The sequence below is a fragment of the Trachypithecus francoisi genome, unplaced genomic scaffold, assembly GCF_009764315.1.
Source record: "Trachypithecus francoisi isolate TF-2019V2 unplaced genomic scaffold, Tfra_2.0 Lachesis_group0, whole genome shotgun sequence".
In the NCBI taxonomy this organism is placed as follows: domain Eukaryota; kingdom Metazoa; phylum Chordata; class Mammalia; order Primates; family Cercopithecidae; genus Trachypithecus; species Trachypithecus francoisi.
In genome coordinates this window covers 124,742,207-124,886,385 of record NW_022681453.1, presented here as the reverse complement: position 1 = coordinate 124,886,385, position 144,179 = coordinate 124,742,207, and the positions used below count along the sequence as shown (strand labels likewise).

Below are 144,179 nucleotides of genomic sequence, written 5' to 3'. Positions count from 1 at the left end.
AGTGTATCCTCTAGAATAAGAGTGTATTTTTATCCATTTCTGCATAACAAATTATCTCAACATTTAGAGGCTGAAAATAGCAAACAATCATTTTTCAAAAGTTTCTGTAGATCACGAATCAGGAGCAGTTTAGCTGTGTCGTTTTGGCGCAGGTTCTCTCGTGGGCTACAATCAAGGTTTTGGATGAGGCTACAGTTATCTCAAGGATATCTGCTTCCAAGCCCATTCACATAGCTATGGGCAGGTCTCAGAAAGTCTATTTTCAAGTCCACTCCCATGGGACTTGCCACAGGGCTGCCTTATGCTTTATGGCATGGCAGCTTGCTTCCCCAGGGGTAAGTCATTCAAAAGAGAGTGAGAGAGCGCTTCCAAGAGGAAAAGTGCAGCCTTTTATAACCTAATCCCTCAATTACTGTCCTCTCACTTCTGAGGCATTCTATTTGTTATATGTGAGTCAATAAGCCCAGCCCACACTCAGCAAGAAAGTATTACAAAAGGACGTGAATACCAGAAGGCAAGGATCACTGGGAGCCACCTTAGCGGCTGCCCACCACAGTGTATCCTCTGGTGCCCAATGATTTGTTTATTTCTCAAATGCAAAATGTGCTCACTGCCCTCAAAGACTTCAAAATTCTCATTCCATTGCAATATGAGCTTCAAGTCCATAATCTCGTCATCTAAATCAGGTCCAAGTATGAACGTGGTTTCTCAAGTGTAGTTCCTTAAGCACAGCTCTTCAAGTGCAATTCCTTGTTATTTTTAAACCTGTAAAACAAGAGCAAATTATATCTCCCTCTGCCATCATGCAACAGTGGGACAGATACAAGATAAGCACTTCTATGACCCTGTTCAAAGAAAGGGTGAGGGATGGAAGACATAGGGGTTACGGGTCCATGGCAGTTCTAAAATTCAGCCAGGCAAATGTTGGAAGATCCTTGATTAGGTCTCATGTCTGAAATAATTCTTCATGTTTCTCCACTCTGCCCTCTGAGCTCTTGGTTTCACCTCTTAGTCTTCTTTCTAGTTTTGCAAAACATAGCAAGTGTTAAAATTGTGCACCTTCAAAGCCCTGTCTTCATTCTATACTGTTCTGTACTGTCTCATTCCATCCAAGTAGCAATGTTTCTGTATGTATCACTTTCGAGAATTTTATGGGTTTCCTGTGAAACTTCTCCAGGTTAAATCCATCAGGCAAAAGCCCCACCCACACATCTCTTACAGATAAACTCCCTTCCACTTTGGGCTTCTACTGAGATGACTGGGGACAATGCCCTTTGGCTTCTTAGAAGCTCTACTCTTTGACTCAGGGAATCTGTGTGGCACACTCTTAATCTCCTTGACGGGTCCTTTAGTCTGACTGAAGGTTCTCTGAGGTACCAGAGTATAGCGAAGATCTTAATAAAAAGATTTATGGCCACACCATAGACATTATCTCCCTTTTAGCATCTCTGACTTTTTGAATAGTGTGAGAGCTTTCAGAACCATCAAGATCTAGCTTCTTTTTGTTTAACAGTCCTTCCCTTAGTTTAGCTCTCTCTCATCTCCCATTTTACTATAAGTAGGAAGAAAAAAGAAATGGGTGCTAACTAACTGTTCTGCTTGGAAATCTCAGCTAGATCCCCTAGTTTATCAGGCACATTTTCTACTTTCCACGTTCCTGCAGACAAGCATAGTGTTAAGTTTCTGCACTTTCCTCCAGTTTCCAATAAGATTTTTCTCCCATTCCTTTAAGGCCTCACTGCCAGCCTCCTCATAATTCAAAATTGTATGTACAATGGGTTCAAGGTACTTGATCTTCCACCAGCACTCTCCTTAAAATTCTCACACAGTTTCCACCTTCTACATACCGCCTATTTCCAAAACTACTGTCTCATTTTAGATTCTGCTATGAGAGCACTCTACTTCCAGGTTCCAAAATCTGTCAGTCAGGAGTTAGAGTTCATTCAGCATTCAGACAAGTAGAACCACTAGCAAAGTGAGTCAGTGACCATGTTCCATTCTTACTCACATTCAATACTCACATTCATAGGAATACATCTCACTGTCCAAGCCTGGTTCACATGGCCATCCACTCACTGGCCAGAAGGAAGGCAGGTCAGTTGGACTGACAGTGCCACCAAAATGACATGTAATAAGAATGGTTAGTGTTTCAAAAGAAAGGGATATGTTACTACCAAATGAAGCAGAAAGGGATACTGGTTGGGTGAAAGTAATAGATGCCCACCACCTCTGTCAAAAGTCTTTGTAACTGGCTGATGGTCTGTTATTTGCAAATAATGAATAAAAAGATTCCCTAGAGTGTATGGTTCCCAAAGGTGTCAGGGCGATTTACAAAAATAAATAAATAAATAAAGATACGATTTTGACTTCTGTCTACAGCTCTAGGGCCATCTCCTATATCCAGGTCAGTTCATGCTTTGCTTCATTTGTAATGTTGCATAAGAACAGGTAGTAAAAGGTAGGGAAGGAAAAAAAATGTCTTGACCCAAACAGAATAATTAGGAATACCTATCTCCTATAGACACAGTCTGGGAGAGAAATTATGACTCTGAGATCACACAAAAGTCTGAGTACATTGTAAACAGGGTAAACATTCAGACTTTGAAATGATCATCAATTTCTGTCTTTTCTATTATTAACATTTCTCTGCCTGTATATTTAAAAAATATTAATTCAGAATATGAATCTTTGCTTTCTCCCAAAAATGTCTTGGGCTATGTGATATTTTCACACAAAGGAGCTATTTTTGGCATTCAAAAATTGCTTTTCTTCCTGCTGGCAAAAAGAATTCACTCACTACCTACTAGTGCATAACACTTAGTTTGCTTAAAAAAGAGAAAAAGGAAAAAGGCGCTTCCTCCAGATGATATAGGAGAAAAGAGAAGATATTAAATTTGTAAAAGACAAAATTATTCCTCCTCTTTGAACATTTTCTAGAACAACACCCTGCTGCCTGTCTATTGTTTCAGAGGCTAATAGTTATATAAAGCCTCTTTAACAGCTTCTATTCCACAACATCACTGTCTCTGCCATGAAAGGAGTAGGCAATGGAATAATGACTCACTTCAAAACCACACCCTTATTTATATTCAGAGCTTGTCATGGGAGAGATTACCCCATTCTTTTTTATTTCTTATTTTTTCCTTGTTTGGTTCTTACTTCCTTTTTCATCCTTCTAAAGTTTTGTCTCAATGTGTACCTGGGACCCATGTTCATACTGAAAGTGGAAGGAGAAAATTAGGCTGAGAATCAAAAGATTAGAATTCTCTTTGGTCTATTAATTTACTGAGTGCTCTGAAGTCAATATTTTATTTAAAGAGAGAAACAAAAGTAAGAACTTTGTAAATAAGTTTTGCCCAATTTGATGCTTAAAGGGATATTATAGGTCATTATTAAGTAATGAACATTTTAAAATATTAAACATTAAATACATGGTTATTTTAATAATCAAAAATGTCATCTTATTTAATCTCTCCCTTTAAGTTAAAGGTTGCTTGGTAATTTAGGGCATACACTTATATTAGCCCAGTCTCACACTGCTATAAAGAAATACCTGAGACTGGTAACTTATTAAGAAAAGAGGTTTAATTGGTTCATGGTTCCATAGGCTGTACAAGAAGCATGGCTGGGGAGACCTTAGGAAACTTACAATCATGGCAGAAGGCGAAGGGGAAGCAGGCACAACTTCACATGGCCAGAGCAGAAGGAAGAGAGAGAGGGGAGAGGTGCTACACACTTTTAAACCACCAAATCTTGTGAGCATTCACTCACTATCACTGAGCAACACTGAGGGCAAACTGACCCCATGATCCAATCCCCTCCCACCAGGCCCTATCTCCAACACTGGGGAATACAATTTGACATGAGATTTGGGCCGAGATGCAGACCCAAACTATATCACCACTGTTTGTTAAGAAACTCTGTAAACTTAACTATTTGGGCAAAATAAATGTTATTCAATTTCTTTCACTGAACATAAGCATAGAATGACATATCATTTTTATCAGCATTTCTGTTACATTTTCTTGGGACTTAAATTTAAAACTTCTCCAAGCCATCTTAGTTTTAAAATTAAAAGAGTATCTAATCATTTATAGCACTCACAATCCTGGGATACTAATTAGTGAACAATTCATCTGGAAAATTAAAGATGTCTTCCATAAAGTGTTATTAAAATAGGTGCTTTTATTTTAAAAAAAAGTCTTTATATTAGGAGAACTAGACTCAACTAATGAGCGGCTCAAAGAATGCATTCTTGTTCTATGAGATTATATATTTATAACAGAAAATAAAAAGTCTGCTACTATGGATGGCATTGCAATACAGTAATACAATAGAACAAAATCCTACAGGAAGTAGGTAGTTCCCAGTTGCATGACGCCTTCCAATAGCAGGATGAGTTGATCTGGCGCTACATCAAACCACTGGCAAGGATTGAGAAGACCTAGCCCTGAGGAAATCATACATTGCCCTATATCCCCCAGAATCTCTGTTTTCTCTTATGGTAGATAAATAATTTAGAGCAATATGATTCTTCCAATGCTACAGGTTTATAGCTCTGGCAGGTCCTACCTCCATATGGACATTCCATATTGCCCTGCTATTCCCACTACAAATCCTCCCTTTTCTTCTTTCAGTTACTTACTACTTGCTGCAAACTCTTTTTCTTTTTTATTTTTATTTATTTTTTTTTTTGAGACAGAGTTTCACTCTTGTTGCCCAGGCTGGAGTGCAGTGGCACGATCTCGACTCACTGCAGCCTCCACCTTCCCAGTTCAAGTGATTCTCCTGCCTCTCAGCCTCCCAAGTAGCTAGGATTACAGGCGTGCACCACCATGCCTGACTAATTTTGTATTTTTAGTAGAGACGGGTTTCACCATGTTGGTCAGGCTGGTCTCGAACTCCTGACCTCAAGTGATCTGCCCACCTGGGCCTCTCAAAGTGCTGGGATTACAGCTGTGAGCCATTGCATCCAGCCTGCAAACTCTTTTTCTTATCCTCATTCCTAACACCTCATCTTGGCCTCTTACTTCAGACACTTGATGACCAGACCCTTTTAGACCAAAAGTCATGCCTTATAAATTAGTATCGCTAGCACTAGCACTTAGCCAAATGCCTAGTATATAATAGAAATTAGATAAGTGTTTGGTGAATGAATGATGTATAAATAAAGAAGTGGATGAATATCAAAGGGCTGAATGATAAATGTCTGTGATAAACAATTATTCATATCACTGAAAAAGTAGAAGACAGGTTTTGGATGAAAATTCCATTTTTCAACGATAACATAGTACTATATAGAAAGCTACTATTTTTAAAAAATTAATTTATTACTCCACAAACAACATGGATAAAGTAAGCTTTTGTGGGTTTGTTTGTTCCTGTAGTGATACTTTGACATTTTGAAAATTCTGAGTTGTGCTCTCATCTCGAAAACCCTGACTAGTACGTGGCTTGTATATCTGCTTTTTGTGTTTGTGAATTGGAGAATATCCGAAAGATAATGTAGAAATTAACTTTCAATACTATAAATCTAACATGACTTGGAATACTTTATGGAGGTTTTAAATGCTGGCAATCGTGAGCTAACAAACAGAAGGCAGATCTCCACCCTATCTAGGTATAGAACATGCTGTTTAGAGAAGTGTTGCTGTATGTCAAAAGGAAGAAAAGTGTTCTGTGACTCCAAAGACAAAATCAGGACCCAAGGTAGCAGTCACCAGGGTCAAGATTTCAATTCAATTTAAAGAAAATCAAGCCTTCCAACAATGGAATGAGCCTCCTCCTAAAGTATCCAGCTCAGCCACCATTGCCCATATTCAAGAAACAGAGATACTTGGTATTTGTTCAAAAATTTAAAATAAAACTGACCAAAAAACTTAAATGTTAAACCTGAAGAATTCTGGGCCACCATGAAACCTTCTCTGCCCATTGAACAGTCACCCTAAAGGAGATTTTGACTGATGGTTTTCTTTATAGGGTGGTTCAGGGGCTTACCTAGTCCATTCATCCATCTCACCATTGAACCGTCCATCCATTTGTCCATGCAACATCTATCTATTCATTCATTCATTATCCTTATTAAAAAATTCCCTCTGAACCCCTCTTTCCCAGAAGCACCATCCTCATGGTTCCCATGACATTCTCTTTTCCTGTGTCTTCCCTTCCTTGCTGCTGCTCAGACATTATTGTCCTCATTTAGCACCCTCCCCCGCACACACTGTAGGATTTGCATATTCTAAAAAGTCTAACCACTCATTCTGACTTCTTTCCTCTCTATGAGACAAACTCCTCAGAAATGCCAGGAATATGTTTCTTCTGTTGTCACTCACATTTATTATTTTATTTTTATAACACCCTGAGAAGAAGGCAGCATTAATATTAGTATTCCCATTTAGCAGATGTGGAAACTGAGACCCAGAGAAGTTCTCTTACCTGCCCATGTTCACACAATGAAAATGACCTGAACCTGGACCCTCTGGTTCCAAGTTTGGTTTTCTTTGCACCACCACAGGTGAGACAACTAGGTCCTGAGGGTTTAAATGGGGAATTTCTTTTTGAGCGAGAAGTCGCCTTCTACTTTATATATGATTCGAATTTTTAAATGTTATTTATCTATCAATAAAACTAATATGGGGCTCTGTAAATGTTCCTAACACCAATTTCATTTTATGGAGTACACTGCAGCAGTCATAAACTCAGGATACTATTATTTAAGTTAGTTAAGTTACTTTAAGATTGTACAAAGAGGCCAATTTTATCACATCGTTACTGCTATTTTGTCATTTTAACATAGACAGGTTAATTTAAGAAAAGAAAGTAATTTCAAAGGCAGTAAGCCACAATGGTATAGAAAAGGCTTTGCCAGCTGGCTGTAATGCTCTTAAAATTAATGAAATCATCATCCCTTAAAATTTTCTCTAGAGTTGCACTGTCAGGAACATATTCTTTCTAAATTTAACTATTGGCAGTCACTCTTAAAAACTAATAAAATTTAGTAATACTTTCCATACATACCAGGGTGTGTCTTTTTACCCAGTAAAATTATAATTTGAATGTCTATTACTTTATGACATAAATGAATCAAGAGGATTTGTACTAAGAAACTAGAGAAGAAACTACAAAAAAATGATCTCCAGGTGCTTGTGGTAGGTAGTTCAGGCTTGGTTGAAGGAAAATCAGGGTCTTATTTCAGTTCTATATTGACATATTGCAAGTCTTTTGAGCATCCAAGTAGGATGATGATAAATGTCACAAAAATCCAGGCAGAAGGAGACTGTATAGATCATCAGTCATCAGTAGAATCTTACTGAAGGCCAACTTTTGGTGAATAAAATAGTTATGATTGCCAAAAGTTTGGGGGCATAAAATGTGTTGCATTTGCATAAAATTTACATAAAACTACCTAAATGATTTCAGCTACCAGGGGAAAAATATATGGGTATCTTCTTCCATTATTTAAATCTCATATACCTTTGAAAGAAGTGCTTAGGAGAAGTTACTTGCAAGGTTCTCTGAATGCTTGATTAAATAGACTAACTGTGGAAAGAGATTCTGATTAAATTTAATTCAAGTGAATATATTTTTAAAAATCTTTATTGTTAAAAATGTGTCTAAAATATGTCCTTTTTTTCTCCTCCTTTAATTAGTTCAGTATATGGTGTTGAACATTATTAGTGGATACAGGGTCATTTCAGAAACATTATTAAGAGAGAAAGCTTAGGTGGGCTCTGATTCTAGGCCTGATATTTACTGGTTTTGGAATATGAGACAAATAGTTTAAATTATTTCATCTTCTATTTTTTCAGATATGGAACAAAAGACAGGGGCGTTCTTTCACCTGACTATAGAAAAATAATATGAGGGCTTTGATAAAAATTAAAATATTGAGAACTACCTTGAAAGATCTTGATTTGAGAGTGAGGAAAGAAACCAGAAATCCATATTTATGGTCAGCACTGTAGGTGATTTCAATACAGTTGGTCAGAGCACTGAGTTAGAAATTGTCAAAAGAATCTTGAGCAAAAATAGCAGAGCTAGAAGCATCACACGCCTTGATTTCAAAACATATTATAAAGTGATTGTAATCAAAACTGCATGGTACTTGCACAAAAACAGATACATTGATCAATGGAGCAAGATAGAAAACCCAGAAATAAACCTATGCCTTTTATGGTTAACTGATTTTTGATAAAGTTGCCAAGAATACACAATAGGTAAAGGACAATCTCTTCAATAAATGTTGTTGCGAAAATTGGATATCCCCATGCAGAAGAATAAAATTAGACCCCTATCTTATACCATATACAAAATCAACCATATACAAAAATCAACTCAAAATGAATTGAAGACTTACATATAAGACACCTGAACCTGTAAAATTACTAAAAGAAAATGAAGTAAATCTTCATGATATTGGTCTAGACAATCATTTTTCAGATAACATCCCTGAAGCATAGTCAATGAAATAAAAATAGACAAATGGGATGGCATCAAACCAAAATGTTCTGCACAAAAAAAGAAATATTAACAACGTGAAAAAACAACCCACAGAATAGGAGAAAATGCTTGCAAATTATACATCTGATAAGGGGTTAATATCCAAAATATATAAGAAACTCAAACAACTTAATAGCAAGAAAACAAACAACTTATAAATGAGAAAAGACCCAGATATTTCTCAAAAGAAGACATACAAATGACTAACAGGTACATGGAAAAATGCCTACCATCACTAATTAGAAAAATGTAAATTAAAACCACAATGAAATATTACCACATGCTTGATAGAGTGGCTTTTATCAAAAAGATGACAGATAACAAGCATTAACAGGATGCAGAAAAATTGAACTTTTATATATTGTTGGTGGGAATAAAAATTTATACAGCTTTTATGAAAAAAGGGTATGGAGCTTCCCAGAAAAACCAAAAATAGAATTACCATTCAACCCAGTAATCTCACTTCTGGGTATATATCCAAAGAAACTGAAATCAGTATGTCAAAGGGATATCTGCACTGCCATGCTCATTGCAGCATTGTTCACAATAGCCAAGATATGGAAACAACCTAAATGTCCATCAGCAGATGAATGGATCAAGAAAATGTGGGTACACATACATGATGGAATACTATTCAGTCTTACAAAGGAGGGAAATCTTGCCATTTGTGACAACACGGATGAATTTGGAGGACATGGAGCTAAGTGAAATAAGTCAAGCACAGAAAGACAAATACTGCATGGTCTCACCCATATGTGAAATCTAATAAAGTTGAACTCTACCAGAATTAAAATTTAATTTAATTTAATTAAAAAAATAAAGTTGAACTTATAGAGGCAGAGTAGGGCAATGGTTAGCAGAGGCTAGGGTAGCAGGTAGGGAGGGTTAGGAAGAAAGGGAATGATGACTGGTAATCAAAGGGTACAAAGTTTTGGATAAACAAGAGTAATACGTTTTGAGAGTTGTTTCTCAGCAGGGTGACTATAGTCAATAATAATGTGTATTTTAAAATAAGAGAGAAAATTTTAAATGTCTTATAAAGATTATAGGTAAGCAAGGTGATAAGGATGTTAACTAGCTTGATTTAATTATGCCACATTGTATATATACATATATCAAAACATGCTGTACCCCGTAAATAGAGACAATTATAGTTTATCAATGAAAAATAATATTAATAATAAGTTTTAATAAATAAATAAATATGGAGCCAAAACAAAAGCACAGAAAGTTTGTTTAAATGTTTTAGTTCAAAGAGCTAATTTACTATGCGACACCACTATTCAAATACATAGTCCAATGTTGTGCAAAACGTTTGCAACAAAGATCAAATTTGGACTAATTTTCTCTGCTTTGGGGCTTTGAAAGAACTGTCCGCAGTATATATGAAGCCCTCAAAAATCTGTTTGCAGCGGTCAGTATTCTAGAAGCAGTAGAAAAATAGGTTTCCTGATAAGACATCAGTTTTGCAATGAACACAATGAAATATGTCACTTTCAAGTTGAGTCCATTTTTGAAATTCCAGGCAAAGCCATCACAGCCCCTGTCATGGATGCTGGATAATTGGGATTCGTTGTACAACCTACATTCTCTGAAAGATGATTGACATCCCTGCAGTTTGTATTGTGTGAAAGTGGCCACGTTGTCAAAACCTGGGCAAACACAATCTTCTCAAAAGGTTAATTGGAATTCAGTTGAGTACAAAGAATGAAGAGTTTTTCTCACATATTTTTAATACACAGTTTTAAAGTTATGATTGGAATAAAGTATTTTATCTAGATTAGCACTGACCACTATAGTGGCCACCAGTTATGTGTAGCTATAGAGTACTTGGAGTGTGGTTAATCCAAAATGAGGTGTGCTGTAAGTATCAAATACACACCAGACCTCTTTAAATTGTTTTATTAAGAAAATGAATGAAAAATAACTCATTAATTTTTAACTGATTACCTATTGAAGCAATAATATTTTGGACATATTGGATTAACTAAAATATAATAGTAAAATTAATTTTACTTTTTTTACTTTTTAATGTGATTACTAGAAAATATAAGTTACATGTATGGCTCACATATTTCTACTGAGCAGCTTTATTTACAAAAAAGATTAGAGGGTGTGTCTTCTCAAACAGTTTAATTAAGTTATTTGAAGTTCGTTACAGTATGTATTTATATCTACAGTATGTGAAATAAAGATAATAATGTCATTTCATACCAGTTTATTTTATAATAAGCCCTACTGATGCCTCTAAAATATGAAATAATAATTTCAGAATAATTTTGATTTATGTCTAAAAGGACCTTGTCATAACACTGTGCCTTCCAGAGTCTTAGAATTTCTAGAGATCCTAAAAAATCATCTAATTTAATCCCATCTTTTTAGAGAAAGAAACTAAGAATTTACCTGATCACCTTACTATTACTTACAAGCAAAGCAAACACTGGAACTCAGATCTCTGAATCCCAAGCCCCAAGATTTCTATTGTACCAGTACTATTTAAATCTGACAGTGTTTCAAAAGCAGAATAAAACTATTCCTTGTTTTTCTACCCCTAATAAGTAGTCTTATTTTTTCAAAAGAACTTCAACTCAAAAGCTAAGTTTCTAAAAATTGCCATAATTGAGGCCACACTCATCAACCCAAAGAGATTTGATTAAAGTAATTGAATAAAATATTTTTGTTGGTCTCCTTCCCCAACACATATAGTTTTATCTACAAAGGTTTTATGACACAAAGCAAAGCACAAAACTGACAAAAGCACCAACAAGGAATAAGGTTTCTGAATAGAAGAAGGGATGCAAGGAAGAAACCAGCTTGATTCAACAAGGAGTCTTAAAGCCTTGGAGCAAAGTTGGATTACCTGGAAAAATAGCCCAGCAGGCAGGTTTCCTGCATAACAAAAGGGAACAATACTCATGAAGGGATAAAATCAGAAAAACAAAAAATAAAAGGACACTGACCAGCTTGCAGAAGATATTTTAAAAACCGCACTAATTTCCTGTATTTGCCACAAAAGAAGGTTAACAGAGAACTGTTACTCCTTTTCAGATAGGAAGAGAAAACTGCCCCATAGCTGAGTTTTCCTTGGACCCCTTCAGTTTTGCATCCAGATGCTTCACCAGTTACTCTGTCACTTCCCCTGGAGAATGAGAAATCCAATCAAGCTTTTTACTGGTTTCGCATTGCTAATAAAATAATAATAATTGAGTTTCCATTTTGTGGAGGTTGGGAGGGAAGGGGACCTAAATTAGTCTTTTTGAGGTCATTTAAAAGCAGTCTCAAGGCAAAAGGAAAATAGTCATTCTAAATACTTATTGCTCAATTGATCAATTATTGTTGGCAAAATAATTCCATGATATATAGTGTATAAAATGACTACCACATTACCTGCAAACACTAGATGCTCAGTTAATTATATCTGAATCACTCAGAGATACCAGTGTAAATATAAGGTTAGAGATAATTAAGGACTCGGGAGAAAAAAAGCATCTGTATTCTATTTCTTCTTAACATACACTATTTTATTTTAACATTCCAATTGCAATGAATTTTCATTGTATATTACCTGAAAAATATAAATACGTAATATTAAAATATAAGAAATACAGCTGGGTGCAGTAACTCATGGCTGTAATCCCAACACTTTGAAAGGCCGAGGCAGGTGGATCATCTGAGGTCAGGAATTCGAGACTAGCCTGGCCAACATGGTGAAACCTGTCTCTACCAAAAATACAAAAATTAGCTGGGTGTGGTGGTGCATGCCTGTAATGCCAGCTACTCAGGAGGCTGAAGCAGGAGAATCACTTGAACCTGGGAGGTGGAGGCTGCAGTGAGCCGAGATGGTGCCACTGCACTCCAGCCTGGGCAACAGAGCAAGACTCCATCTCAAATAAATAAATAAAGACAAAAATAAAATAAAATAAAGTATGAAGTATAATAAAATCCTTTTTTTCTTTCATTTCACCCAATATTTTTTATCCCAGTTTCTATTCCCTTAGCAGCTAATTTTATTAAACACTATTTTTCACCACCCTAGTCTTTCTCAAGCTCCATTCTCTTCACTTAGAAACAACTTTACTGAATTTGAGAATACTTGATGCTCAGTTAGGACAAAATGAAATAGCATTAACATCAGTCTCCTTGGCTACTAAGGGAAGGCCAATGAGTGTCACCATGGGGTCACCAGCACCTTAACTTTAGAACTCAGTGTGTCATTGCATCTAGAAGGGATCAGGCTCTGGGGATCTGGCTCCTATTAATCAAATCATTAAGAACCTGATATAGAAACCAACAAGGCAATTATCAACATACTAAGATGAAAAGATCTATTAATGTTATGGGATCTTTGGGGTGTTGCTTTCCTGGCCAGAAACATGTGTGGCCAGTGGCACCTTGCCCGAGTTATTGTTCTGTGTCCAGGAAGAATGAGGCAGACAAGTGGAGGGTGAGCAAGATGAAGAGGAGACTTTATTGAGTGTTAGAACAGCTCAGAGGAGATCCATAGTGGGTAGCTCCTCTCTACAGGCGGGTCATCCTGTCAGTGTTCAGCTCTCAGCAGAGAGGAGGCCTGGAGTGAGTAGTCCCTCTCCACAGCTGGTCATCCTGTTGAGTGTTCAGCTCTCAGCAAAGAGAAGGCCTGAAGTGGGGGCTCTTCTCTGCAGATAGCTTGTCCTGACAAGTGCTCAGCTCTCAGTAGAGAAGGTAGCTCTTTTGTACTGCTGGTTGTCAAATCATTCACATCTGTCAGTAGAGAGGGGACCCTAGAGCAGGTTGCTCTTCTCTGTTGCTGGTGGTCCAGGTATCTGCTCTGCTCTGGCTGAGTCTGGGGTTTTTAGAGTCTTGGGGGGAAGCAGGAAAGTGTGTGCTGACTGGTCCATTAGCAGCCATGGGTGGGCCCAGGAAAAAGCACCACCAGTTCCCCCTTCAGTCCACAGGACTGGCTGCCAGGCCCCCAGGGTTCAACTTTCCCCAGCTTGAGGGTGGGGCTTCACTGGGGACCCACCCCCTTCAGTCCAGGAGCCTGTCTGCCTTTCCCGCTGTTCATGGCCCCCCAGGCTATTCATACTGAGGGGCACCTGCAGGCCAGCACTGAGCTGCCTTCAGCCCTCCTTTGACTCCCTGCCATGCTCATCAGCACCCAATGTCTGGAGGGGACCAAGGTGGCAGGGGAGCTGATATGTCAGTGCTGCCCCAAGCATGCCCCCACTCAGCAGCGCTCCAACCTTGCTCCATGATCTGAGTGGGCGTCAGGAGTGGGGAGAAGCCAGACAGTGGGAGCAGGCAATTCAGTGTCTGTGGGGGTGGGGAGTAGGGGGGCCTTCCCAGCCCTGCAAGAGCACAGAGATGCCCAGGTCCCAAGCCGGGCTTGGGTGGCTGCAGCTGCCCATGAGGAGCTCCTGCCCTGCCAATTCAGAAGGGGCAGGGCTCGCACTTATCCCCTGGAGCAGGAGGCCTGGGCCCCAGGGGTGGAACTCCTGCCTGCTCTGTGGAGTGGGAGGCCTGGCTGTGCCTCCCCACCTCAGCCGACATGTTGGCAGTAGCCAATCTAGATGGGCCACTGCTGCCATCACTCAGAAGATAAGAAAGTTCACATCAGTTGGTCAGACATTACTTTCCTTAAGATAATATGCATGGGAAACTAAATTATAATCAGTAACTTTCTTGAGGTAGGCCACCTTAATGATGTGTGTCTTGGAGCTATAAAGGCCAAATGCATTTATCCACTTTATAGAATTTGCCTGCCATAAGGTCTAGGGAATTTGCAGAACTAACAAGAACCCTAGGGAGTGCTGAAGATATTCTGACAAATATTAGTTCTTGACCCTTCTTTTTAATTATTCCAGTCTAGCCAGTCTCTTCTTTTAACATGGCCTTTCTACAAAAGTGTATCATAAGATTGATCAAATTTAGCTTACTACACCACAAGCATCTTCCCATTCTACTTTTCTAAGACATTCCCTTGTTAGAATTTTAGGTGTTATTAAGATGTTCCAGTCTTACATTTACAAATATCTCCTGGTTTACCCATAGTGAATGGTAATCAAATATGTCATATGTAGATTTTATTAGATGAACTCCCTAAGGGTGATGCCATTTCCAAGTTGTTGGTGAATACCTCACTTTTGCACCATATATTGGCTGTATAAGGCCCCTTAGATACTTTCCTTAGTAATGGAAGTATTGAGCCTCATTCTAAATAATTTAGGACATGTCTAAATACATTTTTCATGAGTAATTTTGACCCACATGATTCAGTCACTTCAAAGAACGCAATATCGTCATCTAAAATTTCCAGATCTAGACAACTGGATATGTTCCTTTGAAGGGCAAATGATTTTCTATTTCAATTCCTTCCCAGCCTTCTGAGGAAAATGGGTTTCTTATATTATTTTCCAAAGCCAAGTAAAAATCAAATGACCCTTTGGCAAAGCTTGGGTTTATTAAGTAATGTTTCCATTTGAACTTTAAATATAAAAACCTTCTTTATGTTACATTTGCCTCTACCCTAAGGATGGATCTAGACATTCACTTCAAATTTTAGTGTAGATTTAGGATTCGGTGTACTGCTTTACGCTGCAGGAACATCCTGAGTTAGACACCTATATAATTTCTATGAAGAACTCACAATAAATTTTTTCAAAACTGAATTCACTATACAATATTTACAAATGTTTAATTCTTGCATTAACTACAACTTCTAGGAAAAGCACAGATTATAATTTTAATAAGCATACCATTGGTTAGAGTCCCTGAAATTTACAGTACATCAAAGCAGATGCTGTCTTTTTCCCCTCTGCAGTCCCTACATTCCAATCACCCTTAATGCAGTTGTATTACAATTTTAATTTTAAGAAATGTACAAAATATATAAGGAAAGGCAAATGAAGATGAAACAACCCATTCCTGACTACTAAACCCCTAATTTTTGGAATATATGTTCATTTTTCTCATTAAGGCTACATTTTTAAGGAATCTCCCAGAACTGGACCCACCACCTACCATCTTACATCAAGCTTTAAACCAAAAACATAGTGATGTGCCAGAGGCAGATGTGGTGGTAGAGGTGAGGCTGTGGAAATCAGGAACAAGTCAGTACATGGACTGTTCATCTCTTTGAGCTTTCTAGAAGTCCAAAGTAGTTGCAGTTGTTGAAAATATGAGAGAAATTTTTAAAGTACATGAAGTCAGCTCAATACATTGTTAAATGTGTTATTACTATTAATCTTGAGAAATTATTTAAAACCTCACAATTTTTTGTTGACATAGAAAAAGAAACAAGAAAAACTATTGGCTCAAAGCATATGGAGATGACATAGTGATTGCGTTCCCTTGCCAGCATCACATATATGAGTATAGCCATACATCACAATGGTGATACAATCTGAGAAACACATTATTAGGTGATTTTGTGGTTGTGCAAACATCATAGAGTGATTGTAATTACACACACCGAGATGGTATAGTCTACTACACACTAGGCTACAAATTGGTACAACATGTTACTGTGCTGAATACTGTAGGCAGCTGCAACAGTGGCAACTATTTGTGTATACAAATATATCTAACCATAGAAGTGTCACAGTAAAAATATTTTCTTACGTTCGTGCAAATGTAATTCTGGTTTTTGCTATTAAAAGTAATTGCAAAAAGTACAATTATGTTTGCACCAACCTAATATTATAATCTTATGGGACCACCACTGTATATGTGCTCCATTGTTGAATGAAGCCTCATCATGCAGAGCATGACTGTATTTGTCTTCTTATTTTCTCATCTTTACCCCTCATGGATTAAAAAATCTCAGAATTTTTATTTATTTATGTATTTTATTATAATTTAAGTTCTGGGATACATGTGCAGAATGTGCAGGTTTGTCACATAGGTATACATATGTCATCTTGGCTTGCTGCACCCATCAACCCATCATCTACATTAGGTATTTCTCCTAATGCTATCCCTTCCCTCCCCCCCGACTCTTTGACAGGCCCCAGTGTGCGATGTTCCCCTCCCTGTATCCACGTGTTCTCATTGTTCAGCTCTCACTTATGACTGAGAACATGTGGTATTTGGTTTTCTGTTCCTGTGTTACTTTGCCGAGAATGATGGTTTCCAGCTTCATCCATATCCCCACAAAGGACAGGAAGTCATGCTTTTTTGTGACTGCTTTTTTATGGCTGCATGGTATTCCATGGTGTATATGTGCCACTTTTCCTTTATCCAGTCTATCATTGATGGGCATTTGGGTTGGCTCCAAGTCTTTGCTATTGTGAACAGTGCTGCAATAAAAATATGTGTGCATCCTCTGCCTGGCTGCTGCCCTGTCTGGGAAGTGAGGTGCCCCTCTGCCCAGCTGCCCACAGTCTGGGAAGTGAGAAGTGCCTCAGTCCGGCCCTGCATGGTCTAGGATGTGAGGAGCACCTCTGCCGGGGCGCTGTGCAATCATCCAAATGTGAAGTGACAGCCTTGTGTGTGATACTTCTGCACTCCCCAAGTTTGCATTTTCAACATTAAAGTTTACTTTTTATTAGATAGATAGATAGACAGATAGATAGATAGATAGATAGATAGATAGATAATGCATGTGTCTTTATAGTAGAATGCTTATAATTCTTTAGGTATATACCCAGTAATGAAATTGCTGTGCCAAATGGTATTTCTGTTTCTAGATCCTTGAGGAATTGCCACACTGTCTGCTACAATGGTTGAACTAATTTATACTCCCACCAACAGTGTAAAAGTGTTTCTATTTCTCCACATCCTCTGCAGCATCTGTTGTTTCCTGACTTTTTAATGATCACCATTCTAACTGGCATGAGGTGGTATCTCATTGTGGTTTTGATTTGCATTTCTCTAATGACCAGTGATGATAAGCTTTTTTTCATGTTTATTGGCCACATAAATGTATTCTTTTGAGAAGTGTCTGTTATTATCCTTTGCCTACTTTTTGATGGAGTTGTTTCTGTCTTGTAAATTTGTTTAAGTTTTTTGTAGATTCTGGATGTTAGCCCTTTGTCAGATGAATAGGTTGCAAAATTTTTCTTCCAATCTGATGGTTGCCTGTTCACTCCGATGATAGTTTCTTTTGCTGTGCAGGAGCTCTTTAGTTTAATTAGACCCCATTTGTCAATTTTGGCTTTTGTTGCCCTTGATTTTGGTGTTTTAGTCATGAAGTCTTTGCCCAGGCCTATGTCCTGAATGACATTACGTAGGTTTTCTTCTAGGGTTTTTATGGTTTTAGGTCTTACATTTAAGTCTTTAATCCATCTTGAGTTGATTTTTGTATAAAGTGTAAGGAAGGGGTCTACTTTCAGTTTTCTGCATATGGCTAGCCAGTTTTGCAAACACCAATTATTAAATAGGAAATCCTTTCCCCATAGTTTGTTTTTGTCAGGTTTGTCAAAGATCAGATGGTTGTAGATGTGTGGTGTTATTTCTGAGACCTCTGTTCTGCTCCATTGGTCCATATATCTTTTTTGGTACCAGTACCATGCTGTTTTGGTTACTGTAGCCTTGTAGTATAGTTTGAGGTCAGGTAGCATGAAGCCCCCAGCTTTGTTCTTTTTGCTTAGGATTGTCTTGGCTATGCAGGCTCGTTTGTGGATCCATATGAAATTTAAAGTAGTTTTTTCAATTTGTGTGAAGAAAGTCAATGATAGCTTGATGGGGATAACATTGAATCTATAAATTACTTTGGGCAATATGGCCATTTTCATGATACTGATTCTTCCTATCCATAAGCATGGAATGTTTTTCCATTTGTTTGTGTCCTCTCTTATTTCCTTGAGCAACGGTTTGTAGTTCTCCTTGAAGAGGTCCTTTACATCCCTTGTAACTTGTATTCCTAGATATTTTATTCTCTTTGTAGCAATTGTGAAATGGGAGTTCACTCATGATTTGGCTCTGTGTTTGTCTATTATTTATATATAGGAATGCTTGCAATTTTTGCACATTGATTTTGTATCCTGAGACTTTGCCAAAGTTGTTTATCGGCTTAAGGAGTTTTGGAGCTGAGACTATGGGGTTTTCTAAATATACATCACGTCCTCTGCAAACAGGAACAATGTGACTTCTCCCTTTCTATTTGAACACCCTTTATTTCTTTCTCTTGTCTGATTGCTCTGGCCAGAACTTCCAACAACATGTTTAGTAGGAGCAGTGAGAGAGGGCATCCTTGTCATGTGCTAGTTTTCAAAGGGAATGCTTCCAGCTTTTGCCCATTCAGTATGATATTGGCTGTGGGCTTGTCATAAGAGACTCATTATTTTGAGATAGGTTCCATCAATACCTAGTTTATTGAGAGTTTTTAGCATGAAGAGGTGTTGAATTTTATCAGAAGGGCCTTCTTCATCTATTGAGATAATCATGTGGTTTTTGTCATTGGTTCTGTTTATGTGATGGATTACATTCATTAATTTGTGTGTGTTGAAACAGTCTTACATCCCAGGGATGAAACTGACTTAATCATGGTGGATAAGCTTTTTGATGTGCTGCTGGATTCAGTTTGCCAGTATTTTACTGAGGATTTTCTCATTGATGTTCATCAGGTATATTGGCTTGAAATTTTCTTGTTTTGTTGTGTCTCTGCCAGGTTTTGGTATCAGGATGATGCCAGCCTCATAAAATGAGTTAGGGAGCAGTCGTCTTTTTCTATTGTTGCGATAGTTTCAGAAGGAATGGTACCCGCTCCTCTTTGTACCTCTGGTAGAATTCAGCTGTGAATCCTTCTGGTCCTGGGATTTTTTTGGTTGGAAGACTATTAATTACTGCCTCTATTTCAGAACTTGTTATTTGTCTATTCAGGGATTTGACTTCTTCCTGGTTTAGTCTTGGGAGGGTGTATGTGTCCAGGAATTTATACATTTCTTCTAGATTTTCTAGTTTATTTTTGTAGAGGGGTTTATAGTATTCTCTGGTGGTAGTTTATATTTCTGTGGGATCAGTGGTGATATCCCCTTTGTCATTTTGTATTGCATCTACTTGATTCTTCTCTCTTCTTTATTAGTCTGGCTAGTGGTCTATTTTGTTAATCTCTTGGATTCATTGATTTTTGAAGAGTTTTTCATCTCCTTCAGGAGTCTCTATCTCCTTCAGTTCTGCTCTGATCTTAGTTATTTCTTGTCTTCTGCTAGCTTTTGAATTTGTTTGCTCTTGCTTCTTTAGTTCTTGTAATTGTGATGTTAGGGTGTCAATTTTAGATCTTTCCCTTTTAGTGCTATACATTTCTCTCTAAACACTGCTTTAGCAGTGTCCCAAAGATTCTGGTACATTGTGTCTTTTTTCTTATCGGTTTCAAAGAACTTTTATTTATTTCTTCCTTAATTTCGTTATTTACCCAGTAGTCAGTCAGGAGCAGATTGTTCAGTTTCCATGTAGTTGTGTGGTTTTGAGTGAGTTTCTTAGTCCTGAGTTCTAATTAGATTGAACTATGGTCTGAAATATTGTGTTATGATTTAGTTCTTTTGCATTTGCTGAGGAATATTTTACTTCCAAATATGTGGTCAATTTTAGAGTAAGTGCTATGTGGTGCTGAGAAAAAATGTGTATTCTGTTGATTTGGGGTGGAGAGTTCTGTACTGTAGATATCTATTAGGTCTGCTTGATCTAGAGCTGAGTTCAAGTCCTGACTATCCTTATTAATTTTCTGTCTTATTGATCTGTCTAACATTGACAGTGGGGTGTTAGGTCTCCCACTATTACTGTGTGGGAGTCTAAGTCTCTTTGTAGGTCTCCAAGAACTTGCTTTATGAATCTGGGTTCTTCTGTATTGGGTGCATATATATTTAGGATAATTAGCTCTTCTTGTCACATTGATCCCTTTACTATTACATAATGCCCTTCTTTTTCTTTTTTGATCTTTATTGGTTTAAAGTCTATTTTATCAGAGACTAGAATTGCAACCCTTGCTTTTTTGTTTTGTTTTTGTTTTTGCTTTCCATTTGCTTGGAAAATATTCCTCCATCCCTTTATTTTGGGCCTATGCATGTCTTTGCACATGAGATGGGTCTCCTGAATATAGCACACTGATGGCTCTTGACTCTTTATCCAATTTGCCAGTCTGTGTCTTTTAATTTGGGCATTTGGCCCATTCACATTTAACGTTAATATGATTACGTGTGAATCTGACGCTGTCATTATGATGCTAGCTGGTTATTTTGCCCGTTAGTTGATGCAATTTCTTCCTAGTGTCTATTGTCTTTACAATTTGGTATGTTTTTGCAGTGGCTGGTACCAGTTTTTCCTTTCCATATTTAGTGCTTCCTTCAGGAGTTCTTAGAAGGTACATCTGGTGACAAAATCTCTCAGCATTTGCTTGTCTTTAAAGGATTTTATTTCTCCTTCACTTACGAAACTTAGTTTGACTGGATATAAAATTCAGGGTTGAACATTCTTTTCTTTAAGAATATTGAATATTGACTCCCAATCTCTTCTGGTTTGTAGGGTTTCTGCCAAGAGAGCAACTGTTAGTTTGATGGGCTTCCCTTTGTGGGTAACCAGACCTTTCTCTCTGGCTGTCTTTAACATGTTTTCCTTCATTTTAACCTTGGTGAATCTGATGATTATGTGTCTTGGGGTTGCTTTTCTCGAGGAGTATTTTGTGGTGTTCTCTGTATTTCCTGAATTTGAATGTTGGCCCATCTTGCTAGGTTGGGGAAGTTCTCCTGGATAATATCCCGAAGAGTGTTTTCCAATTTGGTTTCATTTTACCCTCACTTTCAGGTACACCAATCAAGCTTACGTTTGGTTTTTTCACATAGTCCCACATTTCTTGTAGGCTTTATTTGTTCCTTTTCATTATTTTTTCTCTAATCTTGTCTTCATGCTTTATTTCATTAAGTTGGTCTTCAATCTCTGATATCCTTTCTTCCACTTGATCAATTCAGCTATTAATACTTGTGTATCATACTTGTGTCTGCTTCCCGAAGTTTTCATGCTGTGTTTTTCAGCTCCATTAGGTCATTTATGTTCTTCTCTAAATTGGTTATTCTAGTTAGCAATTCCTCTAAACTTTTTTCAAGGTTTGTAGCTTTTTTCCATTGGATTAGAACATGCTCCTTTAGCTCAGTGGAGTTTGTTATTACCCACCTACTTCTGTCTGTTAGTCAAAATCATTCCCTGTCCAGTTTTGTTCCCTTGCTGGCAAGGAGTTGTGATCCTTTGGAAAAGAAGAGATGATCTAGTTTTTGGAATTTTCAGCCTTTTTATGCTGGTTTTTCCTCATCTTCGTGGATTTATCTAACTTTGGTCTTTGATGTTGGTGACCTTTCGATGGGGTTTCTGTGTGGACATCCTTTTTGTTGATGTTGATGCTATTCCTTTCTGTTTGTTGTTTTTCCTTCTAACAGTCAGGTCTTTCTGCTGCAGGTCTTCTAGAGTTTCCTGGAGGTCCACTCCAGATCCTGTTTGCCTGGGTATCACCAGCAGAGTCTGCAAAACAGCAAATTTTGCTGCCTGTTCCTTCCTCTGGAAGCTTCATCCCAGGGGGCACCTGCCAGATGCCAGCTGGAGCTCTCTTGTATGAGGTGTCTGTCAACTCCTGCTGGGAGGTGTCTCCCAGTCAGGAGGCATGGGGATCAGGGACCCACTTGAGGAGGCAGTCTGTCCCTTAGCAGAGCTTGAGCTCCGTGCTGGGAGATCCATTCCTCTCTTAAGATCCAGCAAGCAGGAACGTTTAAGTCTGCTGAAGCTGCGCCCACAGCCGCCCCTTCCCCCAAGGTGCTCTGTCCCAGGGAGTTGGGAGTTTTATGTATAAGCCCCTGAATGGGGCTGCTGCCTTCCTTTCAGAGATGCCCTGACAGGAGAGGAGTCTAGAGAGGCAGTCTGGCTACAGCAGCTTTGAGGCACTGCGGTGGGCTCCACCCAGGCTGAACTTCCCAGCAGTTTTGTTTACACTGTGAGGGGAAAACCGCCTACTCAAACCTCAGTAATGGCAAATGCTCCTTTCCACTGCAAGCTTGAGCATCCCAGGTCAACTTCAAACTGTTGTGCCAGCAGCGAGAATTTCAAGCCAGTGGATCTTAGCTTGCTGGGCTCCATGGGGGTGGGATCTGCTGAGTTAGACCACTTGGCTGCCTGGCTTCAGCCCCCTTTCCAGGGGAGTGAACAGTACTATCTCACAGGTGAGCTAAGATCCACTGGCTTGAAATTCACACTGCCAGCACAACAGTCTGAAGTCAACCTGGGATGCTTCAGCTTGCTGTGGGGAGGAGCATTTGCCATTACTGAAGCTTGAGTAGGTGGTTTTTGCCTCACAGTGTAAACAAAACTGCTCGGAAGTTCAGACTGAGTGGGGCCCACTGCAGCTCCTCAAAGTTGCTGTAGCCAGACTGCCTCTCTAGACTCCTCTCCTGTCAGGGCATCTCTGAAAGGAAGGCAGCAGCCCCAGTCAGGGGCTTATACATAAAACTCCCAACTCCCTGGGACAGAGCACCCGGGGGAAGGGGCGGCTGTGGGCACAGCTTCAGCAGACTTAAATGTTCCTTGCACTACTGGGGTATGAAAAGAAACTCCTGCAGCTAGCTCGGGATGGCTGCCCAGTTTTGTGCTTGAATCCAGGGCCCTGGTGGTGTAGGCACCCGAGGGAATCTCCTGGTCTGTGGGTCGCAAAGACCATGGGAAAAGGGTAGTATCTGGGCTGGAGTACATCATTCCTCATGGCACAGTCCTTCATGGCTTCCCTCAGCTAGGGGAGGGAGTTCCCTGACCCCTTGCACTTCCCAAGTGAGGCAATGTCCCACCTTGCTTCAGCTTGCCCTCCATGGGCTGCACCCACTGTCTAGCCAGTCCCAGTGAGATGAGCCAGGTACCTCAGTTGGAAATGCAGAAATTACTTATCTTCTCTATTGATCTCACTGGGAGCTGCACACTGGAACTGTTTCTATTCAGCCATTTTGCTAGCCACAGAATTTTTATTATAATGTTGGATAATTGTGAAATTTTTTATTTGATAACTATGATTCTTTGAAAATGATGTCAAAACCAAGATATTTTCTCCTATTTCAACAGTCTCAATCCATTTCCATCTCTCTTCCTCACATATCTCCTTGTTCTTCTCTCATACTTCTGCATTTTTCCTCACAAAGTTTAGAATTCCTGTAAGAGGTTAGCAAAGGGGACCTACGTCCAGTGCAATAAACAAACCTGTCTTAATGAAGGACAGATCCGGGCTACAGTGAGTGATCTATTTACTTGCTGCACATCTTACTCTATTCAGGCTGCTATAACAAAACACTTTAGACTCGGTAATTCATAAACACAGAGATTTATTTCTTAGAGGTCTGGAGGCTGGGAAGTCCAACATCAAAGCATGAGTAGATTTGGTATCTGGTAATGGCTTAATAAATGGTGACTTGTTGCTGCATCCTCACATGGCAAAAAAGAGCCAGGGAGCTCACTCAAGCCTCTTAAAAAGTCACTATTCTAGTTTATAAGGGTCAAGCCCTCACCTTATGGCTTAATCACTTCCCAAAGGCCATACCTCTTAATACTATCACATTGGGTATTAGGCCTCCACATGTAAACTCATGGGGTACACCAATTTAGAGCACAGTGCTGCACCTCAATGCAATTTAATGGACTATCATCTGGTCATACCTTCTCTCTGTGAAACTGTTTAGACCCTACTGGCTTACCTCCATTAGTGATGCTCTCTGACAGTCTTCAGCTTGGCAGTGTGCCTTAGTATAGGCACTGCGTCCATGTTACAACATAGTTCTCCATAGGGTTCTATATCATGAGTTAAGGCAAGTATGTTAAGCAAGCTAGCATGAGCTTTTAAGACTCTGAAACACATACTGAAAATCCATAAACATCATCCAGCATATGGAGAAAATATGGTTTGGAAAAAGGCATAAGAGAATGACATTAGCAAAACAAATAAAACAATAACAATTTGGGCAACAGCCAAAAACGCAAATAAAAAAGGAGAGGTATTTTGACTCCTTAATATATTAAAATGTGTCATTCACATACTCACACTGCATGCATAATTTAGCTTTCTTTTTTCTCAGCCTCAGCAACAGCTAGGAATACTTTGTTGACAATTTTTACCTCATAAATTTGGTTCCCCGATCTAATTTTTCATTACAAGAAAAAAGAAAGGAAAAAAAAAACTTAAAGATCTTCCCTCAAATGAGATTCTCCTTCCCTCTGGGTTTTTATTGATTTATAATTGCACTGATATTTCACATTTCTATTAAAAAACACCATGTTCTAATGCTCAGTCTGGCAGAGGTTTCCTTTTGCATTTGACAGGACATCCGCCAAATCGTTCTATTATGGAGACAGCTCAGAGTTCTGGGAAAATCAATAGGTGTTTAGCTGGTGGGAGGCAGAGAGATGGAGAAATGTGAGCAGTGGCTGCTAGCGACCACTGAGATAGGAATGTCTCTAAAGGCGAAAGTCAGGCCACAGGCCTGCAAAGTGTGGAATTTTAGCAGTTATGTAACTACATTTTTAGGTTAATGATTCAGTCTCTGTGTTTTGGCTGTGTTTCCTTGAGGGTAGCTGCTCCTGAGAGAGAAGCATTGTCGTTTCACTGAGAATTGCCGCTTCACTGACCATCGTTTTTGTGTGAAAAAGAAAGGCCTTTTAGAACAAGCTTTATTTGTTTAAGTTTCTAAATAACAAATCCTTGGGCCCTATAATTCACATTGCTTTGCCGTCAGCTTTAGACAGTGTTCAGTTACACATTGAGGCAAAGACAAGTCTCTTTAGTTATGTCCTGTCAAAAGCCTGCCTCCCTGGTATTTGTGGTAGATATTCCATTGTAATGATTCTGCTAGCTGTTTTTCCCCCATCTGAGCCTGAAAAATCAAATTATCTGCTCAAAAGTCAATGAAATGTCTTACACTGCTAGGGCAGCTAAACAAATCTGCTAACAGCAATAACCTTACTGAGGAGGAATGTAAAAAAAAAGAAAAATTTACTTTATGTTCCTCAGAAGGCATTCTGGTAAACAGTCACACCACACCAAAGCTTAGCTCTAAAATGCAACCTATCACGGTGCTGGACAGATCATATTTTGTGAGCAAGGCTGATGGTTCATGTGTAAACCTATGGCATTCATTCTGCTAACACCCCACCCACAACTGCTGAGAGTGAGCTTCTGCAATGAACTGCTTCAGAGTGGTTGGGGCTGTTATCTAACGAGTTCGTATTAATCATAAGGCAAGGACCTGAGTCTTACTTGAAAAATATTTAAGATTAAGGCTTTCAAGCAGCAAACCTTACCATCAAGGAGAAAGAATAGCCTCCTATGGGAGATAGCCAAACTTAAAATAAAATTGACCAAGCAGAAAGTTATAAATAATATTATTTTAACAGGGTTTTGAGGTGCAGCCAAACATTTTGGAATCTTCTCAGTCCAAACAAAACCAGCATATTTCTCATTTTTTCCAACCTCATGACTGAGGCAGGAGATAAATGGAAAGGAAAAAAGCCTACAGTTGCAAAATGTAAATTTAAAAGAAAAATCAATCTGGACAGTCATATAAACCAGGTGGCAGGCAAAAATTGGACTCATTTACGAAGAAATGCAAGGCATCCTGTAACAGGCAACAATTAAGGAACAGCAAAAAGACCAAAGAACTTGGAAACAAAACAAGTTCAAATCTTAAGTCCACCACTCACAAAAATGTGGCTCTCTGGATAAATTTCTTAGCTTCTCTGAGACTGGTGGTTCCTCATCTGGAAAATGGAGAGGATAGCACTGATCTCACAGAGTTCTTGCATTTAAAAAGATTAAAATTGGAAGCACCTAACACAGCACTCCAGCATATACAAGAATGTTAAATCTCCACTGTCTCCTCCTACTGCTTCCCAAGTCCCTCCACCCCACCTCCCACTCCAGCAAACCAGAAGAAACAAAGATTTGCCTTGGATTAAAATGTTTTGAGCAGTTTGGGTTTTGTTGGTTGTTGTTAACAGTGATAGTGTCATACTAAAAAAAATTTAACTGGGCTAGGAATCTAGAGAACTGAGTCTGTTTGATTCTGCAACTTTCTATTAATTTAAAGGAATGACCTCACCTTCTCCGGCTTCGAGTTCTTCTCTTTAATGTGAGGCCACTATAATAATCTATAAGGAATACCAGTTTTAGTATTCAAGAAATTGCCTGTTATATTATTTATGGGGAGAGATACCACAGGGCTCCTGTTGTTTTGTTGGTTTGTTTGTTTGCTTAAAGATAGGGTTTTGCTCTGCTGCCCAGGCTTGAGTGCAGAGGCATGATCGTAGCTCACTGCAGCCTCTACCTTCTGGGCTCAAGTGATCCTCCCACCTCAGCCTTCCAAGTAGCTGGGACTATAGGCATGCACCACCACACCCTGCTAATGTGTTTATTTTTTGTAGAGACAAGGTCTCTGTGTTGCCCACGCTGGTTTCAAACTCCTGATCTGAAGTAATTCTCCCACCTGGGTCTCCCAAAGTGCATGAGCCACCACACTTGGCCCTATTTTGTTTTGATCTTGCCTCCTGCTGATGTATTATTTCACAGTTTTTGTATAACTAGTGCTAGTATTTTTATTTTACATGCAGAGATCTTGCTGAAGGCAAAAAGAGCCTTATTTTCAGAAGTTATTCAATACATGTTTGTGGAATGAATAAGTTACACTAATTAGGATAAAACAGAATGTTGTTCTTAATATAAAACCTTGGTCCAATCCCAGTGCCGTGTTCCTCCTTAATTATAGCTCTCCTGCCCACTACTCCAATTTCTTTAAAAACACCAGAAGCATTGCCCCTTAATATTGTCAAATTAGTATATAGCAGGTGGTTTCAAAACTTTTGCTTTTGTACCTTTTTTAAATCAGTGGTTCATGAATCTTTCACTGTTACGTGATGCTTGAGAGATTCAGAAAAATAATATAATTATCTCTCTCCCTAAATAATATAATTATCTCTCCCAAAATACATTTTTAAAAATTGCAAGCCATTCTTTTCAATAATTTCTGAGAAAGATAGAAGCCTAAACTTATGAACTCTGACTTAAATGCTTTTTATTAAGACCACAACTAACTGTAGTATCGCCTTTCTCTCAGGCCAAAATGAGCAAGAAAGCAGAAGAGAAATTCTTTCTTAGACAACAGGACTTTCTGACCTTGTGGGGTTTCTGTCAAGCATATGTCAGGCCTACAGAACATAAAAATGTCTGGATTAATCTATAAATCAAAGTACTTTCATTGGTGTCTTGAGAATTTTTCTTAAGTAGGGGCCAAAACCTTACAATCATCCTTTTCTGTGAAACAAGAACCCTGCTGCTATTAATGTTTAAGATTTGTGGGAGGAGGAATATGTATTCCTTCCACTTTCATTGCCTCCTGGATTGCTTATTGATCAAGATTGGAATTTAAATGACCGAAAAGAGAAAGAGGCATTGGCTGGGGTTTCCATCCCTCTGGCTTCAAGGTGCACACATGTGTTATTGCTGTCACTGCACCACATTTGCATTCTGGTATTCTTGCATCACCAGACTCAGTCCTCCTGGGGGCCCATGACAATGGCTGATATTTGGCTCTGCTTTTAGGGTGAATCCATTTCAATTCAATGTGAAGAATTGTCACGTTATAATTTTCTGCTTTCATGGATGTGTTTTGGATTTCCTTGGCAGTCAGTTCTTCTGTTGAGGGGATGCAACAAATCTAAAAAGGAGTTCTGCCAACCCCTCCCCCCCAAATTTTTAAAATCATGAAGTATTTTACCAATGAGATTTCAGACATGTTTGTTTGGCTTTCATGCTTATGCAAATATAACCATTGACTAGACTACATCTGTTGAGTTGTCAGTTTTAAATAGATTCTCCACCTCTTGAATATGTTCCAATTGTGATTCTCTGTAGTTATTCATTTTCTTTTTTGCTGTCAGAAACTTAAGGAAATTTATAATTGTGTAGATTCTGGGTGAGTATATATAAACAACAAATATTTTTTCCCCAAATATCTCTGCAATATGAAAATTTCATGCTTATAAATTTAGAAAGAACATTGCAAAAATTCAGGTTGTCTTTTTAATATTTAGAACTATTTATTTCAAATAGTAAAAATTATCTTGAAAAGCACTGAAAATTTTATTCTGAATCTACTAGGTCATTGTTAAAAAGAAATAAAGAAGAATTTTTCATAAACATGTGAATTCATTTATATTGGTTGTCAGTCAAATTTCAATACCTGGGCTGCATGTAATTTAAATTTTACTCAAAGCTTTGCTATAGACAGTTAACCATCATGTTAGTACACATGACCTTTGTGACCCTTCGCAATATTGTAGACAACGTTCCTTAACGTTTGCCATTACTCCCTTACCTATTATTGAGTAGTGTATATATATTTGCACCTCTGCACCTTTATCCATGCCTGGAATTTTCTACTCCTCTCTCTTTCTATGATTGGCAATGATCTACTCTTTCAAGATATATGTGCAAGTCTTACACTTCTTTAAGACCTAGCATAGTGTAGGACATTGAGAATATCCACCAAATGTGCAAGAGTGGTAAATAGAACTTTCTTTTCACTAATGTGTAACTATGAGGAAGTCCACTTGTGTTTTTATTTTTTACAATTTCAATAGATTATGTGTGGTCTACCATGCAGATTATCTTGAAATACTATTATTGTTTTATCTATTTATCCCTTCAGACTAGTTAATATTTGATTGATATACTTAGGTGTTGTGATGTTAGGTGCCTATATATTTATAATTGTTATATCCTTTTCATGAATTAACCCCTTTCTCATTATATAAATATATAAGATAAACATATCTGTTATTTACATAAGATAAAATGGACTTTAAGTCAAAAACTGCAAAAAGAGACAAAGATATTTATAATTATATATCATATATTTACAGCTACATATGGCATATATAATAATATAAAGATATAAGGATATATATTAGATATAAGGATATACATTATATAACATGTGCATTATATGTGATTACAAATTTATAGAGATATTATGTATTATATTATAAATATCTTTGTCTCTTTGTACAGTTTTTGACTTAAAACCTATTGTATGTTATATAAATGGCAGATACTCATCCTGCTCTTTTTTGGTTTCCACTTGCATGGAATGTATTTTTTCCATCTCTTCACTTTTAGCTTATATGTGTCCTTAAAGCTAAAATAAGTCTCTTGTAGACATCATATTGCTGAATCTTTCTTGCTTGTTTTTATCCATTTAGCCATTGTAGGTCTTTTGATTACCAAATTTAGTTCATTTATAAAGTAATTATTGATACATCAGGATTTATTATTGCCACTTTGGTAATTGTTTTCTCTTTTGTAGTTCTTTTGTTCCTTTTTTCCTGTCTTGTTCTTCCTTTGTAATTTCATGATTTTCTGCAGTGGTATGCTTTAATTTATTATCTTTACTTATTATCTTTTACTTTGTGGCTACCATGGGGCTTACAGAAAACATCTTATATTTTTAACAGTCTATTTTAAACTGATTTCAACTTCAGTTGCATACACTTTACATGCTTACTCCCCTATTCCACAGTTTAAGCTTTAGATGTCATAATTTACTTTTTTTATATTGTATATCTGTTAACAAATAATTATAGTGTTTTTTTGTTTTTGTTTTTGAGATGGAGTCCTGCACTGTTGCGCAGGATGGAGTGCAATGGTATGATCTCAGCTCACTGCAACCTCTGCCTCCTGGGTTCATGCCAGTCTCCTGCCTCAGCCTCCCAAGTAGCTGGGATTACAGCAACACACCATCGCATTCAGCTATTTTTTATTTTTTTTATTTTTAAGAGAGACTGGTCTCAAGCTTCTGACCTCATGATTCACCTGCCTCAGCCTCCCAAAGTGTTGGGATTACAGGCGTGAGCCACTGCACCGGCACATAGTGATTACTATTATTATTATTTTGAGATGGAGTCTCACTCTGCCACCCAGGCTGGAGGTGCAGTGGCGCCATCTCGGCTTACTGCAAGTTCTGCCTTCCAGGTTCACGCCATTGTCCTGCCTCAGCCTCCTGAGTAGCTGGGACTACAGGCACCTGCCACCACACCCGGCTAAGTTTTTGTGTTTTTTTTAGTAGAGACTGGGTTTCACCATGTTAGCCAGGATTGTCTCAATCTCCTGACCTCGAGATCCATCTGCCTTGGCCTCCCAAAGTGCTGGGATTACAGGCATGAGCCACTGCACCCGGCCCATAGTGATTATTTTTAATAATTTTGTCTTTTCACCTCTATCCTAGAGGAAAAGTGGTTTATACACCACCATTACAGTATTAGAATATTCTGAACTTGACAATATATGCTACCTTTACCAGTGAGTTTTACATTTTCATATGTTTTCATATTGCTAATTAACATCCTTACTTTTCTGTTTGAAGAACTCCTTCTAGCATTTTTTATAATTTTATATCTGGTGCTGATAAAATTCCTCATATTTTCTTTATCTGGCAAAGTCTTTATCTCTCATTTCTGCAAGATAGTTTTACAAGGTAAAGTATTCTTGGTTGACAATTCTTTTTTCTTTCAGCACTTGAAATATGTCATCTCACTCTCTCCTGGCCTGCAGGATTCATGCTTAGAAATCTGATAGTCTAATGGGATTTTCTTGTATGTGATGAGTTTCTTTTCTCTTGCTGCTTTCAAAATTATTTTTGATGTTTGACAATTTGATTATAATGTGTCTTAGTGAAGTCCTCTTTAAGTCAAATCTATTTGGGTACATTTGAGCTTCATGTACCTGAATGTCCCATCTTCCCCAAGATTGCAGAAGTTTTCAGCTATTAAAATCCTCCTCCCTTATCTATAGGGACATATGCCAAGCCCCCTGATGGCTCCCTGAAATCATGGATAGTACCAAAACCTATATATACTATGTTTCTGCCTATAGATATGTACCTATTGTCTCAGGATCCTTAGGGTTTTACTTTGCCAGCCAGAAACCTCTGTGGTTAGCAGTGCTTCTGCTTGAGTTTTGTGCATACCCCCTGGTCTTGTTCTGTCCACTCAGCCTCGTAGGTTGTACTTGGCTCATGCTACCGGCCTGGATCTCACTCCTGCCAAGGGTTAGCCAGGCGTGGAGCAGTGAGGTGTGTGTGAGTGAGGTAGTATGGGATCTGGCACTGCACACAGCCAGGCATACCAACCCTGGTGGGTTGGGCAGCTCCAGGCACTGGCACAGGCACTGCATCCATGTGAAGCTGCAGCTGGACCAGATGTTTAACAAGTGGCTTCTGCTGCAGACACCATAATCTGGACAAGGGGAACATAGTGGTATCCAAAATCTCAGAGATGCCAGGAAGTGCAGAATCCTAAAGAAGGTGTTACAGCATGTCACAGCCCTAGTTCAGGGAACCCCAAGATCTGGCTTCCTAGAAGGGCTGCAGCTCTTTTCTCCTTCTCCTCACCCCCAGTGCAGCAAGTGAGCGGGGCGTGTTTTGGTTGGTTTGTGTTGTAGCCCTTTCAGTTTCACCACCCCACTCAGGCCTCCAGCTCCTGGTCTGGCCCAGGCCTGCTGCTGCTTCCTGTTGCACGGGGTGGCCACCCAGCACCAACAGAGGGCAGGAGAGTTATAGTGTTACAGCAGCTCTGGCTTGGAGAATGTCGAGGTCTGGGCCCCCAGAAGGGTCACCATTCTTCACTCCCATAGTCCAGGAGTGTCACCACCTGCAGCTTGGCGACCTGGCCAGGAACATGTTACAACTCCTTTCCCTCCCTCCATTCAGCAGGTCCTGAGTTCTTGTCCCACATCCAGGAAGAATGAGGTTATGTGAATAACTGGAAAGTGAACAAGGCAGAAAGGAGCTTTACTGAGTGACAGACAGCTCTCAGCAGAGTGCATACCCAAAGTGGGTAAGTCCTATCTGCTGGCGTGTCATCCTGATGAGTGTCTGAGTCTGACTGAGTCTGGGGTTTTCATGGGCTCAGAATGGAGGAAGTGCATACTGCTTGGTCCTTGGCCAGTCATTTGTGGGTCTGGAAAAAGCACCATCCAATTGGCTGAAAGGCATCAATGAAGTTTTCACTCCAGATCACAGACTGCAACCAGAACTGGCAGCCAGTCCCCCATGCTTCAAGCTGTTCCTGGCTTGAAGGTGAGGTTTCACCAGGGACCCACCCATTCCCACCTAGGAATGTGTATGCTTCACTGCCATCAACATGCCATCCACAACACCCAGGCTATCCACACTAAGGGGTGTCCACAGGCCCACACCTAGATGCCCTCAGACCTCCTGGTCTCCCCCACCATCCTTCCTCATTAGCATCCAAAGTTTCAGCCTCAGAAGCAGTTTCCAGAGGGGGCCAAGGCAGTGGGGAGGCTGGTATATCAGAACCGCCCTGACCATACACACCTGACCAGGTCTCAACCGTTCCCAGGCTCAGCTATCACAACACATCCACAACACATCCATGGAGCAGGTACCAGCAGTAGAAAGAGACCAGGGAACAGGAGCAGACCCTTCCAAGCCTATAAGGGCAGGGGACTTCCAGGGCCCCTAAAGCACAGGGATGCCTGGGGCTGGAGCCATGACTGGATAGCTGCAGCTATGCCTGGGAGCACAGGGTCCCACCCCAGCAACTTAGTAGCACATAGGGCTCCCACTAGGATCAGCTGTTCCTGGACCCCACCGGCTCTGCGGAGCACACAGCCCCAGCTACACCTCCCCTGCTGCAGCTGGCATCATGGCAGTGGCCACTCCAGACAAGCCACCACCACTATTGCTATGATCAAGTTTAATTTATAAATTAGGCACAGTAAGAGAATAACAATAACTAATAATAAAACAGAAAAATTATGACAATATACTGTAATAAAAATTATGTCAATATTTGCGTGCTCTCTTTCACTGTCTGTCTCTTAAAACATATCATTGTACTGTACCTGAAACCAAGGAAAGCAAAACTAAAGATAAGGGGAGACTGATCTAGTTCTTTAAGTTAGTTTTCTTCCCCTTTATCTCTTTCTTTTTCTGAGACTACCGTAGTGCATATATGACTACTCTTCATGGTGTTGCATCAATCTCATAAGCATTTTTCATTCCTTTTTATTTCTTCTTTTACTGAATAATTTCAAATGACTAGTCTTTGAGTTGATAGACCCTTTCTTCTGCTTGATCAAGTCTACTATTGAAACTCTATTGTGTTCTCCATTTCATTCATTGTATTCTCAACTCCAAAATCATGGTTGTTGTTTTTAATAATTTCTATCTTTTTGTTGAACTTCTTATTTTGTTCATGCGTTGCTTTCTTAATATCATTAAGTTCTCTGTGTTCTCTTGTAGCTTACTGACTTCCTTAAAACAATTGTTTTGAATTCTTTGTCAGACAATTTGTGTATTTCCATTTCTTTGTGGTTGGGTACCAGAAAATTACGTTCTTTTGGTGGTGCCAGGTGTCCTTGATTTTTCATGTTCCTCAAAGTCTTGCACTGCTATCTTCACATTTGAAGGAGTCACTTTCTCTGGTCTGTACTGACCGGATTTGAGAGAAATATATTCAACAGTCAGCCTGGTTAGGGAATCTGAGGTTCTCTCAGATCTTTTCTATGGATTCACCCAAACTATACTTCTTGGATGGGTGGAGAAGAAATTCTGATGATTGTATATCTTCTCTTAAATCCACAAAACCAAACTGGGTCCTGAAAGCCTTCTGTTTTGTTTCCTCTGGGACAGTGTCCTGAAATGCTCAATTTTGTATGCCTCCCAATCCTTCAAAGTTGAGTCTGCTGACTGCATGTACTCAAAAGCTATATGTAAAGGCTCACACTCACCATCTGGAGTGCATGTGCAGGCAACTGACTATAGGGGAAAGGGAAGGGGAATATGTACAAAACATTGGGGGTGCCTATGGGCCAGTCGTGGGGAGATGCTACAGACATGGTGTCCCAAGTGGTTCATGGGTGGGCCTCCTGATGGGCTCTGTGAAATGCTTCAAAGATATGTACCCTGTACTGAGTTTCAAGTCCTGGTTGCTGTGAGTCCTCTCCTTTCTTTCCTGCTACTGCCCTGTCCCAGCCACTTAGTTCAATATTCTGAGTTGAGTGAAAGAAAGATGGGCTTCTTGGGATGTGCCTCACACAGCTGGAAAACCTGGGTACTCACTCATTATACTCTCCTTTTCCCCATGGGAGGAACTGCCCACTGAAGGGAGTCTATCTCGGCACTAAGAAGTGGACCCTGGGGGTGAGGTGATGCATGTAATTGTTCTTCATACTCTCTTGAATGTATCTACTCTCAGATATTTTTCTCCAACAGTGTGCTGTTACCTTTTCCATTTAACTCCTAGATTCTGGCAAATATATTGTCATCCATCGGTGATTGTCAAAATCAGTGCACTATGCGGAGATTATGGTAGGAAACTCCAATTTCACCATTGTACTGATGTCACTTTTGTCCGTGGATTTATATAATCCATATCAAGTGCATCAAGAAAGTCTGAATAAATGAAAACAATAGTTTGATATTTAGCTAGTATAATTTTTGCATAAATACGCATACTTAGGGACCTTGTTTTTATTTTTATGCTGTCATTTTCAAATGTACATCCTTTGAATCATCAGTTCTGTAGAATATTCCACAAATGAGGACAAATTTGATCTTACAATCAAATATTTTGGAAAAGTTGGTTAAACATAATTCAATGGTTTCTTTATTTTAAGACTATACTATGCTAATGAACAATGTGAATTTATGGGAAAGAATATAGTGTGCAATTTTTCTCAATTTATTTAACTTATTTGACTATGGTACTCCATTTTTATTTTCACTGAGCATCCTAAGAAACTAAAGTTTAACAGACACATATCTGGGGGCAAATGCTTTCTCCAAGTGTGCAATTTAGTAACCATTGTAGGAAAGCTGAGGAATACAATCAACTGGTTGAATGTTTTCAAATATGTTTTGCTTGTAATGATAGAGTTAGAGATGTCTAGATTTGGTTTGTTCTCTTTTCATGTACTCTAATTATATAGAAAATCATGGCACATATTTGAAAATTAAAGACAAGCCCAATCCCTGAGCTCACTAATTTGTGATTATTTCCTATTGTTTTTATTTCTGCTATTTAATATAATGTATTATGTGTGAAGTATAAGAAAACATTTTTATTTGGTCTAGAACATGTCAGGAGTCAAGTTTCTAAATATGATAGGCCCTGTGGACAAAAAAGTGAGATAGCATTGTATCTTGTCACAGTAAGTGGTAACAGTTTATTGAGCACTTACATGAAATAGGGTCTCTTTTAAGACCATTAGGATGAGGCGTGGTGGATCACACTTTTAATCCCAGTACATAGGGAGGCTGAGGTGGGAGGATTGTTTGAGCCCAGAAATTCATGGCAGCAGTAAGCTATGATTACACTGCTGCACTCCAACCAGGGTGATAGACCCTATCTCAAAAGAAAAAAAAAAAAAAGACCATTGTTAAATGTATTAATTTATTTAATGCTTATGCTTATGATTAAAATCTTGAAAAGCAAATATTGTCATTGTCTCCTTTTACAAATAGAGAAATACAGAATTTGAATTCATGCAGTCATCTCCAGAGTTTGTACATCCAACCACCACATTAAACTATCTTTAAGCATTAGCTATAGAAATGTAATTATTTCGAAGTTTCTATTATTGCTACTTAAAATAGATATAATAGCTCATGTATTTAAGTGTCTTCCATAGCTGCATATTGAAAGAAATACATTTGTCAAATCCTAAAACTTAATTTTTTTATATTAAAATGAACTCTGACATCTAACTCTGCTTAAACCAATGAAAAATCATACAAAAGATGCTTGCAGGAGGCATCTGTTTGATTTTATACATGAGAATTAATAGAAATGAAAATCTTATTCTAAGGCAAAGATATGTAATTAATTCTTCTCTCTTTGTTCAGCGTAACTGACATATCCTAAAGGAGTGTTTTCACTGAATATGTTGATGTGTGGCTTAAGTATAATAAATTTAAACAAAAAAAAAATGAAGAAGAAGAAAAAACTTAGATTAAAAAGTGGCAGTTAGCCTGAAAATTACTGGTCTCTGAGATGTACCCTTTAATTATTTCTGAGAAGGGAACTTAAAATGAGGAACATTTATTAGTGAATTATTTTTAGCATCGAGCTGATCCCTAATGACTTCCAGAGAAGTCCTGGTTTAACCTTGGAATGTATTTCATTATCACGTCAATGGACAGAGCTCTTTCACAGTGCAGATTGAAACTATAGTTTTGAGAAAGAAAATGAGGTAGATGTGTTCTATTAGATCAATCTCCTACATATGGTTAATTTCAAATTTTTGTGACGCTTTATGAAGTATTAACAATAATACTAAAAGTACACAATCCAAGTTTAATAATATTTTTACAAGTTCTTTCTCAAGTATATGCAAGGGCATTATGTAATATTTTTCTTGACAATATCTTTGAAATCCAGGCAATTGACAGGTCTTATTTTCCATATTTTATAGAAAAAGGATCTGAGTCACAGCAAAATGAAATGACTTATTTAAGGTCAGAAAGATGGTTCATGTTGATATCCCATATAGTGTTTTGTTTTGCTTTTTCTTCAAACTTCAGTTTTCCAAGTGACAAATGGAGAGATAAATGTGAAAGCATTTTGTGAATTCTCTTTTCATAAATTAACAATGATTTATTTATGTGTTCACTTATTTGTTTGCTTATTCTTCTTGGCCTTAAAGAACTTAAAGATGTTATTAAAACAATAATGTTTATTTTTATGGTCATATGATGAGGTTATAGAAATTCTAAGTACTGTTGTTTTTCTGGAGGAAATTTTTTGCATTGCATTTACTTTAATCATGATGACAAACCTTGATGCTTGTATGTCACACTTTGGGAGGCGGAGGCGGGTGGATCATGAAGTCAAGAGATTGAGACCATCCTGGCCAACAAGGTGAAACCCCATCTCTACTAAAAATACAAAAAAATTAGCTGGGTGTAGTGGCACATGCCTGTAGTTCCAGCTACTTGGGAGGCTGAGGCAGGAGAATCACTTGAACCTGGGAAGCAGAGATTGCAGTGAGGCGAGATCGCACCACTGCATGCCAACCTGGCTAGAGAGCAAGACTCCATCTCAAAATAAATAAATAAATAAATAACCACATTTCATTTAAAGAAAACAGGTAAAGGGCCTCTTATTTCTCTGATAGACTTATTTGTGTTAGGGTACATATAATAATCTGATGTAATTGTCAAATACACCAGTAAAGAAAACCAAAACTACTCTAGGTATTTTAAGCAGCAAGGGATTCAATACAGGGAATTCAGTGTTTATGAAATTGCTGGAAAGGCTAGAAGAGTTGATTATGGGCTGGGACTCCAGGAATTTTTTCTAAAGCAACACAAAGTCACTACTTTGATACCACCACTGGAACTACTGTGTAGGAAAGCACAGCAAAAGGAGAATGGAAGGAGATTGAATGAGACACCATACAATATCTGCCAAACATGAATTAAAACTTTTAGCTATGATTAGCTTTAGACTAATTTTCATCAATTCTAAGGTACCTTGATTGCACAATATGCCACCATTTTATATAATCCTAAGAGATAAAAATTACTGTCCATTCAGTCCTGAAATAGTACTAAGATGCCTTCATTTGTAAAATGCAGCCAATTTTAGAGATATTAACATGTTAAAAGATGTGCATGTTAGAATCAATAGAATATAGTACATATTTCATGACAGATTGTGATGGTATGGCCTTTTTATGCTGGTATGCCTGGACATACAGAGCAGTTTGCTGTTTTAAAGAAACATTGGTAAGTTAAAATAAATTGATATTTCCATTGTAATTGGCATAATGTGTAGAGAAAAAAGAGCAAGGGATAATAGAATGGTAAAAGACTGGAAGAGATATCTTATAATCTACCAATATACAAACAATTTACTAAGTTAAATAACTGAAAACTACTTATATCTCTTTAGGTCATGAGTAGATTACATTGCAAATTTCCTTAAGAAGTGTAACCCTTTTGTAAAATGGAAAAAGACATTTTGTGGATGATGTTAAAATACATTAAATCAAGCCACCAAGAGTGACTGTATTCTGTCAAAATTGCTATGCAAAGGGTCGCCCTTCTCCCTGAGTAGGCCAATGCTTTCACAGGAAGGTAGAGAGCAGTAGAGGGCCAGGAACATGTACAAAACTATAACTGGTCAGTTGTGAGCTGACTGGAAGCCAATAAGATAACCAAGGCCTTAGGCTAAGGCTCAACCAGGAGAATACAGCAGGGTCTGCACACAGTATTAGACCATAGAGATTAATCAAGTGACATTCAGGAGAAGAAACAATCAGTCAACAGTGCGGAGGAAATAGAAAGTAAATAGTCTAAGACTGGAGTTTGAGGTAGACATTTGATGAGTATCTACTATGTGCCAGGCACTATTCCAGTTGCTGCTAGCAAAGACAGGAATTAGGATCACATAAGATCAGAAAAGTAGTATTCAGAGACCAGAGTTCTCAGAACAAAGTATGTTAGCAGGCCTGACTAATTACTTTGATGATGTCTCCATTATCCCACTTTGGTCTTGTCAAATGAGCCTGCTGACCTGAGATCAGAACTTAAAGGACTGCTCCCTCAGTTGCTGAGAGGGCTGAACATGTTCTGCTATCACCAGCAAGCACAAGTGTTTTTTCACAGTTATAATCTCTTCCTGGGTAGCAGCACCAAAATGTCTAGAAAAGAAAAGTCGGCCTGAGATATTTATGGTTCATAATGTATTTTGCTGTCAGCTCAAAGATTGTAAATGTCATTTGCCAACAACTCGCTTATTTGATTTATGGAATAATTAATTGTACGTAAGATAAGCAGTGCACTGAAGACTGGCAGTTATAATTAATAGACCCTTGCAGCAGAAAAAAAAAAAAGTCTTTATGAAATTGCAAATGCAAGTTCATACTCCATACTACCAGTGTCTCTCAAATTGCTTTGCTCTTTCTGCAGGTGCAGGCTGAGGGCCATAAGTATAATAATAACCCTTTATATTCATTTTGTGTTTTGCAATTTACAAATACAAAGTGATTTCTGACTTGCACTATTTTGTTAGGCCACTGCAACACTGCTGTAATGAACACAGGGAAGGCATTGTTGTGCTGGGAGCTGAGGAAACAAATCCTGAGAGACTAAGTGATTTGCCCAAGGCCACACCGTGTCAAAGCTGAAGAAAACTCAAGAACAATGACTTCCAAGTCTGCTGTGGGTAAGGCCATGTGTTGTAGTATGTAAAGAAGAGCACTGCTTCAAACTACCTGGATTTAAACCCTGCCTCTTCCATGCATTGCCTATGCAAACAAATCTCTCAATCTCCAGGAGCCTCCGTTTTTTCACATATAAAAGAGAACAATACAATTTCCATTGCAAGTTTCTTGTGAGGATTTGGTGGAATAAGGCATAAGAAAGCCCCTCTCTCCTCTGACTGCTTCCCATTCCCTGCCTCCCAGCCCAGCTCACATCCATCATTCTTTTCCACTGCCCATAGCTGCTGACTTAGCTGGGTGCTCCATTCATCAAATGCTCCCCATAATTCTGCCCATGTCAAGGAAAGATCAGATAGCCTTCAAGTGTGTCCTTTATGACTCTTCAAAAAAACCCTTAGAAATAATCTAAACAGGCCGGGCGCGGTGGCTCAAGCCTGTAAACCCAGCACTTTGGGAGGCCGAGACGGGCGGATCACGAGGTCAGGAGATCGAGACCATCCTGGCTAACACGGTGAAACCCCGTCTCTACTAAAAAATACAAAAAACTACCCGGGCGAGGTGGCGGGCGCCTGTAGTCCCAGCTACTCGGGAGGCTGAGGCAGGAGAATGGCGTGAACCTGGAAGGCGGAGCTTGCAGTGAGCTGAGATCTGGCCACTGCACTCCAGCCCGGGCGACAGAGTGAGACTCCGTCTCAAAAAAAAAAAAAAAAAAAGAAATAATCTAAACAGATCCACTCCAAAAGAGATTGTGCTTCAAGTAAAAATAAAACAATATTTGAGCCAGGTTCATACTTTTCTATGATAAGAAATGCCCCAGTCTAGACATAGTCATGTACAAGAGGCATGGAATTTTGGTCACCATCATTGCAGTAGTTGTACTTTCATATCTGCCTTCAAGGAATTTAGACTCTAACGGGAAAGACATATATAGTAACACACATAAATCCTTAGTTATCTTTTCTTTAATTGAAGGAGCATAGCTTCTTCACCTGTTAACCTTAAATCACTGCCAAAAATTACAGTTTGAATTTCCTTACAAATGAGGCAACTGTCCTAATTATAATAACAACTTTTGTTCAAAATACCAACAGTGCTTTTCTTACTAATTAATGACAGACTCACCCAGTCAAACAGCAATCGCCACTTTCCCTGACACCATTTCTGACTGCAAGTTACAAGACCTTTATAAAAATAGAATCTCTAGATCTCACTGTGTCTATCTCTCCTGGCTGGATTACTTCCTACCTAAATCTTGCCAGAATGTGTGTGTTTGTGTGTCTGTTTTGTCCTGGAGTGTGGGAATAGATGGTGAATGCAGTGAGGAGTGTACACAAGGGAAATCTAACATGTAGTGCAGTTCATGCGATGGGTCAAACAGCTCCTGCTTCATTGCTCTCTTTCAGTGCACATTTTCATCACCATCAGTAACACTTCTTTAGAGCACCGCCTCCAAGAATGTGACTTCCTCTGTACGCTGTGGACCCTGACTGCAGACTCAGCTGCAGAACAATTTTCCAAAAAAATCCTAAGGTAGCTTTAGATGATATGCTAAGTAGGCTGGTCCATTTTTCATCAGAGACTAACAAGCACCAATTTTTCTGATCACTCCTTCATGGAGTGTGGTTTCCTCTAATCAATTTAGTCAAACATAACAACTAAAATGAACTAATCAGAATAGCTACTGAAATCAGAAATATCTGCTGTGTATTTAGAAAATGAACAGTGTTTAGTGAACTAAACTGATTTGTTTATGCTCTTGTGCTCAAGCCTGTTGAATGGCTTTGGGTACTATATTATTTGTTTTGAAGCAGGTACAGAAAAGGGATAATTAATTTAAAAAAGAAATGAATAGGGGTGTAAAATATGTGAGCTACTTTTAAGCAATATAGATTGGATGTTATTTTAAAAAAGACATAATCAACTCCCCAGTTCATGGTCCTATTCTAGGAAATATTGAAAGAAAGATCAAAAAAAGACATAGCAAGTGATCCTCATGGAGCTGACTGCCTAGATGGAGAGGCAGAAAGTCACTTTCATAGTATAGTGGGGCAAGTTCTATGAAAGAAGAATCACAAGAGGCTGTGGGCATGTGAGAGGGGGCCAAGGAAGCATCTCTACAGTGGTGAGGGCTGAACTGAGAATGAGAGGTTGAGTAGGAAACAGCCTGGGAGCAAAAAACAAGAACATTCAAGAGAGGAAATGAAAGCCCAGCATAGTATCATAGGTCAGGGCACAGGACGCAGTCTGGCCTGACTGTATGTACTGGGGCCAGGGCTGCAAGAGGCAAAATGGTAAGAACTAAGGCAAAGCCAGGCCTTCAAAGCCTTAGATGGCCTGACAAAGAGAAACCTCAGAATTTCAACAGATGACATGATATAATGTACTTTTTGAAACATCTCTGTAGCCTCAGGGTGGAGAGTGAATTTGAAGAGAGTGAGGGATTAGGCAGGGATACATCCAGAAGAAAGTAATGCTCTCCATTCCAGGACTTGAATCATAGCAGTCAGAGTAGAGCTATGGAACACAGCAGAAAACGGAACACAGTTTAAAAGTATGTATAGGCTAATGTGCCAGGCATTTAAAAAGTAAGATTAATTCTTAAATTCAATCGGCACGTAGAGAGAACATTTCATTTTCCTTTGGCATCTTTTGGTAATGCAATAGCTGGACTGTGCATAAGAAACTTTAAGTTTTAACAGTAAATTCAGCTTTTCATTTGATGGTGTTTTAATCACAATAAAATCAACAAAAAGCTGGAAAGGAGGATGTTTGAGTTACCTAGGCTGACTTAACAAAGAAAGCCCCTTTAGCTCTTTCATTCTTTGCTACAGAAAATATTAGAATGGCGTTTTCAGTTGTTACCGTTACATATCTGGGACATCCAAATTCTACTAGGTCTATCATCGAAAGCAAAAACTAGAAGTGGTAATGTTAGTTGCCTAGGTGAGCTCCCAGATGGGCCATGTCACTAAACCTACGGAGCATTTATGAGATGTAAGTGCCAGCATCATAGGGGATGTGGTTACTGAGTTGCAGCCCTGCAAAGGGAAGAATAAAATATTCTCCCCAACATAAAACACTAATTTACTTTTTTGTCCTTAAAAGTTGCTCTTTGAATTCATCTCAAAAATGTGTCACAAAAACAGATTGTTTTTCCGGCTGACTCTTTTTACCCAGATGTCACTAAATGTTCAAATGTTCACAGTTTTGGCATGTACTGAACAGAAGCTGTTTGGACATTTTTTTTTTGGTATGTCCAGATTACTTTTTATTCCACATTTTACCAGGTAGAGCTGAAATACATTATAGTTTTCTTCTTAAATATATAATCACACTGTTTTATATTTCCTTTCCAAAGTAGCATTTAAAGAACTGTTAATGAAGCTTTTCTTCTTCACCAAAGACTGTTTTCATGTCAAGGGTGTTACATATTTTTATCTAATTCGGAATAATCATAGTGAGTTAACCTGCTTATCTTTTATGCAGAGCAAAAGTCCCCTCTATACCCGTGTGTACATGTGTGAGTGTGTATATGGGGTTGGGGAGGTGAAGGCTGGTGCAAGGAAAAATATATAGTGATTTTAGAGTTCAAAATTATGGGAATACAAAGCCCTATATTAGATAATTTCTTTGCCTTTCCATTAGGCTTCCTTTTTAATATTTCAAATGTAAAATATATAGCATATGCCTCTAGACTTTAATCTTTCACTACACTTTAAGGAAACATGTCTCAAATACTTGAGGCATGCCTACTGTGTTGCTACCATTTCCTCAAGGTAGGTACCAAATGTACCTACCATTTCCTCAAGTCCTTTATCATCTCAGGAAATACTGTAGGCTACAGATATTTATAAAACAAGCCAAGCGGAGGATTCTGAGAGAAACAGAAAGACAGTTCTATTTCTCAGAACTGAGATTTCCTGATCTCAGGAGAGATTAGGAAGGGAGAGATCATGTTTATTTACAGGAATTGGGGAATTCTTCATGAAGGAACTGATTTTGAACTGACCTTGAGGATGAATTAATGTTCTATTGATGGGAATCCAGACATTTCATAGGAAGGAAACAGCCAAGACAAAGACAATGTGGTAGGAAAGAATGTGCTGCATTGAAAGGGCACCAAATAGGCACAATAGGCTGGAGCCTCATGTAAAGGTGAGCAGGACAGGCGTCGGGAAGGGAAAGCTAGGCCAGAGTGTGAAGTTCTTTACAAATATCCAACTCAGGACACATTTGAGTTAGAAATAGAGATCCACTGAAAGATTTGAGTAAGAAAATACTATCATACCTATATTTAAGAAAAATGTATCTGGCAGTTATGTATTTGACGGAAATGGAGAGAGAAGACAGTGGATACATTAGGAGGTAGGGAAATTAGGAAGCTGTCTCTTTAGAAAGGAAGTACTGAGTAGGAACTAAAGAGAAGCAGTAAGGTAAGAGCTGGTAGATGCACGCTCATTCTTTCTGTGTCATGGTTGTTGTATCATTTTATTGTGATTGGCAAAGAGACTTCTCTATGTGTGGAAATATAATGGTTCCCTTGAGTGACAGTCCATCATGGAATGTTTCAGATGCAGATCAGTGAGTTGATGCTGATATTCCTGCAAGAGCCAGTTCACGAAATGTAACAATGAATGGGAAAAAAATCAGACATTTACTACCACAAAAAAAAAAAAAACTGTTATAAACTAAATCTTCTTTTATGGTGAAAACCAGAATGAAGTGGGAGGACACTATGAAATATGGAAAGATAGAAAATTAATGAAAATTAAATGTTAGAAGAGTTTGTCCTTTATTTAGGTACTACAAGTCCACGAAAACAAGGTCTTGTTTGGAACCTAGAAGTAAAAGTGTTACATTTCTTGAATATATGTGTGGCACTGTGCTAGGCAATAAAAATAAAACAATTATAACCATTGGAGCCATTAAACAGCCCACAGTGGAGGGTGAAGAATTGTAACTACAGTGGGGAATTGGTGGGCATGTCATAATCGAAGCATGTCTGAGTATTACAATAATTGCAAAAGTTGAGAAACACTGGCTTGGAAGTATACATATTTTTCGAAGAAGAAGATTCTCCTGTGGGCAATTTTATTTATCCAACTTGTTGTTGTTTTGTTTGTTTGTTTGTTTGTTGTTGAGATGGAGTCTTACTGTGACACCCAGACTGGAGTGCAATGAAGCAATCTCGGCTCACCGCAACCTCCACTTCTGGGGTTCAAGCTATTCTCCTGCCTCGGCCTCCTGAGTAGCTGGGATTACAGGTATGTGTCACCACACCCAGCTAATTTTTTTATTTTTAGTAGAGACAGGGTTTCACCATATTGGCCAGGCTGGTCTCAAACTTGAGGTCTGACCTCAAGTGATCCGCCCGCCTCAGCCTCCCAAAGTGCTGGAATTACAGGCATGAGTCACTGCACCCAGCATATTTATCCAAGTTTTAGATGAGGAGGTTTCATTTTATTTCCTAAAGAAGGCTATCATCTGACAGAATGTAGGAGTCACTGCTGAGGCAGAATTAAGAAGACCTGAATGGTGAGAAGTTAGTAATCTTTTGAAGTTAGTAATTTTTCAAGAATCCAGGAAGCCTTGCACCTACAAGACCAATTCAAGGTGAGAAAGGATAGCACAGAGGCTGTGTACTTCCCCTCCATCTATTCTGAGTAAAGCTCACCCACCCTACTTTGTTCACTTCCCTTTGTGTGTTCCCTTTCTCATATACATATTTGGTAATTGATGAAAGGAAAAAAAAAAAAAGAATAATTTTAGATGAAGTTTCCATACTTTCCAATTCAAGCCAAAGACAAACATGAAGAGCCAAACTGCTGACTCTTTTCATTATAATTTTCTTTCTCTTGTAATCAAAGTTCTCTCTCCTTAACCTCAAACCCTGTCCTTTCTCACGATGAGTTCTAGAGACTGGTCACGTTATCTTAGTTTCAAGCCTTCTTTGACTGTCTTATTTTTTCGTTTGTAAAGGTAAACGAGAATCCCTGACCCTTAACATTTTCCACATGAACTAATAGGAATATTCCTTTAAATTCTCTATGCTCTTTTGCAGAACAAGAAAAGCATGTTCTGTTATCTTTTTTATTTTTTTATTTTTTTTTTTCTGCCTTACCTTCCATAGAGTCAGGCTAAATTATTAGTCTACAGCAGAAGTTCTCAACCCTGGCTGCACATGAGAATAATTTGGGGACCTTTTAAAAATCCTGATGCATAAGCCATACCAAAAACCAATTAAATCAGAGTAGCTGGGGGTTAAACCCAGGCACCAGTATTTTTAAGACTCCAGGATGATTCCAATGTGCAGCCAGGGTTCAGAAGCACTGAGAAGCAACACTTAATTACTTCCCAATTCCCCAAACTGGCATTTACCTTCATAATTTTCTTGCCCATCCTATCTTCTTGGCATCAAATGCCTTGCAGTGTTTTAGCGCCTAAATAAAACAAAACCTGCACAACCAACAAAGTTCGAGCCAAATGCTCCCTTCTCCCACTCACTCCCATCCAAGTGATTTATATCTATATTCAACACATATGACATTGGGCTTTAAACTCTAGTTACAGACATGTCCTTTTCCTAAATGGATTTTAAGCTCCTTAAAAATAGGGACTTAAGCCTATTCATGTGCACATAGTGAACATTCAATTAAATATTTTGAAATCAAATAAAATTGCCAAAAATGAATGATATAAATAAATCTATACCCTTCCTATATATAGTGTAGTGATGACTTGTGCCTTCTATTAAAAATCAGTTATTCAGAAAAGCCATGATACCATTTCTTATAAAAATGCAAGATGTGATTTACTATTCCTGGCAGCAGCTGCTGCTCATCAATGATAAACTTTGAAGTCAGTATAACACAATTCAGCAGACATGATGATTCTCAATCTATGCATGATGCCATATGGGCTTCAAGACCAAGACAGCATTATTTCCCTGCTCAGACAAATATGCTCCATGTTTTCTCTTGCAAAATTTGACCTAGATTAAATATACTTTGGCCGAAACATCTAAATCCTCCCAAGAAAATGGTTATGGCTTAATTGCTAAAGAATATATCTCTGTGTGTGTTTGTGTGGGGTGTATGTGATGGCGTGTGGTGAGTATAACACATGCACAAAATTCACTCCTGGAAGAGACAACTTAGGCATGGCCACATCTTTCCTGTGTTCCAGGTGTCCCTGTCTTTCCTCTCTGGTCCCATTTAAACTCCGGGTTTAATTTGATCTTCATATGACTATGTCCCTCCACTAGCAAATGTGGAACAACTTGAAGGTAAATATCACGTTTGACTCATTTTTATTCATTCATAACATTTACCTGTCATGGTTCCTATCACACAACAGCAATCAAAAGGTATTTTTTGAAGTCATAATTGAACAAAAGGAAGAATTTTGAATGGATAAAGGAAAGTATTGGTATGAATAGCTCCTGTTGTTGCCTACAAAAAGCAAGCATATTTCATACCACGCCCACAGGTACAGTGACTTGAATAGGTTCTTGATTAGAGAGTAACAACTAGAAGAAAAATAATTAAATACACCAGTAAAAATTAAAGCAAATGTTATTTGATTAAGTGGTATTACTTGATATTACCTGTATAAATTTAAGTTATAACTTTCACCTTACTACGCAAAAATCTTAAGTTACAGTTAACTTCTAGGACTAGAACTAGGATAAAGCAAGTCAGGCACTCATATTGGGTGCAAAATTTAAGGGGTGCAAATAACATTTAATGAGATATTTTTTAAAAACAAAATTAATACAAAAAATCATGATGAATAAAATACCACAATTATAAATAAAAAACAAGGTCCATGTGGGATGGATTTGCAAAATATTATAAGAGAACTATTATATGATGAGCTATACTATATCAAAAAATTACAAAAGCATTATTATATAATGCCATTAATAAAACCTTAAGCATAATAATAACAGCCCACCAGTTTTGGTGCACCTAGTTTTAAAACTATGGCCAGCTATGCACAGATTTGGGAGTTTTAGGAAATAGTTTAACACCAAAGGATGTTGTGGCTTATTTTCCATAAGAAGCAGCAAGTAATTTTTCATGCTTAGATTTTAATTAGTGGTCAAAGTGTCTGATGTATTAGAAATTAAATTGATACTGCCCCCACTACAGTGCTCTAAAGAAGTATTTATCTAGTGAAAGATACATGTTTCCACTTAACTATTCATCCTTCTCTCATTTCTTTAGCATCTAGTGCTGTGCTGAGCATTCAGGCTAATAGTCTGGCCAGCTTGGGGCAGACATCCTCATGAGCAAACATCGATTACAGAATACTAAAAAAGATACAAGAGAACTCAATGGGCTTATTATGGAAATGGAAACAACAAACCAAAAGAAATTTCAGGTCAGGGTAATGTAACTAACTGGTTAATGTGTACCTTTCAAAACTGCATTGTTTTCTTCCCTAAAAACTAGTTGGCAGTATGTATTAAATGTCTTTAAAATTCTGAATAAATCTGATGAAGTACTTCCATTTCAAGAAAATTCCCTTAAGGAAATGTTAATGGACATGTGTAAAGATTTCTCACCTCAAAAATATTTATCATAGTTTTTTTAATAGTACAATAAGAGCAAAGGAATAAACTTAACTAGCCAATTACATGACAATGTTGAGATATATACATTGTATAATGGAAGATTTGCAGCGATTAAAAATAAGTTGGTAAGGTCAGGCACAGTGGCTCACACCTGTAATCCCAGCACTTTGGAAGGCCAAGGCAGGCAGATTACTAGAGGTCAGGAGTTCGAGATCAGCCTGGTCAACATAGTGAAACCCCATCTCCACCGAAAATACAAAAATGAGCCGGGCGTGGTAGCATGCTCCTGTAGTCCAGCTACTTGAGAGGTTGAGGCAGGAGAATTGCTTGAACTGGGGAGGCAGAGGTTGCAGTGAGCCGAAATTGTGCTCTCCAGCCTGGGCGACAGAGCAAGACTCCGTCTCAAATAATACTGATAACTTTGTAAGGAATCAGTAATGACATGTAATGGGGTACACACCTGCTCCTCCAAGTGTGTTCCCGTGACTGGCAGCATGTGCTTCCCAGGAACTTGTTAGACATGCAGAATTCCAGGTCCCACCCAGACCTACTGAATAGGAATCTGCATTTTAACAAAGTCCCCCAAATGATTTCTTTATGCATTACCATTTGAGAAGCACTGGCATATGCTGTATTTTTTTTTAAGCAAAAGAAAAATATGTATATTATGATTCCATTTTTGACTCCCTCAAGTATGACTACATGGATAGAAAAAAAGAATAGATGGATACATATGAAAATGTATGCAGTAATGATCTCAGGGTGCTATACTTTTTATGTTCTTCTTTTATTCTAAATTTTCTAAATATTTTCTATATATTCAACTAAAATATGTATTATCTTTGTTATAAGAAAGAAAAGTAAGTTTTATAAGTGTATTTTATCTTTGTTGTTTTTTCTTTGATTGTTCATGGTAAATAAATCGTTTTTCTATCAGGTAAAAATTCAGGTAAATTACACATTGAAGTGTGCAAAATTAAAAGTATAATTTTACAGCAATAGGTTTACATATATGATCATATATAGAGTCTAATTGTGATGTAGACTGTTTCTTCACATTATTTCCATAAGAATGTTCCTGTCTTTCAATTCCTGTATCTTGTTCTTCTGCCTATTAAAGACACTAATACATTTGTAGAGCAAGTCTCACCCATCTTGAGATTATGCACACCCTCAAAAGGTTATTATTCTTCTTAATTTTTTCTTTTTTGGAACTTTACCCTCTTCCATGATATTGTCCTAAAACTGCTAAGATATACAAAATTTCAGTGGTTCTCTTTCATTTTGTTTTACTTTTTGAAAAGCCTCTTTTCAAATGGCAGGTAATTACCATTCCAAGTTATGATTACAATGAACGCCCTTGTTGGGACTGTTTTCTGTTTTTTTTTTTTTTTTTTTTTTTTTTTTTTTTTTGGTTTTGAGACAGGATTTTGCTCTGTTGGCCAGGCTAGAAGGCATTGTGCAATCATAGCTCACTGCAGCCTCGACCTCCCAGGCTCAAGGGATCCTCCTACCTCAGCCTCCTGAGTAGCTATAGGACCACGGATGTATGCTACCATGTTTGGCCACTTTTTTAGTAGAGATGGGGTCTTACCATGTAGCCCAGGCTGGTCTCAAACTCCTGGACTTAAGCAATCTTCCTGCCTTGGGCTCCCAATGTGCTGGGATTACAGGTGTGAGCCACTGTGTTCCTTAGAGGACACTAGGCGGGTGCACACAGGAGCTGTCAGGTTTGAAGCTATAACAAGAGAAAGGAAAGATCCTAAATGCTGCTTAGGCGAACGCTGGTAGCTGCTGAACACACTGAAGCCCACTGAACCCAGAGAGATGGAATGTAACAGGAAAATGAGAAGGGTCTACTTCCACAGCTTGCCTACAGCAATCCCAGCACATTCCAAGACATTTAAGGAACACAAGTACAATTTCATTTTAATGTAAACCATTTTAAGACAACATTTTGTTAATTACTCAGAATTCATTAACAAGTGTACACGTCTTCTGAGAAGGTACATGGTAAATGTGCTTTGCTCATCTTCCTCCATGGATCTTGAAGAACAAGTAGAGTAACAAGGCCTGTGCATGTAGCAGTCCAATTAAAGAAAACCTGACCCTGCTGGGCAGTTGTCCTTTTTTTTCTACAGCTGGGATCATAAGTAATAGCAATGAGATGATAAAAGAGACCAAGAGACTGCTTTTCGGAGAGATTATGGGTAGAGAAGGTGAGATAGATTATTGAAAAAATACTAGAAGAAACCAAAATGGAGAGGAAGTCACATTAAAGAGCTTGAGGGCAGGCTCTTACATACATCATCTCATTTAATCCTCATTACAGACTTGTGATGGACGTGAGCTGGCTGAATTCAGTGAACTTCTCTAAGTTCATCCACCTAATAAATGGCAGAATGAGGAATCAATTTAAGTTTAGCTAATGCCAAAGTCCATGTTCTTTCCACAATAACACACTGCCACAAGACACAGTTCTGATTATGACTCATGTACTATATACCAAAAACCAAAACTGTTTAAAATTCCTCAAAGCAGGGTTCTTCCATCCCAATTCATGCACTAACTTCCATCAAAATATCCTAGGTATCTTGTTAAAATGCAGATTCCAGGTTTTCTTTCCATATGGTCTTTAGGTCTAAGTGAACCCTAGGAATTTACATTTTAGACATTTCCCAGGAAGCTTTGACACACAGACCACACACACAGATGCCTAAAAAGGACATAATCTAGATGTCATTGAAAGGAGACTCCTTGTCACTCCTGGGCAAACACTGCCCTTTCCCATCAACGTGCCACCGATAACACTGATCCCTTGGTCTGCATTCATATTTCACTGGCTAGTCCAAGGCTCTCTGAGATAAAGAAGAAGGGTCTGAAGTGAAAGGAGGCTAAGTCTTAGACCTGGCCATTAACTAGTGATGTTAAGTAAAGAAGTAACAACCTCTTTGAATCTCCATTTATTTTTCTAGAAAATGGAGACCATTAACTCCTGCCTCAACTGCCTCACATGGGGATTATGAGGAAAACAATAAGAAGATTTAACAAAAATGGACTCAGACTGTTACTGATTTTCCATACAGGTGCTAGTAATTGGGTGAGTAGAGGATATGAGAAATGAAGAGCCCTGGAATTGAAGTCAGATGTGAATCAGAATTTTGACTCCGTCTCTCGTTAGCTGTGTAACCTTGAACACTTAACCTCACAAAACCACGGTTTCTTTTTCTGTAAAAAAAGAATGACAGACTGGGTGCGGTGACTCGGGCCTGTAATCCCAGCACTTTGGGAGGCTGAGGTGGGCGGATCACGAGGTCAGGAGTTCGAGACCAGCCTGGCCAACATGGTGAAACCCCGTCTCTACTAAAAATACAAAAAACAGCCAGACATGGTGGTGGGCACCTGTAATCCCAACTACTCGGGAGGCTGAGGCAGGAGAATCATTTGAACGCGGGAGGTGGAGGTTGCAGTGAGCCATTGCACTCCAGCCTGGGTGATACAGTGAGGCTCCATCTCGAAAAAATAAATAAATGAATAAATAAAATAACAAAAATGCATGCCCAGTAGCAGGAATGGAAGTAGCCTAAACTACCATCCACAGGGAACTAGCTAAATAAGGATGCTCCGCCCGTACAGTCAGAGAGGAGTGCCTTCTACTCTCTTCAGGTTTCCGTGCAAAGGAGTTTTTTAAGCACCCTGATGATCTTGCTTTTTCCCTTGACTCGCTCCACCTGTGAGAAGGTGGTATCACTTATCTGACTGGTAGATCTTGTCTCAACTGTACTTTTCATTTTGGGAACTGCTGTAGGCTACACAACAAGATCTATATGCACAGCTTCAGTAGTAACAAGCCTGCTTGACTATCCACATAAAACTCTAACTTCTAGTCTTGCCTCTGTCTGCAATAAAATTAAATTTGTGGCCTCCTTATGCCAATTATTTGTTTTCCTTCTCAAACTCTTCAGAACCCAGGGGAAGGGGGCAGAGATAGAGGGGCACTATCTATTGGTCTGTCAAAAATCCAATATATATATATTGAAAACTATGTAGCTGTAAACAAACAAATGAAAATATAGAGGTGAAGCCATATGTACCTATTGTCACTTAAAGTACTTTAGGATATGCTGTTAAGGGAAAACTCTCAGGTCCAGAACAGAGTATTTAGTGTACCCTTATTTGGATAGAAATAAAGGATGCATACAATGAAATGCATATACATTTAATTAGAATATTACCAGGAAAATAAACAGGAACCTTTTACTCTGCTTGCTCTTGGGGATAGACTGAGAGATTGAAGTGAGATGAGGAGTTATTTTTCATTGTATATGATCTAACATTTTAAATTTTTAATTACACTTACCTCATTTTGTAAATAAAAAATATACAAGGTGAGGCATGGGGGCTCACGCCTGTAATCCCAGCACTTTGGGAAGTCGAGGTGGGCAAATCACTTGAGGTCAGGAGTTCAAGACCAACTTGGTCGACATGGTGAAACCCTGTCTCCAGTAAAAATATTTTAAAAAAATAGCTGGGTGTGGTGGTGCACACCTGTAATCCCAGCTACTCAGGAGGCTGAGGCAAGAAAATCGCTTGAACCTGGGAGGCAGAGGTTGCAGTGAGCCGAGATCATGTCACTGCACTCCAGCCTAGACGACAGAGTGAGACTCCAGCTCAAAAAGAAAAAAAAAAAAAAAACAAGAAGTGCACATCCTTCACATTGTTGTGTTGAGGAGTAAGCAATATTGCACAGTAGAGTCAATAAATTTTGCTCTCCTTTCTTCATGCTTCTGCCTGAAAGTCAGCTTCCCGTTGACAATAGTACTCCTTTGAGATTGTTGGAGGTCACATGACTTCTCTTAGTCTTACTTAATATATCCCTCGTCACAGGAGGCTTTCCCCCACCAGAAAGCAAGCTACAGAATAGCAAGGAACCGAGGAACTGTAGCCCTCCCAGCAGCTAGCTCAGTCTCTTTAGCATAGCAGAGAGCCAACAGGTTTACAACACTAAAGAGTGCACGAAGCTCTTAGTGCCCAGGCCCATCATCTACTCTGATTGCTATAGAATTGAAATTGGGACAAAGAAAGCCTTTGCATGACTCCACTAAGTAGAAAGCACTGCTTCAAAGAGCAACTGAAACTTCCTAACAGAACACGGACCCAGCATGTGACATTATGTGCAAAATCACCACATGCATGCTGCTCCTAACCACCATCCTCTCCCAACATGATATTTTAAATGGAAGCATATGGTTAACACAAAACAAATCTGATTTCTTTCCTCTGTGTGTTTGGTGATTATTTATTTATCTGAGTTTAAGAAAGAATAAAATACAAATTACCAAAACAAGGGAAAATCAGTTTCAAGATCCTTTGACGTTTTTTACCTTGGGCATGGTTACAAAGTTATGCATTCATACTGCAGGCTGAAAAGTTTGACTACAGTCCATCTTAGATGATGGAGGGCTCTGGTTGAAAGACTGAGGACTAGAAAGTTAGACAGAATGGGTTCAAATCTTAACTACATCCTCGGCATGTCTGTGGTGTATCCTCTCTAAGCCTTGGTTTCCACTGCTTTGAAATTAGAATAACACCTACCTTGAAGGTACAAATAGAACAACATCTGTAAAACACCAGACAGATGCCCTGTATATGGTTATAGTGATTAATACAGAAATTAATTTATAAACAATAATAGAATGGAGTATGCTTACAATCATGTATTCAGTTATTCATTTTATCTTTTCCACTGGTCTGTGGATCTCTTAGAGGGTGCTGACTTTCCTTTCTTCATTTTTATGACTCTAGCACTGAGCACATTGTCTTGTTATTCCATTCCTCAATGAACATTTTGAATGAATGAGAAAGAGAATTGGAAGTAACTTCAAACCTGCTAACCAGTGTTATTTTTAACCATTCCCAATATGAACCTGTGTATCCGTGCCTGAGATGTCTTTCCTCTTCTTTTTTTTTTTTTTTTCGAGACAGAGTTTCACTCTTGTTACCTAGGCTGGAGTGCAATGGTACAATCTCAGCTCACTGAAACCTCCGCCTCTCAGGTTCAAACAATTCTCCCGCCTCAGTCTCCCAGGTAGGTGGGATTACAGGCATGCACCACCATGCCTGGCTAATTTTGTATTTTTAGTAGAGGTGGGGTTTCTCCATGTTGGCCAGGCTGGTCTCAAACTCCCCACCTCAGGTGATCCACCTGCCTCGGCCTCCCAAAATGATGGGATTACAGGCGTGAGCCACTGTGCCCAGCCTCCTCTTTCTTTTAACATGGCATACTCAATACCAGGAAGAGGAAGAAAATCAGGCCAATTGCATGGAAATAGGTACTAATCCTTCAAGATATCAGAAAAGAAGAATAAGAAGAAGAAAAAGAGGAAAAAAAGAAGAAGGAGGAGGAGGAGGAGGGGAGGAGGAGGAGGAGGAGGAAGGAGAAGAAGAAGACAAGCTAGAAGCATGTTCCTTGAGTTAAGAAACCAAGTTATCTGAAAGTATTTTTTAGCAATATGTAATTTGAATCTCCCTACTTCAAACCCATGGATACCTTTTGGGGGTCAATCTATGTTTTGAATAACTTGTTTTGGGACATAAAAAAGAACATTTGAAAAAATAATTAAAGTATAAAATGTGATCTTGCTGAACGAGGTTTGCCATAGAAACCTGATTATTTCAATTCCTCAAGTATACAGTAAACTTCTATCTGCTAGGTGTTATTAAATACAAAAAAATTCAACATGGTTAAGCTATGACCCTATTTTACAAATATTATGATTGTCATCTAGTAAAAAGACCACATCTTCCTGCTCTACTTTTCTTTCTTGGAATTTATGAAAGGTCTTGTTAACATGTTTAAAACAGCTACTCCAACCCATCCTCCCTCATTAACCCACATTTCTAATAAAATTCTACATAATGCAAAAGACAATTTTTAAATTTTTTACCAATCAACAAAGATTTACTTTGCAATTATGTACTATGAGCCCAGTTTCGCTAAAATATAGACACAGAGCTATGTGCCTTGAATACCTACAAGACATCTAGGTACTAGCCTGTGTATTTTTTTGTTTGTTTGTTTTTGTTTTCTGTTTTTGTTTTGAGATGGAATCTCACTCTATTGCCCAGGCTGGAGTGCAACGGCACGATCTCGGCTCACCGCAACCTCTGCCACCCGGGTTCAAGCGATTCTCCTGCCTCAACCTCCTGAGTAACTGGGATTACAGGCACCTGCCACCACGCCCGGCTAATTTTTGTATTTTTAGTAGAGACAGGGTTTCACCATCTTGGCCAGGCTGTTCTTAAACTCCTGACATCGTGATCCACCCACCTCGGCCTCCCAAAGTTCTGGGATTAGCCTGTGTATTTTTTAAATGCATGTAGTTAAAAGCAAAGCAATGTTTGTTTTAAAAACGCACAAAAATATAGAGTAGTGTCTATTTATTCAAATTAAAAATTGATTATTTATTGAAATATAATTTACATACACTATACAGTTTGATTATTTTGACAGATGCATATACCTGTGTAAATGCCACTTTCCTAACAAGATATAAACTTTTCCGTCACCCCAGAAATTTCCCTCATGCCTTATCTCAATCAGTCCCCACCCTCACACTCGCCAGAGGCAACCACTGCTCTGATTTATACCATTCTGTATTTTATTTATGTACTCTAGAACTTCTTATAAGTAGAATTATACAGTACGTACTCTTCAGAGCTTGGTTCTTTTCTTTTTTCTTTTTTCTTTTTTTGTTCAGCACTATGCCTTTGAGATTATTCATGGTTTTACCTATATCAGTTGTTCTTTTTATTGTTGAGCAATAGTCCATTATATGACTATACCACTGTTTGTTTACTCATTCTTCTGTTGATGGATGTGAGTAATTTCTTATTCTGGGCTATTACAAATGAAGACATTATAAGTATTCTTACTGTAGCTTTATAGCAAGACTTGAGATAGTGTAAATGTGGTACTGTAAATCTTTTTTTAAAGATTATTTTGGGCCGGATGTGGTGGCTCATGCCTGTAATCCCAACACTTTGGGAGGCCAAAGCAGGTGGATCACAAAGTCCGGAGAGCCAGACCATCCTGGCTAACACGGTGAAACAAGGTCTCTACAAAAAATACAAAAAAATAAATAAATAACTGGGCATGGTGGCGGCGCCAGTAGTCCCAGCTACCCGGGAGGCTGAGGCAGGAAATGGTGTGAACCCGGAAGGCAGAGCTTGCAGTGAGCCAGGATCCTGCCACTGTATTCCAGCCTGGGCGACAGAGCGAGACTCCATCTCAAAATAAACAAATAAATAAATAAAAATTTAAAAAATTTAAAAAAATTTAAAAAGAGATTATTTTGGCTGTTTTCGGGGTATATAAGTTTTAAAATCAGTTTGTTTCTACCAAAAAAAAAAAAAAAAGGAAAAAGCTGCTGCAATCTTGATTGCAATGGCATGGAATCTGTAGAACTAATTGGGGTCATTTATGTCTTAAAAATATTGAATATTCCAATTAATGGAGATGGTGTATCTCCCTACTTAGTTAATCTTTATTTAACTTATAAAACATTTCACTTTCTTTAGCAAAGCACTACAGTTTTAAAATCATTGATTTGCGTATACTTTGTTAAATGCATCACAAAATAGTTTGTATGCAATTGCAAATGACCTGGTTTTACAGATGAAGTGTAAAACTACAATTGATTTTCATACATTGATTTGTATCCTGAGACATAATCAAATTCATTTATTAGTTCTAGTAGCTTTCATGTAGATTTCTTTGAGTTGTTATGAACACAGATTATGTTATCTGACATTTTACTTTCTCCTTTCCAATGTGCAAAGCTTTTACTTTTTTTTTTTTTTTTCCATATTGCACTGGAGAAGATCCCTATTACAAATGTTTAATACAAGTGGTAGGAGAAGATATGCTCCCCTTATCCTGATCTTATGGCAATCGAGTCTTTCATATTAACATGATGCTACTTTTAGGTTTTTTTCAAAAATATTATTCATTAAGTTGAAGAAGTTGCCTTCCATTCTTAGTTTGCTGAGATTATTTATTTATTTATTTTAATCTTAAATAGGCTGTGAATTTTGCCAGTGTTGTTTATTGAGATGATCATGACTTTACTCCCTTATTTTGTTAACATGAAGAAATATATTAAATCATTTAAAAACATTAAATGATTCTTACATTCGTAGTGTAAATCTACTTAGTCATGATGTATTATGCTTTTTTATATATGGTAGGATTTGGCTAGTTAAGATTTTGTTTAAAATTTTTTTATCTCTATGCTCATGAAAAATATTAATCTGTAATATATTTTTCATAATATTTTTTCAATTATTTTGGTATGAGGGTTACATTGACCTCATTAACTTAGCTGAAAAATTTTGACTTCTTTGTCTTTTTTTCACATTCTGTTTTTTTATTTTTTATTTTACTTAAAATTCTGGGATACATGTGCTGAATGTGAACATTTGTTACCTCGGTATACATGTGCCATGGTGGTTTACTGCAACCATCAACCTGTCGTTTAGGTTTTAAGCTCCACATGCATTAGGCATTTGTCCTCATGCTCTCCCTCTCCTTGGCCCCAACCTCATGACATGCCCCAGTGTATGATGCTCCCCTCCCTGTACCCATGTGTTCTCATTGTTCAATTCCCACTTACGAGTGAGAACATGCGATGTTTGGTTGTCTGTTCCTGTGTTAGTTTACTGAGGATGATGGTTTCCAGCTTCATCCATGTCCCTGCAAAGGACATAAATGATTCTTTTTTATGGCTGCATAGTATTCCATGGTGTAGATGTGCCACACTTTCTTCATCCAGTCTATCATTGATGGGCATTTGGGTTGGTTCCAAGTCTTTGCTATTGTAAATAGTGCTGTAATAAACATATGTATGTATGTGTCTTTATAGTAGAATGATTTACAATCCTTTGGGTATATACCTGGTAATAGGATTGCTGGGTCAAATGGTATTTCTGGTTCTAGATCCTTGAGGAATTACCCCACTGTCTGCTACAGTGGTTGAGTTAATTTATACTCCTATCAACAGTGTAAAAGCATTCTTATTTCTTGAATCCTCACCAACATCTGTTGTTTCCTGACTTTTTAATGATCTCCATTCTAACTGGAGTGAAACGGTATCCCATTGTGGTTTTGAATTGCATTTCTCTAATGACCAGTGATAATCAGCTTTTTTTCATGTTTGTTGGCCACATAAGTATCTTATTTCAGGGAGTGTCTGTTCATATCCTTCACCCACTTTTTGATGGGGTTGTTTGTTTTTTTCTTGTAAATTGATTTAAGTTCCTTGTAGATTCTATCAGACCTTTGTCAGATAGATAGATTCCAAACATTTTCTCCCATTCTGTAGGTTGCCTGTTCACTCTGATGATAGTTTCTTTTCCTGTGCAGAAGCTCTTTAGTTTAATTAGATCTTATTTGTCAATTTTGGCTTTTGTTAAAATTGCTTTTGGTGTTTTAGTCATAAAGTCTTTGCCCATGCCTATGTCCTAAACAGTATTGCCTAAGTTTTCTTCTAGGGTTTTTATGGTTTTAGGTCTTACATTTAAGTCTTTAATCCATCTTGAGTTAATTTTTGTATAAGGTGTAAGGAAAGGGTCAAGTTTTATTTTTCCATTTGTTTGTGTCCTCTCTTACTTCCTTGAACAGTGGTTTGTAGTTATCCTTGAAGAGGTCCTTCACATCTTTTGTAAGTTGTTGTTTTCTTTATAGCAATTGTGAATGGAAGTTCTTCATGATTTGGCTCTCTGCTTGTCTATTATTGGTGTATAGGAATGCCTGTGACTTTTGCACATTGATTTTGTATCCTGAGACTTTGCCAAAGTTGTTTATCAGCTTAAGGAGTTTTTGGGCTGAGACGATGGGGTTTTCTAAATATGCAATCATGTCATCTGCAAACAGAGACAATTTGACTTCTCTCTTTCTATTTGAATACCCTTTATTTCTTTCTCTTGCCTAATTGCTCTGGCCAGAACTTCCAACACTATGTTTAGTAGGAGTAGTGAGAGAGGGAATCCTTGTCATGTGCTGGTTTTCAAAGGGAATGCTTCCATCTTTGCCCATTCAGTATGATATTGGCTATGAGTTTGTCATAAATAGCTCTTATTTTGAGATATGTTCCATCAATCCTAGTTTCTTGAGAGTTTTTAACATGAAGTGACGTTGAATTTTATTGCAGGGCTTTTCTGCCTCCATTGAGATAATCATGTGGTTTTTGTCATTGATTCTGTTTATGGGATGGATTACGTTTACGGATTTGTGAATGTTGAACCAGCCTTGCATCCCAGGGCTGAAGCCAACTTGATCATGGTGAATAAGCTTTTTGATGTGCTTCTGGGTTCGGTTTGACAGTATTTTATTGAGGATTTTCACATCAATGTTTATTAAGGATATTGGCCTGAAATTTCTTCTTGTTGTGTCTCTGCCAGGTTTTGGAATCAGAATAATGCTGGACAGAGGTAGAATCTGTTTAAGTCTTTAATCCATCTTGAGTTGAATTTGACTGTAAATCCGTCTGGTCCTGGGCTTTTTTTGGTGGGTAGGCTACTAATTACTGCCACAATTTCAGAAATTGTTATTGGCCTACTCAGGGATTCGACATCTTTCTGGTCTTGGGAGGGTGTATGTGTCCAGGAATGTATTCATTTGTTCTAGATTTTCTAGTTTATTTGCATAGAGGTGTTTATAGTATTCTCTGATGGTAGTTTGTATTTCTGTGGGATCAGTGGTGATATCCCCTTTATCATTTTTTATTGTATCTATTTGATTCTTTCTTTTCTTTTTTATTAGTCAAGCTAGCAGTCTATCTATTTTGTTGATCTCTTCAAAAACCAGCTCCTGGATTCACTGATTTTTTGCAGAGTTTTTCATTTCTCTATCTCCTTGAGTTCTGCTCTGATCTTAGTTATTTCATGTCTTCTGTTAGCTTTTGAATTTGTTTGCTCTTGCTTCTCTAGTTCTTTTAATTATGATGTTAGGGTGTCGATTTTATATCTTTCCCACTTTCTGATGTAGGCATTTAGTGCTATAAATTTCCCTCTAAACACTGCTTTAGCTGTGTCCCAGAGATTCTGGTACATTGTCACTTTGTTATCCCCGTTTTCAAAGAACTTCATTATCTGTGCCTTAATTTCATTATTTACCCAGTAGTCATTCAGGAGCTGGTTGTTCAGTTTCCATGTAGTGGTGCGGTTTTCAGCGAGTTTCTTAATCCTGAGTTCTAATTTGATTGCACAGTGGTCTGAGAGACTGTTTGTTATTGTTTCCATTCTTTTGCATTTGCTGAGGAGTGTTTTACTTCCAATTATGTGGTCAATTTTTGAGTAAGTGCTATGTGGTGCTTAGGAGAATGCATATTCTGTTGATTTGGGGTGAAGAGTTCTGCAGATATCTATTAGGTCTGCTTGGCCCAGAGCTGAGTTCAAGTCCTGAATATCCTTGTTAATTTTCTGTCTCATTGATTTGTGTAATATTGACAGTGTTGTTGGGGTCTAAGTCTCTTTGTAGGTCTCTAAGAACTTGTTTTACGAATCTGGGTGCTCCTGTTTTGGGTGCATGCATATTTAGGACAGTTGGCTTCTCTTGTTGCATTGATCCCTTTACTATTATGTAATGCCCTTCTTTGCCTTTTTTGATCTTTGTTGGTTTAAAGTCTATTTTATCAGAGACTAGGATTGCAACCCCTGCTTATTTTTCCTTTCCATTATCTTGGCAAATATTCCTTCATCCCTTTATTTTGAGCCTATATGTGTCTTTGCATGCGAGATGCATCTCCTGAATACAACACACTGATAGGTCTTGACTTTTTATCCAACTTGCTAGTCTATGTCTTTTAATTGAGGTATTTAGCCCATTTACCTTTAAGGTTAATGTTATATGTGAATTTGATCCTGTCATCATGATGTTAGCTGGTTATTTTGCACATCAGTTGATGCGGTTTCTTCATAGTGTCATTGGTCTTTATATTTTGATGTGTCTTTGCAATGGCTGGTACAAATTTTTCCTTTCCATATTTAGTGCTTCCTCCAGGACCTCTTGTAAGGTAGGCCTGGTGGTGACAAAATCTCTCAACTTTTGCTTGTCTGTAAAGGATTTTATTTCTCCTTCACTTATGAAACTTACTTCAGCTGGATATAATATTTTGGATTGAAAATTCTTTTCTTTGAGAATGTTGAATAGTGGGTCCCAATCTCTTCTGGTTTGTAGGGTTTCTGCAGAGAGATCCAGTGTTAGTCTGATGGGCTTCCCTTTGTAGGTAACCCAACCTTTCTCTGACTGCCCTTAACATTTTTTCCCTCATTTCAACCTTGGAGAATCTGGCAATTTTGTGTCTTGGGGTTGCTCTTCTTAAGAAGTATCTTAGTGGTGTTCCTTGTATTTCCTGAATTTGAATGTTGGCCTGTCTTGGTAGCTTGGGAAGTTCTCCTGGATAATATCCTGAAGTGTGTTTTCCAACTTGGTTCTATTCTCCCCATCATTTTCAGGGGTGCCAATCAATCACAGGTTTGGTCTTTTCACATAGTCCCATATTTCTTGTAGGCTTTGTTCATTCCTTTTCATTCTTCTTTCTCTTATCTTGTCTTCACATCTTATTGCATTAAGTTGATCTTCAGTCTCTGATATCCTTTCTTCTACTTGATTTGGCTATGATACTTGTGTATGCTACACGAAGTTCTTGTGCTGTTTTTCAGCTCCATCAGGTCATTTATGTTCTTCTCTAAACTGGTTGTTCTAGTTAGCAGTTCCTGTAACTTTTTGTCAAGGTTCTCAGTTTCCTTCCATTGGGTTAGAACATGCTTCTTTACCTCAGAAGAGTTCGTTATTACCCACCTTCTGAAGCCTATTTCTGTCAATTCATCAAACTCATTCTCTGTTCAGTTCTGTGCCCTTGCTGTAGAGGAGTTGCAATCATTTGGAGAAGAGGCATTCTGGTTTTTGGAATTTTCAGCATTTTTGCACTGGGTTTTCCTCATCTTCCTGGATTTATCTACCTTTGATTTTTGAGGCCGATGACCTTCGGTTTTTCTTTTTTTTTTTTTTTTTTTTTGTTTGGGGGTGGGTCCTTTTGTTGATGTTGATGTTATTGCTTTCTGTTTGTTAGTTTTTCTTCTAACAGTCAGGTTCCTCTTCTGCAAGTCTGCTGGAATTTGCTGGAGGTCCACTCCAGACCCTATTTGCCTGGGTATCACCAGCAGAGGCTGCAGAACAGCAAAGATTGCTGCCTGCTCCTTCCTCTCGAAGCTTCATCCCAGAGGGGCACTGGCCTGATTCCAGCTGGAGTTCTCCTATATGAGGTGTCTGTCGACCCCTGTTGGGACATCTCTCCCAGTCAGGAGGCATGGGGGTCAGAGACCTATTTGAGGAGGCAGTCTGTCCCTTAGCAGAGCTTGAGTGTTATGCTAGGAGAACTCTTTATGTCAGGATACACTGCTCTCTTCAAAGTTGGCAGGCAGGAACATTTAAGTCTGCTGAAGTTGAGCCCAGAGCCTCCCCTTTCCCCAGGGAGCTGTCCCAGGGAGATGGGAATTTTATTTATAAGTGCCTCACCAGGGCTGCTGCCTTTCTTTCAGAGATGCCCTGCCCAGTGAAGAGGAATCTAGAAAGGCAGTCTGGCCACAGCAGCTTTGCCACACTGTGTTGGGTTCTACGCAATCCAAACTTCCAGACCTTTTTAGGGCAGTCAGGGAAAAATTGCCTACTCAAGACTCAGTAATGGTGCATGCGTCTACCCTACCTAGCTGGATCATCCCAGGTAGACTTCAGACTGCTGTGCTGGCAGCGAGAATTTCAAGCCAGTGGTTCTCAGCTTGCTGGACTCCATGGGAGTGGGACCTGCTGAGCGAGACCATTTGGCTTTCCAGCTTCAGCCCCCTTTCCAGGAGAGTGAATGGTTCTGTCTTGCTGGGGTTCCAGGAGCCACTGGGGGAAGAAAAAAAAAGAAAAAAACCCCTGCAGCTAGCTTGGTGTCTGTCCAAACAGCTGCCCAGTTTTGTGCTTGAAACCCAGAGCCCTGGTGGTGTAGGTGCACAAGGGAATCTCCTGGTCTGTGGGTTGCAAAAGTTACGGGAAAAGAATAGTATCTGGGCTGGATAGCATATTCCCTCATGGGTTTCCTTGGCTGGGAAAGGGAGGCCCCCCAACTCCTTGCACTTCCTGGGTGTGGTGATGCCCCACCCTGCTTCTGCTCATCCTCTGTGGGCTGCACCCACTATCTAACCAGTCCCAATGAGATGAGCTGGGTACCTCAGTTGGAAATGGAGAAATCAACCACCTTCTGCATTGGTCTTGCTAGGAGCTGCAGACCAAAGCTGTTCTTATTCGGCCATCGTGCCAGATCCGACTTCTTTGTTTTTTGAAAGAGTTAGTTAAGATAGTCATTACATTTTTTTACATTTGATAGAATTCACAAGTGAAGCTATCTGAAAATTGAGTTTTTCATGGGAATGTTATTAAATATAGTATTAAATATCTTTGATATGTATAGATCTACTCAGGTTTCTTGATTTTGTTCTTGTATCGGTGTTGTTAAGTAATATGTTTTAAGATATTTTTATTTTATCTAAATTGTTATAGTTATTACTTAAAGATTGTTTATAATATCCTATTGTTATCCTTTCAATGTCAATAGAATCTGCAGACTTGCCTCATATTTAACTCTGGACCATTGTAATTCTATGTTATTTCATTTTTCTTTAAACAGTCTAGTCAGTGGTTTTTCAATTTATTGATCTTTTCCAAGAACCAATTTTTTGTTCCACTGATTTTTTTCTATTGTTTGTCTATTTACCACTTCATTGATTTTTTTCTTTTAACTTTATTTTCTTTCTTCATCTTATTGTGTTTAATTTTTTTCCTCTTTGTCTAGTTTCTTAGGGTAAAACTTACAGGATTGATTGTATATGGTTACTGTTTTCTAATTAGGTTAAAACAGTAAAACTCCCACTGAACATTATTTTAATGGCATCATATCAATTTCAATATGTTGTTGGTTTACTATAATTTACTTTAAACATTTTACATTATTCTTGATAAATAGGCTATTTAGATGTGTGTTTCTTAATTTATAAATGTTTGTAAATTTTTGAGGTTTTTTAAATTTCTAATTTCACTCCACTGTGGTGGAAAAAAAGATACTTTTAAATGTATGACTTGGTTTATGATCTATCTGGTTTAATAGACATAAAATAGCACGTGTTTTATCTTGTGAATGTTCTACATTTGCTTGAAAATAATGTGTATTCAGCAGGAGTTTGATGTGATTTCTTATAAATATTAGTTATGTTCATTTTATTAGTTATGTTTAAATCTCTGTATCTTCATTGATTATTTTTGTATACTTGCTCCAGCAGTTACTAAGAAAGGAGTATTAAAATACAAAAGTCAAATTTTGAATTTGTCTATTTCTCCATTTAATTCTATCCACTTTTGCCTCATGTATTTTGAAGTTCTGTCGTGAGTTGCATAACTCCATTTAGAACTGGGGACAGAGTGACATTGGCAAGATGGTGGAATAATATGTCCCAGGCTTCACTCTCCCCACAGAAATACTAACTAGGAATTACCACAGACAAAAACACCTTGGTGAAAACCCAAACATGTGGGAATAAGCCAGAATCACCTGCATGTTTTATGAAACTGAATAAAAATTTGCATTAAAAAGTAGGAGACATGGTCTCATTTTGACCATGTCACCCCTCTCCCTCCCTCAAATTGGCACAGTCCCACATAGAGAGGATTCTCCAGGGCTCATGGTTTCTACAGTGGGGAAAGAGAACCTGGGAGGCAGACTTCCAGCTTCTTTAACATACTGAGATGCTTCCCAGGAAACCCCTTTCATTTTTAGCTCATGGGGAACAGAAAATATAGGAGGAAACTGCACAGCTAGACCACCTGGGGTCAGATAGAAACAAAGCAAGGAGGTATAGCTCGCAGACACTAGCATGCAGATTTTGATGTAAGCTCAATGTATCAAGCAGTGGTACTCAATCAAAGGTATTAGCTAACAGCATAGCCTACCTGCAAAGCTGAGCTGGTCACTCTCAGAAGTGGAAGTGCTATCTGGCTTGAATCCCTAGATGGTTAACCTCCAGGCCCAGCCTCAGACCCTACCCCAGGGTTCTGGCAAGGGAGGGAGATCTACCACACACAAATTTCCACAACAAAAAGGTATTAGATCTGCCATCTCTAAGAGCTTAATCAGTGTTCCCCATAGCCTCAAAGTGTACCACCAGCCCCCACCTAAAAAGGAAGACAACCACTGCAGTTGTCTGAATCATTGCAGTTGGGCAAGTAGGCATTGTTTTCCGATGCCCGGAAGTTTAATGTGCTCCCCCAGATCTTACACAGTGAAGGAGGCAAATCTGAGTCTTGCATTTTTACTGAGCATAGCAGTTGATTCATCCATTCTGATTCACTTAACCCTAGATCCTCTCCTGCAATCCTGTCCAACTGCTGAACTCTAATATCAGTACCTCTAGCCAAGGAATATGGCCTGTGGCTCACCCAGGTCAGAAGTAAATGCAGTGCCCTTATAGCAGCCCAGCCTGATAGCAGAGCTCAGCTTGTGGTCTTGCCAAAGAGCAGAGCCTAGCCAGGTGCCTCATCTGACTTCAAAGCAAAGGCAACAGCCTAACCATCTAGAGAATCTGAAAGGAAGCTGCACTTTCCAGGGTTATGACCCACTGGCCTATCTAGAATCATTATCTAGACTAATTAATGAAGGTTTTTACCTCCAAGAACTCCTTTAAAAGCTGAAAAAAAGTGGCCTTTTCTGTGAATGCATAAACACCAATGCAAAAACACAAGGAAGACAAAGACTTTGGATATCATGACATCTCCAGAAGAAACTAGCAAACTACAACAATGGGCCACTATAAAAAGGAAGTTTAAAAATGACAGGAAAAGGATTCAGAATAATCCTTTTTAATAAAATTTAGTGAGCTTCAGGAATATAGAGATAAAAAGTTAAATTATTTGGAAAATAATTGTTTCCATTTTTTCACATGAGCTGTGACAAAAAAATAGAAATAATTTTTAAAAGACAAATAGAAATCCTAGAGATGAAGAATACAATGACTGAATTGGGGAAAAAATGTAGTAGAAAGCTTAATGGCCAGCTTGATCAAGCTAAAGAGTCAGTAAATTCGAAGATGAATCATTTGAAATTATGCAATCGAGAAGCAAAATGAAAAACAGATGGAAAAGAATGAAGATGGCCCATAGGAATTATGGGAACCATCAAGAGACCTAACCTATGTTTAATAGCATTCCAGGAGAAGAAAAGAGAAAGGGCCAGAAAGCATATTTAAGGAAATAATGGATGTAAACTTCCTAATCTCAGGAAAAAAAAACAAAAATTCAGGTATACTAAGTACAGATGTCACAAATTAAATTATACCAAAAGAGGAGTTCATCAAGACATATAATAATCAAACTGGCAAAAATCAAAGACAAAAGGAAAATTCTGAAAGCAACAAAAGATAAGAGAAATACATTGCAGTCAAAAAAGTCCCAATATGACTATCAGCAGGCTTCTCAGCAAAAACCCTGCAGACCATTAAAAAGTAAGATGATGTATTTTAAATATTAAAGGGAAAAAACTGCCAAACAAGAATACTTTACCCAGCAAAAATGTCTTTCAGAAATAAGGGAGTGATGAAAACTTTTCCAGGCAAACAAAAGCTAAGGAAGTTCTTCACCAATAAGCCTGTCTTACAGATATTGCTAAAGGGAGGTCTTTAAACTGAAACAAAAGGCTCCTAATTAATAATATAAAATTTACAAATGCACAAAACCTAATAGTATAAGTAACATAGACAATATTTAGAATACTTCAGGACCATAATGGTGGTATACAAAGTAATTTTATCTCTAGAACAAGGATTAAAGACATCATTAATAATGACTATAGCTAAAATAGTCAGGGATACACATTACAAAAGAATGTAAATTTAGGCATTGAAAACATAAAATTGAGGGGGAGGAATAAAAGTGTAGAATTGTAAGCAATCAAAATTAAGCTATTATCAGTTGGAAATAGACTGTTATAAATGTAAGATATTCTATAAAAGTCTCCTGATAACCAAAACAAAAATTAAAGATTCAAAACATACCACCATAGGAAATAGAAAATTATTAAGTCATAAAGAAAGATGACAAGAGAGGAAAAGTGGACAAAACAACCAGAAAATAAGTAACAAAATGGTAGCAGAAAGTTTCTACCTATCCATAATTACCTTGAATGGAAATGGATCAAATTCTCCAATCAAAAGGCATCATGTTAATGCGTGAATTAAAAAAAAAAAAAAAAAGGCCAGCTATACGCTGTTTACAAGAAACTTCATTATAAGGATGCACATAGGCTGAAAGTGAAGGGATGGAATAAGATACTCCATGCAAATAGAAACTGCAAGACAGTGTGAGTAGCAATTCTTATATCAGACAAAATACACTTTGGGTCAAAAACTGTAAAAGTAGACCAAAAAAATATATTTTGTAATAATAAAGGATTTGTTTATCAAGAAGATATTACAACTGTAAATATATATACACCCAACTGTGGAGTACCTAAATATGTAAAGCGAATATTCAAGGATCTGAAGGGAGAGAGAGAGTATTTTCAAATGCACACAGAACATCCTCTAGGAGAAATCATATGTTAGGCCACAAGACAATCCTTAGCAAATTTAAGATTGAAATCATATCAAGTATCTTTTCTGACCACAATGGCATAAAACTAGAAATCAATAACAGAACATTTTCAGAAAAATTATAAATACGTGGGAACTAAACAACATACTCCTGAACATCTAGTGGGTGAATAAAGAAATTAGAAAAGAAAATTTTAATATGTCTTGAGACAAATGAAAATGTAAACACGGGGGAAAGGGGCCACGATGACCAACTAAAGCAGTGGTGTTCAGAGGCTCCCATGAAAAAAAACACCATCACCAGTAACCAAGGTAGCCAGCTTCTCTCATTAAAATTGACTAGAAGGCTGGCGTAACCCACGGAGAGAATTCGGAAAAACAATGTGGTGTGGCGCCCACTTGAGCGCCACACGGGAGAGGGGAACCTCCTTCCCCCAGCCAAGGTGGGTGGTGAGTTAGTGAGCTACCCAACCAGGGAAACTGCTTTTTCCACGGAACTGTGCACCCATGGTGGGAAGATCCCACTTGCAAACCCACCAGGGCCTAGTGTCCCAACCCCAGAAAGCACAGATTCTTTTTTTTTTTTTTTTTTAATTATCCAGTAAGTCATTTATTTGTTCAGCAAACATTTATGGGTTGCTACCAACTTGCACTGGTAGAGTCCTTAATAACTTTCAAAGTTCTTGGTCACTGAAAGCACAGATTCTTAAAGCCTCTCAGCTGGAATCTGCTTAAGCCTACCAATTCCCGGTGGGAGGGGCGACCAGCATCAGCTGCAGCTACCTGCTAAGCCCTTTGAGCTCCTTGTGGGAGGGGCAGCAGTCAGCACTGGGAATCCCAAACTGCCTAACACACTAAGCTCCTGGGCGAGGCAAGGGCGGCACCCGTTTTTATAGCTTCAGGCTGCGCTTTTCCCTTGCTGGAGCCAGGGAGGCTAGACAGTTTGGTCCCAAGGCTTGTCCCACAGTTGAACACACCGGCTGTTGGCAATCGGCAGCCAGAGTGCCTCTTCAGGCCTAACCCTGACCCATCCCTCCTCATTGGGTGGAGCTTCCCTTCAGGAACTCTAATTACTGCAGCCAGAGGCTCAAGGACAGACTTCGGATCTCCCTGGGCCTGAGCCCCTAGGGAAAGGGGCTGCCGCAGTCTCTGCAGATCAGCTGACTTAGCCTCCCCTCTTGGTAGTTCTGAGGAATCCAGGCAACCTAGACAAGTGGGTTTCCCCCAGCAAAACACACCCTCTCCATCAAAGGACAAAGTGCTTTGTTAAACAGGTCCTGCTCCCCATGCCATGCCACCCGACAGAGTGAGACCCTCCAACAGAGGTTGTCAGACACCCTAGACAGGAGTGATCCTACTGGCATCAGATTGGTACCACTCAAGGCCAGAGGTCCCAGAAGAAGGCACCCATCTTTGCTGTTCTTCAGCCTCCTTGAGTGACATCTCCAGGCACAGGAGCAAATCAGATGAAAAGGGCCTGAAGTGAACCCCCAGCAAAATGCAGCAGCCCTACAGAAGAGGGACCTGACTATTGAAAGAAACCAAACATGCAGAAAGCAACAACAACAACAACACAAAAAGACCCCCACAAAAACCCCATCCTAGGGTCAGCAGCCTCAAAGACCAAAACTAGACAAAATCACAAAAATGAAAAAGAATCCATGAAAAAATACTAAAAACCCAAAAGACCATCTCTTCCAAATCATAACAATGTCTCTCCATCAAAGGCACAGAACTGGACAGGGGATCAGATGAATGAAATGACAGAAGTAGCTTTAGAAGATAGGTAATAAAAACCTATGCTGAGTTAAAGGAGCATGTTCTAAAACAATGCAAAGAAGTTAAGAACCTTGATAAAAGGTTAGAGGAGCTGCTATCTAGAATAGCCTGTTTAGAAAGGAACATAAATGACCTGATGGAGCTGAAACATGGCATGAGAACTTTGTGATGCACACACAAGTATCAATAGCCAAATCGACCAAGCAGAAGAAAGGATATCAGAGTTTGAAGCCCACCTTCCTGAACTAAGACATGCAGACAAGAATAGAGAAAAAAGAATGAAAGGAAATGAACAAATCCTCCAAGAAATATGGGACTTCATAAAAAGACAGAACCTATGATGGATTGGAGTACCAGAAGGACACAGCGAGAAAGGAAACAAATTGGAAAACACACTTCAGGATATTATCCAGGAGAACTTCCCCAATCTAGCAAGACAAGACAACATGCATATTCAGGAAATACAGAGAACACCATTAAGATACTCCATAAGAAGATCAACCACAAGACACATAATTGTCAGATTCTCCAAGGTCAAAATGAAGGAAAAACTATTAAGGGCAGCCAGAGAGAAAGGCCAGGTCACCTACAAAGCCCATCAGACTAACAGCGGATCTCTCAGCAGAAACTCTACAAGCCAGAATAGGTTGGGGGCCAATATTCAACATTCTTAAAGAAATAATTTTCAACCCAGAATTTCATATCCAGCCAAACTAAGCTTCATAAGCAAAGGAGAAATAAAATCCTTTCCAGACAAGCAAATGCTGAGGGATTTCATTACCACCAGGCCTGCCCTGCAGGAGCTCCTGGAAGATGCACTAAATATGGAAAGGAAAAAACTGGTACCAGCCACTGCAAAAACACACCAAACTGTAAAGACCAATGACACTATGAAGAAACTGCATCAACTAATGTGCAGAATAACCAGCTAGCATCATGATGACAGGGTCAAAATCATACATAACAGTATTAACTTTAAATGTAAATGGGCTAAATGCCCCAGTTAAAAGACACAGACTGGCAAATTGGATAAGGAGTCAAGACCCATCAGTGTGCTATATTCAGGAGACTCATCTTACATGCAAAGATACACACAAGCTCAAAATAAAGGGATGGAGGAAAATTTACCAAGCAAATGGAAAGCAAAAAAACCCAGGGGTTGCAATCCCAGCCTCTGACAAAACAGACTTTAAACCAACAAAGATAAAAAATACAAAGAAGGGCATTACATAATGGTAAAGGGAACAATTTAACAAGAGCTAACTATTCTAAATATATATATGCCCAACACAAGAGCACCCAGATACATAAAACAAGTTCTTAGAGACCCACAAAGCTATTAGACTCCCACACTATAATAGTGGGAGACTTTAACACCACACTATCAGAAAATTAACAAGGATATTCAGGACTTGAACTCAGCTCTGGATCAAATGGACCTTGTAGATGTCTACAGAACTCTCTACCCCAAATCAACAGAACATACATTCTTCTCAGTGCCACATGGCACTTATTCTAAAATTGACCACATAGCAAAAGCAAAAGAACTGAAATCATAACAGTCTCTCAGACCACAGTGCAATCAAATTAGAAATCAGGATTTAAAAACTCACTCAAAACCACACAATTTCATGGAAATTGAACAAACTGCTCCTGAATGACTCCAGGGTAAATAATGAAATTAAGGGAGAAATCAAGAAGTTTCTTGAACTAAAGACAACAAAGAGACAATGTACCAGAATCTCTGAGACACAGCTAAAGCAGTGTTTAGAGGGAAATTTACAGCACTAAATGCCCACATCAGAAAGCTAGAAACATCTCAAATAGACACCCTAACATCACAATTAAAAGAGCTAGAGAAACAAGAGCAAACTAATCCAAAGCTAGCAGAAGATGAGAAATAACCAAGATCAGAGAAGAATTGAATAAGACAGAGACACGAAAAACCCTCCAAAAAACTCAAGGAGTCCAGGAGCTGGTTTTTTGAAAAAATCAACAAAATAGACCATTAGCTAGATTAAAAAAGAAGAAGAGAGAGAAGAAACAAATAGGCACAATAAAAAATGATAAAGTGTGTATCACCATGGACCCCACAGAAATACAAACTACCATCAGAGAATACTATAAACACCTCTACACAAATAAACCAGAAAATCTAGAAGAAAGGAATACCTTCCTGGATGCATACACCATACCAAGACTAAACCGGGAAAAAGTCAAATCTCTGGATAGACCAAAGCAAGCTCTGAAATAGAGGCAGTAATTAATAGCCTACCAATAAAAAAAAGCCCAGGACCGGACAGTTTCACAGCTGAATTCTACCAGAAATACAAAGAGGAGCTAATACCATTCCTTCTGAAACTATTCCAAACAATTGAAAGGAGGGACTTGTCCCTAACTCATTTTATGAAGCCAGCATCATACTAATACGAAAACTGGGAAGAGACACAACAAAAAAGAGAAAACTTCAGGCCAATATCCCTGATGGACATCGATGCAAAAATCCTCAATAAAATGCTGGCAAAAGGAATCCAGCAGCACATCAAAAAACTTAAACACCATGATCAAGTTGGTATGGTCATTTTCACAATATTGATCCTATCCATCCATGAACAAGGGTTGTGTTTCATTGGTTCATGTCATCTATGATTTCTTGCAGTAGTGCTTTGTAGTTTCTTCTAAATTTTTAAATAAATTTAACATGGCTATTTTAAATAGTTGTCAGTGTCAATATTTGTAATATCTTTACATTTATTTCCATTGATTGGTTTTCTCCAAGTTATGTGTCACATTTTCCTGCTTCTTCAGATGTCTAGAAATGTTGTCGAGATTCTAGATTTTTATTTTATCTTTAGAAAGTCTTAAGTTTTACATTACTAGCCAATTAATTTACTGGTGGATTATTTTAATCCTTATCAGACTTAATTATAGATTTTGGTAGGTTGAGTCCAGAGGAATCCTTATATGCTTACTATTACTATTTCTTTATTATTATTGTTATTATTATATTGAGATGGAGTCGCTCTCTGTCACCCAGGCTGGAGTGCAGTTGTGCAATCTCAGCTCACTGCAACCTCTGCCTCCTGGGTTCAAGAGATTCTCCTGCCTCAGCCTCCCAAGTCACTGGGATTACAAGCACCCACATCCATGCCCAGCTAGTTTTTTGTATTTTTTAGTAGAGACAGGGTTTCACCACATTGGCCAGACTGGTCTTGAACTCCTGACCTCAAGAGATTCACCTGCCTCAGCCTCCCAAATTGCTAGGATTACAGGCATGAGCCAACACATCCAGCCTATCCTTACTATTTCTAAGTTGTGGCCTTTTGTGGTCTCTGGCTAGCTGAACTCGAGTCTCTTAGCACAGTGAAATCTTTAGAATCACACTGCTCAGCTTACACGTCCCAGTAGCCATTCTCTGCCAGACCTCATGGAATCTTGCCTTATATGTACACATCTTAGTATTCAGCCAAAGACTCAAGACAGCCCCAGTGCAGATTTCTGGAGCTCTTTCTCTAAACATTTCCTCTTCTTCACTGCCCTGATCCACAAATTCCAGCTGCCTCACTAGTCCCCATCTACAATTTTTATTGTCTGTATCTCATAAGACCACTGCTCTTCGTTTGGGCTCCACAACCAGAAGCTGCAGTTTTGTAAGGACTTCCATGCAGAAAGTCTGAATGAATATGGAGCTTACCTCACGTGTTTTCCTTCTGTCAGTGATCCCAGTACTATGCTATACATTGTGCAAAGACTGAAACACATGTTGCATGTATTTTTTCTAGTTTTATAATATTTGAAGGATAAGTCTGATACATCTTATTCTATCATGGCCAGAATTACAAACCTAGGTCCAAACTATATAGTTATAAAATAAGATGTAATAAGAGCCTCAAGCAACAAAAGACCCAGAATAAAAATGGTTACTATTATTATGTTTCACAATGACAGAATTCTATAAAGCACTATATTCCAAAAATGAGATAACTGAGACTCAAAGAGGTTGAAGTCAAGTCAAATAGTAAATGACCTAGCCATCATTTGAACAAAGACAAGTCTTATTTAAGAGTATACATTTTTTTCTACTCACCAAAATGCTTAAAGTAATTAAAGCACACTTTTTTAGATCAATTGAGAATTGAACTGGCTTAGAAAGATTGATGAACTTTGTGTTGGTGAACAGGTTCCAAGAGCAGAGCACATTCTTAGTAAAGAGAACAGAATGTGGTGGGAATTATGTGAGAGCCAAACTAAAGGCAAGACTTTGTGTGAAGACAAAGTTGAATAGCTTGGGTGAAGTAAATCAAGACTTTTCAGATTGCAGTTTATTATAACATTTTAGCAACAGATTTTTTTTTCATATTTACTGGCAACTACATAAGTATATTCACTCTCACAGCATCTTCCTTTTCTGTGTTTATAGTTTCATGTATACCGAAGTCTTTGCCAGTCTTATTTAAACAAATGATTAAAGAAATGGAAAGAGAAAGAAAAGGTGAATTTTGTCTGTTTTTCTCTATTCATGTCTAGTTGCTTTCCACAGTAATGTAAATAATTTCTTCAAGCCTACTCAAATATCAAAAAGTCTTGAGTTGCTGAAATTCCCTTTCTAAGATCACAGGAGATAGCTTGCCTCTTCTAATTTAGCTAAAATTTTATCTACAAAGTCTTCCTTTCAGCTCATGACCTCCTCATCCACAAGGATCATAATCTGTTTAGAACAATTGTTTGAACAATCTCTCTGCTGCAGGCAGGGTCAGACTTGCCTTCCCAATTCTAACTTTTGAAGAGAATTCCCATTCTTCGGTTGTACAGAATTGTTTTCTTTGTAGGGGAGCTAATTTTAAAGAAAACTATTTGTTTGGTTTTAAAATTTTGAAATTTCTTTAAAGATTTACAGGACAGCTTTGGTTTTTCTACATAACATTTATAATTTGACTGCTTTAGCACCATACTACTTGGTGTCTAATTTTCTTAGTAATACCAAAATCAGCTAATATAGACTGAGCACTTCTGTGTGTCAGAAACTGTGACCTCTACAAGAATGATTTCATTTGATGAGGTAGGCTCTATTATTGTTATTTCCATTTCACAGATGAAAAGACTGAGGTTTGAGTAACTTGTCTAAGAATGCCCAGCAGCAAATTGCCTCACTAAAGAGTTGAACTCAGAAGTTTAAACACTTGAAGACAAAACCCAGTCCCCAAGCATACATAGAGACAGCAGAAGTAATTTTCTAAGACTCTACACATAACAAAGAGCTTTAGAATTGGACAAACATAAGTGGCTCTCTCATTTTCTAGCTAGAGGACTTTGGAAAAATTATTTATTCTTTATTACCCTGTTTGTTTATCTCCATAATTCAGTGAGATTAACACCTCTTAGTGAGTTTATGATGATTATATAAGATAGTATCAATAAAGCAATAATAGTAGCTCCTATGATTTATTATTATTATTGGCTTTCATCTTTACTCCAACTTAAGATTCAGATTTCCTTGAAATGCAGTCCCCCATTTACTAGTTCCATGACCTTAGACATATGACTTAAACTTTCTAGGCCTCAGTTTCCTCTTCTACAAAGGTGATAATAATAATTACCTACACGTGACGTTTGTAAGAACTAGATGGGTTATATAACAGTCTCCGATATACACAAGTGTTCAGTGTGTTACCTATTAAAATGATTATAATGATGGCTAGACAAAGTGGTATAGTGGACTTGTTCAAAGTTAAATACATGTGATGATCAAAATGCATGAGAACTTGACTTAGAAGAAATCCATAATCTTTTAAGGATATCTGTTACTTACATACATCTCCAGGCCCTGCCTCCACCAGCCTCCTGTCTGCATCCCACCTAGAGTAGTAAAGTCTCAATGAAGAGCTGTTTCTTCTCAAGGCCACTGTGGACCCTCTCACTTATAGAGAAAAATCCAGTGGGGAAAGAGCCATACTTCTTCCTATACTTGCTCATTAAATTGCATGGACACTGTCTCAGTGCCTCAGTAATGGAAACTGGTAGAAAAGTGGAGGTACCACAGTGCCCAAGAGGGCAGTAGCTGACAAGGACAGTGGAAGAGACTATGGTTCTTAGATAATCATCAATAGCAAAGTAGTAACAGGATATAGCAAGGAAAAGTTTGTTGTTGAGCACATCTAGAAACTGGCAAAAATAACTGAGAAAGACTTCAGAACTCTATCACTCAGGTATACAAAATGAGTCAGCATAATTTCAATAATGACTAATAAGGTGACCTCACTTGTATCCACAGGCTGGTGAGGTCTGGAGAAATTCAGGTTATATTATAATAAAAACAGGTAATTGTTATTATGATTTTTGTGGCATAATCTTATTTGAAGCATGGATTTTGCTCAGAGTTACTTGCTTGACGCTTCGGGTTGCCCCAGTTTCTTCATGAAACAGACCCAATTTTCTAGTGGTTTAAGTTTTTTGACTTTCTCTTGACATGGCTTAATGGGTCAACATTCACATTTTACAAAAGGAAATGTACTTAAGCAACAAACATACAATCTTTTTTTATTATACTTTAAGTTCTAGGATACATGTGCAGAATGTGCAGGTTTGTTACATAGGTTTTGCCATGGTGGTTTGCTGCACCCATCAACCCATCATTTACCTTAGGTATTTCTCCTAATGCTATCCCTCCCCTTACCCACCCCCCGACAGGCCTCAGTGTGTGTTGTGAAACAAACATACAATTTTTTAAAAGCTAAAAAATATTTTAAAAAGTTATGTTTTTTCTTAAGTACATTTTCCTTTCTAAAACGCTAATGTATTTTTCTATATGCCTAATTAAAGTTTGCATAAACCTGCAAGTTCGTGCTTTCCCTTGTATCCTAGGAAAATAAAGGGTTTTTTAAATGACCCAATTAATATATAAACAATCAGAAATAAGATACCATGAATTAGTGAATTTTTCATTATTAATTAAAACCTAAATAATATTCCTGTAAACAGTGTTAATTCAAGAGACTACTATTTCAAATAAATGTGTGACAGGGTTTTCCAGTGTGATTCATACTAAAAACACATCACAGAGAGAGGAGGAGATAGAGTAAACTTTGCTTTTTATGGTTTTCTTTATTGTGTTTAGCTTTAGTTGTTTAAAAAAGCCACAAAGCTATAGTTATCTTGTTGTAGGCCTCATAAATATAACGAGTAGAGACAAGAGGTTAATTTTAAACAAAAGGGGAATGTATATATTCAGTACTGCCTAAGTAGAATTTTTGCTCAAGCTAATTTCTCATAAAAGAAATCTCTTCTTACCAGAAAAACTTTTAAAAAGGTAAATAATCTGTGAACTGATAGCAAAGTTGCTCAAGGAAATGAGGCACGTGTTTCTAGGAGAAGATAACAAAATATACTATGTCTTTTAGAATTTGACCTCACAAAGTAATGTTTATTTGGCAGACAGTCTAGGGAGATAAGCTGCTTCATACAGAAAAAGCAAGGTCTATTTACTATGAAACTGATCTTCATCCAATCCTGCATTGTAGGTATCAGTGAGAATGCCTTCAGTTGCCTGGCTAGTTAAAAATGGACTTCCTTAAATCTTTCCTATGTGCCAACTAATCTTGCTAATATGGAAAGTATGCTGTCAGTGCTGTTTAACCAAAAGATAACTGCTCAACCTTGAGGAGCATACAATTTTTGAAGAAAGATAAATTTTCAACACATCAAGTACTTCTAAGCGGAGTCAGTACTATAATTACTTGAGAACAAATCTCTGTCAAACACTTAGAAGCAAGATGCTAAACACTTTACACAGATTATATTATTTATTTAATCGAAACCGTGTAGGGAAGGTGTTATTATTGATCCCATTTTATAGAGATAAAACTCAGACTTGGAGAAGTTAAATAATCTTTCCAAGGTCACACGATCAAGTTTTACAGGCATGAGTCTAACAGTCAGAACTTGCCTTCACAAGCTTGCTCTTATCCACTATATTATTTGTAAAATATTGTGGCAGGAGCTAAGCAGATGGAAGATCTCTAAGCCTGAGCTCCTTCTTTGAGTTATTTATAATCTCCTATCTAATAGGACGCAACACTACAGGGTAGTATCATCCCAGGTATATTGCGTTTGTTCCAAGGCCTCTTCACTCCAGCACTCCACTCATTCCAAGGCCAGGTGCTTGGACATTTGGGGAGGGAAGCATGGAGGCATTCAACTGCCTTGCCCTCAAAATAAGCCAAGACAAAAGCTTAAATTTGCCTGGGAGCATTAACATGATTTTACATAACTAGAAACTTTACCTGCCACTAAGCCTTGAGAGTCAGGAAAGTACAAGTAGAGATACCTGCCATAAGTGAGGTCAGCTGGCAGCAGGGAATCAGCTTAGTGGAGGAAAGGGAGCAGAACGTGCCTACTTTAAGACTCAAAGTTCCTATGATTCTGGTCATGTCAATTTGGCTGCGTTACCTGGTTGGAGGAAAGCTAGCAGTTGAGATTATCTATTTTCCATTTGACACTTGTGAGACTTGGCGTTAACAAAACCATTTTCATAAAGCAGAAAACCAGCTCGTTCCACACGTTTTCCTATTTGTATGCTGTATTTTCAAAGTGACTAACAGATTAATTCTGTAGTCTCTGAAGAAAATTTTTCTCAGTGTATTTTGACTTTTCTCAGTATATCCTTTGTAGAAGTGACCTGAATTAAAATTACCTAGTCTATTACTGATTTTCCCTCTAAAATTACAGTTGTACTATAATGTGCAAATTTTCATTGCACTTCAACATGAAATTAAAATTACATAGTTATAAGAAAAGAACCTCAATTTGCAATTTTTGAAAAGAAGTCTTGGACTTCAAAGTATAATTACCTAGAGCTCATTAAAATGCGGGATTATTAACCTGAGAGCTGAAGTTTCTAGTAATAGTGGATCTCTTATAAGAGTAATTATAAGAGTCATAAATATTAAGCATGAAACTAACACTCTACACTTAAAGACGAAGTGTGTGCTCACATCTCTACCAAGCTTAATGTGAAAAGAAGACAACACAGCAGTCAGCAGAATGTTAAAGAGCTGAGCTCAAGCCCTGTGTTTGGACTCTTTATTAAATTAAGGCATTATAATAAAATGATCTATGGTAAAAAGTCCATGGATAAAATACATTAGTGAAAAAAGCACCTAGTAGCAACTTTAGTTGCCTTTTTTCCTAAATTGTCCAGGAGGGGAGGAGGGTTAGCAGGTGGAAATACTATATTTAGTATATGTCAAGAATTATATGAAAATGTGAAAAAAGTGACTATAATAAAACATATGCTAATAGCAGTAATTTCTGAGTGGTAGATTTAGGGTGATATTTCTAACTTTTTAATAACTTTCAGCAATTTCTCATCTTTCTACAATGAGCTTGTATTTCTTCTAGCCCAGCTGTAAATTACTTTCAGCAATTATAGTTATATTTCCAAGATTTCTAGTTCTTTTTATAACTGTCTATTCTTGTTTTACATTATTGCATTATCCTTTACATTTCTGTAAATATTAATTAGATTTACTATATTTTGTGGTTGATGTCTCTTTTCAATTATCTTCTGTACCTGCTTGCCCACATTGTCTACAGGGAGGGGTTCAAATCACTGTAAAGTTGCATAGCCCCATGCTTTGGGTATATATTTATAGGGGCAGGGGAAAGACCGATGTGCCATTGGGCTATGTATGCTGTAGCTGGTCTTCTGAGAATGAGAGTTCCTTTCCTTTCTAGGTTATCATCAGCTAGCTACTAAGAGCACCACCTTGCCTCTGTTCCCAAAAATCCCATGCTCCTTGCCCCATGTAGAGATAGACAATCTCATTGTTGTCCCTGGATTACCTCTTGCCTTTTGCTTTCACAAACTCTACATGAAGCATCCTTGTCCTGCATCTGCTTTGTTTAGCACTTTCTTCCCAGGATTATGATGTCTCCCTTCTCCTAAGAATTTTCCCATTTTGTAATATACCAAGAGTTGTTCTGAACATGAACTATACATTTAATCAGTAAAAGACATGAACAAACAAACATTTTCTCTATTATTTCTAAATATGTGGACTTAAGAGGCAGACCACAAATTGTGTTTAGGTTGCCATTTTCAAACAGAAAAAGTAAACAAAAGCCAACGTTTAAATGCTACTTAAAACTACCATTTCCATGGAGTTATCTTTTTGCAAATTAAAGAGAATAAAAACAAAGATGAAAAACTGAATGATGCACACAGCCTGGAGTTCAGAAGATGACAAAAGTCCCTCCACTCTCACCACCTGGTCCTGGTTTTTGCTTTTTACTATTGCTGTGGTGGAACAATTGATTATCTTTTTTGATAATTTTCTTTTTTTTCCTTTTGGTAAATAAATGAAGAATTCTCACTGAAAGATTGACTCTTCAAGCATAAAATTATAAAGAAATAGCAATATTATAGTCAAGTAATCATCATAATTAAATTAAAATTTAAAAATCTATTATGATTCCAAATGTGCCTCAGGCTTTCTAATGGCTTGAGACAATAAAATTTATGAAAAATTGCTTATTCATTGGCCTATTTGTAGATGTATCACAAAAACTAGATCATCCCAAGAGAGTCAGTACATACTAGAGTCAGTTAGCACCTTGGAATAGGCCTCTTAAAAATGCTATTAATATAATTTCACTTCAATTTTCTCAGAAGCCTCTTGAAAAATCAGAAGACTCTTATTTTTAATTCTGAGTTAGTCTTTATGACTTGGGGTATAATTGATGCATACGTTTTCCATAAAACTTTCTTTTTTAAAATAAAAACTAAGAATCAAATATATAAAAATAACCAGAAAAAGAAAAACACAAAAATGGTTATTCTCTTAGTTCATGATTTTGAAATATTTTGAAATTTGCAGATTGAGTTTTATCCTCTTAAGCTTCAAGTTGTATTTACAGCCAACAAAATGAGATATCCTGGTTCTATCAAAAGGGGAAAGCCTCAAATTCTTTTTTTTTTTTTTTTTTTTTGAGGTGGAGTCTCGCTCTGTCGCCCGGACTGGAGTGCAGTGGCCAGATCTCAGCTCACTGCAAGCTCCGCCTCCCAGGTTTACGCCATTCTCCTGCCTCAGCCTCCCGAGTAGCTGGGACTACAGGCGCCAGCCACCTCGCCCAGCTAGTTTTTGTATTTTTAGTAGAGATGGGGTTTCACTGTGTTAGCCAGGATGGTCTCGATCTCCTGACCTCGTGATCTGCCCGTCTCGGCCTCCCAAAGTGCTGGGATTACAGGCTTGAGCCACCGCGCCCGGCCGAAAGCCTCAAATTCTTTTGAACATCCAGCACATCTTAATAAACTCCATGTGACAATGTAAGAGTAAATGAATAAAAATCAGGCAGATAGAATTTTTTTTTTTTTTAAATACACATGGGTTCTAAAATAAAGGTAGAGAGAGGCTTGGCACAGAATACTTTTGATTTTTGCCAAGGCCTGAAACATTTAGGCAAAAAATAAAATAAAAATAGTTGAAACTATATGCCAAGTTCCAAATATGGCTTGTCTCTTCAATATGTAAAAATACTGGTATTAACTTTTTCTGAAATGAACTTCAGCAGTTAACAATTTCTTAAACGAGGGAAAAAAAAGAAGTATAAGAATTGCAATATGTTTGTGCTGACTAATCATTGACTGGGTCTGACTTAAAGATTTTGTCTTCTTGAACTTATGAATTTAGGTTTGAGGCAGAACATTAGCAGAGAATTCCTCTTACTATTTAGTACACTGTTTACATGTGGAGTTAATAAATAGCAAACTTACAAAGAAAGCCCTCCATCAGGCCAAAACCAACCATATTCACTGGAGATACAAAGGTGAATATCGTCTTTGAATCCGATCCTAATACTTACACTAAGGACAGCCAACCCCAACCTAAGCTGGACTGAGAGAGGAGGTGGGTAGAAAGTACTCTGTGGTTATCTTAACCTATAACTGATCATAACTAACAAGCAAAAGAAATCATGTTCTCCAAATAACCAATAAACACACAAACAAATAACAAACAAACAAAAAGATGTTCAGCTGTATTACCAATCAGGAAAATACTAAAGTGAAACAATGAAATTTTATATTCAATCATTTTCATCTATCAGATTGGAGATTACAAATATTATTAGCACCTAGTTTGGGGAAGGTGTAAAGAAGTAACATTTTCTTATATAACTTATTATAAATTTTATGGAGAGAAATTTGATAAAATGCAACAAAAGATCCTACAATTCTACTTCTGTATTCTAGCATGCATGTATAGGAATATTCATTGAAAATGTTGTAATGCGAGAAAATTATAAGCAACTCAAAAGATTTGGCAATAGGGGTCTAGGTTCATGTGTTATAATACACTCATAAGAGAGTCATTCAAAATGATATTGTAGAGTATATAATAAAATGGGAAATATTCATTATATCATTGCTAAGTGAAGCAGAGCAAATTAAACACCATGTTAGAAGATGATTATGTCAAAATGTGTATAGTTGAAGAAATTCCTTTCACATCTCTGCTTTATTTCTCTTGAAGAATTCAAGAATCACTCAATATCCCCTCAATACCAGTGTCCTGGGTGCTCTCAACCAACCTCATGGCTTTAAATACCATATTTACTCTACATAGTTCCCAAATAAATATTTCTAGACTAGACTTCTTTCCATCGTCCAAATACATCTATCCAAATCTCCACTTGGATAGAAAATGTCTCAAACTTAACATGCCCCAATCCTAACTCCCACGTTCTTGGTCCTGGTGAAAGCTGTTTCTTCTAATGTCTGTCTCATCTCAATTAATGCCAACTCTATATTTCAAGATATTCAAGCCAGAAAACCTTAGAGTTATGCTTGACTCAATACTAGTGTTTATATCCCATGTATCCACTGAAAAATCCTGTCAGCCCCTTTTTTTCACAGTATGCCCAGAGTGTAACCACTTCTCTTTACCTCCATTGATACCATTCTGGTTCAAGCCAACAATATTGCTCATCTGGGTTGTTAAAATAGCCTAATCTCCATCTTTTAACCTCTTCCTTATTGAGCATTCTCTAAATAGCAACCAGAGTCACTATGGTAAAACCTAAGTTGGAACATATCACTCTTCTGCTCAAAGTCATTCAATGACTTCCTGTCTCACTCCAGTTATTAATAAAAGCCAAATTATCCCCATGAGATATAATGTCCTACATGATCATGATCTGGCTGACCCTTATCATTATGAACACCTTCCACTAATCTCTTGGTTGCTTGATATACTCCAGCTATGCTTGTCTCCTTGTTTCTTAAACCTCAGGGTCCTCACTTGCTCTTCCTTCTGCCCAAAATACCTTACCCTCAAATATCTTCATAGCTCATTTTCTCACCTCCTTCAAGTCTTTCCTTAAATGTCAAAAATAGAAAATTCCCTAAATGCTCTATTTAAACTAGAATTCCCTTTCCTACATATTCTCCCTATTCCCCTTGCTTGCATTCTTTCATAGCATTTACTAACATCTATACTGTATAATTTGCTTATTTTCTGAGCCCTACCTCTATCTGAGGGAGGTCAATACAAGCTCCACAGAGTAAGGAATTTTCTCTGTTTGAGTTACTGCTATATCCCCAATGCCTAGAACAACCCCTAATATATAGCAGGTGTTTTAGGAATAATTGTGGAATGGATGATAAAGGTGTATACTAAAGTGGGTGGTAATTATCACTGTATGGTGAAATTTGGGGTGATTTTGTTTCTTCTTTTCTGCATTTAAAAAATATAAGTGTTATGTTTAGAGCAGTTTTAAGGTTACAGCAAAATTAATAGGAAGCACAGGGAGTTCCTATGCACCCCTATTCCCTGCACACTCACAACCGCCTCTCCCACTACCAACATCCCCCACCAGAGTAATACATTTGTTACAAGGGATGAAGCTACATTGACACATCAATTATCACTCAAAGTCCATCATTTACATTAGGGGTCTTTCTCAGTATACATTCTATGGGTTAGGACAAATGTACAATGACATGTATCCATCATTACAGTATCATACAGAATAGTTTCACTGCTTTAAAAATTATCCATCCTTCCCTCCCCACTAATCTCTGAAAGCTGATTTATCTTTTTACTCTCCATAGTTTTGACTTTTCCAAAATGCCATATAATTGGATTCATACAGCCTGTGTTCTTTTCAGATTGACTTTTTTCACCTGACAATATTCATCTAAGGTTCCTTTGTGTCTTTTCATGGCTTGATAATGCATTCTGTTTAGCACTTAATAATATTCCATTGTCAAGATATACCACAATTTACTTACCCACTCACCTACTGATGGGCATTTTGGTTGCTCCCAAGTTTGGGTAATTATGAACAAAGCTGCTATGAACATTTGTGTGCAGATTTTTATGTGGACATACATTGTCAACTCATTTGGGTACAGTTGCTGTATTGTGTGATCAGAGTATTATTAGTTTTGCAAGAAACTACCAAACTGTCTTCTAAAGTGGCTGGACCATTTCACATTCATGACAGCAATGAATGAAAGTTCCTGTTGTTCTATATCTTCACTAGCATGTGGTTTTGTCGGTGTTCTGGATTTTCACCAATTTAATAGGCGTATAGTAGCTCATTATTGTTTTACTTTGCAGTTTCCTATGACATACAATTTTAAGCATCTTTTCCTATGCTTATTTGCCATTTATACATCTTCTTTGGTGAGGTGTCTATTCAGGTCTTTTGCCTATTTTTAAGTTGAGTTGTTCATTTTCTTACTGAATGTTAAGACGTTTTTGTGTATTTCAGATAGCAGTCCTTTTTTAGATATATCTTTTGCAAATATTTTCTCCCAGTCTGTGGCTTGTCTTCTAATTTTCTTAAGATCAGTTTTATAACTGGTAAGCATTCCACATTTTAAAATGTGTGTCATAGATCTGACAAATGAGTATTAAATTATTTCAACTTAAGGCTGGGCATATAATAGCTATGTTATGTTGATTATACCATAGAGAACATATATGAACCAGTATAGCCTGAATCTGTATAATTGGATATCCTTCTGTGCATACTTTTTTAATGTAGCCATAGCTAGGATTCCTCATTTTATGCAGTCCATGTCACATCTCAGTTTTTATAGGCACAGCAAAAAAGTGGGGCCATGTAATGCAAATACTCTATTTTTGAGAAAAGCATCTGTCCTGTGTCTGGGATTTCCTGTCTGGCAAACTGAGCAGACCTTCCCTCTTTTTCTTGAGCAGAAAGTGCCCCAAACAGATGTTTCAATCTGCCTTGCCTTTGGACCTGCCTGCTCACAGAACCAAGCATGACTGCCTTCCCAGAAACTTCTCTAGCTCCAAAGACATAGCCACCTAGTTCAAAGGTGTACAAGTAGCTCACATTCCAAGAAGTCCCAAAGCTCCCAATTCAACAGTCTGTGATCAAAATGCCAAGAGGCCAACGACCCCCAAAAACCAAAAGTCTGTTCTCCATTCTCAGATTTTCCAATCCCTTAAAATTTATTAGTTTCATAATATTTTCTGTGTCTCTACTAAGACCTGCTAGAGGGTCAAGGGGAATAGATGACTACCTGCCCTACTCTCAGGCCAAGAGACACTACCAACTATTTTTAGTTTCTGATGGAAAAAGAAGCTAAAAATAAAAGAATATTAATCTCCTGATTACTGTTTAGGGTTTTTAAGCAAGTTTCTTAATCTGTATGAACTTCAACTTTCATATCTGTAAAATGGAGATAAAATTCTCTTCCTTTCGGAGCTACTAAAAAAAACTAGAAATGATGTATGTAAAACACATTACACATGTTAAATACTCAACAAATCTCTCTTTCTTGCTCTTCTTTCCTCATTGTTCATTCTATTCACATTTTTCACTTAACTCCCTCTCCCTCTGTTCATACCTTTCTGAACTCTCGAAGCCATGTTGCACCAGAAGCTCTTCCCTGAGAAGGAACATGTGAGAGGGCAGGATATTCATTATTTGTATTTGATTTATGTAAGTATCATCACATATGCGATGAGTTGTTCTAATTTCTAATTCCTAGCAAAGTAAATGGGCTCAATAAAGCCTAGATGTAATGTTGCAGTTTGAGCCTGTTCAGCAGAATGGCTGGGACTTGCATTCAATTCATAGACTGATTTCTACTCTAACTTTAATCGCTAGGAACCATTTTACTGTTACAGTTATAGAACATTAGAGATGAAAGGAAACTAGAGCTATGAGAGGTCTCCTACCTCTGCAACCATGCCAATTTTCCCTGTATCACTCAATTACACTCACTATACTGTACTCACTACATTGTTCTGATTTACCATACCATAATAACAAAAAATTCTAATTTTCCAGATATTTAAACCAGAAGGGTAGCTGGGGTTGTAGGGATCTAGCTCAGAAGTGACTGGGCAGGAAATAGCTAGAGAGTGGGGCTTGCAATATAGGAAGACAATACGAAGGCACCACACTTCCACCACCTTCTCTTAATGGCCCTGGTTTTGCCGCTGTCGTGCAGTCTCTGAGATCGCCTCATCATAATTTTGACAACTGCTACGTCCATATATTTCTTTTTTCTAAATGTGGAAAGGTGCTATTTTTAAAGACTATTTTTTCCTTGATTTTCTCCTAGTTCCATTGTATCCCCATTTCTATTTTTCTGATATTTTAATTTATATTCAACAGAAATATTTAGAGATTGCTTAGCAATGTTTTCTTCAACCAACAGTGTACGAATTACAGTGAATCTCTCTCCAACAGAGAAACACATGGTGTAGTTAGATGAGCAATTTCAAGAACCAATACAAAGCTTAGAGACTCAGCTCTGAAATTACTTGTTCCTTATATCTATACAGGCCTGTGTCACAAAACGTTTCGGTCCATGATAAATTGCATGTACAATGGTAGTCCCATAAGATTATAATACTGTATCTTTGCTTTACCTTTTCTATGCTTTGATATGTTTAGATGAACAAATTATCATTCTGTTAAAATTACCTGCAGTATTCACTACAGTTATATGCCATACAGATTTGTAGCCCAGGAACAATAGGCTATACCATTTAGCTTAAGTATGTAGTAGGTTATACCATCTAGGTTTGTGTAAGTACACTGACAAAATCACCTAATGATACATTTCTTAGAACATATTCCCATTGTTAAGTGACACACAATTGCATTTGTATGACAAGTCACAAACTGAGGCTTAGTTTCTCTTCTGTAAATGTGGATAATATCAAATTTATAGGACTATGTTGTAACCCTTTGCAAATGATATTCTCTATTAATCACAAAGACAGCTCTGATTTTAATTTTATATAATTCTGACTGAAAAAAAAATAAGAAAATAGGCAGATAATCCTACATATCACCAGCAGAAAGTCAACATACCCTTAAGAATGGCTTTGACACTGTCTCAAATGCACTATCCAATTGAATGATGTACCACAACGATAAAGGAACTATCAGATTATTTGCAAAAATGTAGTGACACTGTAAAAATTGTGACCATTACTAATGAATGTTTGCAGAGAGTAAACATCTTCCAACTGTCAGCAAATCAAATACTGGAATGGCAGAAGGTCACTTGGTATTTGAAAGACAAACTATGATGGCTCAGTGGTAATTACAATGAAACCAATTAGAAGATTAACAAACCCCAGATGGCATAATGTCATATAAGTAACTGTTTAAAAGTCAGAATTTTAAATTCAGAGGATAGGAATCTTGGAAATCCTCTAGCCAAATCTTCCCTGAGGCCCAGAGTTGTGAAGTGATTTACCCAAAGTCACACAAAAACTTTGAATAAGAACCTCTAGATAGTTGCAGGTGATATTTAAGTTCTTATATTTTTTAAAAGTTTAAGAAAAATGATTGTTTTGCCGTTATATATAATAAATTACTAATTCTCCATATGGATTAAGAACTAGACATTTTAGAGAGTATTTCATATACACCATCTCTTTGTCTCCTGTCAACCCAGTGAGATGAAAACTGCCGGGCGCGGTGGCTCAAGCCTGTAATCCCAGCACTTTGGGAGGCCGAGACGGGCGGATCACGAGGTCAGGAGATCGAGACCATCCTGGCTAACATGGTGAAACCCCGTCTCTACTAAAAATACAAAAACTAGCCGGGTGAGGTGGCGGGCGCCTGTAGTCCCAGCTACTCGGGAGGCTGAGGCAGGAGAATGGCGTAAACCCGGGAGGCGGAGCTTGCAGTGAGCTGAGATCCGGCCACTGCACTCTAGTCCGGGGCAACAGAGCGAGACTCCGTCTCCAAAAAAAAAAAAAAAAAAAAAAAAGAAAACTACGGTGTTTCTCACTTAAGAGGTGAGGAAGCTGAGGCCCTGGGAGACCCTGTGGTTTGAAGCCACGGAAATGGCATGTGGCAATCATGCTTCAAATCCAGACCTGCCTGATTCCACAGTTGGTGCTTTTTGCCTTATCCTTCCTTTATTCTCAACTTTTGCAAAAATCACTTATTAAAGAAACCAGAGTAACTGACCATTTTGTTATTTCATCCTTAGGGTATTTGTAGGATACAGCCCTTCTTACACATTATCACCGAGCCTGAAAAGCAGCCCTCAGCAAGAACAATGGGCACTTTTTCCATCTTGAGTCCTATTCTGAGCTATTGGTTTCTATAAAGCTTCAGTAAAGCCATTTGAAAGCACATCAAAGCTACAGAACAAAGACATAGTCCTCCCCAGATGCATGAATATTCATCGTGTTTCTACAAATATTCTTAGAAAGAAATTTCAGGACAAACAGCCTTTGTGGTGTCATAAAAGATGTCCCAGAATTAAAGTCAGATCTAAGTACATACAAGGCACAGTGCTACCCCTGCAACCTGTATGACCTTAGAGCAAGGCTCTTAACTTCACCTGTAAAATCAGACAAGGCTTTGAAAGGATTAAATAAAATAATTCAAATATCCTTTGAAAAATCATTAAAATGAATCATCAACAAATTTATAGAATACATCATTTTGTTAAAAAAATATAGTATAGAGGAACCTACTTATGTTAAGTTTAAACACAGTCCATGTGTTCAAGGAGTTGACACGCTAGATGGTAAAGCAAATGTGCCTAGTTATAAAAACTAAACAAAAATTGGACATCTGAGTTTTTGTCCTCATTATTTCCAGGTTATGAGTAAAGCTGGTATATTTATAATAAAGTATTTCTTTTGCCTTTTGAGATTTTTTTCTTAACATGCATTTCTAATGTACAATTATATTTTACTGGTTTGAGGTATGCATCTGGTTGTCTATTGCTGTAATAATAAATCATCCAAAAACTAAGTGGCTTAAAACAACAATAATTGCTTTTTCATTATTCCTCACAGTTCTAGGGGTTGACTGGGCTCAGCTGGGCAGCCTTGTCTCTGGGTGGTTTCAGTCAGTTAGTAGCTAGTGCTGAAGTCATTTCAAAGCTTCCATGTTGGCAAGTCTAGTGGTTGGTGCCAGCTGCAGACTGAGATCTCAGTTGGAGTTCTTGCCCAGAATACCTACACAGGGCTTTCCATGTGTGCTTCCTGCTTCTTCGTGACATGGTGCCTCGGTTCCAAAAGCAAGCACCTCAGGAAGGCCAAGTAGAGCCAGATCACTTCTTATGACCTAGAATCAGAAGTCACATTGCATCACTTTGGCTGTAGTCACAGACCCATTCAGATTCAAGAGAAGAGAACATCATCCCTTCATCTGAATAGGAGTGTCAATGTCATATTGGAGGAAGGGCATGATGAATGGGAAATCTTGCTGAAACCATCATAAGAAACATTATCTACCACAGGGCATAATAAGCACAATTATTATGACTAAAGTTTGTTCACATGTGTGCACATGAACAAAAAGAATATACAGTATAGGAAAGAAAATCACTATTGTACTAGAGTATTGGGGTTAAAGAATCACGTAATTCTTCCAAATGTCTGTTGTAGCTACACTGGTTTTCTTTTCCAAAATGCTCACTCATGATACTACATCATCTGCATACTCCAGAGTGGCCGGACTGAAGAACTCAGGAACATAAGTTCTCATGTGTTTTGGGGCTCTCAACAGAAGATCAAGAGATTGAGCTTTGTGCTTTAGATGACAGGAGACCAGAGGCAGCTCTCGAAAAGGTCAGGCAGTGTGAGGCAGTATTTTAGGAAGATGCGTCCTAAGGAATGAATAAGGAATGAGGAATGAGGGCCTTTATGAGCAAAGACAGTAGCTCAGACTCCAGTGGGAAAGATCAATTGTACAGGTGTGAGGGCTTTGAAAGAAGGAGGGGAGCAAGTAAGACGTACAGAAAGTAGAAGTGAGACCGATTTGGAGACCAGAGAGCTGTGCAGTGAGATGGCAAAGAAGAGCCAAGGGCAACTCCGAGGCTGCCAGCCAGGTAACGGAGAGTCTATGAATCAGTCACTGACCTAAATGGGCAGGGAGCGAGTTTCAGAAGCAAGGATGAGGAATCCCTTTTTTGTTTTCTTCACAGTCTTTTACTGATGAATTTTGAAGAAACAAGCACAGAGATGTGTTTGCTAATCCATGTTAATCTTGCTCAAGACATCATCTCTTTATTTTCAAATTTGTTCTGCCTCTCTCTAACAACATTTTCTCCTATACTCTTTATTGAATAGTTTTGTCTTACATTTTACATCTCAGCTTAAAAACTCCTTCCTTGGGGAAGTCTTCCCTTACTCCTAGACTCAATTAGATGCTCCTGTTATACCCAGGCACAGCACGCTACAGGCTCCTTCGCAGCTCTTAGCACACTTGTAATTATCTAAGTGTTTGTAAAAAGACATTTGTTTCATGTTCCTTGCTAGAGTATATGCTCTCCTGGGGAGAAGTTGTCTCCCTTGGTATCCCGAGTGCCATCCACTGTGCCTGGCACATGGTAAGTGCTCAGTAACTGATGCCTGAGTGACCGCCCAGCTCTGCCTTCTGAGTTACTTGGACTAGGTGTTACCAATTCAAATACCTCTGGGACAGAGAGGTCAGGAGTAAAGGAGGCCAAGTGGTGATAACTGTGGTAAATTACAGCACAAGCCCATCCAAAGCATTCAAATTCTCATTAAAAGCAAAACAACAGAATATGTCCTCAATATCTCCAGCTCACAGACAATCTCCCATCTCTGGTTAGACTGATGTCCGCCCAGGCAGAATGACTCCTCATAGAAGAAAACAGTTAATCATCGAACGCAGATCTTCCAGAGGGCACTCAGACTCAAGACAATGACCTGCATTATCACTCCCGTCATATGAATTCTGCACATTTGCGAGGGGCGTGATTTAAATCCTATTCCCACATGTTGTCTACCGCTCCTTTCCATAATCCTCTTCCATTCACTGAATTTACGACCTATAGAAAAACTTAGGCATCATCCATTCTAATCCACTCATTTTACAGATGAAGAAACTGGGGCAAATGATTCACTTGAAAGCACACAGCTGGTTACTGGAGATTTGGAGATGTAAAAACCCAAACTCGTCTAAGTGCTGTCCAGTACTTTTCCCAGCCCACCATTGTACCTGAACTGAAGTTCAGGGTGACTTTTGGAACTGAAACACTATGAAAATATTAGATGCAGAAATAATTTTATCATGCATCTATTTTAATATAAAATATAAATGTGCATATGAATAAACATTCTCACACACTGTTCTTCTTTAATTCTGGGCATGACCTAGCCTGGGATCTGAAATTGATCCCTTGCTAATGAGGACCAACTAAAAGGCAGAGATTTAATGATAGAAATTGTTTGTAGTTGGCCATAAATAATGCAGTAATGGAATATTTATTGATTCCAGGTTCAGTAGCTCAAATGAGTGATGGACGAGGAAATGCCTGTCACTTTTTGATGCCTTGCACACAAGTGCAATCCACCCCATTAAGGAAATGTGCTAAAGCACAGAGCCAAAAATTGACTGAGCTATCTGGATACTCCAGGCTGACTCATTTGCAAGATGGTTCTTTTCTTAGATTCTCGGGGTAGAAAAGACATAATATAAGTTTTTATACTTTGAAAAAAAATGATGTGACCTTGTTTCCTATTAGTGCTGTCAAGCTGAGGAAAATTGAGAGGTGTCAAATGGCCTGAAATTTAAGTTCATTTCATGGCCCATCTGGCTCACCAAGTACTGGACTCCTCCTCTGAAGAGCCTCTTACTATTCTTTGTTTGCATTTTAATTTTCTCAGAGCTCTAGAAATTCAAACTCGTATCCCAGATGCCTTTATCCCTCCCCAACACCTCCCTGGCACAAGTGCTGAACAGAAACCACCTTGCCTCCATTTAATCACAGAATGACAATATTTCAACATAACAGAGGGGCTGTTTGTGCTTTATCTTTTACTGCATTTTTATGGGGAGCAATATATTTTCTTCCTTTCCTCCCCTGATACTGTAACAATCTTTCCTAAATTAAATATGTAACCAATTTCTCATAAGACTTTATTCCCAGGCTCTTTTTAAGCCATCATTAAATATCTTCATGCTGTTTGACAGTTATTCCTCATCAGTGTGTTACCTTAGAGACTGTCTGGTGTAAACGGAGGTTCACAGTGTGTGGAGAGAGAGGGGAGGATGCCAAGGAGGAGCCTAGGCAATGGCCAGGCCCACCCCCATCAGGCAGGGACAGGCAGAGCATGGCTAAGAGAGGGTGACAGCCAAGAGGTACACACCTGATAAGCAGAGAGTGCATCCCATTCATCTTTGTGTCCCCAGGACCTAACTCTGCTCCAGGCACAGTGAGGTTCTCTGAAGATATTTGGTGAAGAACAAAAAAGAATAAGGAAAAAGATACAGTAGAAAGGTAAGAAGAGGAAAATGGAGAGGAAGCAGAGGGTGATGGTGGGAGGTGGGTGGAGAAGAGGCTGAAATTTGGAAAGATGCTCACTGAAAAAAATAAGACAGATGGAAAGCTCCACACCAGAGTGAGATTTGGGGTAATCTATCATTCATTAATCAATTTGATCCAAGACAAAATATACATAATGATGTTAAAATGTGAGGATTTCAGCCACTGATTGCTCTTAGAGCAATCCAAAGCCTGAGACCATGCTCTGCTGTGAAAACAGGCTGCCATGGCCAAGGCCCCAGACCAGTGCAAGAGGCATTTGATGGGCAAGAAGGTGAACTCAAGGGAGAGGGTGTTGGACTGAGCCACAGTGCCTTAGGGGGTAGTCACTGGATTGGATGAAATATGTACCCCAGTGAGACTGGACCAGCAGCCATGATACCCCAGAGGAAATTACACAGGCCAAGAAAGAAGAAAACACGTTTCACATTTCTAATAGTAGTAATTATCTGGATTTATTGATCAATTCACTGAGCTTATCTGAAAGACAAGAAAACAAACTGGGATTTGACACTGGCTACAGTCATAGCCGCTGTGTGTCATCTTTAATTTACAACCATTCTCTTTGACACACAGTCTTTGTGGTATTGAGCAAGAATTGGTAAGCCTTGTAAGTGGCTCATTTATATGACTTCTGCGGATATGTGGACCTCACCTAATGCACATCAAAGAAACAAGCTGGACACTTGAGCTACATTTCAGTCTCTTAGGTAACAAAGTTGTGTACAATAGTGCTATTGGGGCACTTTTTGTTTTGGTGTCAATCGAGACATGTAGAATCTTGCAAAATTAATTATGGAAGAGGGGAATATTTTTATTACTCTTCAGTGAATAATCTAGTTCAGCCAACATTTCTTGGCACTCATGTACACTGCTGCCCACAGGGTTATTTTTTGTTAGACTTCCTAACAGGATCTGATATTGTACATTGTAAACACATAAGTAAAATAATCAAGGCCCAAGATTTTTAATTTGTTTAGTGTCAGGATTTTTTTTTCTTTTTTGAGACAATGTTAGACATATAGAAGAGTTGCAAAATAGTACAGAGAATTTTCTTAGAGCCTTCTCCCAGCTTCCCTTAATGTCGACATTTTGCATAACCATCATACAATTATCAAAGCTAAGAAATCAACATTGCTACAATACAATTGACTAAACTACAAAATTTACTCAGATTCCATTTCTTCCACTAATGTACTTTTGCTGTCCCAAGATCTAACAGAGGTCTGATTTTAATACAAGATTGTCTTTTCATGTAAGAGAGGAGGTAGAGTTCTTAAGTCATGGGATCCCCTAGAAGTTAGGCTCCATGGCAGCCAAGACCTTGTCAGTCTTGTTTATCTCTGTAACCACAGGCCCAGGAATAGTGCCTGGAACATAGAGGCTTGAACATGTTGAGTGAAGGAATGACTAAGTGACCAGTCAGAACATTCTCTTCATCTTTAGAGAAAGAAACTCAACAAGACTAGATTCAAGGGATTCTTTTAAATACTTCGTTTTCCCTCAGTGTCTACATTCTCATGGTTATTTTGGGATTTTTATATGGCATAGTTAGACTGGAATTAGACTTGAATGATTAAGAATACTGGAGAAACAGATAACAATCCCACCACTAACTACCTCTTACTCTAACCTACAAAGCTAGGCTAAATGCCATTACCTGTGTTCCATTAAGTGTATTTTATACTGTATTTAATATACAAGGCAATAATTAACTGTGCATTATAGAATGAACTTCTGGATGACAGTTTTTTCATCCGATTATGCCAAATACCCAATTTATGTTAGATACATAACAACACTGAATAAATGCATGGTTACCTTTCTTCAGTACACCAATATCACCTATACACCAGCACCAAACAGACAATGTTATTTACATCACATTGTTGATGCTAATAATGAACAAACTGCTCATTATTAACAATAATGTAAAATTGTTCATGAGAAAACTGAATTTCACGCCCACATTCTAAACCAAACCCTTAAGGGAAAGTTTATTCTAAGACCAACTAACATATTCTGATCTTCTTTTTAACATCTAGATGTATTTATGACTTACAAGAAGTACACTTACGTTCTTTACATGTTTGTTAGACTTGCCCACCAAACAGAGTAAGCTGGTTTATTTTGACTATGTTATTCAAGTACTTAAAACACAGCCACATGCTATAAGCTACTCAATAAAAAGCTGTCCTTGGTGTAATCAAAAGCAGAGCAGAGAATATGAAAGCCATTCACAACCATGCCCCCAATGCTTTATGGCTACTTCCTAAAACCATCATTCACTCTCACACACAGTGACTCAGGCAAACCCACATCCTTTCCATGACAGGTGCGGTTGCCCTCCTGGTTTAATCCTTCTGGGAGGCAAGACCTCATGATGAGAGCAAAGGAGTTTAAAAGGTTTTAGATCAGCCAGCTGGTGGATAGGACAGAACTCCAAGTAATCAAAGATAATTCACTCCTGGGTGCATGTGTAGTCACACTGTAAGCAAATCTGTCTGTCAACAAAAAACAAACACAACTGAGAAATCGCATCATAGAGAAATAGGTAAAAGGGCCCATGTAGAGGAAAACACGGGATGCTAGAGAGGTAAAGTAACTCACCTTAGACCACACAGTGAAAGTCCCAGTTAGCAGCCAAAATACTTCAGAATGAAAATCATTGGATTGATTTTTCCAAAATCACTGCTTCAAAACCACTAAAGCTAACAGCAGCAGGTATTGCAAATCAGGCTGTGTTGCTCCTTTGCTTGACACCTTTGAATGGGTTCTGGTTGTGCTGAGGGGCCAAGCTTGTCAATGTAGTTTACCAGCACTTCAGTTCTGTGATCTTGTTTGCCTGCCTGTCTCACCACTCATCGTTCCCACTTATACTCCACAGGCTCCCATCACACTGTCCTGTTCGGTGTTGATCTGTGATGTCGGGTCCATGTTCCATGTTGTGTTTGGTCCCTGTTCCCTCTGCTAGATGAATTTCACCCTGTCAGACACCACCCTCCGCTTTGCTCTGCTTGGACCCTATATTTCCCTACTTAACACTGCTTAGGGCAGAAATGAAATTGGTCTTGTTTGTTTGTTTCTTTATTTGTTTGTTTTTGCCACTTTCTCTACAAAATGATAAAAAAAAAAACTTGAGAGCAGCAATCATGTCTTTTTGATTCATTGCTGTATTCCCAGGCCTTTGTACCATGCCTGACACATGGTAAGTATTAAATAAATATTTTTTCAAGAAATAAATATATTAAATTAAAAATTTCTTGTTAATTGCCTATAAACAATTACTAAATATCCCATGAATACCATTTTCCCCCTGGGAAAATAACACTATGTAAGTCTAAAACAAAGCCGTATAATATTTCGTAGGGGTTGGTTTGCTACAAATTGAAAATCAGGTTGGCCTGGCGCGGTGGCTCAAGCCTGTAATCCCAGCACTTTGGGAGGCCGAGAGGGGCGGATCACGAGGTCAGGAGATCGAGACCATCCTGGCGAACAGGATGGTCTCTACTAAAAAATACAAAAAAACTAGCCGGGCGAGGTGGCAGGCGCTTGTAGTCCCAGCTACTCGGGAGGCTGAGGCAGGAGAATGGCGTAAAGTCGGGAGGCGGAGCTTGCAGTGAGTCGAGATCCGGCCACTGCACTCCAGCCTGGGCGACACAGGGAGACTCCGTCTCAAAAAAAAAATAAAAAAAGAAAAAAAGAAAAAAGAAAATCAGGTCATTATCATTATTCCCAAGCATCACGTTGTATCTATGCCATTTAATAAATTAGGTTAGCAAAAACTACACTCACCCACCCTATTCCCACAAAATGATACTCAGAAAGCAGTTTCAACATTCTGGGCTCTTAGAGATCTGGTCCACTAATTTTGAATTTGGAACTGCCTCCATAATAGTTAAAGAAGAAAACTTTGAATTCCTAGCCCCTGAACACCAGGTATCTGGACCTTGGGCACTGTGACATTGGAGCCCATACACCTTCTTGCTAACCCTAAAACAACAAGCCTGTACCACCACTATATGCATCCTTTCCACTGTAAGGATGAATTTCCTATAAAAAAAAATGCTTTATAGCACAGTGTTATTTTATGCAGATAAAAGAGCTAAACTTTTATTTTTCTCATATTCCAGGGTTTTTCTGAGGGGACCACGTGATGATAAAGCTGTCTTTCTGCAAGTATTTACATCTCCTGTCTTCTTCTGCATGTGCATAAAGGACTGCATTTGCATCCCTGCCAAGATAAGTCTTAATTGACTTTTTTTCAGGTGTTTCCTACTGCCATGGCAACCATAATCAAATATATTTTTATGAATAGCTTTGTCAATTGCAATATAATATTTTCACTGAATACAGTCTCCAGTTCTCTTTCTACAAAGCTCTCAGGAGCTTTCTCTTCTCTGGCCTAACATTTCTTTTCCTTCAAGCCTCTAGGCCCCATGAAAATCATATATTTAAATAGCACACATGGTTTTTTAAAACGAGAACCTCCTATGATTTCCATCAGTAATAGCACACACAAAGATAAAAATAGAGTATGCTTTCAAAGGTGATAGATATTTTATTACTGGCATGATTTGTCAAATACCTATAATCCCTCTCAAATCACCTTTGATGGTGTTATTTCATTTTTTGTTTTTGTCTCCCAAGAAAAATCATTATTCATCTTAAGAGAGAACATCTTGTCAAGTGTTGCAGTTCAACAAAATAAGGAAAACATCTCTGCCAAAATGCAGCAAATGTGATTACACAAGGCCAAGGAGAAGCCCATAATTAGATCATTACCATGGAAACAACCTAATTACATGTGTAAAGCAGTGAGGGCTGAGTTGTAGATCTGAATATGTTAATACCATTGTCTATGTTATAATATTTCTGCTACTTAGCTTTCCCCAAATATAAAATGTAAACTATATAGATAAATCTTAACCCAGTTTAAATGAATGAAAAAATACTGTACGGTTATGTGAATGGAGTTCGGGGATATTCACTCTATTTTAAACATATACATATACCTTAAATGAGAAAAAATATTTCAATGTGCATATTAATAATAAATGTACACTAGCATGTAAATAGCCGAATGGCCTTAAGTGTGCATTCCAGAATTCCATACTGTGAAAAAAATATTTGCTAGAACAACCACAGTTCCAATAAGGTAATTTAATTTTTCAACTACATTTTATGATTTACACTCAGAAATAATTTAATATTGATCTTCCCTCAGTTATGTAGAGGCCTGTTGTTTCTTTAAGGACTCATTTGATCCCTGAAGGCTAAAATGTACATCTCCATTCGTTATTCAGGCCACAGTTAAAGAAATGTGCCGAATTCTTAGGAGCAGGGGAGAGGCTACTCAGAACTTTATGCATATAGGTGTGCATTTACTTTTTTAAATTACCAAATCTAAGTATCTGTTTCCAACTGCCTTTTAACACTAATTGCAAGTGCTTTTGTGGCTAAATTTCTTTAGTACCTTGATCACTCTTCTTAACTGTTCATTTGGAAAGCATCTTCTCCAGCAGCACCAGATATTAGGTAGTCCCTGACCTCCTCCACCTCTCTTGGAAAACAACGTGGCTTCCAGAGTTCAGAAGGGCAAGAGAGGAGATGTTGCTGAGGTTCCTTCCTCCCATCCTCTTACCCTTACACAATCATGATCAGGATCACACAGAGGATTCCAGAGCACAGGGCTGAGGGTAAGAGTGTGAAGGGTCTTGTCGTTTCTGACTGGTCTGCACTTCTCATGCCACCTGTGCCTCTGACTCTAGCAATGCCTCTCTCCTACTGTCATTCCCTACCCTTCTCTGTAGCTATAAGAACTGGTCTCCTTCTGGGGAGGAGGAAGAATGAAGGAAACTATGGCTCTTTTGGATAAAGGTACAACCTCATTCTGGTGCAATCTTCCGTATGCCTCCCTTAGCTTTCTTTTCATAGCACATCACACACACACACACACACACACACACACACACACACACGCATACAACATGCAACCTAAGAACAGAATAGATGTGGTAAATACATCAGCAGCACAGGTATCTAAATAACTAAGTCTGTCTTTAACAGAGGATCCAAGGGGTGTGGTGCATGAGCAAGTAACTAGCTGGGAACAGAAAATAGAGCCTATCAACACAACCATAGAATCTGAAGGAGGAAGGGAGCTTGACAGAGGGAAAATAGCTGGACTTAAAGTCAGACCATTAGATCGCTATGTTGTGTGAGTAACTTTTCCTCTGGGTCCTCAACTGTCCCTCTCTGCAAAGCAGTAGGATGAGGCTGGATGGCATTTAGGTCTTCTTTGAGTTCTAATATGTTCATTCTATGGCTGTAACATAATCTGGGTCAATGCTGCTTCCTGTTTGCCCTCTCATTCAGCCTGGCTAGTCCTGGACTAGGATGTTCCTGCTCCCTTTACTGTCCATCCACCCAGCCTGGAACACACGCACTGTTAAGACAGAAAGAAGGAGCCTGAAATGGAGACAAGATTACTCTCTTTGTCTTAAGCAAATCCTATCACCTCTGTGAGCCTGCATTGCCTTTTCAGTCAAATGACGGCCGTCTGAAGGGTATTCAGAGGGGCTGGTGAGTGAAGGGATCTCTACAAGCCCTTCCAGCTGTTCCGATGTAACATCCCATAAAGAAGGTTACTTTTATTTGTGTACTTCTTTCAGCAGTCTCTCCCATACTCAAAAACCTTTGGTGACTCCCCATTTTCATAAATGCCAAACCCAAAAGCCACTGCCTGTCCTTCAGACCACCTTTCAATCTAGCTGCAGTTTTCTTGCCCAAACTCATTTCACTCTATATTTATTTCCCACCATCCCTCACCTCAAACTCACTGGTCCAGCCAGGTTTTTCCACAAATCCAAGTATCCTCAATCCCAGTTTTCTCCCCACTCCCATGCTGCTTCTTTATTCACGAGCCTGACACATGGTAGGCCCTCAATACAGGTTTGTGGCTTGACTGTTCATTCATTCTCTCTCCCATATCCAAACCTCATCCCAGTTTTCAAGGAACAGATTAGGCCTTACCCCAGTTGTGAGGCTTGCCATGGTGTCTGTGAATTGCATGATCGTGCTCTCTAATCTACAGAATTTATGATGTGACACACTAGTTAGGACTGACAGTCATGACCTCTTAATCACTGTTGAAAGTGTGGGGAAATTTACTACTCCTTATGAGTAAACATTCTGAAGATGAGTAGCAAGACTTCTATTTCTTTATAATTACCCCATCACCTAATCCCACACCGAATCCTTGGTAGGTACTCCGGAAATATTAGAATGATAGGCTGGGAGGTGCTCCAAGAATATTTCCTAACCAGGATGAATATCATTGCTATTGTACAATCTCCACTTGGCAAAATGCACATCTTTCAAAAGGAAATTCCAACGCCAGTTCAGTGTGGCCTTTTCTCTATCCTGCTAGGCAGAGCTTGCCTTTTCCCTTCTTACAAATGTCTATTGGTACTTCTCTCATTGTCATAACTATTTGTTTATAAATCTGTCTCTCCACCTAAACAATAAATTATTTTCCTTGAGGAAAAAAAAAAAAGTTTACTTTTGTTATAATTCCATGCCCAGTACCATCGCCATGATATACTAAATGTTTAATAATGTTGAATGAATGTATAGATAATATGCACATACTCTTTAGGAAAACAGTCCATTTTTGCTTTACTTTCTCTCTCTCTGAACTTGGTGAAATCAATTTTTGACAACTTGAGATGAAGGACTAATATGAGGCTTGGCATCCACTTTGCAAGTTTATGATCTAAATTACATACAGAGTTAAAGGATAGAATTATCCATAGGATTATAATATTTATGACAAGTCTTCTCCACTGTGACCTTTAGTAGTCCTGGGTGGCTATGCATGGATACTGAACTGTCTGGCTTTTGAAATCCACATTAAAGAATCATTAAGTATTTAAAGCCACCATTAAGAAATTAAAAGAGTTAATGTATTAGAAAGTATAAAGGTTTTACTTGTTACAATATCTTCTTGTGGGGTGGTCCACAGATGGTGCTAAGATATAAATTGCTTAACACTACACGTGTACCTCTCATCATTACTATCTACTTTGAACTTTGTTTGTTTGTTTTAAGACAGAGTCTCACTCAGTGTCGCCCAGGCTGGAGTGAAGTGGCATGATCTTGGCTCACTGCAACCTCCGCCTCCCATGTTCAAGCCATTCTCCTGCCTCAGCCTCCCAAGTAGCTGGGATTACAGGCGTATGCCACCATGCCCAGCTAAATTTTGTATGTTTAGAAGAGACAGAGTTTCACCATGTTGGCCAGGATGGTCTCAAACTCCTGACCACAAGTGATCCACCCACCTCAGCCTCCCAAAGTGTTGATTACAGGCACGAGCCACTATGCCTGGCCTGTATTTATTTTTTTAAAGATAGTGTCTCTCTCTGTCACCCAGGCTGGAGTGACAGATCATAGGCCACTGAAGCCTCAAACTCCTGAACTCAAGCAGTCCTCCTGCCTCAGCCTCCCAGGAAACTAGGACTGCAGCTGTGCACCACCATGCCCAGCTAATTTCTGTTGTTGCTGTTGTTAGAGAGAGGGTCTCACTATATTGCCCAGGCTGGTCTTGAACTGCTAGCCTCAAGTGATTCTCTGGCTTCAGCCTCCTGATGAATGTAGTTTATTAATGTATTACTTATATTCTTTCTTTAATGCATATTATTTGAGAGCAGGGATAGTTTGAGACATGTCTGTCTTCTCTGTAGCACCTAACACAATAATTTCTGTGGGTCAGAAACTATTTCAATAAACAGTTACTACATGAATTTATTAAAGACCAGATTCCAAGTCTGGTTTAATATTCAACTTTAATGCTTAATATTTGGTGAATACTAAAACTGAGCAATATGGCAGAAATTACTCTTATCACCATGTCAATAATGAATGTCCTCTGCCTAAGCGACCAGTTTGTTTTACACAATCATCTTCGTGAATTCTATTACCACTCTCATTACCACTTGTAGCAAGCGTGGGGGATTCAAGATACAATTTCACATTCAAAACACCATCTCCTTCTTTTCTACCTTTGTTTTCCATTTATCTAACTTTTCCTATTAATTTAAATTTAATATCATTTTACTATATATAATATGCATCTTTGTAAGCTGTCTTAAATTACCTTCAGACCAAACAGGTCCTCACGAACATAAACAAACAGATTCATAGATATAAAATATAAATGAATAATAAAACAAAATCTGAAATTTTCTTGATTAAAACTAATTCTTGATTAAAATTATTTTTACATTTGCTATTGATAAATTTATTTACATTGTTATTACTGAATCACAACTTTAATCACTCTATAGATTGTTTGTAATTTTGCTCATACTTAAAAGATAAATTTTGCTTTCCATTTAGTCATCTGGCCTTATTACTACACACTTCCAACTTAGCTAGAGGCCAGTGGGGAAAAAAGAATGAGAAGATGAATAATTGTCTTCAAGACAACCTTTGTATTTTAAGAGCTGGGATATACATTAATATGATCAACACATACAGCACTTACTATGGGCCAGCATCATACTAAGAACTTATTACCATGGAATCCTAACAACAACTGTAAGAGATGACACTGTCATTATCATCCCATATTAGAGATAAGTAAACTGAGGAACTCAGGCATTTGGTAACTTTCCCAAGATCATACCACAAGTACATGACAGAACAAGTATTGAAACCAAGGCTGGCTGGCTCCAGGGTTGTGCTCCTAAATACTTTGCTACACTGCCTCAACTATGCTGTCTCTTCCTAGTCCTTAACATTGAAATCTTAGCTTCCAGCATTGTTCAAGAACTACTGCAAGTAATAAGAGGTAAATGGTGAACAGATGATCAGTTATGCCGTTGCAAGTAAAAGACAATTGCCCCCACAAATCCCACTGTTCTTCTTAAGATGACATTTCCCAGCACTTACCCCTCCTAGCCAAAGCATTCATGGATGATGCTTTAATATAAACTTTGTGGATTTTAAGAAATCCAAATGCTATTTAAGTGAAAGGCATTGTGCAAAGGGGGAATTTTCTTTCACTCTCAGTGGCAAAATTATTCATTGCCTCCTGCTATTATGAGTCATCTGTTGCTCCAGTCAGTACTGCCCAGGGCTTTATTTGCCATCTCTGTGTTTGAGCTTTGAAATGAGGTTATCGATTTATGATCAGTGTAACTCCTGGCTGACTCCCGGATGTTAAGATACAATAATAGAGGGTTTTGTGGAAAATCATCAGCTACCCTTGAAGGCCAGATCTACATCTTGTTCATTTTTTTGTCACTCCAACATCTAGCACATAATAAACACTCAAATATATGCTGGACGAGTGACTGGTTTCATAAATTACTCTATGGCTGTAGACTTTAAGATTCTAATGGATAAAGACTCTGTTTACCATCTTATATAGGGCTAGCATTGAACAATACAGACATGATAAAGTGAACGAACTACTTAGAGTTTTAAGAAAAATGGAAAGAAGGGTTTATGTCTTGCTGAAGTCATATGCCAGGAGACGCATAAAAATAAAAGTTCTGCCAACCACAAAAATTTATTTTAAATCCTATGAATCCTATTTCATAAGGAACCAGCTACTTCATAATTCATTAGCTAGAGATTTAACTTTTGTTATTTCTTCAGTGACATAAAAGGATATTAAGCTTTCTCATATTCCCTATTTTAAATCTCCATCACCTTAAATATACAGTGACTCCCAGGTATAAGAGGTATTGGAAAAATAAAAGACATAATATATTTATCTGGGAGATTATTTAAAAGATTTCAGTTCTTCTGTTTGACTGTAAAGGGCCAATTGTGATGCTCTTCACAGGTTTCACTATAAAAAGTGTGAATGAGGTGAGGGGAGAGAGTCCCAAACAGCCTGGAATGGAAATCCAGAAATATCTGGCTTTGGCTTTAGAAGAAACTGCTGTCCAGTACGGTGTTTCTGTTCATCTGGTGATTTACACGGTAGATGAGGAATCTTCTAAAAAATTGCAAGATATATTCCCATTTGAGGATTAGATCTATGCAGAAATGAATAGGGGACTGGGAATGGCATGGAGAGAAAGCAGCCAAGGTGCCAGGAGAATTTGGCTGAATCTCTGAGAGAAAGTGTGAGAAAGTGTTCTAGAGAGGAAGGAGATAGGCCTGACAAGCCAGCCTCAACCATAAGGCTGAGCAGGAGGAGGAAGAGGGGTCAGGAACGCCAGCTGGTCCTGGTGCTGCCTTCATACCTCTGCCCCATGAGTGCTGTATGCGTGAGCTACACCGTGCTCCCCAGCACCACTGAGGGGTCTACTTAACCGGGTGTGGCCACACAGCCAAGAAGGCCTTCCTTCTCACTTCCCAAAGGACTGCCAGCTTGTGAGCCATGAGCACTAAGCGCTTTGAAGCCAAGCTGTGAGGTCAGATTTGCTCTCCAGCAGGGTGGAAACTGGGGAAGCAGCAAGGGCACTAGTGAGGAGAGCCCTCCACTGGATCTGTGAAGGCACATAAAGTTACCACTTGGGGCCCACAGAAACGTCAGGGATGAACTTTGCAGGGATTGACATGCCTGTGTGAATGAGCTGAGCTTACAGCCGACAAAATGTTCGTTTATCCACTGCAAAATTCAGGCTTAATTCTAAATGTGAAATCACCTGAGCCCATATGCTGGGGAAACCTAAACACATTGAATTTATAAATTATTCTGTAAGAGAAAATAGAAAAAAATATATAAATTACTATATATTTTTAGGCCAGGTATGGTGGCTCATGCCTATAATCCCAGTGCTTTGAGAGTAAAGGTAGAGGGATCAGTTGAGGCCAGGAGCTCAAGACCAGCCTGGACAACATAGTGAGCCCCCATCTCTACCAAAAAAAAAAAAAGCTCAGTGTGGTGGCACGTGCCTATAGTCCCAGCTCCTCCAGAGGCTGAAGCAGGAAGATTGCTGGAGCCCAGGAGTTTGAGGTTGCTGTGAGTTATGATTGCACTGCACTCCAGCCTGGGCAACAGAGCGAGACTCTGTCTCTAAAACAAATAATAAACATTAATAATTTTTTTTTTGAGATGGAGTCTTACTCTATCGCCCAGGCTGGAGTGCATGGCACAATCTTGGCTCATTGCAAACTCCATCTCCCAGGTTCAAGCAATTCTCCTACCTCAGCCTACTGAGTAGCTGGGACTACAGGCTCGTGCCCCACGCGTGGCTAATTTTTTTGTATTTTTAGTAGAGATAGGGTTTCACCATGTTAGCCAGGATGATCTCGATCTCCTGACCTCGTGATCTCCCTGCCTCGGCCTCCCAAAGTGCTGAGATTACAGGTGTGAGCCACGATGCCAGGCTTAATAAATCTTTTTAAGATATAAATCACTATATTTTTTTTACTGGCATCATGCTTTATGGTTTCATCAGCTTCTCATTTCTTTCTTACAACCACCCTGGCAAAAACAGTACAGGTATTATCCTCATCTAATAGCTGAGGAAACTGAGGCTCAGAGAGGCCAAGAGATCTGACCTCGATCCTACAGTTCATGGGGTGCTAGTTGGGATAAATTTGAGACTGTCATTCCAACGGGGAAGTAAAGAGATGAACTCCTCCCAGCACAGATCACTCTCCAACATGAATTGTGATGTTCGTTTCTTCTCTTTTGTTTTTTCTTCTCTTCTCCTTCTCCTATTTCTCCTCCTCCTTCTCTCCCCTGACAGGTGCCAGGGATGTCCTGCCAGGAGCATAGTGATTCCTTGCAGGAAAAGATGGAGAGAGATACAGAGGGGGAAGGATGACAAAAGGAAGAGAACAGGACAGGACTGGCAGCAGCTCTCCCCACCTCCTCTCCTCACTCTGTGCTCTTTAAAAACACTCCCTGAGTCATTTTCTTTTTAAAATCTCATTTCACCCGAATGAGTAAACACAATTAACCAAATGCAGTCATGTACTTATTGAATAAAGAAAAGCCGTGGCAGCTTTTCTGGAAAAAAACAAAAAAAACCAAAACAAAACAAAACAATGCAGCAACCCATTCTCCAGCCAGCAGTAACAAGGACTTAGAAGTGTAAGACTTTTCAGTATTAAGTGGGTTTTTGACATTTTTTCCTGTCCCCTCCAGTGAGGGAAATGCCTTCTAGCTGATATTTCTGTCTTAGGAAAAAAGCAGAGAAAATGAAGATCGCCAGGACAGATAGGTTAGAAGAGAAAGCTTGGCTCCCAACTACTGTAGTGAAAGGCTTACACTGGGGTCAAGCAGAGTCCTTTTAGTTTCTGAACAGTAGAAAACGTTGTCTCCATTCCAGTGCTCCCTGATCAGGCCAAGGCCACCTGCTCCTCCTCCCACCACACATGTGACTACACCCACCCTGTAATAAAGGTCAGAAGAGTTGGTTGCATAAGCCTGATTAAACAGTTTGGACAAGCACCATGAGCTTTGGGGAATGAATCAGAGCCAGCCTTTGCCTCTGTTCTTCAGTAAATTCCATTCCTTAGAGATTTATGGAGTGCTGGCTACCTGCAAGGTGCTATACTGTAAATTAAAATTTTAAAGGAATTCTTGCAACCTCTGTTGCCTTTAATGGATAACCCCTGGGCAGGTAGAGTTAGTCTTGTTATCAAATGATGAATGGAGGCCCAAAGAGGTTCTGTAACAGTGATGAGGTAGAGGAGGCTCTGAACCTGTGAGAAGAAATGCATTGCAGCGCTGGCTTTCAGCAGGCCAGTGTAGGAGCTGTGCAAGTCTTTCAACCACTTAGCCCTCAGTTCTTCAGCTATAAAGAGAAGGAGGGTTGGTCGGGTGCGGTGACTCACACATATAATCCCAGCACTTAGGGAGGCCGATGGGGGCCGATCACCTGAGGTTGGGAGATTGAGACCAGCCTCACCAACATGGAGAAACCCCGTCTCTACTAAAAATACAAAATTAGCCGGGCGTGGTGGCGTATGCCTGTAATCCCAGCTACTCAGGAGGCTGAGGCAGGAGAATCACTTGAACCCGGGAGGCGGAGATTGCAGTGAGCCGAGATTATGCCATTGCACTCCAGCCTGGGCAACAAGAGTGAAATTCCATCTCAAAAAGAAAAAAAAAAAAGAAAGAAGGAGAGTTGACCAAATGATCTCTACAAAGATGTCTTATGGTTTGTTTTTATCTTTTGTAGGTAATATTTATTGAGTACCTATTATGTGAAGTGAGTACCCATTTACACATATTGATATTTTTAACATTCTATGATTTCTAAAGATCCCATACATTTAAAGTAATACTATATAAATAGTATAAGGAAATTTATTTACGTGGAAGAAATAAGGGAAAAGTGAACAGTACTTTCTTTCCTTTCTCAACTGGTGTTTCTTTAAGCCAAAATTTTGTCTCACCTCACTGTTCACTTTTAGTTTTATAGGGAATTTGGTGTCTGAGCCAGAACATCAAGACTTGTAGAGTAATTTTTGTTGTTATTTTTTATTTTAATGTAAAAAATAGTTACAGAGAGAAGACAATTTCGAGTCCATCCTAGGGGTGCCCCAGAAGATTATACAAGCTTTCAACAAGTAAAAACCAAACATTCACAATTTTAAAATTCCATTGTATACAGGCTTTATGATGTATATATTGTTCTCAGCTGTTACTGTGCATGTCTGTTGCAGTTTGCATTTGGAAAGTATTTTTATAATTATTTTGCTGACTCTGGTGATAACCTTCTAAATTAAGACTCAGCCTCAGTAATGGATGTTTTGACCTCACTTGCCAAGTCCACAAACAGGAAATGAGTGAAGACCTCTGGTTGGAAAAGAACCTTTCTGTGTGTTTCTGGCAAGTAAACTGTCATCACATTTAATTGAGATTTGAGAAATGGGTAGCAAAACAGCAGTGAATGATGGCATTTGCAAATTAGTTGAAGCCAAGTGAATTTTTGCCTGGAGTGTTCTGACTGAAAAAATAAATACAAGAAAAATCAATGTTAGCACAGAGAATCTTTCTTGTTTCCCTACTGATTTTCCATGAAGTAAAGTGCACATGTTTGATTCAGCTTAGAAATCACTATCTTTTTTTTTTTTTTTTTTTTTTTTGGCCCTTTAAGGGAATCTGTCAATTTTCAGATGAGATGTTGTAGTAGAAACAATCTTTGAACTGACTGTACTGATCAAAGTAATGACTCAACCTGTATCTTCCCCTACTCAGCCCCGATATAGATTTTCCTTTTCCAAGCAATGGTTTCAAATGTTTCTAAAGAAGGGAAAAAAAAGCTTTTCAATTTTCCTCCCTTTCCACTGTGATATGGACTAAATCATCAATACCTATCTCTGCCAGTAATTCACATTCATGGTTATCAGTGAGCTTACGCCAAGCTCTGTTCTCAGCACATTCTTGTTGTGCTGTTATAAAATGTTAAGTATGTGAGGTCAGTGCAAAAGTAACAAACAGTGAAAGAATGTTACCTAACAAATCCTTTATTCTAAACATAATCACCTATAATATATATGTCTAGAAATCTGTAATAAGACAGTTCTCTGTATCCCCGGTGCAAATGTTAAGATTGGTTAGATTTTTAGAAAATTTGCCATATAGTTAATATTAATCTATTTTTTGAGAGAACATTTCATATTTTCCAGATAACTCAGTATAGTGTTTTGGCTTTATAATTACTTTAAATCAGCCATATGGAAAGATGATTAAGAACCTTTTTGTCTTTTCACATTTACATATACATACAGAATATGTATACATATATGAAAATTAAAATGTTCTCTGATCATTCTCTAGATCAGTAAGTTACAGTAAATATTAAGCTTCACAAAGTAATGGGATTTTTTTCTATACCTAGTTTGTTCTCGATTCCAGTGATAAATAAGGAAAGAGATGATAATCCTTGACATAAATGACAATTGATCTTTTCTTCTTTTTTTTTTTTTTCTTGAGACCGAGTCTTGCTCTGTCACCCAGGCTGGAGTGCAGTGGCACAATCTCGGCTCACTGCAAGCTCTGCCTCAGGGGTTCACGCCATTCTCCTGCCTCAGCCTCCCAAGTAGCTGGGACTACAGGCGTCCACCACCACGCCCAGCTAATTTTTTTTTTTTTTTTTTTTTGGATTTTTAGTAGAGACGGGGTTTCACTGTGTTAGCCAGGAAGGTCTCGATTCTCAATCTATGGACCTCGTGATCCGCCCACCTCGGTCTCCCAAAGTGCTAGGATTACAGGCGTAAGCCACCGCGCCTGGCCGCTTCTTTCTTTCTTTCATCTTTCTAGCTTTCTTTCTTCTTTTCAAGGTCTGTGGCTAGATACTAGAATTTTAGAATCAACATTTCCACTAGGATTCTTTTTAACTTTCCAGCTTTTACATTAGATAAGTCTCTTTATAAAATCAAAGGTGTTCTCATTTAAAATGAAGTTTATTTTCAACACTGACATAAAAGGTCTCACAATTTTCATTGCTATTTTCAGTCATGGAGCTGCAATAAATCCTTCTAAGTTTGTGTGCACAACAGGCACGGAATATAGTCATCTCCCCTACCATCAACAAAACAGGAAAAGAAAAAAGGGTTTCAGGAAAAAAAAAATGAAACGTCTCATTTTTACAGGTCAAAAGTCATTTTCATCCCCTGAAAATGCTTTGAAAGTGGTCCAGATCTCAAATTACCATAATTTTCACCTACCCTTATGTAAGAAAAGGGAAGTAAAAGCAAAAGGAATCATAAACATCTCAGTGCAGGACATTCTTACTTTCCGTAGAATCTTTGCTGTTTTCAATTCCTACATGACTTCCCAGCACTTCTGCATCACTCTTCCCCTTATTCTTCTCTAATATGTTTCACATTGATTTTTTTTTTCAATTCTCTGCTGTCTGCACAGTCTGAAAATGCTTTGACCTTAAAGTCGAGGTCAAGTTTGCATTCCTGGAGTAAACAAGAAAGAAAGATGGAGAAGAGAACTTAAAAGAAAACCATTTGACCAAGAAAAACTATGGAGCAAAATATGTATCCTAAGAAAAGGGAGAAAATAGTGTCTTTCTTCTGAGGGTTCTCTTTTTTTCTAAATTTGGCATTCAAGGTAAGGAATATTAATATAAACTACCAATGAAAGAAGAGAAAATTTTCCTCAAGTACTATTTGTGTGGAGACTAGTCTGGCATTAACCATTGCTATCACTACGTAGAATAATAGATCTGTTAGAATGAAACTTCTAACCATACTATTATGCTCGGGTAGTATACTGGAAAAGCAAGAACCATACACTATGACTCCAAGAAAAATGGAAACAAATTAATGCTGGAAAAATACGTTTAAAAACCCACAAGTTTGAATAATCTTCTAAAATTGTTTTAGGTTTTAATAAAGACTTTATCTCTGTCTCAGGGTCTAGCTACAGTAATCTGACTTAACTGCTTCAAAAGATATTACATCTTGAAACATTCATAACTTTTCTTTTATAACAAAGGCAGAAAAACAATCACATTTGTAGGAAGATTTTTTTTTTCTTTTTACATCCTACTCTGAACCAAAATTCTGACACAATTAACACTAAATGTGGACATCCAATGCAAGATTAACTCAGTTGAGTATCCGGGAGACCTTTTTTTTTTTTTTTTTAGCAAAGTCCCTCCACTGAAATAATGTGTCACTGCAAAAGCCTTTTCATGATCCAAATTGTAATTTAATGTGATATTATCCAGGAAGCAGTTTCAGTAATAGGTTTGTGTTTACATGGACTACCTGGCTTGGCTTAGACGTTTGTTATAGAGTATGTGGTACATCTCTATCCTTTGGAAGCATGTTTTTACTTGGATTAGAAACCTACATAGGATATTTGGTGAATATTATTGGGCTTACCTGACCTTCATTGCCTCTTCTTTCTTTTTTTAATAGAACCTAATTTTGTCCAGATATCCATCTTTCCTTCTCATAGTCATGAACCTCAACTCCAGGGGTAGCCTCATTGGAATATAGATTTACTTGTTGGTCTCTATTTCCCTTGCCAGTAGTTAATTCAGGAATGGACATGCAATCTAACTGTGGACAATGAGACATGGGGAGAGGCTGTCAGAAAAATTTGAGAAAAAGAGAGAAGCAGCCAGGCACAGTGGCTCACACCTGCAATCCCAGCACTTTGGAAGGTCAAGGTGGGAGGATCTCTTGGGGTCAGGAATTCAAGATCAGGGTGGCCAATATGGTGAAACCCCGTCTCTACGAAAACACAGAAAATTAGCCGGGTGTGGCGGCATGTACTTGTAGTCCCAGCTACTTGGGAGGCTGGGCAGGAGAATTGCTTGAACCCAGTAGGTGGAGGTTGCAGTGAGCCAAGATTGTGCCACTGCACTCCAGCCTGGGTGACAGAGCGAGATTCCCTCTCAAAAAAAAAAAAGAGAGAGAGAGAGAGAAGCCTGAGAAGTGACTCTTTCTTCTTCTCCTGGGTATTATTGCCCATAAGTATACTGTTTAGATCTGGCATAGCCTTCTTGCTACCAATCTAAAGAGGAAACTAGCTCAAAAGATAGCAGCGTGAAGAAAAATTTTGTGTAAAAACCCAAATGTCATTGAGTCACAGTATCAACCAACCCTGAGATTCACCCTACATGAGTCTTAGCTATGGGAGAAGTTGTTATTGTCACTTTAGATACTTGGCATCTGAGATTCTATTCTTTGCAGCCAGTAGCAGGCTAACCAATTTCTCTTGGCTTCTTCAATTGTGTCCACTTTCCTGGCTTAGGCCTTTCAGAAGAAAAGAGAGTCCTAAGCAAATGTGTTTACCCATGATTTTAACTTGAAACTTTCTGCCATTAACATGGGGAACAAGACAAATTTATAGAAATAAAAACAATATGATCTAACAATACCAAAACATCAATATCTGAAATGTCTCTTGGAGGGGTTGCTTCATATGCCTGGCAATGTTGTCAGTGTCAGGCTGACGAGTAGGGATGTGAACGACAAAGCATTTAAATGATCTGTGTTGTCATTTTTGCAACATGAGCTCACACAGGTGATGGTCGATTTAATAAATCAAATTGGACAAAAAAAATTCAGTCTGTCTCCACGACCTTTCTCAAACCTACTGTCAGAGTTTTCTTCTCCCCTTAATGACCTCTTGGGCAGATCCACAACTTTTTGCTTACTTTCAAGTACTATAGAACTTATTTTCAGGAACCAAAAAACTCTAACCCAGTAAGACACCAAAACTTCCATTTCTTCTTGAAATCAATGTTTTTCCTCCCCAGCTCAAGTGCATTTGTGTCTTTCTTCGTTGTCAAATGCCCTGTGTAGGACAGATGTTCCAAGAAGCCTTTTTCATGAAGTACCTCTGTTAATTCTTTGGAGACCCTTTCAGGGACTCATACATTTAACATTTCCTGATGCTTGCAAAACACTCTCTCGTTAATATTTGGTAAGACCCTTGACTCCCGTACCTGAAGGTACTTGGGATTCCTTCATTCCAGCAAGCACCCCTCTTGGTGTGAAATGGTGTGAGGCCCTTTCAAATAACTTGCACTAACTTGCATAGTGCTACCTGCCCTGCAGGAAAATGAACACATCCTTCTCCATCATGTTCTGAAACTTCAAGCACTGCTGCCTTTTGGCCTCACTCTGTCATGCTGTGCATCTTCAGCCACCTCATACCTGTGATTGCTCCTGCAGAGTCAGGCACCAGGCCCTGTGCTGCCTGCACTCAAGTGCTGCCTGGCCAAACACTGTAACTGTTAACCACATGTGCCCATTGAACACTTGAAATGTGCTAGTCCAAATTGAGATCTCAAAGCCTTAGTATGAAACAAAACAAAACAAACACACACACACACACACCACACACAGCAAGATGCCTCATCACTAATTTTTATATCAACCACGTGATAGTATTTTGGATATATTGGCTTAAATAAAATGTATTAGTAAAATTAATCACCCGTTTCCTTTCACTGTTTTTTAAATAGGCTACTGAAACATAAATTACATGTGTGGCTCACATCATATTTCTATTGGCCTGCACTTCTCTAGAGCCTTGGAAACAAAGAGTGCCCCCAACCAGAGCACTGGCATTGCCCAGGAGCCTCTTAGTTATACAGAGCTTAGACTGGCAGTAGCGCCCAGAATTGTCATTTTAACCAGATCTCTAGGTGAAGTTCTGATGTAGGGTAGAGGTACTTAATCTGAGATCTGAGCACTCATGTTGATTCTTAAGAGTCTGTTACCAGTTCATGACAAAATAAGTGCAGGAATTCAGAGTACTGTTCAGAAATTTTTATAGCAATTTGATGTTACAATACAGAGTATGTAACCTCTGAACATTGTGTCCGTTTCATTTTTCTAAAAATTCAGTTCTAGTAAATCTATAAACCTGTCCATGATGGATTGGAAATTAAAACAGGTTGGTCCTTTATCACAGAAAGTTTGCGAAGTCCTGCTCTAGAGGGCACCCTTCAAACTCTCTGAGGAATTTCTCGAACTCTGTAAGACGGCAGTATTCCCTGCTAGTGAAACTCTCTGTCCTCACCACCTTTGCTCCAGAGGGTTTTCCCTCAAATTCCTCCCTTGGATCAAGACGAAGTCACATAACAGCTTACCCTCCCGTGCCATAGTGCTCTCTTTTCCTGCAATTTTCTTCCCAGGCATTCTTTGGAGTGACAATATTTGATGATTGGCCAACACCTTAGCACATCCTATGGGGAACATGTCTAAGTACCTTTCTTTAGAATATACAATGCAATTGTCACAAGTTGCCCTCAGTTTTGGAAGTTAGCCCAAATTCCAAAGCAGTAGGAAAGTTCCCAGTCTGTATTCAATCAAGGCAAAGACTCCCAAATTTTCTGGGGAACTTATTTTGGGCTCTGGCATTTTCTGTTTTGTCTTTTCCTCCGTCAAAACACTCCTCCGATTTCCCCACATAAGTTCAAGTAGTCTTGGCAATCAATCCTAATTTGAAAGTTTTAATTGGAATAATATGTAATCTTTCTTAAATAGTATACTCTAGGCTTCTTCTACAGTTTAAGGAAAATCTTGTAGATGTGCCCAACACATTTTATTAAGATACAGATATACGTAACTCAGTGCATATTACATATTCCTGGTAAATGGAAATTTAAACCTCTTTTTTGGTCAATTTAATGTCCACAAGCAGTTCACCATTTAATCTTATGGCTTATTTTGTATAAACAAAGTCTTCCTTATTAAATGAAGAACCACTTTCTAATTTTCAATTTTAACAACATAATCACAGATTTCCATGCACCAAATTTATTCAAAGAAAAATATACCTGAGTTTTCAATTTATACCCATATTAGTATTTTATTAATAGTTTGAATGTTAAGTGGCAACTACATTCCAACAACCCTGGAAAATTCATAATTTCTTTATGGCTTTTAAGAGCTTTACTTCTTGCCATGATCCTTTCAATAGATTTATAAGTGTTAGCAATTCAATTTTTTAAAGAAAGTAATGGATATTTATCGATTTCTTAATATGCACTAGGCATCCTATTATAATGTACTCTTGTGTACTAAATCTACAAAAATGAATAAAACATGTCCTTCTCTTGTGGAACTCAAGAGTCTGGGCGATGAGACAGACTCCTACACAGAAAATACAACACAATGTCAGGGATTATAAGACAGTATTTTGTGCAGGATTCTGTGGGAGTAGAAGGAAGGGGCCCTTAACTCCTAAGGAGATTAGAGAAAGGCTTCCTGGGGAAGATGATGCCTAAAACTAGAACTAGAAAGAATCATAGTAGGTTTTTCAGGTTAAAAAAAAAAAAAAGTTTACAAAACATTCAAGGCAGTGGGTACTGCATGATTAAATATTCAAAGGCATGAAACAGTCTAAAAGTTTTCAAGCTAAGTAGGTTAAAATGAGGCTGAAGAACAGAGAGAAACCAGGTGATGGAGACTCTGAATGTTACACCTAGGAGTATGAACATGACCCAACAGGTGTCGCAGGCTGTGAAAGTGGTTTAAGCTTGTAATGCCGTAGTTGCCCATTGGTTTCTCTTCTGGTCTAATTTTGCAATTATTTCCATAGAAGATCTTTAATATAAACCTTTTTTGAGTTCAAGGCCACATATAAAAATCAGAAAGAATGATAGTGTCAGTGAAACAAGCAATACATAAAAGAAGCAGGAATACTCTCTAGCTCCCTTCATGAGTAAGATAATTGCCTTAACTGTTTATGGCACTAAGATCCATTTTCATGTGGCATTCTATTTTCTAGAGCAACTTTGTGACATACATTAGGCAGATATCATTTTTTCCACTTTAGTTGGGAAAATTGCCACCAAGAGAGATAAAGTCAGAACAGTAGTAAATGGCAGAGGAAGAAGATGGAATCAGGTCTTTAAATTGCAAATTCTTTGCTCTTTTCCTTCACAAGGAAATGGAATCTATGCTAATGAAATTCCTTGCCAAATTTAAGAGGTGATTGTTGATAATGAATGCCATAGGTAACATTACCCTGACACACATGCTTTGTAAATTTGTCTAAACTAAGTTTGCTATGTAAATTATACTGTTAATAATGATTAAAAACTAGTAATTTATTGAGCACCAGAAAGTGACTATTTTTCTTCCTTTGTTAGCCGTTTATTCTACAAATTTTCCTCTAAGAATCACTTTAGCTACATCTCACAAATATTGATATTTTGTGATTTTATTATCATTTAGTTCAAAATATTTTCTGACTTCTCTTGTGAGTACTTCTTTGATCTGTAGGTTATTTGGAAGTGTGCTGTTTAATTTCCAAATATATGAACGTTTGCTTGCTATCATTTTGTTACTGATTCCTAATTCAGTTACACTGTGGTCAGGGAACATACTCTGTAAGATTTTAGTCATTTCAAATTGATTGAGATTCCTATTAAGGTCTGGAATATGATCTAGGTGAATAGTCCATGAGCACTGGAAGAAATGTGCACTCTGCAATTATCAGGTACAGTGTTCTGTCAATAGTGATTAGATTCAGGCAGTTGATGATGTTCAGATCTCGAGTATATATAGTCTTCCTGAATTTTTGTTCTGCTCATTCTGTCAATGAGCAGACAAAATTACTGAGAGATGTCTAGAACATCTAACTGAAATTCTAGATTTATGTGTATTTTCCTAAAGTTATGTCAGGTATTATGAAGTTCTTTTATTAGATGCCTACACATTTAAGAGTTTTATGTCTTTCTGATGAATTGGGCCTTTTATTATTTTGAAAGGATCCTCTTTACCTCTGGTAATAATCTTGGTCTGACAAGATTATTATTATGACATGATAATCCACCCTGTCTGATATTAATATAGCCAGGCCAGCTTTCTTGTGTTTACTTTTGGCATGGGTTATCTTTTGCCATGCTTTTATTTTTAGTCCATGCTATTGCCCTTACTTGCAACATCCACTGGGGATGTAGAGAGTTGGAAAGAGTGCTGCTCCATCTTTAGTGCAGAAACAACAGCAGCAAAGGACATATGTATCATTTCCAATGCTATTTACTCCATTCCACAGTCCTAATTTCATTTTCTTCAAGTGGAAGAACTTCCTTGAGTATTTCTTACAGCTTAATTCTGCTGGTGACAAATTCTCTCACCTTTTGCTTTGTGAAAATGTTTTGTAATGCAGGTCCACTAAAGATGAATTCTGAATTCTCTCAACTTCTGCTTATGTGAAAATGTCTCCATTGCACCTTTAGATTTTATTTTTATTTTTTAATGACAATAAGGAAATAATAAATGTATGAGGTAATGGACATGTTAAATACCCTGATTTGGTTTTACACAATGTATACATGTATCAAAGCATTACACTGTACCCCATAAATATGTACAATTTCACCTTTATTTTTGAAGGATATTATATTAGTTTTCCATTGCTGCCATAGCAAATGACCACGGATTTAATGCCTCAAAACAGCAAAAATTTATTACTGTATAGTTCAGAAATCCAGCCTGGGTCTCACTGGGCTAAAATCAATGCATCAGCAGAGCTGTGTTCTTTCTGGGAGCTCTAGGACAGAATCTATTTCCTTGTCTTTTCAAGCTTCTAGAGGCCACCTGCGTTCCTTGGCTTATGGCCATCCTCAAAGCCAGCAATGTCACATCTCTCTGACCTTTCTTACACAGTCACGTCTCCCGCTAACCACAGCTGGGATAGATTCTCTTCTTTTAAATACCCATGTGATTATACTTGGCCCACCAAGATAATTCAGAATAAATATCCCCATCCCAAAGTCTGCAACCTTAATCACATCTGCAAAAGTCCCCTTTGTCAGATAAGGTAACATATTCACAGGTTCTGGGGATGAGACTATGGTGGACATTTTGAGCGGAGGGGAGGGGGGCATTATTCTGCCTATCACAGCATTTAATCAGAGTATAAAATTTTAAGTCACAGTTTTTTCCCCTCCTTTCAACACTTTTAAAGTGTTATTTCATTGTATTTAAGTCTCCACTGTCTGAGAAAGCAGCTATCTTTTGTATCACTGCTCTTTCGTACTGATAATTACTTTTCTCTTTAACTTTGCTTTCCAGCAGCTTGAATATGACATGCTTAGGTGTGGTTTTATTTGTAGCTATCCTTGTGTTCAGCTTCTTGAATTTATAAGTTGGTATGTCCTTTAAAATGTAGGTATTTTTTAGTTTCTACTTTTCAGATACATTTTCTACTCAATTCTCTTTTGCCTCTTTTCTGGGATTTCAATATCCACATATCTTACACCAGTCAATATTGAGACCAGTCACTGAGACCACCACTCTTCTTGGCTCCTCCTCCCTGCCCAGTGACAAGAAGGTGCCCCCAAGGGAGAAAGCAGAGCCCATCGTGGCACTGACTTCTCAGGCTCTCAATACTACATTGATTGTTTTCTAATGCCTGGAAAAAGTTACCTCGTGTATTTTGCTCGGTTTTATAGTTGCTTTTTGGCAGGAGATATGGATTGGTACCAGTTATTCTCTCATAGATGAAAATATACTTTGCCAAGAGTAGTTTTTAAAGAACGGTTTATAAGCTGGTCTTACGGCCAGAATAGGAAATCAACTTTTCTCTGACATTCTTACCATTGGTTCAATTCACCCAAGCCATCTTTCCATTTCATAACATTGACAGAAAATGTAATAGATAAGTGTAGGTTAAAGATTGTTCTAAACATGTAATTTCATGGCAATAATAGATGAAATTTTTGCAGATTTGTATACAACTCCAGTATCAAAATTATTTATCTTTTTTTATTCCAAGACAAAAGATATTTTTACAAAAATTTCTCATAAACAAATTTAGAGGCAACCACATTTTTGACACATCTCATCTATAATTTTGTTCCACCAACCTGGCAAATTACCTGTGCTTCTTACTGTAACCAAAAAGACAAATAGATAAAATGCAGTGCTTACATTTCAGATAGCTTACAGATGCAGTAAAAAAAATATATATATAGAAAAAAGTCAACAATATAAAGTAAATTTATCCAATTTACCAAACACCATTACCCTTTCCAGCTACTGTGACCTCTGACTCAACATGCAATTGTTAAGCATCTATTTTTCACAAACCACAATGCTAGGGGCTATACCATGTATGTGACTAGATTCTGCCATAGCTAGAGAACAGTCTTGAAAAACAAATCTTAGTTTGAATACTAGTTTCACTGTAACCTAGGAATTTAACCTCCTTGGGCTTTCACTTTTAGCTCTTGTAATATTAGCTTAAACATAACTACCCTGTATGGTTGTGTAAAGTTAAATGCAATAACTTCACACCAGCACCCCCTTTCTACCCACAATCTCCTAGAAGTTATGATTAGGATAATTATTTTCAGTCTGTTTCCTATTGAGTTCTAGCATTCCTCTTAAGTAGCTCTTGGGATGGCGGAATATATAGACACTGTTTAAACCTTTTATCTCTTTATTGTATTCTGGGTTGACATAAATATTTTTAAAATAGATTCCAGCCTTTTATTTATGTATTTATTTATTGAAAAAGACATTTAAGCTGAGTGCAGTGGTGCACACTCATAGTCCTAGCTACTCAGGTGAGTGAGGCAGAAGGATCACTTGAGCCCAGGAGTTATTTGAAAGCTAGCCTGGGCAGCATAGTGAGACGCCATCTCAAAAAAGAAAAGGAAAGAAAAGAAATGTCCTACTTCTCTCACTATTATTTGTGTCTCTCTAGAAGCCAATACTTGGAGAAAAGTTAGAGATGAGGGATAATAATCTTCTTCCTCTTCTCCTCCATTTCAGTCTCTCACCTCTTTTCTTCATGGATGAGTAAGCTCAGAATTCTCCCTTCAACATAGATACTTTACAGAAGCTCCACATGGAGTAAATGGGGAAGTGAAAATTACTACAAGAAGAAGGTACGAGATCAGACCATATTACCCAGCATTAACAATAAAGTTTAACACATTTCTATGACCTGTGATGTCTTTCAATATGTCCATAGACATCATTTTGGGTGAGCCTACAGCCAATTTGACTACAAAAAAAATGAAGAAAGAATTATTATCTCCATTAAACAAATAGAGAAGCTGAGTTTTCACGGGACCTAGAGAAAAGAGAAAACAGAAGAGAGACGGCATTTTGCTCTCTCACAATTGACATTCTATTTTTGGCCTATCCACCAAAATATATGCCAATCAATTGAAGCATTATTAATGCATTATCAACACCAGGAAAATGCTAGAAATATGTATGTCAAATGAGTATTTCTCATTGTGTTTTAAATATTTATCATTAGACTGCAGTATATTCAGTTTCTTCGTTTCATCTCTCCAAAACGAGAATTATTCACCATAAACTTTACCTTTAAATTTTTATTTAAACAATTGAGTACCCCCCAACAGTATTTGTTGACACTTCTCTTGAGCTATTTTCTTTCTACTTCTCCATGTAACTCAAAGCCTATTAAGAAAAAAAATTTGAGCCAAAATCCTTAATTTAACAAAGCAGGTAAAGAATGAAAATTATATCGTTCAAAACAACAATGATCAAGCAACAAAGAACCCTCAGGCAGAGTTCAGAGGATGTTTATGCACTAAGAGGAAACGCTGTCTTTGGCATGAAGAGGGGTTATTGAAATGATCTAATTTCAGACAAGGTACATAACTGAAGTTGTAGTCCAAGTTTATTGTAGTTCTGTATCTTTTTAATTAGGTAATTTTAAGTTTATAGTTTTGAATCATCAGGGAAAAAAATTGCAACATAGTCCATTTAGAGTCAAGGCATGCTGCTGACACATTCAAAAAGTCCTGAACTTCATAAGTAAACATTGCCAATGTTTATTTCAAAACATCTGAGAACAAGGAAATACAGTGACTCTCTGAATGCTTCAGATTGGAACTATTTGTGCTGAGTCATCATTATCTGTGGATCCCTTCTGAGATACAGTGGAGTGTGTTCAGCACCTGCCAAATGCACAGATATGAATAATTATGGAAGGAGAATCTCATTACAAAACTTTTTTCTACCTAAAATGCCGCCAAAAAAAATCTGGAAAAATAATTTTCTCTATAACTAGGTAAAATGGCTTTTACTTTCAGGGCTCTTAGAAATAACTTTTTCAAAGACAAAACTCATATAAATTGAATCTGGAATCTTGTTTCTTTATTTCTATTACATTTGGTGACGAGGTGTTTTGTTTGTTTTATTTGTTTGTTTGTTTTGGACTTGCCATGACTTTATAAATTGAGTCTATAAAGCTAGCTTCTGAGGTTCTTTCTCTACCTCATAGAAACTGATTCAACGGTTTTCACCAGGTAAATGGTGGGGATATTTTGACTTCACTGGCCAAATGACTGGACAATACCTTAGGCTTGCTAATGGGAAAATAGCAAACAATTTTCTGTTAATATGTGTTATTCCACAGGAAAAGATTATGAAAACTGTAATATTTGTCATTCTATAGCTAGTGTACAGTCTCATAAATATTATTAGCATTAACTCTCAGAGTTTAAACAAATATTATATTCATGTCCAGGAATAAACAGAAAATAACATTGTACACATCCCGAAATTTTCCTTTTAATGAGTTGTCTACATTGTTCCCAGAGGTTGGGACTTGAAAGCAGCTTATGTGATTTTCTCTCATTTCCTTCATGCAATTCAGCATTCCAGAAACATTTATTATCAATTAGTATGTGATAGACCCCATACCAGGCCTCGGGAGTGGAGAATGGGCTATGATCACTGTCATTAAGATTGTCATTATCTAGCAGATAGAAACAGGTTTGTAAAGAAAAAGTATGTATGATAAATCCGTAAGATACAATGAGGATTCAAAGGAAAGACATTTTTGGAATGTGCTAGTAGAATCGTTGACTCTCAGTAGAGCAGGTTGGATTTTTTCTTGATTCTTCAAATAAAATTATTCTTCTATGACATTCTCAAAAAGACTAAGTTGGAAGTAATTTTAAAATATGACAAACTGGAACAAATATTAAAATTTTAGTGTTAACTCATACTCTAAAAGCTGATCATTTGTTAACTCTATTTTATGCAAAGTAGCACACCTCTTAGAAGAGATACATTTATGAAGTGTCTTTCATTTTTATAGCACAGGGTGTTCCATTTAGGGCCAGTCTCGCAAGTCAGAGTTGGGAAATTTTCCCATAGGAATGACACATAGCTGTATCAAGGAGTTTGAAGAAAAGAGTGTTTGGAATAGCACCCACATAGAGAGAAGAGAGTGATCAAAAATCAAAGGATCAAGAAAAAGAACACTCAGTTCAAATAACTGCAAATTAAAATTTTCCTTTTTGCCAGTTAAGGTTCTTCACACCAGATTCTACCTTTCTGTGAATAGATCTTGCTTGTGTTTTCATTTTCTTACGTTATCGCAATTCATGGCTGAAGGAAAATTCACAGCATGGCAACACTCCTCACATGTTAATAAAAAAAAAAATCTGCAGACTTGAAACTTTTTTTTCTGTCTAAACAGAATTCTTTTTTCTCTGTGAGTCCTTTCAGGTTCAGCTCCTTGTCTGAGTTCAGTAGCAGGTATATTTCCTTAAGGACATCAAAATGTACAGTTTTCTCACTAATTAGCCATTTTAATAGCTAAAGTTAAAAAAAAAATACTGAGAATACCAAGTGTCGGTGAAAACAGGAGCACCTGGAACTTTCTTCCTTTGCTATGGGGAATATGTAACAGTCCGACAACTTTGGAAGATGATTTGGCAGTCTCCTAAAGAATTAAACATACCCATGGCTCACCAACTCCACTCTTTGATATGCAAGCAAGAGAAATGCATGTGTATGTCTATCTTAAAAATAAACAAAATGAAATAAAATTTATGTTAGAATATTTATAGAAGCGTTTTTAGAGCCATAAACTAGAAAAAAAATTGAAAGTTTTTTCTAGTCTTCACCAGAGTGAAGGGCTGGTGACAATTCTCTAGTTCATCAATCAGAGAATAGAAAAATACCATGTATATTTACACAATGGAATACTTTCAGCAATTTAAAAAGAGCAAATTACTAATACATCAATGTAGATGAACCTCAGAAATTCTGTGTTAAACAAAAGAAGGCAGAAAAAATACATACTGTATTATGTAATTATTTAGCTCAAGAAGAAACAAAACTAATCTATGGAGATAGAAGTCAGAACAATGGTTTCCTCTGAAGTGGAATATTGCCTGGGAAGGGGCATGGTGAAACTTTCTAAGTTGATGGAAATTATTTTAATCTTCATCTAGGAGTGATTACAAGAGGATATAGATATGTTTGAAGTCAATCAACTTATAAGTTAAGATTTGAGCATTTTACTGTAGTAAGTTATACTTTAAGAAAGGAGACTGCAAAATTCCTAAATATTTTTAAAGAGTCTAACTTTTATATTGGAGAACAGCAAAAAACATAAAGACAATATGTGACTGAAGTTTTAATCAAAGAACATAAAAACCTTCTCCATGTCTAGCAAATCCAAGGAGCCAAGGCACAACTATGACTACCTTCTGCTTAAAAGTGAATGGTTAAAAACTGAGAAAATAATCAGTGTAAACATGAGGATAACTGTTCAGTGAAAACCTTGACTGAATTTACAGATAAACTGGCCTGGTTATCAATCAGAGAAACTAGCTACTTCAAGTATGTTAAGCAAAGTGGCCTAGGATATCCAAGAAGAAAAAGTTTGTGAACTTTGCACAATAATCTGAATTGGCCAGTAGTGGTACTCAGATGTGACCCTAAACATGACAGAAGAGAAAGATTAGTGGCATACAGAACTTCAAAATCATCTGCAGCTACTTTGTCTGAAAGGAGAGTTGGTTGGGGTAAGAAGCCACACGTTTATGAGGAGAAACTAGTGGTTTGACTGGACGGTCAGAGCCCTTGAAAAAGAAAGACTGAACGACTGGTGACAAGGAAGTTTGATCTCCCCATTAGATAAACTTTACTACTGATATGACAGTCTGCATAGGGATTCCAGGGAAATTCTTTTTTTATTTTTTTATTTTTTTGAGATGGAGTTTTGCTCTTGTTGCTCAGGCTGGAGTGCAGTGGTGTGATCTCAGCTCACTGCAACCTCCACCTCTTGGGTTCAAGTGATTCTCCTGCCTCAGCCTCCCGAGTAGCTGATATTATAGGTGCCTGCCACCACACCCGGCTATTTTTTTGTATTTTTAGTACAGATGGGATTTCACCATCTTGGCCAGGCTGGTCTTGAACTTCTGACCTCATGATCCACCTGCCTCGGCCTCCCAAAGTGCTGGGATTACAGGCATGAGCCACCACCCCTGGCCTCCATGAAAATTCTTACATCTCATCTATGCCTCCCGATACAAAAATTGTTCCCTGAAAATTCAGGCCTATTGTCCTAGGCATCCACAGAAACCTTTTCCAATACCACCATGTCTTTTTTTGTCATTTGACTCATGGGACTACAACCAGAAAGTCAAGAGGGAGTCTTGCATGTTCGTGGGGTCTTAATTCAGACTTCCTGCAGCAACATTCTTCTGTTGCATACAAAAACCACTGAAATAAAGGATCCTAGAGTCATGGGGTGGGGACAAAAATAAAATAAAAACCTTAGAAGTGGGTGCTTAGGTGTCATCAGCTAACACATCACCCATTCTCCATTCATTGTTCCCAGATCTAGCCTTTCTAGTCAGGGTAGGAAGCTAGGCACTTCAGCCACAGGAATAACAGAAAATGACTAAGACTTGGGCAGTGGAAAATGCAGCCAAGATCCTCACTTCTACGTCTCTCTTTCCGGCACCCTGCATTCCCATTGCCACCACATTTTAAAGTAGCCGTCTGTTACAACAGCCGCCTGCTTTGCTCATATTCCCTCTGCTGAAATGTTCTTCCCTCAAATATCCATGTGGCTCATTTCTTCATTTCCTTGAGTTTGTACCCTAATGTCACATTCCCAGGAAATTCTGCCCTTACCACCTTACTTAAAAATTACAAATCCCCTGGCCCCTGAAACCACCCTGCCACCCAAACCCACTTAACACCCTGGGCCCTTCTTCCTCTGCTTCAGTAGGTATCCCTATCCCTTATCACATTGTAACGTACTACATAATTCACTTATTTATTTATTTATGTTTATTTTCCATCTCGTTCCACTAGAAAGTAATCTCCATCTTCTTTTTTCACTCACGTATTCTGGGTCCCCATAACTGCAGCTGGGACTCAATCAATGCTCACTAAATATTTGTTGAATTATTCTGCTGAATGAGTAAATAAATACCAAAGACTGAAAGCTACGAAGGTGCAGAGACTAATGTGTATTCATTTTTGTATTCCTTGCACTCAGTGTTGTACTTGGCACATGCTAGGCTCTCAAAAAATGCTTGTTGAATAAATGAATGGATGGAAAATGTAATCCCAAATTGAAATAGCGGAATGTATTTTTTGCACTGGAGAGGAGATTCCTGCACAGTATAGGTGGTAAATCATAGGAAGGAGGAATGATACAATAATAGTAACAGCAACAATAACAACAACAACAACGATACTAATAATAGCCAGTTAGTGGTAATGTCTATTTATCCAGCATGGGGTTTGATACATATTAGCCCCAAGCCCCACATTCACCCTGCAAGAAAGTTGTTAATATTATTAACTTCATCTTATAGATGAAGGCATTAGGGATCAGAACATTTTAACAACTATTTAGGGTCAAATAGACGGTAAGGACAGCTAGGATTTAAACCTGGGACTACTCCCGTTAAAGACAAGGCGCCATTTTGCATAATGCACATTTTACTCTTCAAATCTGGAAACCAAACAGTGTTTTTCTTCCCATCACATATGTGCTGATGTGGCAGAAATAACAATGCTGGCAGCATTTACCACCCAGCATATTAAGGCATTTGGAAGAGAGGATAGCCTCATGTGAAAGAGTTGCTGTCCTCAAAAACTGAACAACATAAACATAAATTGAGAACTAAGAGGAGTAGACCTCCCTGTGGCAGTTCAAGAAAAGTTTCCAGGAGGTAACAAATATGGAGGAAGTATTCAAATGGATGTTAGAGATGAGGAAGAGAAAAGGCAGTATATCAGTAGAAACAGAAAAAAAGTGGACTGAGCCCAGTAGAGAAAAAGAATAATTTATTAAGCTGATGTGCACTGTATATAAAATCATTCTTTCATACATTCAGCCATCCAACACTTACCGTGTAATTCCTATGTTCAAGGCACCTTTTTGGGCACTGAACATAAAGGAAAACAGTCATGAGGAAAATCCCTTCCCTCATGGAACTTACATTAAAGGGGTCGGGGGAGGTGAAGACAGAAAAATAAAATGTAGGTATAATATGAAGTATATCACATGGGATTAATGCTAAATAGAAAAATAAAGCAGGAAAAGCAGGTCAGGAATATTGGGGGTTGTAATTTAAACAGTGTGCCATGTTAATATTATTTGATGCTATCAAAGAAATTGATGCATTTGGGCAAAATTGCCAGGCTTTTGTAAAACAATTCAACCTTGAGCTCTGTGTGGCTGCTCAAGATTTTCTTATCCTTAAATCAAAGCCGGCAGTTCAAGGAGGTGATGTACTATGCCTCTGTACTTGAAACCTCTTCACTGATTGCTCTGAGATGAGAATAATAGCAGAACTCCAGCCAATGTCTAGGCTGGTGAGAATCTTGGGGAAAGAGAATTTTAAAAATATTATGCCCCACGGAATCACCACACTTGGTGAAGAATAACAGTGGCTCATTAGGCCAGCCAAAATGCTAGCCTGACCACTAAGTGTCATTGTGGTCTCACCACACAGGCCTGGGTCAGGAAAGGAAAAGAACTGGCATGAAATGCAGATCATGAGCAATGAGCTTCATCATATTTGATAGGTCATTTCTAGAGAATTGCACCATTAAGGAACGTGGGAGTGCAGAGTAGCAGATGTACAGAACTTCAGAAAAGCATCTTGTGTTGTGCTTTAAAATTAGTTAGGCGCTTAATAAAAATTGACATCTATATGGACACTATCTCATGGTTGAAAAGCCAGCTGAAAGGTTGAATAGACTGTAAACAAATGAAAATAAATGGATAGCAAGTCATACTGGGAGGAGTTCGGGTTGGCATTTGGAGAGCTCTTATTTAGCATGAGAGCTTGGTGACTAAGCTATTACATTGGGATAAATAGATTGGGAATGAAATGTGCAAATGAACTAAGCTGGCAGGAATCATTGGAAAGGTAGGAAACCCATACCAGGGAATTGTTTGTATTCACATTTAGTAAAGGGCTGCTTCTGAACATCTGTTTTCAGAATATATAGCAGTGTCATGTGGGCTGGAAAGCCAGGAACAGGCTGCACTCATGAATGGAAGAAAGGCAGCTGGTGTAGGAGAGGAATTGAAAGGCACTAAGCTAGGTAGGCTTGGCAAACTGATGATAAAACATGAAACAATCGATAAACACTTAAAAGATGTGAACACCAAGGAGAGTGCAAAATTACTTATCCTGATATTTTAGGGTAGAGTAATGGGAGGAAAGTTTAAAAAGGATAATTAGAGTCAAATAATTTCTTTCAAAAATTGTGAACCTCATCATTTAGACTAAGAAATGACTTGGGTATGCATCATATTTTTATTTCAAGACCCACGGCTCAAATGTCATGTTTTTGTGGGGGTTTGTTTGTTTGTTGTTCTTGCTGTTTGTTTTTGTTTTTGTTTGAGATGGAATTTTGCTCTTTTTGCCCAGGCTGGAGTGCAATGGTGCAGTCTCAGCTCACTGCAACCTCCGCCTCCCAGGTTCAAGTGATTCTCCAGCCTCAGCCTCTCGAGTACCTGGTTTTACATGCACACGCCACCATGCCTGGCTAATTTTTGTATTTTTAGTAGAGACAGGGTTTTACCATGTTGGCCAGGCTGGTCTTGAACTCCTGACCTCAAGTGATGCACCCGGCATGGCCTCCCAAAATGCTTTGTTATCTTTTCAACTTCTTCTCTCCCACATTCCCCAGGGCAAAATTCATCACTCCTTGGATTATGTCCTCAATACATTTAAAAAATGCTTTTATTATAGCACTGATCACTCTGCACTTTAGTTATATCTGGTCTCTAGTACAAGAGAGTGAGTTTCTCTCTTTTTTTTATTTTTTATTTTTCAACGTTTATTTTAGAATCAAGGTGTACATATGCAGGTTTATGGTTTAGGGTAGGACTGACCCTATCACCCAAGTAGTGAGCATAGTACCCAATAGGTAGTTTTTCAGCCTGTGTCCCCCTCCCTCTCTCCACCGTCTAATAGTCCCCAGCGTCTACAGTTCCCATCTTTATGTCCATGAGTACCCAATGCTTACCTCCCATATATAAGTAAGAACATGCCATATTTGGTTTTTCTGTTTTTGTGTTAGTTCACTTAGCCTCCAGCTGCACCCATGTTGATGCAAAGGACATTATTTCATTCTTTTTTATGACTGTGTAGTGTTTCATGGTATACATGTACCATGGTTTTTTATCCAATTCATTGTTTTGGGGCACTTGGGCCGATTCCATGTTTTTGCTATTGTGAATAGTGCTGTGATGGGCATAAGATGTGTGTGTCATTTTAGTGGAATAATTTCTTTTCCTTTGGGCGTATACTCAGTAATGGGATTGTTGGCTCGAATGGTAGTTCAACTTGCATTTCTTTGAGAAATCTCCAAACTGCTCACTACAATGGTTGGACTAATTTACACTCCCACCAACAGTGTATAAGTGTCCCCTTTTCTCCACGGCCTCACTGTCTGCTATTTTCTGACTTTTTAAGAACAGTCATTCTGCCAGGAGTGGTGACTCACACCTGTAATCCCAGTACTTTGGGAGGCTGAGACAGGTGGATCACTTGAAGCCAGGAGTTTGAGAACAGCCTGGCTAACATGGCAAAACCACATCTCTATTAAAAGTAAAAAAATGAACTGGCTGTGGTGGCACATGCCTGCAGTCCCAGCTACTCAGGAGGCTGAGGCAGGAGAATCACCTGAACCCAGGAGGCAGAGGTTGTGGTGAGCCGAGATTGTGGCACTGCACTACAGGCTGAGTGACAGAACGAGACCACGTCTCCAAAATAAAAAAAAGAAAAGCAAAGAAAAGAAAGAATAGGCATTCTGACTGGTGTGAGATAGTATCTCACTGTGGTTTTGATTTGCATTTCTCTGATGGCTAGTGATGATGAGCATTTTTTCTTATGTTTGTGGGCCACTTGTGTATCTTTTTTTTTTTTTTTTTTTTTGAGAAGTGTCTGTTCATGTTCTTTGCCCACATTTTCATGGGATTATTTGCTTTTTGATTTGCTTAAGTTGCTTATAGACTCTGGATATTAGACCTTTGCTGGGTACATAGTTTGCAAATATTTTTTCCACTGTAGGTTGTCTGTTTACTCTCTTGATAGTTTCTCTTGCTGTGCAGAAGCTCTTTAGTTTGATTAGGTCTCACTTGTCAATTTTTGTTTTTGTTGCAGTTGCTTTTGAGGACTTAGCCATAAATTATTTGCCAAGACTGATATCAAGAATGGTATTTCCTAGGTTTTCTTCTAGGATTTTTATAGTTTGAGGTCTCACATTTAAGTCTTTAATTCATCTTGAGTCCATTTTTGTCACTTCATATGGATCCAGTTACCCAGCACCATTTATTGAATAAGCGGTCTTTTCCCTATTGCTTGTTTTCGTTGAGTTTTTTTAAGATCAGATTGGGATCTTACTATATTCTGCACCTCAAGCACCTAGAATATTTATTGGCATATTAAATGTTTAGTGTATTGCATGGCACCCTTACGTGTTCATCTGAGATTTCATTACTAAAGTTATCATTTGTTACCTAGGGTAAGGCTACAGTGTGTTAAGAATATACATGTGAGAAAGTATTTTATGTACCAATATGAATAGATCACCAATATATCCATATACCTTAGTGAAATGATAAGGTACCAAACGTTGTGCATAGCTTGCTTCTTTATGTGTAGAAATGAGAGTCAAATAAGGATATACTTGTAGGTGCTATTATTTTCATAAATAAGACCTGGAAGGATACTTAAGCTAATAGGGAAAGGGTGGTGATAGCATGATGGCGACAGCAGTAAAAGCAAAATTTTTGGCCGGGCGCGGTGGCTCAAGCCTGTAATCCCAGCACTTTGGGAGGCCGAGACGGGCGGATCACGAGGTCAGGAGATCGAGACCATCCTGGCTAACACGGTGAAACCCCGTCTCTACTAAAAAAAAAAATACAAAAAATTAGCCGGGCGAGATGGCGGGCGCCTGTAGTCCCAGCTACTCGGGAGGCTGAGGCGAGAGAATGGCGTAAACCCGGGAGGCGGAGCTTGCAGTAAGCTGAGATCGGCCACTGCACTCCAGCCTGGGCGACAGAGCGAGACTCCGTCTCAAAAAAAAAAAAAAAAAAAGCAAAATTTTTTGCAATATACATTTTTATATTTTTTGACTTTGTAAATATTTGTTCATTCAGTATCACTTGCTCAAAACATTTAAATTTTTTTTTTTTTTTTTACAAACCAGTCACATGGGGAATAAAAACAACAGCAACAGTAATGACAAAGGGCTGCATAGGCTTACTTACGTGGAGAATTAGTTTAAGCAGAAAGGTACTACCATTTGTTTGTTTTAAAAAATAAATTCAATTCCAGTATGGATAAAATTGTTGTTGAAGAAATTGAAGGGAATTTATATTTTCTCATGTAAGCCAGGGTAATCAAAATTCTTTTGAAAGGCTCACTGGATAAAGGTGACTGCTTCACTATGTTTCCGTTAATTGCACTGCTAAGGGTAGCATGCCTTAAGGATCCTCCATCTGTTGCATTGAACCCAAGACAATTCCTTAACATATTGTTAGAAAATCAATATTTTAAATAATGAGATTTATATGTCCTTGAGGTAGTGTTGGATACTAAAATAGATTTAAATGAATTTTCATTTGTCTAAACTAATTAGTGATGGCTTCTCTGGCTGATTACTTTTCAGAAAAAAAAACTCTCACACCAACTTTGTATGTGAGAGGTACTTGTCAAAGTATAATTTTCACGAAGTTATAAAGCATAATGCATACAAATACAGAATAAGCACAAGTTAAACATTTATTTAACTTATTAATAAGAGAACCAGCTAGACAGTAATGCTGATTCAAAGAAGGCGTGGAGCAGAGGAATCATATAGACATGGGAGCAAAAACATTTGAATAAGATGGTATCACATACAAAACTGATCAATATATCCTACAAAGCAATAAAACCATAACCTTTGGGGTTATCTTTTCTTCTGGGCAGAAATTATTTGAATCTCTACCAGATAAAAATTTACCAAAAAACATGCAACTTCACAGAAAATGGATTTGTAGTCAATATTTAGATATAATCAAACAGAGGTATATTCCCCTGAATAATTAAATAATCTTTGGATAGGCCTGTTAATGGTCTGATATGATATTGAAAGGACATGTCACCCTCTCTTTGCCTTCTTCCCAAGTAGGCAACGTTTCTTAACTCATGTTAGTGAAAGTCAAAGTTTGTGAAAGAATGGAATGAGCTAAAACTCCTATCTTTGCCCTCAGGCCTGAAATAAGAATGCAGTTCAGAGAGAAAGAACAATGGTATATTTAATATTTTTAAATGTGGGCCTCTTCTTTTTTTTTTTTTTTTTGAGACGGAGTCTCGTTCTGTCGCCCAGGCTGGAGTGCAGTGGCGCAATCTCGGCTCACTGAAAGCTCAGCCTCCCTGGTTTAGGCCATTCTCCTGCCTCAGCCTCCCGAGTAGCTGGGGCTACAGGCACCCGCCACCACGCCCAGCTAATATTTTTGTATTTTTAGTAGAGACGGGGTTTCACCGTGTTTGCCAGGATGGTCTCAATCTCCTGACCTCGTGATCCGCCCGCCTCAGCCTCCCAAAGTGCTGGGATTACAGGCGTGAGTCACTGCGCCCGGCCGATGTGTGCCTCTTCTAATAGGATTTTCCCCATATAATGAGCTAAAAGAAAAAAGAGAATGATTCACTGATGTATAATATGTTGCAACTGATATTATGATGCTAAGGATAAACACAAGGTTCATACCACTAATGAATATGATAATCAATTTGACTTTACTCAGTCAGTGATGAAATGCATCAGTACTCTTAGATTGATTCCTTGAGATGAGGAAGCACTGTAATCTACAAAACTACCCTAACTGGTAGAAAAGCATTTTATGTTTACGGAGACTTGAAATGCAGCTTTAATACAAGGAAGTATTTTAACAGTTCAACCTTGCTTTTCCTTGTTAATTAGGAAGCTGAAAAGTTGATTCAGAGTAAACGACAGGATTCATCACCAGAAGACATATTTTTTGATGCATTCAACCCAGCCAGTCAGTTATCTAAATTGTAATTAGGATAGTTGTGTAGTAAATGAGAAGGGCTTAGCCAGAGGTTTTTCAGGAAAAGTGAGGGACTAGAGAGAAACCGGAAATACAAAGTTCATGCTAACAAAAAGATTATTTTTCAAGAATTAATGCAATCTATCTTTTTTTCAGAAACTGATATAAGACGTAATCTCAAGGATCACTAAGTGAAACTATGTGGCTATTTTTTGAAACAATAGATTAGTCTAGGAAAATTCTTAGAAATTAAACAGAAAATTCATAAATAACCTTTTCACACGTGAAATCACAGGCTAAGCCAAGAATAAAAATAAGAGTAATCCTATTTAATCTTTGTCCAAGACACTTAATACTATTTTCTCTACATCTTTTTATATTTGTTCTATTTAATATCCTATGGAATTTTAGGTTGGAAATTTTACAGTTGACATGAATATTCTTTATATATTTCCTTATAGAAATATCAGACATATTATGCTTGCATAGAAATTTGCCAAAGAAGAGAAAGAGGAAAAAGAAGGGGAGGAGGAAAAGGAAGAGGATGATATTATCCAAATATTTCTCTTATATTGGTCAGATGACTTGGAAAGGGGAACATATTATAAAGTGAAACATGTGCAATTTGAATTATTTGAAAGCCCTACAGCTATTATTATAGAAAGAAATCTGGCCCAAATAGAAGTGTCTCCAATACTACCTACTATTTTCTTATAGACTAAAAGCTGATGTACTGTTTTGGGGGGGAAAAAAAGATGGAAAAGAGTGTCCACTTAACATATTCAAAGGAATGTCATTATCCTTTATATTTCTCTGTGCCTGAGGCAGACTTTTACTTAGTTCTTGTCTCAATTGATCTCTTAATAAAGCCTAAGAAGGAGAAACTTTTCTTCCCTATTAAAATAAGGCTATTAATTAACTAGATTTGCCAAATAAGACTGGGAAAGTAAAGTATTAAGTAGGAGTCAAACTCAAATGCTGCAAAGTCCTAACTGTGAATGCAATACAGGGAACTTTCAATGGTAGAACTGCTATTTGTGCTTTAACTTAGGTGGATAAAACACCAACATTATTTTAAGACCTGGTTGCTAGCAATCAAAACCTTGGCTTTTGGGCCTCTTTGTGATGTATGGTAGAGAACTGCATTGTTGTTGTTGTTGTTGTTTTAATTTGTGTAAAAATCTCAGAAAATGGTCTTGACTTAAAAAACCAAAAAGCAAACAAGTAAGCAAAAAATCCTGTCTGGAGAAGGACCACATAGGATCTAAGAACACTACTGGATAATTCCAGGGAAGAGGAATTTCCCCTCTTGTGCTGATTTGACAAAAAGGAGAAAGCCTTAGAGGGGTTAAACACTGGTTTGGAATAAGGCAGAAATACAAAAGATCTCCAAGAGAAGTTCTATTCTCAGAAGGAGACAGGGTTGAAAGCCACCTCTGGCAGAGAGACCCCCATTCTCAAAGAGGCAGCCAGGAACTCAAAAGCTATGAAGAAAGTCTACCAAAGAGGCAGAGAAGGCAAATATTAGTGGGGAACTGGAAAAAAAAAAAAAAAAAGGAGTGTAGAAGCTCATCAGAATGGAAAAATGTAAAACACAACAAAGCTTTCATCCAAAATGGAGGATTTTTATATGCAAATGAGTTTAGTCAAACTAAGAAGTGATAGTCAAAGGGCAAAGCAGAAGTAGGGGGAAGTAGTTTTCCTAGTCATGCAAATGAAGATCTCAACTTCAATTTGTGACTTCACAGATGAGATATTGAAAGTATAGAAGTATTAGATAGACCATTAGAAGTATAAGATAATGCTATATGTCATGGGAGAGAAAAGGTTTCCAAATATCAAAGGGATTTGATATATTTTTTGAACTCTAAGACATATTAATTTTCTCATTCTTATATTAGTCTTCATCCTATTTAATGGTCCAGTACTGTAGTGACCAATTACAGGCAATGTAGTTTGTTGGTCAATCAAAGAAACGAAGACTTCGGAGTCAGATTCTTGTGCTGATTCTACTTCCTAAGGTGACCTCAGGAAACCAAGTCTTAAGTTCTTACTCTCTTCTCTGAATCCTCTCTTATTTCCATAAAGGGTCCCTATTTTAAGCAAGTATTTGAATCCTCAAATTGAAAGGTTTTAAGCAACGAGAAAGAACAAACCAGAAAAATTTTATCAAAATTACTAAGGTTTACTAAAGAGAAAAAAAAATGACAAATGCATGGGAAAAGATCCTAAAACAAAATCAAATTAAGGTCTTTGACCTATTGTATCAGTAATCTTGGAAGAATTGAGATTTCATAGTTATTCTTTAAATGAAAAGAACGATCTTGCATCCTCTGGTACAAATTCTATTCATACTTTTATAAGAGGAAGGAAAAAAGTACGTATTCCAGGATATTGCCTTTTTTATCCATAAATCTTCTTAAATCTAAAATAAGCCTCTAAGAGAAGTATACACCAGGAGGCTGGACTTTGCCTGCTGTAAGGAATTACATGGGTGTGGGCATAATTTGTGAAATATATCTATATATGGAAATATATTGAAAAGTCAGTTGAGTTTTTCAGGTTACTTTCATTTTTGAACAGAAGAGAAGTATTTCTCTTCTTATAGATTATAGTGGTAAATGCAATGATGACACCAAAGTTTTACCTAAATATAAACTTTAAAGAAAAGAGAAGGAGAGGAAGAAAAGTTGAAGGAATTGGGAAAGGAGGAAAGGAGGCAGAGAATAAGAAAAGAAGAAGAGGAGGAGAAAGAGCTACAGGAAAAGGAGAAGAGAAGGGAAGAGGAGGAGGGATCCAAAGCTTTTTTATTTTCAAAATAGACTGTGTGATTGAATTCCTATTTTCCTTTCCTGAGCTGGTTTTTACTGACATTGATATTACCAGAGGTTAAGAGGATGTGATTTAAACGTTGTTGATGAAATGTACCAATACCTTCCTCTCACAAATCAGCCAAAAAGTGTGGCTTGCAGTTTTATCTGAAATGCCCACGTTTGGTGCATACAAAGGGGAAAAGGAAACTACAATTAATAGAGCACTTACTTGGGGTGAGGTCTTTAACACTGGAGACAGCATTCCCCTTACACTAACTTATGTGGCAGCGATATTGTCCATTTTGAAGAGGAAAATGTATGTGTTGGTCAAGGTCTCACGACCAAGTAGAGGCAAAGCCAGAATTCAAACCCAACTGGGTTTGACCCTAGAGCCTCTTCTCTCTTGCTATCACTTGCTACCTCCATGAACCTGACTTGTTTTCAGTAAATATTTGGCTTCATCAAAGATCTGGTGAGATCAGCACTCCTCCACTGGCCATACAGCTCAAAACATATTTTTTCATTCTTGTAAAACACTAAGGCAAGTATTTCACATGAAGAAGGCATATTAAGGGCCCTTGGTTTTTGACAGTCACCTATACTGATAGAAATGTCTACCTACAAGGACACTTGCTTCACATTCTGAGACATGTAAAGCCTTCATTACATTAAAGGTAGGCTTTCAAGTCAAAGACAGAACAGTCCTATGAATCATAGAAGCTTATATAGGTTAGTGCCTTTTACACAAGTAATATCCTCCAAACACTCTAATACACAGGTTTAAATCCTTAGTGCTCCCCTGTCAAACTGCCAATCAATGACTTAGTAAAAGCCACCCAGAATGGATTTTTCCTGTCCTATATATTCTATTGCTTGGTCTTTTTATTTCAAATTAATTGCACCTGCTTGCACTTCCTGGAGTATGGAAGAGATATGGGTCACTCTTTTACTATAACTACCAATGTAGCCTATCAGGAGTCGTCTCATATGAAAAACTAAAGATAAACTCAATGAAATATAAGTATGTCTGAAGAGCAAAAAGAAAAATCATGGATTCTGCCCTGATCTACAAGACTCATGGAGAAAAAAAAAAAAGAAAGAAATATTTAATCACCCCAATAAAAGAGAGAGAGAGAAAAAAAGCTATGGCTCCTTTAACTTCCAAGCCAGAATGGTGACTGCTTTACAGAGAGTTTGAATTCAATCTGCCTCACTTTACTTTTCAATCTATGTGTAGTCTCTGGACCAGCAGTAGTAATATCACTGTGGAGCTTATTAGAAGTGCAGAATCTCATACTGCACCTTCTGCCACTGCTGCATCAGAATCTGCATATAACAAGATTCTGCCCTAGGTGACTTATATACTCATTCATATACATTGACCTATTGAACCTTGGCACCAAAAAGAAATACTCCTTTCCTTGGAGTTTATACTAGAAATAATAATTGCACTAAAAATAATAATGTAATAGTAGAAATAACTTTAAAATAATAAATTTCCATAAAATAATAATTATACCAAAGTTATAGCCAAACAAAAAGATTAATCTTAAAAAAAGAAGAATGGAGGTAATTTTAAACTTAATGTTTTTTAAATAAGTCACATGATCAAAGTCAAATTTTTGTTTCCTAAACTGTTTTGTCAACATTGATAAAACCAAAGGTTGAGTTAAGGCATTCCTTCATGTATAAATAGGAATAATATTGCCCACCCCACAGTATTGTGATGAGAATTAAATAAGATAATGTCTGAACAGTGCATGGCACCACGCAGGCACTCAAAAAATACTGGGCTGTATTCATGACAATTATTACTAATTTTTGTACCAAAGCCAAAATACATTAACTGGCTAATTTAACTGGCCTCCTAGTCAATTTAATTTTCTCCTCTGCCCTTTTAGAAATATGTAGATTTATAATTACAGCAAAACTTGGCTCTATATTTCTTAAATTTTTAAGAAATATACACAATGTGGCTAGATAAAGGAAATTCTCCAAATACACCAGACATTAAAATACTGATTCTACATTCTCCTGTGACTCAAAAATAAACAGTACAATATTCACCAGTGCAATTATAATTAGAATAGGAAATGCTTCAGTTAGACTTTGTCTCGTGACAAAGATTATCATCCAGTTACCATTCCCTTAGCATTCTCTCTCATATGACAAACCACTACAATCTATGACCGTCAACCTGGTTGCCATTTCTAATCCTAGCCTCAGAACTGTGAGCTGTATAATTATCACTATGCCCTATTAGCATTTATGGGTTCCCTTGATACTAATGGGATGCAAAAGGTGACATGTGTATGGATTATGTCAAGTTGTCACACTGCACAAAAACATGGTCCCAATTCCACAGGCTGTAATATCCACCTAATGATACACTCATGTCACAGAAGTACATAAATAGCGTTCTGCTGCTCACTATGCAGTAGGATGAGCTCGGGGGGATGTAAGTGAATGAGTGATCACATGTCACACTAGATGATTAAAAATGAGTGGGTCCCTTTTAGAGATTAGTGGATGTTAAATTATTTCATTCACTTGCTATTCATGATGAATAATAAATCACTCTCAGAGTCTGCTGGTCTATTCATTTATTACATGAGGATGTTTAGAAGCTAATTACTCTGAGATAGCCAACCCAGCAAGAATGGAGTGAGGGGATGAGGAATTCCAGTTTTGATTGCAATTTTTTTTTCAATGCTGGGCCTAATATTCAGCAAGATTTTTTTCAGAGTTACACACAATTATACATGTTTCCTAGTTTTCTTTAAGACTTCTGCTTAGACTGTTCTAGTGTCGAAAACGCTATTGGAGAGTCTTTTGAGATCAAAAAGCCTATTAATCTAAATTAATGCTTCCTAAAACTGTATTATTTCAGCCTCTGTTTTGTAGGTATCTGGAGGATTCATTTCCTTATAGAGCATCTCTTAAACTCTTCACAGAATGTACAACACACTCAGCCCCTTTCTTCTAAGAATGCAATTAATCAATTCTTTCAGCTAGGATTTATTGAGTGCCTGTTATACTCTCTATGCTCTGATACAGATTGTAGAAGAGAATACTATTAGCCATATTTTTGGCTCTGTAAAAGTTTAAAATTCAATTAGGAAAATGATATATTAGTATACATAAAATGATAAAAGATCAATAAACATCTAGGGTACATGAACTTTAGGCTATGCACCATGTTGGGGGCCTTCAGAAATATTATGTAATCTAATTCAACTATAACAATATTTGGGGGTTAGTATTATCATCATTTTACAAATAAAGAAATTAAAGTTCAGAGATGTGACTTGCTTGTGTCCAGACAGCTGCTCAGTGGAAGAAGTGAGATTCAAATCCCTCTGATCTCTAAGTCCATTAAACTTTCTTTAATTTCAAATCTCCCAAACAGAGTTTGTGTGATAATTAAGTGCGAATTTGTGTGGCAAGAAAACGGAATCTTCTAGTTCAATGAAGAGGGTGTGGAGTTATCAAATAAGCCTTTGCAGAGACAGGGTCTTCACCTAGTGGGGCTTTGAAGGCTGACCATGATGCAAGGGGCAGAGGAGAAAGGAAACAACAAAGGTAAAAACCCAGAGTCCAAAATAAGAGAGTATTCCCAAGCAGAGAGGATCAGATTATGAAGGGTCTAGAAAGTTAAGCAAAAAGCTGTTAGATGCCATGCAGTAAGAAAAAGAGCTACTGGAAGGGGTTGACAAAGATTCTGTCCATGACCAAACTTTAGACAGATTCCTCCAAGCCATCTTCTTAACTAGGTCTAGGTCTCAACCTTGGCCTACGAGAACTGCAAACTCTGAGAAAAAATGATTTTGTCCATCCTCACCCCCACACTACAAGACTTAAGCTCCAGCGTGCCTTCTATCAGCCCAAGGCCATGTTCTTAGGATGACCTCAGTCCCCTGAAAATATCTGCTTGAGGAAAGCTCAACACTGCCAAAAGAATTTACTGTTTTTTCAGCTAAACCCAGACTGTAGGCCTCTGACATCTTTCTCTCAGAGCATTTACTTCAGAAAGCTTGCAATCGACAATCTTTTCTGTCTCTTTGAGATGCATCGTCTACAATCCAGGAATGTCCTTCTTAAGCACCTAGGATCAATCCCTTTGAGGTCTTCAGAAAGAATAGGACCTCTATTGCTCAGTCTTTGTGGGAAGGTGGGAATCTTAACTTCCGTAAGTACCAGTTAGCAAACACAAATGGCCTAATCACACTGGACAACACCACCCCTGACTGATACCCTTCAGTACTTTTCCTTTAGCATACCAGTGTTTACAAAGTCTTCCATCTTTTTTATTTTTATTTTTATTTTTATTTTTTTTAGTGGAGTTGAGTTCAACTGGAGTCCGTTTTCTCCACTGCAGTAGCCTAAATAAAATGTCTTTCTATCTTGAATAAACATTGTCTCTGTTTCTATTTGATGGTTTTTGGAAGGAGAGTGACAATAAAAATAGTGTTCAACTTGGTAGCAGGAACCAAAATGGGTCTGTGTCCCCTTAAAATCCTTTAATAGATCCTTATCACTTCTAGCTTAAAGTCCAAAGAATTGAGCGTGTCACACAAGGTCCTCCAGATTCTGGTTGCCATCTGCCATTCCAGCTTCATCTTTCTCCACTCTCCAACCAACACTCAGTATTTCTGCTTTAAGGTAAGCTTGCCCTTCCTGAAACCGACTATACTTTTTTCTTACCTCCATAAATTTTCAAATGTTGTTCCCTTTATTTGGACTAGTAGAAAAAAATCTAGCATTTATGGAGCATTTAAGGTGTGGTAAACTCCATCTTAAGAAATCTCCATTCATTAGCCCTATTAATCGTCTTCAAAATCTTACAGGCTACATGGTTCCCTTCTATAGACAAGGCAACTGTGGCTCATCTATAAAATGAGTCTAGGTAATTTGCCTAAGGTCACTCAGAGAGCGACAAAGTCAGAATCTAACTCAAGTAATCTGAATCCTGACTGCTTTTGCTCAAGACCGAACGCACCCCATACTATTTCCCCTCTCCCTGGGCTATGTTTTCCACTTTGTTCCCCTAGCAAAGTTCTAGGCATACTGCAAAAGTCAGTTCAAGACTCTCTACCACTTAAAATAGTTCTACTCCCTCTCCTCCTCTCCACTTTTATAGCATTCTGTGTTTGCTGTGGTTACAGCCCTTGTCATACTGCAGACAGTGTTTTGTGTCCATTTGTGTTTCTCCCATCTTGATGACAGGATATCTGGTTCATGCAGTCCTAAAACCAGTACTCACTCCACAACATAAACTCAGTTAAAGCCTTTTGTGTGAATGCTTAACAGTGGAGGGAGGCCAGAATGAGATAAGTAGCTGGGAAAAGCTGTGGTAATAAGGATTTACATTAGTATTGGCAGTGAAAGAAAGATGCACATTCTGACAAAAAAAAAAAAAACTCCATGCTTGCTAATTTGTTGCATAGGATTACAAAGAAGTTTTTAAAATTGATGTAGTCAATACATATTTATTGAACCTCTTCTGTGGCCCTAGTGCTCTAGTGAGCACTCAGAGGACATTTAAATTTCCAACATGATTACTGAGAAAACAGTAAGACTGTTGACAGGAAACAGAAACATCTTTCCAGAGAAGTGCTTTGGTTTGAGGTATGTATTAAAAAAAAGAATTAAGGTGTTCAAAATGATGATTAACAAAATCTTCAAGATGAAGATATTTATTTGCATGTTCCTGTTTTGATTTGATTTTTTTTCAGCAAGATGAAAGCTATGTCTTTGTCAATCATAGAAGCAAAGTGCATTTCAGCAGAGTATTTTCCATAGGTGGCAATATAGGAGGGTGGTTTCTAATGAGCATTGGTTTGGTAGCTGCATAATTAAGATTGCAGTGTTATTAATGTTCCAGGCTTCTCAGCATAAAACATGAATTGTTTGCTATTTTGCATACATTTACATGCCAAATTAAGGGAATTTTTAACCCATATATGTGGGGGAGGGGAAAAGAAATTAATACAGAGTGTATAATTATATTCAAACCCAAATTAAGAGGCTGTTATGCATATCATATGCAGAATAGTTTAGTAAATCCATCAACTTAATCAAGTCCCAGGTGAAGAAAGGCAAGCTACCGTCAGTGGTGTGCTGGTAAATATTTAACAATTGGCTCTCCAGGAGGAAAGAAGTTCTGATTTTCAGGGGTTTTCAATTTTCTAGGTGAACACACTCCCACCATGGAAAATTTCAAGCTATCATTCTGACATTTCTGGACACTGAGTTGGGAAAACACATATACATTTGGCTCTCAGGAGCCATTACACCAGTTAAAACATAAAACTGGCTTCCTTCAAAGATTAAAACTTCTCACATCCCACTGATTGAGCTTCTAGACTTCAGAGCTTCTTCTAAGAGAAGGTCCCTCTAACTAATCAAAGGGACATCAGTACTCAGGAGAAATGGCTTTTGTTAAACAGTGAACCACATATTTCTTATGTTTCTGGAATTTGTGGAAGAACTAAAGTTAAAAAGTTAATAAAAGCAATTATTTTTCATCATAGGATGGTATATGAGTGAAGGGATATTTGCTGGTGCATTAAAGTCTAAATGATTCCACTCTTGGCACCAGGTCTAGGCCAGGTAAAGGATAGATGCACAGGTCGCAGTAGGAAAAGAAAACAAGGTACCTGACAGCATTGAAATTTTTTGTTTAAATACCTACCTATTCTTATATATTCTCAGCCCCCAAGAACATCAACCATGTCTTATTCAGTGTTTTATCTCTGTTGAGTCCTCTGACAAACAGTGGGCTCTGGATTACTGTGTACATTGACTAAGTGAGTGAACATGCAGAAAAAACATAATGTTCAGGATACCTGCACTGTTTGCCTAACAGGCACATTGTGAGGATAATGCAATGATAGGTGAAAAGCATTTTGGAAAATAAAGGAATTAAATGCTGGGCATTATTGTTACCATGATTATTATGACATCTTAGAAAAAACTGCTGTAAACTATTTAGAGCATTATGAGTCTTTCACTCAAGATATTGACAACAATATCCTGTAGATATAGGAATCTGGTGATGTGGTAAATGCCTTGAAGTATGGCCTTCTAAGTACATGATAGATTTCCAGTTTCAGAGGCTCATGTAAGTACAGAAACTTTAGAAAATAGGAAAGTTTGTGATGCTGTTTCAAAGAACTATATTCTGACAGCAACTCTACCAGAGTGGTTTGCTTATTGATTTTTTTTTTCAACTGAGATTATTTTTCAGCTATTTCTTTTAAGCTTCTAAGTAAACATATAGTTACATTATACTGTATTCATTTTTATCAAACAGCAGAATCTCTGGTCTGTGGACCAAAATTTATTGGTCTGTCATTTTTTTTTTTTTTTTTTTTTGTTTTTTTTTGTTTTTTTTTTTTTTTGAGGCGGTGTCTCGCTCTGTCGCCCGGACTGGAGTGCAGTGGCCGGATCTCAGCTCACTGCAAGCTCCGCCTCCCGGGTTCACGCCATTCTCCTGCCTCAGCCTCCCGAGCAGCTGGGACTACAGGCGCCCGCCACCTCGCCCAGCTATTTTTTTTTGTATTTTTTAGTAGAGACGGGGTTTCACCGTGTTAGCCAGGATGGTCTCGATCTCCTGACCTCGTGATCCGCCCGTCTCGGCCTCCCAAAGTGCTGGGATTACAGGCTTGAGCCACCGCGCCCGGCCTGGTCTGTCATTTTGTATCACCTCAGAGATTTTCAAAAGTGGGTATCAGGTAGGTCAGAGTCATCTGGGAGATCTTTTCACACTACACATATTACTCAGAAATTCTAACAGGCCCATCATGGGATATGTCACTTTCCTCCATAGAGGCTGAGAGTCACTGTTTCACAGGGACACGTGCTCCTTCAAATATGATGAGATGAAAAGATAAAAAAATAAGGACCACTGCTCTGAACTAGTTTGAGATAAGTGCTCAACAGAATAAAGTTATATGTAAAGCAGAGTCCTGGAGTTAAAAGGAACCTTTAAGATGTAATGCCTTCTTTGACCTCACCATTAAGAAACTGAGGCCCAGAAAGTCAGGCCATCTGCCCGGGTCCAGTGCTCTTCAGTAGAAAGGCAGGGTGCAGAATTCTGATTCTTTGCTTACCTGGCCAGTGTTCTTTACATCATGTGATGCCCTTTCTCCTCACTGACGATTTACCACAACATCAGTGCATTATCACGATATAATATTCAAATATGTTACTTTATCTATTAGTACCATCTTAGTTGGTGCTCAGTCTGTTTACACATCTTTTATATTAATAAATATTTTATAATTTGGTATTAATTGTATTGTCCTTCTCTATGGTACTCACCTCCTTGACCCAGCTTCTTATATCCACAGCCATGTTTGTGCCACATACTTTGTAGAGTCCCAAACGTCTATTATTATTCAGTGAGAATTAGCATACTTTTATGTACCAAGACAGTGTTATTTGCTGAAGATACAGTGCTGCACAAAACAATGTCTTTATCTTCACAGACTATGCAATCTAGTTAAATGGTTAGATGAATAACCAGATAATTATAATACAAGTTCTGTGATGGGGAAATTACAGATTTTTGTGGGAACCCAAAGACGAGATACTGTATTTGTTACCTGTGTTGTGTAACTAATTACCCCAAAACTTAGTGGCTCCAAACAACAAATATTTGCCATCTCTTTATTTATTTGGATCAAGAATGCAGGCACAGATGAGCTGGGTTCCTCTGGCTCAAGATCTCTCATAAAACTGAAGCCAAGCTTCCACAAGGGCTATGCTTTCATCTGAAGGCTCATTTGGGAATGAGGGGGCATCTGTTTCCAAGCTACCTTATGTGACTTTTTGCAAGCCTGAAAAGATTTGTTTCCAAACTCCCTGGCATGGTTGGCAAGCCTTGCTTCCTTACCACATGAGCATCTCTATAGATGTTTGAGGGGCCTCTGGCAATTGATGATCCAAGAAAGAGACAGTCAAATAGTCAGAAAGAGTTCTGGACACAAGGTCTTTTTGTAACCTAATCTTGGAAGTGACATTATAAGTAGGAAATACTTTCACTGTAATTCATTTATATTTCATTAATTCAACTCACATCAAAGGGAAGAAATTCCTTAAGAAAAGATCACTGGGGCCAACTTAGAGACTTCCTACCACAGGAACTCTAAATGAGCAGGAGTTGGGGGTATAGGTCAAAAGAGCCACCCCACCCTCACCTCTCAGGAAGTGGTTTCTGAATGAACTTGAAAAAGAAGGCTGAGCAGAACTTTCCAGGCTGGAGGGGTGTGTGTATGTGTGTGTGTGTGTGTGTGTGTGTGTGTATGCATACACACTCACTCAAGGGTGTAAGGGAGCTATTCTTGGGAAAGGGATAGACTGTGCAAGAGAGTAATGGCAAGAGAAAGCAAGTTTAGTATTCCTGGAACATAGAGGTATAATAGGAGGTGAAGAGTGGTTGAAAAAAAAAATGAGGCTGATTGGAGAGGTAAGTCTAAAATGGGTCATGACCTCTCCACTTGCTTTCCTTTTCCCCCCTATAATAGTTTCTATCGTTTAACAACTTGGCTAAAGACAGATTATTGAAAGACCTATCAGTCAAGCTGTTTCTGACTGCAAGTAAAATAATTTCCAGCTCAAAAGGACTTAACAATTAGGAAATATATGAGCTTGCATAAAACTAGAAGGTCTCCAGGGCTGACTGAGTCAGTAGCTCAGGAAGAGCTTTTTCTGTTTATCCACTCTGCCATGCTAGGTGTTGGCTTCATTCTGTGATGTCCCATTCCTGTACAACAGTGTCCCACAAAAGAAGAAAGACGTTCTCTTCCTGCATTTCCTACTGGAGAAAACTTTTCCCAGAGTCTCTAGATTTTTCTGCCCTCACTTCTCATTGGCCAGGATTAGGTCACAGACTCATTCCTGACTGAATTATTGACAGAAGGAATAGAATTACCTTGACAAGCTTAGACTGATCAACTGGGATGAGCTGATGTTGGCACATCAGCCACAAACACCCACTACAAACACTGTCATACACAGACCAGTTTAATTTATTCCCACAGATAATTCTTTTCACTGATTTGGGCTTTAGCTCCCATGTCCTGAACTTTAATCAAGGATAG

General features: G+C 38.1%; 1 long non-coding RNA gene across 1 annotated transcript; it reads right to left on the bottom strand.

Moving 5' to 3' along the window:
• Positions 1 to 32,247: 32,247 nt before the first annotated feature.
• LOC117083755 lies at positions 32,248 to 113,195 on the bottom strand. The gene is made up of 3 exons (XR_004437203.1): positions 113,073 to 113,195; positions 35,684 to 35,847; positions 32,248 to 34,895 (listed from the first exon to the last, which is right to left on the bottom strand). It is a non-coding gene; the product is annotated as an uncharacterized LOC117083755 (long non-coding RNA).
• Positions 113,196 to 144,179: the final 30,984 nt, after the last annotated feature.